General features: G+C 40.2%; 1 protein-coding gene across 5 annotated transcripts; it reads right to left on the bottom strand.

The window, feature by feature from the left end:
- Window positions 1-29,622: 29,622 nt before the first annotated feature.
- Window positions 29,623-139,429, bottom strand: ZNF608 (zinc finger protein 608; the record flags this gene model as incomplete). Of its 5 annotated transcripts, none has more annotated exons than XM_081053532.1 (10): window positions 139,098-139,398; window positions 134,672-135,771; window positions 92,213-92,468; window positions 46,878-46,965; window positions 43,934-46,388; window positions 41,842-42,259; window positions 41,071-41,243; window positions 39,561-39,714; window positions 37,575-37,656; window positions 29,623-36,769 (listed from the first exon to the last, which is right to left on the bottom strand). In XM_081053532.1, the coding sequence occupies exons 2-10, from the start codon at window positions 135,581-135,583 to the stop codon at window positions 36,763-36,765; spliced, it is 4,545 nt and encodes a 1,514-aa protein (XP_080909658.1). In that variant the 5' UTR covers window positions 135,584-135,771; window positions 139,098-139,398. The 5 variants fall into 5 exon arrangements, with proteins under 5 accessions (XP_080909658.1, XP_080909660.1, XP_080909657.1 ...); XM_081053534.1 differs by lacking the exon at window positions 139,098-139,398 and adding an exon at window positions 136,755-137,378 and having other exon boundaries at window positions 41,956-42,259; XM_081053531.1 differs by lacking the exon at window positions 139,098-139,398 and adding an exon at window positions 136,755-137,377.
- Between the last annotated feature and the right edge of the window lie 4,750 nt (window positions 139,430-144,179).

The raw sequence follows: 144,179 nt of genomic DNA, 5'->3' as shown, positions 1-144,179 counted from the left end.
CTAACTAATGGTGTCTAGAGAGGTTTTTGAGCAAGGAATGATATAATCAGCTGAGTCAGAATCTGACACATGCTTCCACACTTGAATAACTTTCCTATAAAAATATGACTTTATCAAAATACCTTTATGAACAAAATAGCACATACCTATAAAACGTGAGTAAGCAATAGGAATACAATAAAGACTAAGAATTTAAACAGTATAACACCGAGGCATAATGTGGTCTCCAATTTACCTTATCAGAGAAAGATGTCAATTTTCTCTCCAAACAAACACTTGAAGCTGATTTCTGAAACAAATATTCTTTTCTTCACAGAGCATAGAACAGACCAGTAATATTTGTCTGGTGCTTTTCTGAGACTGCAGATAGAGTACACATAAAGAGTCTGAACTAAGTTGCACTGAAACTGACATTTTCATGCATAACTGCTTCAGTATAAATTGGCACAGCCCTTTAGGACAGTAACTTGGCATGTGTATTAAGAGCTCTGGAATGTTCATATCCATTGACCCAGTTCTGGGTCTCTAGTCTAAGGACATTTTTAAAAATAAAGAGGAAGTGGTGTGAATTAATATGATTATGAGTGTTACTTATACTTGTGATAGAAAATAAACAGAAACAGATGTTGAAGACCAGGAGGAATTCTTAAATCAAAGATGGACAGTCCACTTCTTGAACTATTATATAGCTATTTTAAATCAATGTTATGAAGACTGTGCAGGAACATGCAACAAAGTTTCTGTTAATTATTTTTAAAAATAAATAAATAAAGACCCAAAACATACACTATGATTACAAACTATAAAAAAATTCACATGAAAGAGACTGGATGACAACAGACAAAAAAAGAAACAAAACAATAACACTACTTGTGTTGCGATAATTTTATCAAAGGAGATGGGCCAGCTTCCAAAGTGCTCATATGTTGTTATAATTATTACATAGTAAAGGAAAACAGGAATTAAGAACAAATCTCTAAAAGGAAACTAGCATTCCCTTCAAAGACAGCATGTGAAGGAACAAGCAAGTGGCCCTGAGTGATGACCAATTCCATGGGGGTTCAGAAGGCTATGAAGATTGCCAAAAGACCTTAAGCTGCCCAAGTCACATAGCATAGAATGAAAAATGAGTTCCGCAATGATTTTGTCCTCTTTGGTTCTTGTATGTGGTGCAATAAAAAGAGGATAGGGAAAAGGAAGAAGGATGTATGTATGACATTTCATTGAATTGTAGTTCCAATTTACAGATCAAACAATACCCTCCATATTGTATTCTCAAATGTCTACATAAAGTATGGTTTCCTTCTTTCTTCTCCCTTAGGAAAGAGAAATAGGAAGTTCAGTAATAGAAGACTATGGATGAAATCATTGCTCACCCAGCTGGTATCACCCAGCTGATATCATACATGTATCAGGTATCATTCATCATACATTTAGAAACAGAGCTTTATCATTCTCTTTTTAAGTAGCCCAGTAAACACATTTTCTGATCAAAACTGAGCCCTGATAAAGACCTTAAATATCTTGTGAAGTAGCATAATAGAATGTGTATTTAATTGTTGGCTACAAATAGTCTATGTACTAGCTCTCCATTTCTCAGGATAACTTTATAGAACTCTTCATAATTCTACAATGTGTACAGCAACTTGAAAAATCAGAAAATAAAACATCATCATATAAAATGTAGCTTATTTAAATGATTACTTCAAAAGGACTTAAATAATAATAATAATTAATGTGCTGCTTAGAGTAAAACAGTTTTAAAGGGAGGGACTGATTCAAAGGCAATTAGTTCTATTAAATGAAAGTTTTGCTTTGGGGACTTTTATTATTTACAAGATATTTTTACCACTAGTTTAAATTAAACATTTAACTAGGTTGCTACTACATATGTAGTTTGTATAAGACAGTAACCAATGTTTTTCTCTGAACCCATGTTTATGTATAACATTTTCCCATTGGAGGTGGCTGTTTAGACCTGGTCCTGTGTGCTGGAATTATTTTCTGGGTCTACAAATATCTTTAACCCTGCTCTTCCTGACTATTATGAGGAAGATACACAGAAAGAATGCAGAGTCTCAGCAATATTTCACACTTCATTCCAAGAAGGAGGCAAAGGTTAAGAATGAGGAAAATTAAGCAGACAACCATGTGTGGCCAAAAGAAAGGCCTGCTGTTCTGCAGAGGCGGATTCCCCTGACACAAATAGAAGAAAGGCTCATGAATGAGATCATGTCAACTTCCTCTGCTTACATAGTAATGCCGGGCTTCTTTCCTTTTGCAAAAACAAGTCACCCGTGCACCAGAGTTCAGGGCTGCATTGTAAAATGTTTCCGAAGTCCCAGTGACAGCATACTGACACAGGTCCAAGGGACAGGCCCAAGCTGGCTTTTGCAGGCCTGGTCTAAGGGCCAGAGAAGAATTCACAGAGTCTACTTTCTGCATGTCAATGAAATCTGAACCTCTCATTATCCACCAGTCAATGAACCTCTAGAAACATATGTTAAATGAATGGGCTTGATTTTGGAAGGAGAGAACTTTTTCAAGAGTCTCAGGATGGTGTTGGGCTGGCTTCCGGCTTAGTGATAAATTTTTAAATGTTGAAAGGAAGTGATTCTGGTTTTTGGCAGTGCCAGGACTCATAGAGGACGAGATTCAGTAAAATCATTTCACAGATGAACTCTAAGTCAGAAAAAGTTTTCTAAATTATATTTTAATTCATGGATTAGTACACTCAATTTCATTTATAATTTTTTCTCACTAAATTATTTTTGCTCTGCAGGAGTGATTCTAGTTAGGTAATATGACATCAATTCCCAGAGGAGGCATTAACTCATGGTAGATTGAAAGGCTCGAGATCATAATATTTTATATACGAACAAGGTTCCTATAATCTAAATCTGAACATTACCCAATTGTTTTATGGGCAAATAGGCCGCTAAGTTACTGAACATTAAACAATGAGCAATATGTTGCTATGGAAATTCTATATTAAAATCAGATGTGTATAGATGTCTACATTTTTTTTTTGGTAGCTGTTGTAAAAGTGTTTTTTTTTAAAGTCCCTCTGAGTTTTCCCAGCCATGACAGCAGAGTAGGTAAACACTATGCTTACTTCCTCTCACAACTACATCAATATTATAACTACAGAGCAACCATCATTGAGAATTGCCTGAAGTCTAACTGAACCAAAACCCTGCAACTAAGGACATACAGAAGAAGCCACCTCAAGACTGGTAGAAGAGGCAGAGGTATAGAATGGGCTGCTCTCACAGCTGCATGTCACCATTAAAAATCAGGAGGGATACTGTGGCTGAGGAGGTCCCCCCATCCAGAGGAGCAAGGGGTCCCAGCCCCACAGCAGGCTCCCAGACCAGGGTTCCACTGCTGGGCAAAGAAGTCCCCACATCTTCTTGTGTGAAAACCAGTGGAGATTTTGGCTGAGTTAGACAAAGGCGGCTGCAGTCCCAGGCGCTCCTCTTAAAGGGCCTGTGCATAGACTTACTCACTGATGGACTCACTCACTCTGAGCTCCAGCACTGGGGCAGCACCTTGAAAGGCATTAGGGACATACGGGAAGGAACTGAGTTGTCTGGTTTCATGGTGAGGGCTGAAGGGGCAGCTTTCTCCCCAACAAAGGAGCTGGCAGAACCATTGTTTTCTTGTTGAGCCCTTCCCACTCCTCGCGTGCAGACAAAGGCAGCTGCCATATCTGAGTCTCCATCAACTGGCTAATACTATTAGTTTGCTCCACCCTAGTGATTCCCAGAGAACCACGCCCCCCACATTTCAGGCACACCCAAGTCTCTTCCAGTGGCTTTTCCATTCAAACAACTTGTCTTAGTTCATACTACGGACTTTCATAAAATCTCTCCAAGGTTCACAAAACCCAAAGAGACAGCATCTGGCTTTGGGGTGTCCTGTACCTCTGGCTGAGCAGCCCCAAGCACAGTACTAGTGACAGCCAGTCTTGGTTCATGGCTGAGCCTCTTGAGGCACCTCAAGCCCAGTTCATGTGGTGGCCATGTGCAGATTGCTTTGTGGCTCATGCCACGTGACCTCAAGCAGGACACAGGCTGCAACTGAACTTAGCCTGCGGTGCGGCCTCTCCCAGCCGCTTCCAAGGATGAAACACCCAAAGGCCAGATTGGACAAGGACGAGAGCCCCACTAAAGTGAATCCTGCTCTGTAGGGACATCCCCTGTACAATAGCTTCTCTACTGTAAATCACAGCAGTCCTCAAAACCAATCAGCCCTCTCATTGATATGCAAACAGCAACCAAGACTCAACTACAATAGGGAGGCACACACAACCCACATAAAGGACACACCTGGAGCACCCAGCTCGGGTGACCAGGGACACTGAAGCACTGGGCCTCACAGGACACATACTACATAAGGCCATGCTTCTAAGACCAGGAGGCATATCAGCCCTACCTAATACATAGAAACAAAGGGAGGCAGCCAAAACGGGAGACAAAAAAAAAATTTAAAAATGTCCCAAATAAAAGAACAAAACAAATCTCAAGAAATAGAACTAAACAAAATGGAGCTAAGCAATCTACCAGATGCAGAGTTCAAAACACTTGTTATAAGGATGCTCAATGATCTCACTGAGAACTTCAACAAAGAGATAAGAATCATAAAAATTAAGATAAAAAACACAAAAAGAAAAAGGGGATGGATTAAGAAGTACAAATTGATTGTTACAAAGTAGTCATGTGGATATAGGGTATAGCATAAGGAATATAGTCAATAATATTGTAATAATTATGTATGGTGTCAGATGGGTACTAGATTTGTTGGGGTGATAGATGGGAGAGGAGTTGGGTGGCAGAGTGAAAAAGGTGAAGGGATTAAGAAGTATACATTGGTAATTACAAAATATTCATGGGGATGTAAAGTAAAACATAGGGAATATAGTCAATGATATGGTAATAACTACATATAGTGCCAGGTGGGTACTAGGCTATTCAGGGGGGTCACTTTTTAAATTATATAAATGTCTAACCACTATGCTGTACACCTGAAACTAATATAAAACAATATTGAATGTCAACTATAATTGAAAAATTAAAATGGGGGGGAAGGTAAAGGGGAATAAGAGGTTCAAATTTCCAGGTATAAAACAAGTCATGGGGATGTAATGTACAACACAGGGAATATAGTCAATAATATTTTGATAGTGAGGTACAGTGTCAAATGGTTGCTGGACGTATCATGGTGATCACTTCTTTTGGTACATAAATGTTGAATAACTGTGTTGCATACCAGAAACAAATATAATATTGTATGTTAGCTATATTTTCATAAAAATATATTTTTAAAAAAGTCCCTGTGAAAAACCTTTGAAAAGACCTTAGGGCTGGATGTGAGACTAGTAGTCACCTCTGCCAAGGCACAAGTTAGTGGTGTGGTATGACTCCAACAACATCCCTACCACCTCAAAGCAAGGTTCCCATGAGGTCAGGTATCTCTACAGACTGGTAGTGGTGTTCTTTAGAGTTTCAGAAACAAAGATATCTCACTCCAGGTAATTTGATAACACAGTAGGTGCTCTGTTAACTGACCCCCAAGAAGTCAAATCCCCAGACTTGCTGATCTTTCCCAGCCCTGATTCTTGGCCACCGCACATGGATGGCTCATCTTGTTACCCCTGGGTGACTCTCTAGACAGGATATCTGAGCCCGTCTGCTCCCATCAGTTATATTGTGCCACTTACCAAGAGAAAGTCATGTTTGCTCCAAAACCTGTTTATATAAATTGTCATTGTTATTTTGATTATATGATTTATTTACTATTTAAAATAAACAGATAAAAGGGGCAGAAGAAAAAGTTGTGTACTTTACCTGAGAGCAGTTTTCCAAATGTCATCAAATTAGGTATGGGTGAGAAAATTGGAAGTGACTGGTGGGAATAACAAAAATTTCGGATTTACTTCTTAGATTGCTTCCAAACTTTCTTTAATTCATGTTCCACTTTAAAAAAAAGAAAAAAGAAATCATGCAGTTTAGATGCTCATGCAAAAAAGATGATGCAGAACTTGAAGCAATGGCCCAAAGAGTGTTAAGATTAATGTATATTTACATGCTTTAAGTTAAAATAAAATGTTTATGGTATATGTCTATCATCATTCCTAATTCCCTATATTAATTCATGTTCTTTTTATTAACCCACAAGCAACCAATCCGTGATGATTTTGAATAGGAAGATTTCTACAGAGCATATAGAGAAATACACTGTGTTATATATCTACTGTAGCACATAGATTTCTCCTGTAGTATGTAGCATGCCCTGGAGCAACAGAAGTAGACAGCACAGACATGATTAAGGAAGCTATTTTAATAAAAACAAAAAGAAATGAGGACCTGAACTATGCGAATGACATGAAAGTAACAGGTGTGTATGAGAGAAATTGCATAGTAGAAATAACAAAGTCCTGAATATTTAGAAGAAGGAGTTAATTAACAAGATTCCTAGGTTTAAGAGTAGGCAGTAGGTAGCATCTTACAAAGACACAGGGAATCCAGGAAAAGAAGCTGATTTAGTGGGAGGAAAGGGGATTTGGGTTTCTGATTTATTCAGTTGAAGGCTGACAAAGATAGCCAGGTGGAGATACCTGGATGTCATTAGGAGATAATTAAAAATATAAGAAAGGGATCATTCGTAGAAATAGAGGAATCATTAACAGAAATATGATGGTGACATAGACATTAGCAGTTGAAGTCCTAAGGATGGAAGAAAGCTGAATGAAAGCCAAAAGAGAGAAGTGGCCTAAAGAAAAATCTGTATTTTGGAGTAAAATGGGTGAGAAGAGCCACAAAGGAGATAGAAGAGTGCAAAAAAAGCAAAGATGAGAGTTACAGTTGGACCATGTCTCAGAAGCCTAGGGAGGAGAGAGTTGGAGATGTGGCAGATGGTCAAGGACATATGCTTCAGGAAAGTGCCATTTAATTGGTCCACCACAAGGCTCCAGGCAAGGACAGACTCTCAGAAGAAAGATGAGGGAATACACCAGATTTCCAAATGCTAAATTTTTTTCTGGTGAGGAAGAAAAAGCAAGGGCAACAGAAAGCTCCAGAAATGTGATGGTGAAGAGAAGGGAGACAGCATCATGCTTTAGAGGGTAAAAATGATGGCACGATTGAGATTTTTTATGATAATGAAGTCTTTCTGTTTTTAAATTTTTCAATTACAGTTGACATTCAATATTACATTAGTGTCAGGTATGAAAATAAAGTCTTGAGCTGACCATATTTATGTGAAAAGGGAAGGAAGCATTAAAAAGATAGAGTTGGCAATATAAATTAAAAGAGAGTAAGGGTCGCAAGGAGGTAGGAGGTTGAGGAGCAAGAGAGCAAGAATGGGCAAACTTGGCAAAAAGGAAATGGACCTTTCTTAAAAACAGTAGTGAAGAAAGACAGAGAGCAAAGAGAGGAAGACAACTAAAAGTGTTCATCTCCACTAGTCTCCAATCTCTTATTAAAGTCTTCTTCATAGTGGTCAGATCAGTGCTTAGTGATGAAGCGTGTCTCAAGCCCTCTGCTAAATGTGATCATGACAGATAGAGTTAGGAATTGGAATTGATTCATGGCATGTAAGAGGCGCACTTACTGAAGGAGACAACTGATCCATAAGTACCTTCACTAAAACAAGCACTTATTGCTTACATAAAGAAAATAGAACGGAGAACTGACTGGATGGTGAACACACAATGTGATATATAGATGATGTGGTACAGAATTGTACACCTGAAGCCTATGTAATTTACTAACAATTGTCACCCCAATAAACTTTAATTTAAAAAAAAAAACACGAAAAGACAATAGAACAAAAATATTTTGTGTTGATTTTTTTCAACTTGGGTAGACATTACATAGACAATCATAGCATCTGGTAAAACCAAGAAGTGACTGAATTATCATTTTCTAAATTCCCTTCAGGCTCTCCAGTCATGGCAGGGTAGCACAGGCACCTCAAGGCCTGTGATAGAGTATTGGCATACATAATAGCTCAGTCTCTCTGGGAATCCACTTTTCCGAATCATTTGTCCTTCTCACTGCATCCGCTTGAACTCTCCTGCACACAGATTTTCTATAGCTGTGGTTGGTATTTCTATATGAAGCCCCATCATGTTACTCGGGTATTTGCTTTTCAAAAAGCAAAGCCATGTGTTGATAGGGGAGACAATCCCCAGCTCCTCCTGTCAGAGGTTCACCCTGCAGGCCTGCACTACCTGTTCACAGCCACTTAAAAAGGTGCCAGATTTAAACATGAAGCAGTTGAACTGGCTTTTTCTTTTTAGAAACCTTGAACAGCTGAGGCACTGAGAAGTTCACGTGATAGCAATCAGCCTTAACTGGGTTATTTCAATCTTATCCTAAAGCATTCCAATTGCACTGAGTAATCAGGGACGTTGAAAGAGACATTCTCTGTTTCTGGTGTACAAGAATACTTGTCCTCACTGATCTTACCAATGGACAGAAGGTAAATACCTTGCATGATTCAAAATAGTTACTGTTCAAAATATCTCCTCCATGAGTTTGCCCGAGTCCTAGGTAGCTCTGTGTCATTCCTGCCTAAGAGGCCACTGTAGTTTTACGAGTCACCTTTAGGATGAAAGTAACCCCATAGAGAGATAACCATCAACATTTTATAAATTGGTATATCAAAACCGTCAGCCTGTCCAGAACAGTGAATGGCAGAAAGGCAAGGGCAGTAAATGGTCTAGATTCTCGATAGCCCAAGGAGAAGAACAGGCCTGGGTAGGAAGCTACACGAGAGGACGAGCCTCAGCAGCCAATCTGGTCTCCAGGAGCAGGGATAGAAATAATTACACAGCACAAGCGGGGCAGCGCTTCCCTAACTTACCAAGGGACCCCAAAGTTTTGCAGATAAGGCCTATTCCAGAAGAAACATATTTAATAAGGTCACCTGGATTGCAGCCTACCGTTCCACTCCACACATGAAATTCCCATCCAGTGACATCCCCAGCCCTTCCCCAGCAGACTGTTCTCTGCTTATGTTCACATAGGACCAAGTTGTAAGATAAAGGAGGTCAGCACACTAGATGGATAATTAAACCAGATGATACATAAAATCTTCTAACATTGAGATTCTGTGATTCTGTAAAACATTACCGAAAGCATGGGCCAACGTTTAGGATTTCAAAAGTATTTGGTTAGATAAAACTCTCTTACAATGAAGATTTTGACTTTCTAAATAATGAAATTCTCTCAGCTCCATTTTCTGTTTATTTTTTTACTGATTGTACAGAGAAGTCGGAAGTTTGTAAATGTATTTCATTTAGCAAGTGAGGGATCCATGCACTTCTTGATGTTATTTGGAGATAGGAAAGGAATGGAAAAGAGAGAATAATGCTCTTGAACAACTATTATGCACTTTGCAACTTACTATCTTATTTAATTTGTTAATATCCAATATGTTTTGTTAGCCCCACCTAATAAATGAGAGAATTGATACCCACTGAGGTTAAGTAACTTGCCCAGAGACATCAAATCAAAGGGCACAGATTCAGGGTATAACCAGAGTGTTTCTGATACCAAATCTCATGCTGCTTCTACTATTCATTATGGCCTGTCTCATATTTTGAGTTATACTATAGACACATTTTGATGGATTCCCTCAAATCCCTCCACATTCAATGGTGAAAGTCATGAGTTTTAAATGTAGCTATAACCCAAAGACATTCCTAATCCAACTACAGCTCTTGCTAATTAATCTTTTATCAAATAAGGAAATTTTATGCCCATTCTATTTATAGAAAGAATTCCAATTGATTAATGTGGTAAATAGCTAAAGCATTAAAATGCCAAATATTGAAATACAGTACTGTGTGTTTTACATTGTAAGTTAAAGCAAAGATTCAAAAGCAAAAATGCAATGGGCAATAGGGTCCTTTAGAAAAGAATCTGATACTCTAAAACATACCCAATTGACCAAATGGGAAATGCATAACTGACTGAATAAGATGCTAGAAAAGAACAACTCTAGAATAGTTAAAATACCTATTCATGTCACCACTGCACATCTTTTTTTTACTCTGGTGTTTAAATGTTTACTAGCAAAATACATAGATTCCCTTGAAATGTGGTGACTGAATCGCTAGCAATTATATATTTTTAAAATCATGTTTTCTGATACAGAGAAAACTAAGCAGGCCATGCCTTTTCTTAAATTAGAATGAGAGAAAAATAAAAGTAGACTGTACCCCCACGTAATTTGAAATTATTTCTAAGAAATCTACAGAAGAAAAAAATTCATCTTCATGAAGCTATTTGGCCATATTCTCCACGAGGTTTGAATCCTACAGGCATGTTTCTCCAAGTGTATGATTCTTCCTGGGAGAAGAATCAAGCAGAGATTGATTACAAGCTATTTGCAGTTTTAACTGCTCCTTTGTAGGAACTGCCGAGAATAACAAGATTCTGACCTTGCTTTAGTTCTTGGATTACATCCTGCCCTGGAAACTCACAGACCGTCAGTTCCTTGGATTGTGGTTCCGTGGTTGTGGCATTCAGACTGAACCACCTAATGTGCCACATGAGGGGTGTCCGGCTCTATCTAGCCTTTATTAATAAGCTCAATATGCTGGATTTTTAGATTAAGAAAGTGATAAAGCACAGAACTCATCAAGTTTCCATTATCTCCTCCGGAATTTAAGGAACTGTAATACTTTGCATGTTAGACTACACCACCTATTACCAACGCACATTATTATAACTCAGGTCCCATCTAGAGCAGAGAAGAAAGGGGCTGAGTTCTAAGATCTGTTGATTGATTCTTTTTAGTTATTAACCAACTTATTCTGCAAAGATAAGTTCCAGATGAACCACAGAGATGGGAAAATCATGCCAAATACTTCAAAATTCTAACACACTTCAAAGTAACCGCTTCTGTCCTATAACAATTTTTGACTTAGTATTTTGGGAAATTCTTTCCCATAGATATATATCTGATTTTATAATAGACATCAATAAGGAAATGGGATTTGCTTTGCAGAAATTCACTTTATAGCCAAATTTGTTAGCATGCATTTATTTCATAAACTGGGAGATGACTTTATTTATGTTCGTATCTATCGTCTCCATATCTGCCTACCTCTCTGGTGCTTCCTTCATGCAGAATCTGACAGGAGAAAATTGAATCAGAGAATGTGGTTAATTCAACCAATATGTTAGAATTTGGGGAGAGCTCAACATTTATAACCATCTTGCAGATCACTTTCTAACAGAGTGTATCATTTAATTGCTGCCTCACTCCCAACCCTCTCCACCTAAAAAGTGAAACAACCTAATGAAGAAAGTATTATTCTCACTATGTTATTTTTATCCCTAATGTACAGATTAGGAAACAAAGGTTCCGTGATGTTATTTGATTTTCCTAAAATCACAAAGTTAATAAGTGTGGCAACAATCTTAAGGCAAAGATTTTTCTGCTTTTCAACTCCAAAGCCCACTTTTTTTTCACTAAACATACTGTCTTACTTGCTCAGCCTGACAATATAGTGACCATTTTTCTTTTCTTATACTTCTATCGTCCATTCTTCTTGTTGAATTTCTTTTCTCCTTTCTTTACCCAGCTGAACAAAAATAGTTTAGTGAATTACAAATCTTCAACATTAAGGTACTGTTTCTTTAATTGTCGCGAAATTCTCTGTTTAGAAATAAGATGCTGACCAAGTTTTATTTCGATCAGAGCAGTCTTTAAGTCAAGTTGCAAAACTCAGATTGTGTGTGTGTGGTGGGGAGGGAAGGGAAAAATAAGAAGGGAACTGACCAAACATCCAGGTGGAATCTTTAAGTAGGACTCAGAGCAACACATCTTGAGACACAGCAAGGAGACCCAAAGGAGCAAGAGTCATTTATTTGAGCTTCAGATTATTCACTTTCCCAACTAATCAATAATTGTTATAATTAAAATTGATAGCTGCAAATAACATGACAGAGGGCTGCTGCCAGAATACTGATTGTGTCTTTGGCTTGGAAAGATAGGCAGCAGCGTGGAACACTTATTTTCCAATTTGCTTTTAGCTGTGTGCAAATTGCTTTAGCTGTATCCAGCTGATTTAGACCTTGCCTGGAGGTACACTAGATTAATTGGGAGCCACACACTCATTGCTTACAGAATGGACTCTGTAATTGGCGAAATTTGTTAGTGCCAGTTATAAAATAACTATATAGTTCTGCTTTTAGCTGTCCTTTCATTACTCTTCCTGTGAGAGGGGAGGGGAAACAATTAGAACCTATCTGACGATTAAGAAGGGTGTTTTTACATAAGGACCAAAAGGAATGTATCTATAGTTAATATTTTATACAAGCAAACATTAGTGCGAATACAGTATTGATTTTTTCAAAACCTGAATAAGTACTTGAGCGTATGTCAGAATTTTTCCCTCTTTGTTGTGACTGAAACTTAGATAAGAGAAACCACTTCATTAGAACTATGAGCAGATTTTTCAAAATGATTTTTTGTTCTCCTAACTTCACTAAGTTAAATAGAACAAACATTCTTTCTTACGTATTGCCAAATGAAAGAAATAGAAAAATTTTGAGGCTGCAGTGGGGTGTCCTCTAGTTTGTCCTGTTTCCTTTGCTCTCCTCTTCAAGTCCCAGGGTACAATACAGACATCCATGCTGCTTAGTTAAAATATTCGATGAAGTTCAATGAATATGAGCATCATTTTTGGCTGGAAGGCATTTTTTTAGGAACAAAATATAAGCTATATTATTACATGTTAGAATAACAAGGAGTTATTTGTCTTCAAAGCTTATTATGACAGACAGATAGATGATTACTGAAATTAATGGGGTGATTACATTGTAAAGTATAAAAATGTCAAATCACCATATTATACACCGGAAACTAATATAACTAATAAAATATTACCTACCAACTATATTTAACTTAAAAAAGTATTTTATGTCAACAGGTTTAATTTGCAAAATGGTCAATGACATTTCTTAAACAACTCTTGGTCTACGCACACCAAATTATACAGAGGCTATTCCCATACATATTCAAAAACAAAAACAATATGTATACACAGAGTAGGGATGTCAGTTAGCCAGGACTCTGTCACTCAAGTGAAAAAAATCCCAACTCAAACTCATTTAAGTAAACAAACAAGTGAAAGACTGCGCAGGGGGAGTTTATTGGTTCAGATAACTAAAAAGTATAGGAGACAGCTTCAGACACTACTGGATTCAAGGCTCAAGAAGGTATCATGATTGTTTCCTTCCATCTCTTGGTTCAACTTTATTTCCTGTTAGCTTCACTTGCAGGAAAGCCCTCACCACATGGAGGCCCCTGTCAGACCCAGATTTGTATTCTAACTGTTCAGCAACTCCACTGAAAAGAAGGTGCTTCTTTCCTAGGCGTTGCAGCAAATTCTCACACCTGTATTTCACAGGCCCGTAGTGAGCTACTTGCCCACTCCTGAAGCAATCATTGGGCCCAGGAGGACAGGTATGCTGATAAACCACCCCTGAACCCAGCACTCCACCTGGATTGAGAGTAAGGAGAGAGGAGGAGCACTGAGGCCTACTCCCCAAAGAAGGGGAAATGGATGCCGAGGTGGAACAACAAATGACCATGACACTAAGAAACAAAGTCGTAGTCAACCATTAGTATTCTCAGTAATACTTCTTAAACTTCACTCATTGGTATCATTGGGATCTCATGAAAGTTAAAAATCTTTTCCTCCAGAAAAATGCCTATGTAACCATGTCATACAAAATATCGCCTGCTATTTCAGGAGGGTTCATGCATCTCCAGATCCCAGCTGATAACGTGGAAACTAAGAAATCATTCAGAAACATAAGATACTGTTAGAAGAATCTGCATTGCACATCTAAGAGCAACAATTTTAGGCTTTCTTTTCCTTTCATTCTTTTTTTTTTCCTTCCCCCCCTGCCCCCCCCCGCCCCCACCCAAGCATTCTCACTTGTGAAGAATTCCCCTTACACAGCTATTTGTTATCCTTGTTGTGGATGAATGAACTCTGAAAATCCAAACTGTGCCAAATGACTATTTTGTCCAAATGATAGATTGTCAAGGACCAACCTTTCAATTGGATGACTAACATACTGGCCACAAGAGCGATGTCTGTCCTTCTTTATTTGGCAAAAGAAAATGAGTGTTCTGGGGTAAGGCTGGGTAGTGCATCTAATTTAGGGACTCAGCATGAAGATATAGACTTCCAGAAAAAGAAACTTGCTTTGATCTTCTTATTTCATGGAGGACTATAATATGTGACTACTAAGGAGGAAAAATTATACATAAGACAAACTTTTTCATAGTTATGATCAGAAAAATAAATTGTTTAAACATTAAAGTGACTGCCCAAAATAAAAGATTTCATAAAGTTTATCTCAGAAATGTGAATGTGAATATTTAAATTAAAATCATTCTCACAATTAAACTAAAAAAGGTAACTGTACCTCAGGAAAAAAAAAGTCATTCTTAGCAAAAAAAAAAAAAAAAAAAAAGTGTGTCTCCAGAATAATCTTCCCAGAAAGAGGTCTTGTCCTGGGTTTACAAGACAAGATCTTACAATCTGCTAGGAATAAAAAAGACAGACAGAGAGAGAAAAGAAGGGATGAGGAAGGCATCATAACTTCAGCTCTTGGTTTTAGACTTTGGAAAAGAGAACAGTTTAAATAAAACCTCAGATAAAAGAAATGGAAAAATCACCACTATCATAATGTTCAACTTTTGTTGGACATTTTGTCCTTGAAGACAGAATGAATTGCTGTATTTGAAGACCAATAATTTTTATAACAATTTATCAACAAATCCTACAGCTATAGAATAAAAATATAGTTAATGGTAGGATGGGATAAGGAAACTGAAAGCAGAGAAAAAACAAAAAACTGATATTAACAAAGAACAAGATTAAAGGTATAAATGTGAAAACATATCAATTTCATATACATACATAAAGAAATATCTAGACGGATATTTCTAGAAGGATAACCAACCAATGAAAAATGGTTCTTTTCTTAAGAGTTGGGAAGGGGAATAAGGAAACTTTTATTTCCTTTTTTCTTCTGCTTTTGCTTAAAATTGTTTTTTAAATAATCACTTATTTATACATGATTTGTGCAATGAAAAAATACATAATAGAAATAAAAAAATGTTTAAAATATGAGAATAAGGATTTCTGGTGTAAGCAAAATGACAATTTGGTTCCAAATTTCTTTTCCTTTCCTAGAATCTATACTGAGCAAGTAGGCTTGGAAAAAAACAATTTTTGTGTGTGGAATTTGGATATAAAGAATACCACACACACTGTTATTATTAATGCTGCCTCAAACAACTGAGATCAAGCGGAGTCCCCAAAAGAAGCTGTCCTAGAAGCAGCAGACAGCAGCCAAGAAAGGGCTGAAGAGACTCAAGCTGGCAGATTTCAACAAACATAAGCCCAAATACACCTAGAATGAAAGGGATCCACTAAGAAGTGCAAGACTAAAGAAGATGATATTCCGAGATAGTCTAGATTTGATAGAGCTAAGATCATGCTAGCAGGTTCAGAGAGGAAAAGGAAGCCTGAATGCACAACACTGAGATACCATATTGAAGCAAAATGTCTCTAAGGCAGCAAAGAAAAGGATCCGGAGTTACACAGCCTAAAATTTCATCTTGCCCTACTTCCCCTAACAAAATATACTGTAAATAGGTGGTCCAGGAAAATCTAATTCAATTAATGCTGCAAAACATAATTAGCACAAAGTTGTAAAATAAAATTAGAGCATCAAAATTGAGCAACAGATTAAAAAAAAAAAACTCAGAAAAATATTGCCACAGAGTACATGAAATTTGTTATTACAAATTTTACCATGATCTATTTTAAAAATAATAAAACAATTATATCCATAAAGGAAGACTACAAAATAAAAACATTTTAGAATGCAGAGCAGAGGAGACTAAGAAAAGAAATCCAACAAAAAGGAAAGAAATTATATTTTTAATGGAAGAAGTAAAGGGAAAAATAGAAACTGCAGAAAAAGAAAGAAAAGAGTATCAAAGATAGAAATGAAATAAGCTAAGAAAAGAGATAGACATAAAGAAAAAAATTTTAAAGAATTAGAAAGACTCATAATTCCAAAAAAGACAAAATTTTTCTCATAGATATAAAAGTAAAAGGTTATCCAACATATACATGAGTAGAATCTTCAAGAAGGGAAAATCAAACAGAGCACGTATTTTAAAATAATCAGTAATAGAACTGTCTTGAAAAAAAAAATGTAGACTCATATCTACATATTCAAAAGTCATACTCTGTACCAGGGAAAATTAAACCAAACAACTAACATCAAGACACACTCTAATAAAGCTGTGGGAATTTTAAGACAAAAAAGTAATCCTATAGATTGCTAGGCAAAACAATCAAGTCATTTATATATTTTTTAAGTATGACTAATAGTTTTATAACATGTTTTCTTTAAAATAATATAATATAAATTGAGAAGAGAATGCAGAAGGTAAGAAAAGGTGAGGGCAAAAGAATGTTATTTAACATTGACAAAACAAATGGTGGAAGTACAAACATAATTAGCACTAGAAGTTCACAAAAAAGATAATACTAAAGTTGAAAGAGGGAGCGTATAGGTAGAAAGGAGCACTAATTTCATCACTGATGATAGTAATTGGGGTTATTGCATAAAGGTAGCCTTTGCATAGGACAGCTTTCATATAAAGTAACTTTTGTATGATGAAGTTATACATTTATATAATACAAAAGAGTTATTTAAAATATGTATACAAAAAATACAAAATATTTGTACAAAAATACAAACCTTCCCAAATATCACAAGAATTACAATGTTAAAATAAGAAAAAAAGAAAATATCCAACATGGTGGAATAGATAAACACTGTGCCTGCGTTCTTTCTTGAATATATTTAAATTACAACTAAATTACAGAAGAATCAACCTAGAGAATCATCTGAAGTCTAGCCAAATAGAAGTCCTAGCACAAAAAATATAAGGAAAAAGCTATGTCAAGACTGGTAGGAGGGATGGAGACGTGCATTGGTCCGCACACTTCTGTGTGGCGTTAAGAATCAGGAAGGATATCTCAGCCATCTTTGTTCCCCAGGAGGAGCGAAAGACCCCAGCCTCCCACACCAGGCTCCCCAGCCCAGAGTTCTGGTGCTGAGAAGAGGAGCCCCCACAATATCTGGCTGTGAAAAACAGAGGGGATTCCGAACATTCAGGTGGGGCGGAATGCTGTGGGAAAACCAGACAGCCTCTTAAATGGCCCATGCACACACTCACTCACTGGAAGCCACTCACCTTGGGCTCCAGCGGAGGGATGGAGTACTCAGGGGGCGGGGGGCCTCAAAGCCATACAGGGTGGTACACTGAGGTGTGTGGCTTTGGGGGAGGACAGGAGGACAGTCGGCATTTTCCCCCATGAGGGGTAGAGCAGGCAGGTGCCATCTTTCTTTTGTTGAGCCTGCCCCCTCTGCCCAAATCTGAATCTGATTGGCCTCCACTGCTTGGCCCTGCTGACTCACTGGGAATCTGCCCCACCCAACTCACACACTGCTGGAGGCACTTTCTCCTCGAACAGCCCTATCAACTTTGCACTCTTTCTTGGAAAGCTATTAGGGTCTGGCAGGCCCCAGGTGGATAGTACCGGTCCTTTGTGTGAAATTTTTGCTGAGTCACTCCAGGCTCACCACTAGCACCAAACCAGAATTTACATTAACCTAGTGACCACAATTCTTTCCATTCTAGTGACTCCCTGAGATCCAGCCTCACTCATCTTGCATACCACATGAGGCGTTATCAGTGGTATGAGAACCCTAAGGGAGCTAGCAGGTGGCAGCAGGCTTTGGGGTGTCCTGGCTTTTTGCAGAACTATCCCAGACCTGATACTGGTGGCAGCTGTCCTCAGTTCGCAGTGTGGTCTCTCCCATGAGCCTCCAGGTCCAGCACAGGCACCTGGTCCAAACAACTCCAATTTGCTCTGTAGTTTCTGGCCAGTCATAGGCAGTGGCTGACCTGGGCCTGCACGGGAGCCTGTCCCAAGAGGCCCCAGAACCAACATACTTGGAGGTTGGCTTCAGACCACAGCAGAGCACTGCCCAATTAGCCCTACAAGTGGCACACACAAAGGGCAGTCTTAACAGACATCAGATCCCACTGGGGTGAATCCCAATCAGTGGGGTAAGCCTCCCTCAGAACAGCCCATAATCTGTGGATGTGGCCAAACCCGACAGCCAGTCACCCTAACGGTCAATCGCACCCACTCACATACCAAGAGCAATCAAGGCCCAATTATAACAGGAGGGCACATACAACCCATACAAGGGACACTCCTAGAGCACCCGGCTCAGGTGACCAGGGAAATTGTGCTACTGGACCTAAAGGACACCTACTGCATAAGGCCACCTGGCCAAGACTGGGAGACATAGCAGATCTACCTAATACATAGAAACAAAAACAGAAAGGAAGCCAAAATGAGGAAATAAAAAACAAAAACAACAACAACAAAACCATTCCAAATGAGAGAACAGGAGAAAAATACAGAAAAAGAACTAAATGAAATGGAAACAAGCAATCTATCAGAGGCAGAGTTCAAAACAATAGTTATAAGGATACTCTAGGAACTTAGTGAGAATTTCAACAAAGAGATAGAAAGCATTAAAAAGAATACAGAAATAATAATAAAAAAAGACCCAGTGAAGAATGCACTAGAAGGACTCCCCAGCAGACTAGATGAAGCAGAGGATCAAATCAGTGATTTGGAAGACAAGGTAGCAGAAAACACCCAACTGGAACAGCAAAAAGAAAAAAGAATCAAAAAATAAAAATAAAATGAGGATAATTTCAGGGGTCTCTGGGACAACATCAAGTGTAACAACATTTCCATCATAGGGGTACCAGAAGAAGAGAGAAAGCAAGAGACTGAGAACCAATTTGAAGAAATAATTGAAAACTTTCCTAATCTGGTGAAGGAAATAGACATACAAGCCCAGGAAATGCAGAGAATCCCAAACAACAGGATGAACCCTAACAGGCCCATACCAAGACACATTATAATTAAAACGGCAAAGGTTAAAGACAGAGAGAATCCTAAAAGCAACAAGACAAAGGCAACTCGGAACTTATAAGGGAGCCCCCATAACATTGTTAGCTGATTTCTCAACAGAAACTTTGCAGGCCAGAAGGGACTGGCACCAAATCTTCAACATGATGGAAAGCAAGACCTACAACAAAGGGTATTCTACCCAGCAAAGCCATCATTTAGACTCCAAGGACAGAGAAAGAGCTTCCCAGACAAGAAAAAGCTAAAGGTGTTCATCACCACCCAAACCAGTATTACAAGGAATGTTAGAGGGACTACTTTAAGATGGAAAAAACAAAAAAGAGAGAGAGATCAAAATTATGTATAAAATGGTAATAGCTATATGTCTGTCAACAATTACTTTCAAAGTAAATGGATTAAATGCTCCAATCAAAAGATATAGGAAAGATGAATGGATATGAAAACAAAACCCTTACATATGCTGTCTACAAGGGACTCACTTCAGATTGAAAGACACACACAGACAGAAAGTAAAGGGGTGGAAAAAGATATTTCATGAAAATGGAATTGCAAAAAATAAAAAAGCTGAAGTAGCAATATTTATACCAGACAAAATAAATTTTAAAACAAAAGCTATAAGAAAAGACAATGAAGGACCCAGTAACCCCACTTCAGGGTATTTTTCCAAAGAAACCCAAAATGCTACTTCAAGGGGATGTGTGCCTCATGTTCATTGCAGCATTGTTTACAATGGCCAACATGTGAAGGCAGCCTGGGTGTCTATCAATGGAAGAATGGATAAAGAGGAAGTAGTAAATACCTACAATGAAATATTACTGGGCCAGGGAAGGGAATGGGTTCTTGCCATCTGAGGCAGCATGGATGGTCCTGAGGGTGTTGTGCGGAGTGGAGTGTGTCAGACAGAGAAAGATGCAATGGGATTTCTCTTATATGTGGAATCTAGGAACAAAATTAACAGACAAAACAAAAACAAACTCCTACATACAGAAAACATTTTGATGGTTGCCAGATGGGAGGGGGATTGGAGGTGTGGCTGAAAAGGGGGGAAGGAATTAAGAAGTACAAATTGGTTGTTAAAAAGTAGTGATGGGGATGTAGGATACAGCGTAAGGAATATAGTCAATAATACTGTAATAATACTGTAATAACTGTGTATGATGTCAGGTGGATACCAGATTTGTTTGGGTGATAGATGGGAGGCGGTTGAGGGCAGAGTGAAAAAGGTGAAGGGATTACAAAGTACAAATTGGTAGTTACAAAATAGTCATGGGCATGTAAAATAAAGCACAGGGAATATAGTCAATGATATGGTAATAATGTGCTAGGAGAGTACCAGACTAGCCAGGGGGATCACTTCTTAAATTATATAAATGTCTAACCACTATGCTGTACACCTGAAATTAATATAAACTAATATTGAATGTCAACTGTAATTGATAAATTTAAAAAAGAGGGGAAAAGGGAATAAGAGGTCCAAATTTCCAGGTATAAAACAAATATGTCATGGGGATGTAATGTACAGCATGGGGATTATAGTCAACAATATAGTCAATAATAATAATATAATAATATTATAGTCAATAATAATAATAATAATATTGTAGCATAGTATGGCATCAGATGGTTGCTGGACTTATCGTGGTGATCTCTTCTTTAGGTATATAAATGTTGAATAACTATGGTGTATACCTGAAACTAATATAATATTGTACGTTAGCTATATTTTTAATAACAATTTTTTTAAGTGAAAAGAAAGCGTAACATAAAATCATATGACTGAACAGAAACAAATCTTTCATAGCTGTAAGTAAAAATGAGCTAAAATTAACTATTAAAGGAAATAGATTTTCAGATTGGATTTCATAGAGCAACTAATCTCTACTCTGCATAAAAGAGACATATCTAAAACAAATAGAAAGCTTAAAATGAAACAATGGGAAAAGGCATTATAGGCAAATGCAAAATTTTAAAAATGTAGGCTTGCCTCTATTGACAAAAAAAAGTATATGAGTATATGAGACGAAAATACAAGGTGATTGTTTTACTTTAGGAACTATCATAAGAATGTTTACAGTTCTTGATCCCATTAGTTACTGCCTGTCCCTAGATACTAAGCAAGGAATTTTTAAAAATGAAGTCTTTTTGTTACTCTGGGCATTACGAACCTTAATTCTGCCTCACTAAATTCATTTCTTGCCAAACATCTTAGCCACCATATGTCCTGTGTCTCCAAGGAGACATACCATTTTCAAAGACCATACCACCTTTTTCAAAATGGTAGCCATAATGCAGATGAGTTTACCCCTTCTCCTAAATGCCCATCGTAACCAGGTTTCTTCAAATGATGAAACTCTCTACTATTTCAAAAATGAGATAAAACTTCTATTAAAAGAACTTTGTATAGACTTCTTCAAAATTGATACGTTCTGCTTTTAATTCTGATATAGTAAGTACAGTAAGAGGGTGCTTAACCTATTATTAAAGAAGACATTTATTTGTTTGCTATTTCATTTGAGCACTTTCCTCCTTAAGCTTATATGAGTATGCACATAATGTTATGGTAAAATCAAATACTATCCACAAATAGCCAGGGACAAATTTTGTATAACAAATTTCAAAGCAGTTAGCATCACTGTGAAAGATTCTATAACTAGCTAATAAACATTCTTTCTTAATCTAATATATATATACTTTAAATTAAATTAATTAAGTAGAGATGATTAAATAGAGATTAATTAATTAATACAGAGATGAATAGAGATAGTGAAGAGATAGCAAGAGAAATAGAGATGAGGTAGAGACAAAGACAGATACCCTGCCACATATGTTTGGTGAAAGAAATGACGGTTTATTTTTAAAGTGATTCATGTCCATCGCTTTAAAAAAATCAAACAGTTCACAATTATATTAATTAAAAATGAAAGTCCTTCCTCTTGAGGCCTCTTCTGCCCACTTCTCATTCATCATAGGCAACCACTGTTAGCAATTCGAGAGGCTTACATTCCAGGTTCTATCCAAATACAAACATACTGCACAAACACACACTCACACAAACATACAACAGATATACACATTTGCATATAAATACGTACTCATTTATTTACAGATCTGAGACTATGTTCTAACATAATATCCAGCAAATTCATTTGTTAACAATATGTTGTGGCCACCATAGTGTGTGAATACATAAAGACTAATTTTATCATTTTCAAGGCAGCTTATTGTGGCTCTGCCATTACTAGACTACAGTGATGGGTGTTTTAGTAGTTTTTGGTTGTTTACAATGATGGAGTGAACATTTTTGTACAGTCTTTGGGCAACTGTGTGAGAATGGCTGCAGGCTAGATGCCTGAAAAGGAAATTACTTGGTGAATTTATATTTTTGGCAAACAGTGCTAAATTTGCCTCTAACAGATTTCTCACTGACTGTAGGAACTTTGACCCACACCCTCACCAACATTTAACCTCTGTCATACTATTAATAACAGGTGAAAATTAATCCATTGTCCTTTTAATTCACTGTGTGACAATCTTTTCATATTTCTATCAGTCATTGCATTCCTTTTCTGTTAACTGGTTGTTTATATTCTTTGTCCATCTTTTCTATGAGGCTGCTGGCTCAATGCTTTTTGAAAATAATCTGAGTATAAAATTTGGCCCTTTGCCCAAGGTATATTTTGCAAACACTTGCATTTCCCCCAGTTTCTTATTATTTGACTTTGTTTTTGATGTTACTCCCGAAATGCAACTTTAAATTTTTTAATGTATTCAAATTTTCCTTTATGGCTTCTGAATTTGATGCCATTCCAAGAATATAAATAATCAGAGTTTCCTTCTAGTACTATGATACTTTCACCAAATGTTTGATTCATCTGGAAATTATTTTACTTTTTAGGATTTATGTTGGGTTCCAGGTTAGTGATATGTTTTTTCATATGGCTAACTAGTGTGTTAAGGTATATTTAAAGCAATAAAATATGACGTTTGCTGGTCAAGCAATGTTTCATTGCAAATAAAGATGAAATTACTCATGTTTTCACGTATTAATTTTACTTTTCAGAAATATTAATAGAAACACTACAGTAATTTCATGAGTTTTATAACATATATATTTTTAAGAAAGCTATTCTGCAAATTAAAAATAAACAACAAACAATTGTGAGTTCTGTGTTACAGGAACGTGAGAAAGGAATACCCCCCAACTTCCTTTTAACGAGAGAGACTGCAAGTGAACCCAATTACATTGCACAAAAACATTTTTAAGTGACTTTTTCAGTAGAGCTCAAATTAACTTTTTAGGGTTATATATCAATAGAAATTGCTATACCGTTTTGCTTTATGAACAAACACTGCAACACTTCTATCAAAGTAGCAAGTATGTTAGGATTCTGTCCCAGCTAACCAAAATCACAGAAATGGGTAAAGTATATAATAGTGTATAATTCAAAATCTACTCAAATGGGCAAAAAGAAATACATAAGGAGTGACTGGAATAGGATAGTTCTGGTAAGCAAGTCAAGCTTATTGCAAAGGTTGAAGATCAACTAAAAGCAGACATGCTTCTCAATCTTAAAGATACTACTTTATCTCCTCCTACCTTATAAACTTCTCCCATTAAACTTCCTTCCTGAGCTGCTGTATCTGTTCTCTAGGCTGAGTCCTGTGCCCACCTTCCCTTCACATGCTAGGGTGGCTGCCTCATCCTACACGTTCTTGTCTCCTTGCCATTGTGATAAGATTGAAATAGCTGGTAGGCAAATAAGTGAAATTAATATCTATTATCCCCCCCCTCCAATAACTCACATTCCCAGCACCTTTTAAACTATATTTTTGTCAAAGAATCTGCTGGTACCTATGATGAAGTTTTAGGCTCATCTAAACAGACAGCTTCTTCAGTGTAAAAATAAAGTACTAACAACAGCTTCTAAGACCTTAATAATATGTCACCTCTTTACCCAAAACCACATGTCCATCTCTTGGACCTCATACAATGGGCATTTGACACATTGAGAATATTCAATTCTACTATGGAAGACGAGGTAACAAATAAGATTGATGCAAATCATTCAATGTGTTAAGCACAAACTAAATCATTTACCTGGGAGATATGTTCGGCAAATAAAGCAAGTAGAGCATACATGTGTGAACCTAGATAGAAAGGAATGGAAGAACCAAGTAAACACTAAATATTCATGATCACTAAATATACATGAGACACACGAAGCACTGAATATTCATTATATACTAAATATACATTAGGACATTAAGCACTCAATATCCATGAAGTTTTATTTCAGCCACTTGTTAGTGACACTCATACAAAGCCCCAACTGCCAGATGTCTTAGACGTGCAAATAAAGCCCATAGCTGCTCATCAAGCTGACACTACAGCTCTTGGCCAGGCTCTCGGATAGAACAAGCATGAGGGGACACCAGGCATCTCACCCTCATCTCTGGCCATCATAACCACACCATCAGTGAGGAAGGCTGATGCAGAACAGAGAGAAACAAGGCAAAGGAACGTGTGTAACACAGAATTCAAGGGGTGTGGCCCCTCCATTTGCTTGTACCCAGCCTAAGTGTGTTAATCCACTCCATTTCTTTCCATTGGCTCCTAAATCTGTGCTTTACATTGCTTCAATAAATTCTGTGATTTGTGCATCTTAAATCTGTGAGCTTATCTATGGGATAAGTTGCCTGGCTTGAAGGCTACCATTGCTCGGCTGTATCCATACACACCTTATCTACCATTCTGCTCCTTGCTTGTGCTCTGGCAACACTGTGCCCTTTGCTCCTGCTTAAATACTCCACACACATTCACACCTCAGGACCTTTGCACTTGCTCTTCCGTCAGCCTGAAACACGATTCCTCCAGACATCTACATGACTTGCTCCTTCCTTTCATTTGAGTGTCTCTTCCCTGAACCTCCTGTATAAAATGACGTAATTTTCCAACAACAATTCTCCAGTTCTCCGACACCCACTAGGTGTCCTACAATTCAATTCAATTCTGACACTACCCGAAGTTAGTGCAGACCCTACAGGTTAAGGGTTCAGTCCCACAAAACTGGTGCCCATTCACATACCAGCCACATACAGGGTCCTCAGGCTACCTGCACTTTTTCCCAGTCAACTACAAATCTGGGGGTTCCTACAATCCCCCTCAGGTGTGATAATTTGTAGAATGACTCATAGAACTTAGGTGAGCATTATACTTACGACTCTAATTTTATCCTGAGGATACAGTTCAGAAACAGCAAATGGAAGAGACACACAGGACATGGTATAGGGTGGGGTCACCCAGGGCATCCATACCATCTCCGGGCATGCCCCCTCCCAGCACATCGATGTGTTCACCAACCGAGAAGCTCCCCAAACCTCACTGTTGAAGAGTTTTTATCCAAATTTCATTACATTGTCATGATTTGTAAAATCAGTGGCCAGTGATGATTAAACTCAATCTCTAGTCCTTCGCCCCTCTAATCATGTGCTAGTTTCCTCTGGTGACCAGCCCTCGTCCTTAAGCTATCTAGGTGCCTTACAAGGGTCACTCATTAGCATAAATTCAGGTTTGGTCAAAAGGGGCTTGTTATGAAAAGCAGAAGACATTCCTATCACTTAGACAAGTACAAGGGTTTTAGGGACTCTGTAACAGGAACCTGGACAAAGACCAAACATTCATTCATTCATTCATTCATTCATTCATTCATTTACTTATTTATTTATTTTATCACAAAAATAGAAATTTCCCCTTCTCGCTAGGTACTCTCTGTCCTCTTTACTATACTCTATATTGTTTGCCATCACTTGATAGGGTATATATTTGTGTATTTGTTTATGGTCATCTTCTCCCATTAGAAGGTAAACTCCATGAGGGTAGGGTTTGATCTCTTTTCTTTACTGTTCTATCTCCAGCATCCAGAAGAGCTTTTAGCCTACAACAGGAACTCAGTCAAATCACTGAGTGATTATGTCATGTCAGGACACCATGGACTCACCTCCTTTCTTTAAGAATCTGTTTAACCCACACCTCTAGGAGGGACAGCCCTGGGTTCTATCTGTCTGATTCTGCCCTACCTCTCCTAAGTCTGGCCAGCCACATTTGGTAACTACAGAAACAGAAATCCAGTGCCCATGGCCTAGGAATTTGGAGTGAGAATTGAAAGGCTGAATCAGGTAAATGATGGTAAAAAATGGGCCAGAGTGATCTCCACAGCAATAAGAAGCCACATTTCATAATAAGAGCAGGGAAGCCATAAAGATATAGAAACAGTCAGTCTGAGAATGGCACAGTTGCACCAAAGGAAGCAGGGGTAAGAAGAGATGTGACACTGAAGAGAGATTTAGGGCTTTTCTTGAGACCCTCACCATGACCTGCCAATTCCCTTCCTGTCCTTGGATATTATGGGACTGATTTGCAAGCTTTCAAAACACCCTCTTTGTAACTGAGCTGGTTTGAATGGCCGTCTGTTCCTGGCCATAAGTGTTCCTTGGACACAAAGTTTAGATGGCAGTGGTGTAGGGCTGGCCAAAAGAAGCCAAACCTAAGAGGCACCTGAGCAATCTTCCCATCCCTCAACCCCAAGTTCATTCTAAATTGCAGTACCCTTCTGGTTCCTTGGACCCAAGTTGGGCCACTTTGATCCTCTCTCCTGGGAATTTGAAATTAGAAATACCAGGCAGTACTGTCAGTCAAAGCAGTCCATGTGTTTGGAGAATCAGAGATAGCTAGTGAGCAGAGAGAGAAAGACTGAGGCAGAAGAGGAGAGAGAGCAAAGAGAAGCGGTCGTGATGAGAGAGAGAGAGAGAGAGAGAGAGAGAGAGAGAGAGAGAGAGAGAGAGAGAAAGAGAAAAAGAGAGAGAGAGAGAGAGAAGAGGGGAGGAGAGGAGAGGAGAAGGAGGCTGCCAAGGAGAATGACAGGGTCTCAGTGCCGGCCCCCTTGAAGCTTGTACACACTTCCCATCCTTGCTTCCATAAGTCCTCTCTGCCCTGCATTAAATCTGCCTATTTTGCTGAATTTAGTTTGAATAGGTTTCTGTTATTTACAACTTAGAAGACCTAGCAAGCAGGAAGTACACAGCTGAGTCTGCTCAGCGTTCAGAGGAAGCCTCAGAGGCCTACAGAGCCGCTTACACAGAATGGGACAAGGTTGAGATACTTGACCTTCTGGGAGGATATCACATTCATATTCAGCACTGATTTCAGTTTCCACCACCAGATGTGAAAAGGAAGTCTCTTTAGTTGACCTTGGGGATGTTGCTTGGTCACCTATATGCCATCAGCATGCTTCATCCACCAGAGTCAGTCACAGGAACGTACCCGAGCACCTTGGACTGTCACATGGGGTTTCCAGAAGCTGCATTGCTCAGCGTGAGGACTCTCAAGATAGAAACCAGGCTGGCCACTAAGAGACACCAGGGCTTCCCTCGGCTACGTGGCAATGGTTTGTGTGTGTTTGCCTCTGACTTTGCCACTCACCAAGACACTTGACAGAATCCAGGCAAGGGGCAGAAATGAGTCACCGAAGCTTTCTACCTCTGGCCATATCTGCCACTCCCCAATGGCCTGTTTGGCTGAGCTCACAAAACCTGGGTCAGAGCCCATGGAGCTGCCTGCTGGGGGCCTCTCCATGACTCATTCTGCTTCAGCATTAGACTGGAGGCAGTCCAGACCAGGAGACAGTCTGGTCACCAAAATGATGTCATAAAATCCACCTTTTATGGTCTGTCTCTGTGTATCTTATCAATGTGGGGATGATGGGAGTTTGGGGGCAGCTGACACACAGGCACCTGGGATTTCTGAGACTGAGCACATCAAGCCTGAAGGTTTATGAGCTTTGGTCACAGAGTCCCCAAAGTGACTTCTCATCTGCACATCAACTCTTCTCAGTTAACAACAGTTGTGCAGGATTCCGCTTGGCTCAGCTCGAGTGAAGCACCTGGCTGAGCCACAGAGGGGAGGACTGGTCCACTCTGTCTAGCAGGGCTGGGAGGACAGGGTTTGGGCACCCTGTCCCTAGAAACACCTGGTCCTTGGTAGGCACTTGAGAAATGTTTCCTGAACGAATTTAGCCTCTTGCAAAATTCCTTCTTTGGAAGGAATGTAATTCCACCTGAAGAGTTTCAGCCACTAGACCTGCTAGGTGGAGCAGTAGCCCACCCCTCTCCAAGCCAGGGACCACTACACGGGATCACTGAATTTTCCATCCTCCGCTGGAGGGTGTTAGTCCTGTGCTCACCGGAACCCAGGGCAGGAAATTGAGGCCATTCCTTTGTTTTCTTGCCTACCAACTGCTCTGCTCTCTGAAAGGTAAGAAGAGGGCAAAAGCAAGGAGGATAATCCCCCCACCCCCTATGCCCCCGAACAACCTGGGAGTCACTTCTACTCTTCCTCTTTCAGCAACAGCAAGACTGTTTTCAAAGAACCAGTCAAGGCGCTTCCTTCAGTAATTCTAAGTCAATGACCCTGGGCTAAAGCCTGGTTTCTCTTTCACCTCACCACCCTTGTTCTGCCCAGGCTTCAGATTCTCTAGGGGAGAACCAGTTACTGTTAAATGTCTCCCTGATTTCTGCATAAGTGCAAACAACACTACCTCCCCCCACCCCACCCCCCACACACCCCATCCCATATGTGGACTTACATCTCAAGAGAACCGGAAAGCACGCAGGGGAATTTACCAAGTCCCAATGGGCCTCAAGAAAAGGTATATCCTCAGACAGCGTGCTCATCTCCCTCTTCTTCCTCCCTAACAGAACCCTGGTTCTAAGCCATGATCCAGGCGCAGACCCTCACCTGCCTTAGCCTGCAGAAGTCATGGCTAGCTCATCCTCTTGTCCATGATGGTTTAGGAATGGGATGTTTCCTGGTTCTGGCCAAGGACACATGAGAGGATATTAGCCAGAGGTGTCTGAGAAAGGTTTCTTTCCTCCTAAGAGAGAGACGCAAAGACTCAGTCCTGTCCATTGGGCATTGATGTCTCTGGATGGGGCTCCTGGAACTCCTGTGGCCATAACATGAGGGATAAAGAAGAGGACAAAGTAAAGAGTATCGCAGAGAAGCAGAACCAGCACCCCGGAGGGCTGCCTGGCACTCACCCACGTAATGGAAGAGAATACAATCTCCTTACAGTTTAAGACAGTTTAAGTCATTATTTCTGTTACATGCAGCTGAAAACATCCCACTCGACAGCAATCATGCTAGAAATGCCCCCTCCATGATCATCATGTTGGACGGCGATCCCTGATACACGGGGATTATACCCCTCTTACCCTAACCTGCCAATATCACCCAATAAACAGACCCTGCAAAAATCAGGATCTGATTTAGAAGGATGGGGGGAGGAGCAGTGGACCACCTTCTCATCCTAACCTACAGTTCTTTAAGGACTGCACGAGGCTCAGGATGCCCAGACTGCCCCCTGCTATCCATATTAGGAAGAATTTTTTAATCAAATAGCACATCCTGTCCCAAGCATATACCATCTGGAACAAAATCCCCTTAGAGGCCACGAAAAATCTAGGCCATTTTTTTTTTTGAGGCTTCTGTCATATTAAGATAAAGAAGCAATTCCAATGTAAGGTTATTAGAATACAGTTTAAATGTTTATATTTTGCAAATAAATATTTCATATATCCCCTCCCCCCTACTTCAGTGCACACAAAATGCATTGGGAAAAAAATCAGGTTATGAGAAAAGAGTTTAAAGTTGTGGTTTGAACATCTTCCTTTTCTAATCTTTTTAGAAGTCCTCTGAGACAATAAGTATAAGACCATTCAGAGCTAAAGTCCAAATCTGAGACCCTTGGCCAGAAGATATTGTATTTTCCTGAAAATAAGTCCTAGCCGGACCATCAGTTCTAATGTGTGTTTTGGAGCAAAAATTAAAGTAAGACCCAGTTTTACATGTATATAATATACAACCTGGTCTTATATTAATTTTTGCTCCAAAAGATGCATTAGAGCTGATGGTCTGGATAGATATTATTTTTGGGGAAACACGGTAGCAGTGATCCTTTGTTGAACTCCATATTCTCTTCCAGAATCACAAAAGCATCAGCTTTCCCTGTCAGCATCTCACACTCAAGCACCAGTTCCCACTAAGTTCAACTCTTATATTCTGAGCTTCTAATTATCAGATGTATGTCGTAGAGAATTAGAGGTCCCAAGGACCATGACCATGAGCAGAAAAAAAGTAAATCTTCCAGCAACTTCTGCCAGCAATGCATTAGGACCCTCCAAGCTCCGAGCGTCCTGCCTCTGGGTTGATGCCCAACTCCAGGAAAGGCTGCACAGCGGTGTGCCTCAGAAAACTGGAGACACATTGTATTTCCCTCATTTGTCCCTCTGAAAGTAATATATCCTTTAGCAAAGGAAAGCTGGTTAGGTCTTCTTAATTACTTGGGCAGTTTATGATACTTTTTCTAAAGCAGGATAGAATAGTAGTTATGAAGCCTCTCCCTGTCACTTACACAGTGGTATGAATTCTGGAAAACCATTTTACCTTTGTGCCTCAGTTTTCTCAACTCCGAAATGGGAATAGTAATTGGGCTGTTCTGAGAATTAAATGAGTTGGTATATGTGGTGTTTAGGAACAGTGTCTAATGCATAGTAAATTACACGAGTTCTGAGAGTTAAATTCGCAAACTCATCCTAGAAAAAGTACTACATACCTCATTGTTGACTATCACTATGGTCACCTTCGAAGTACTCCCCTTGGGAAGCTATGCTCCAACGCCAGCGCTTAGTCTACCCTTCAAAGCAATTCTGGAACTCTTTCTGGAATGGCCATCAGAGCTGCCGTCATATTACCCATGTGTTCTGAATGTCATCAACATGACTTCTTTTCAATATTTCCTTTATCTTTGGGTAAAGAAAGAAGTCATTGGGGGGCAGATGAGGTGAGTAGGGAAGGTGTTCCAATACAGTTATTTGTTTCCTGGCTAAAAACTCCCTCACAGACAGTGGCGTGTTAGCTGGTGCATTGTCATGACGCAAGAACCGTGAAGTGTTGGCAAAAAGTTCGGGTCGTCTAACTTTTTCCACATAGCCTTTTCAGCACTTCCAAATAGTAAACTTAGTTAACTGTCCAGTTGGTACAAATTCACAATGAATAATCCCTCTGATATTAAAAAAGGTTAGCAATATTGTTGCAACAAGTTTGCGAACTTGTCAGACCTCATATGTACATATATTAGCTGCTATTATTATGTTATTATTACTACCCAGGCAAAAAGGAAATTTTGTTGGATGGTGTGGTAGGCAGAATAATGACTCCCCTGAAGATGTCCACTTTCTAATCCCTAAAAGATGTGAATACGTTAAGGTTAGGTATATGGCAAAGGAAAATTAAGATTGCAAGTGGAATTAAGATTGCTAATCAGATGACCTTGATATGAGATTATCTTTGATTATCTGGATGGAGCCAAGTTCATCAGGGATCCTCATGAGGCAAGGATGTAAGAGGGTGGAGCTATGATGAGTAAAAATAATAAGAAAAAAATACACCTCCATGAATATGTATAAAGATGAGACAATAAATAACAATTCTGGTTCCCCAACTTTCTTGACTGAAGGTATAACAGTTACTTTAAAGTGCTGAAGGTAATAAAATTACTAGCAAATTTTCCAATAGTGGGACGCGTAGTTCCATGTTTTGAAAGTGTCTCCTGGCTTGAAAATAAGGGGATTCTGATGCCCTTGAAAGATAGGTCATGACTCAGGTCCAAAAGAAGTCACTTTCTTGCAAGGATGCCAAACAGGCTTCACTTTGCATGTCAACTTTGATCTATTTTCAGTAGCTGCCAGGAGAGCTCAGCTGAGAAGGTTGTGAGGTCTCGCCCACACTTAGCTGGAAAGAGCTGTAATGATGAACCATTTCTGTTATGGACTCAGCTCAGGAGTTTTGTCCCACCCGTACCTACCTGCTATTCCATATAGAGCAGATTGACAACAGGCCGGCCAGGGCCTGGCCATGGTCTGCTCAGACCATAAACTTGGACTCTGAACCTGCACGCATTCATGGGCATTGCCAGTTTCTTGGTTCATTAGAGACCTAGAGATCTTTATGTGCTTCGAATATCCAAGTTTGTCGTATTTCTTTTAATTTTATTTCCAAGTGTCTATATGAAAAAAAAAATCTTCACTGAAATATATATATAGCACCTCTGAGAAGCTCCCAAGTTTATTCCTGTACATGGATCGAATGGAACTACTGGCAGGAAGGAAACCTGAGTTCGATCCCAGCAGTTCACTTACAAATGACTGCTTTTTCCAGGTTTTCCAACTTGAAAACCTTCATCCCAAGGAAAAATAATACGTATTTTTAGAGAGTTAGTATGAGGACTTTTGACAACATATATAAAGCATATCTTGTTAGTTGATGTGATATGAGCTAAATTCAGCCCTCAGACATAGTTTTTAGACTGAGTTCATTTTCAATCTAAAAAAATTACTAATTATTATGTTAAAATCTGGACCATCCAATTCTCTTTACAAAGCTAGATCTGGTCCAACTTGATCCAAATTAGTCAAACCAGTATCCACGTTATATTTTAATGGGATTACCAGGAGCTCTGAAGTCCTTCATATCTTCTAAAGCAACAAAGAGTGAGAAAGCAGCAGTGTATTTGTGGGACGAGGGCCAGGCAGGAGATCTGAATTTCCTATGATCATTTGGTTGTCACAACTTGGGGTAGGGGGTGTGATTAGAAGTTGCTACTGGCATCTGGTGCATAGAGGACAGCTAAACATCCTACAGTGCATAGGACGGTTCTCAACCCTTCCCCCCCAACAAAGGGTCTGGTCTAAAATGTTAGTGGTGCAGAGGTTGGGAACCTCTGCTTTAGAGAGCGATTTTGTTAATTAAAAAAAAAAAAAATCATCCATGAAAGAAGCATACTTCATAGTGGGCTTCGCTTTGTTTTCTTCTCTAAAGTTAACTGAAAGCAAACAACATGTATCACTCAGGCTTCTGCAGGAAGCAGGGAATGGATGACTGTGGTTGGTGACAAAACAATAAGAAATGGTACTGCCTGTCTTGTCTCTTTTTCAGAGTCAGGGAGGGAATGAAATGACCAGTAATTATCATTTAAACTGCTGTTTTATCCTGTATCAATCAGAGCTATTCATTCCGGTTACTCTCAGACTGGGCTGAAACCACACTAAATCAGGGTCATAGCCAGTGTGAATATATAAGGCCAGCCTTTTTACTCTGCAACTGTTAATGACCTGGGCTGAACATCAATGGCAAGTTTCCATGAAAAAGCCATCAGAGATCCTAATCTGGGAACAAATGGTTCTATATGGCGCCTATTACCTTGTTTTTAATATTCTGTGGTCAATGGGACCACAGCTGTAAACAACTCTCCAGTCTCGTTTTGCCATGAAGTTAATTTGCAGTATGTCAGCACTGCAGGCTCTTTGCATATGTTGAGGACAAGCTGATATGAGCAGGCCTGGAATGAATAATGTTTAGTAAAATCAATAAACCCTATTATTAGTCGCTAAGGGGACTGATTTTATGTCTATAAAAGTAAAACAATTAGAACCGTATTAATGGCAGATTCATCATAGTAATATAATGGAGCCAAGCATGCTTGTCTTTTGGGAATCTTTAATTTACCATTCAGCACTGACTATGTACTCAGCTAGAAAAATGGCACACATAATATAAACAAGCTCTGGCCTTTGGCAACTCCTGTTGTCATCAGCAAAAACAACACTGTAACAGTAAGAGGAAGAAACAAAACTTCATTTAGTGATTAACGTAAACCAGTCATGAACAATGTTCCAGTAAAAGCCTAGGGGGAGAGACTATTCAAATCGCATTGTGCTTTTGGTCATGTATCTCTCTATATTTACCAGCATTCCTGTTTATTATGGGAGCAGGGTGAAGCATGGTCTGATGCACCTATTTATACCCTATCTATTTAGGTACCTAACTAAAAGTGATTACCAGCCTGGTATATAATAAGCACACATCCAGTCACTTTGCAGCTAAGGCAAAATTGCCTTCCATAAGATTTTTAAAAAATACTTATTACTAAAAGCAGAAAAGTCAGCAGGAATCCACAGTATCGCCTACTTACCAAGAGGAACACAAAAATTCAGCTGGTGAAAATGTAAATTGACCTTAGTTCTGCTCCTGTGTTTCCACAATTGAATTATTCGGTCAGTTCCAGAACTGGAACAGTATGCAGACAACCAACAGAAATACCTTAAACCATATTCTGAACAAGGGAAACATACTCGTTTAACTGGTCTAAGACCAATCCCAACTAGTCTTCAAGGATACATCTGGATCTGATCTAAGAACTGACAAAATTTGATAACTTAAAACATGACGAAAGTATGTGAAATATTTTTAAAGTGTAGCAATAAACACAGTGTTGTTTTTTCTTTAATAAATTACAACACGAACAAAATTCAAAAGAAAAACAAACTGAAAATTGAGATTCTCTTATTGAAATCTATTAAGAACAAGGACTAAACCCATAAGGCACGCAGCAAAAGCAACACTTGGTGGTTTTCCAAAAGCGGAGGAAACATTTCTTTTTGATTGCAAAAATCTCTTCATTTGTGAAACACAGGCCTCTAAGTAGGGGAACTAAGCAAATTATACCAAGACAAATTTTGTCAACTTAAAGAACTTTTTAGAAAACCAAGTGGTAAAACTGTCATTAGCAATTATAGTAAAACCATAAAAACTTACAGCTGGAATGAAGCACTGAAATCAACCAATCCAAACACAGGAAGCACAGTCCTACTTGAAGGTTTTGCTCTTGCTTTCCCTCTCGTGCAGTGCTTTGCCCCCACATGTGTGCACGCATTCCTTCCTCCTCTCGGTTAGTGAAGCCTCCCAGATCACTCTATTTACAGTTGCAGACTCCCACACAGTGAGCTAGGCTCACTCCCATGCTTTATCTTTCGCCATAGCATTTACCAACCGTCAAATACACAGAAAGTCCTCACTCAACGTTGTCAATAGGTTCTGTTACTTGAAGCGAAATGACATATAAGGAAACCAGTTTTACCACAGGCCAATTGATAGAAGTTACTACGGCAACTAATCAACGACATAATGAAAAGAAGTTGAATGAAATGACATTATTCGAGGACCTGCTGTACTCTGCATATTATGTATTTTATTATGTTTACCTCACCTACTAGAAAATGCAAACTCTGTGAGGACAGGAAGTTTTGTATGCTTTGCTCACTGCTATACCCCAGCACCTCACAATGCCTGAGATAAAGTATGTGCTCAATAAGTATTTGTTGGAAGGAAGAAGGGGAGGGATAACATGAGGAAATAGTCAGTTCTGTACATTTGACAAAATATTCTAAGTGAAACAATTTAATGACAAGTCAAATAAATGGCTGACTGACTTTTTAAACACTTTATCTATTGTCCACCCACATGTCACAAAATTTATACCTTTGGAATATCAATCCATATCACAGAAACCTGTATCTACCTATTTGCAGTAATATCACGCTCCATGTTTGGAGTGAATACCCAGCAAATATGCATATACCCACTGAATTAAATATACCATTTGGCAGTTATACCTGCATATCATATAAAAAAAGTTATTATCTGTATGCTGTATCTTATGTATTGGACCTTCATAGTATTAGGAAACTTTTCTTTGAAAATTAGAACCACTACCAGTCAGCTGGAAATAATATGAGACAGACAAGAAGCCATTATAAAAAAAAAAAAACTTTTTTAATTCTGATTGCCAAATTATTTAAGGCAGGTATAAAAAAGGAAAGCATTCAATATACATTTTACATAAAATAAACTAGATTACAGCATAAAACAAGTAACCAGGCAATGGCGTTAAAGTCTCTCTCTTCTAAAACTGGATAATTGTAAACATGAAAAAAAAAAAAAAAGGACTGCAGGACTATTCAAGTAATAGAACAATCACAGATGTCTCTGGTACGCAGGCTATTGGGTTATTTGCCATTCAAGATTATCAAAAAATGACACCTCATTATTCACAGATGCTCATTATTTCCCCATTTTAATCTTTACATTATGTACAACACAGTTTTTGTGGTACTGGCAACCCCATGCCTTCCAAAAGCATTTTTTTCCACAATACACAAGTACAAACAGTGACTACAGGAACATTTTTACACTGATGCGTCTTTAACAGGAGCCACCAAATAGACATCTAAATTGTACCAAGTGTCATCATCACAGTTAGCCTTTCTGAGGGGCTTATGGGAAATATATGAAGGATATGCAAAGTTCAGGCACACTGATACATAACATTATTTATTTACAATTTAAAAGGAAAAAAAAGAAAGTAAGCAGCCTTTTGTGGCTAACACTTTTTAACATGACAGATACACTTTTATTTCCTTTACTGAGTGGTTTGCAACTTGGCAGCAGACCCTGTGTGTGCGAGCCTGGTTACTGATACAAAAAGTAAAGAATATATATATATATATATATGTATATATACATATATGTATACGTATATATATATAAAACAGAAGTTTAATTACAGCAACATTTGTTACTCTGTGATAAAATCTGTAATTTACAAAAATGAAATGACTGGTTTTTGCCTGCCATTAAGGCATTTCAAATTAACACCATGGAACTGATGTCTGTATAAAGCGCTTCCCCATGTGATCCAGTCACATGACAACATACATTTCCAATCTTGTTATTCTCTGCAAAAGAAAAGAAAACCTTAGCATAGAGTTCTATCCACATTTGACACTTAAAATATGAAAATCATAAGATTGATAGGCTTATTTTAGTTCTATTCAATTCATGGACTCCAATTCCACAGAAAGTGAATGAACACAAGGATAATGATATACATTGTGAAAAAAATAATTTTCCTCTTTAAAACAACTTGAGGGATAATTAAAAATAACAAAGAACAAATATCTTTAGCATTAAGAAAATAAATTTCGGGTGCAGCTGGATGGCTCGGTTGGTTAGAGTGCAAGCTCTCAACAACACGGTTGCCGGTTCAATTCCCGCATGGGATGGTGGGCTGCGCCCCCTGCAATGGCGACTGGAGTTGGAGCTGAGCTGCACCCTCCACAACTAGATTGAAAGACAATGACTTGGAGCTGATGGGCCCTGGAGAAACACACGGTTCCCCAATATTCCCCAATAAAATTAAAATAAATAAATAAATTTCTCCATTTGTGACTTTATTTTTAAACATAATAACACAAAGGGAGTCACAATGAATACTTGAACAGAGCTAGGAGGATAATCTAAGAAATTTTCCAACTGGTTAACAAACTGGTAAGTTAATGACTGATCTACATTACAGCTACAGAAACGAGGTTCATGGTATAGAAGTCGCATGTGAAACATAGTGGCATAAAAGCACATTCATTACAATAATATAAAACCCTAGGACTTCAGTTTTTGGTCTAAAACGCCTGTATTTGCTTTCCCCAACCCATTAAGATAACTCTATCTAAAAACCCGATTCCAAAGGTGGAGGATATTTACCTTCTTTGTGCAGGAAACATTCCTGATGCAGACGCTTGGGCAGCCACCTGCTGAGAGGCAACGAGGGCAGCAGAGGTCAAGCCTAATGGGGAAAAAATGCAGGGTTTCTGTGACATTCAGAAACATTAGAGTAGATCCAGGCCCAGTGGTGAAGGGCTGCAGATGCAATAAGTCCTTTCCTAAACACACACATGAAATGTTTAATGCAGCAAGGACAGAGTACAAACCACTTGGTCTAAACAGTATCTATTCCTTTATGTGGTTTTCTGAATAGCTATTCAAAGAGAATACAGCATTCCATATCTCTGGCTCTGCGTGGTGCTAAATGGTTTGCATGTGTGCCTGAATAGAAAGCTCAGGAGAAATAAGTACCAGGTAACAACAGGAATCGAAAGTCACTGCACATTATAGAAGCGACATGCTATTTACTTAGAATACAATACTTTCATAATAACTTTTGTCACTTTAACATATTCCTGTGATCAAACACAATGCTCCCATAAGGTACATGGAACCAGTGAACCAAACTTAGAAACTGTCTTAACTTTTACCAAGAGAAAGGTAACAGAGAGAATGCAATGGCTCCAAATGGCATGAAGTTGCCAAAAAATAAAATAAAATAAAATAAAATAAATAAAAAAAAATTCTTTTTAATTCTATAGAAAACAACCCTGGGAAAAAATACAGGAAACAAACGCAAACCTAGGGAAGATTACTCTCTCCATCTGTGTCCTTTATGTTCTCTTTTAACATCACTAGTTGACACCGAGTAACATGAGTTGAAGAAATAAAATGACCATTTCACATCTGTAGCACTTCTCACTTTTGGAAGTACCTTCAAATATATCATCTTGTATTCACACAGCCTAGTAAGAAGCAACTTAGCAAGTGCTATGGACGGAATTGTGTCCTTCCAACGTCCCTGTAGAAGCAATAACCCCCAATGTGACTTTATTTGGAGACAAGACCTATAAGGAAGTAATTAAGATTAAATGAGGTCATATGGGTGGGGCCCTGATCCAACAGGATTTGTGTCTCTATAAGGAGAAACATCAAAGAGTAACTCTCTCCTTCCCTTGCTCCCTCCTTCCCTCCCTGATGAGCACAAAGAGGTCAAATGAACACTCAGCAAGAAGGCAGCTGCCCGTAGGCCAGAAAGAGAACTTTCACCAGAAACCAACGATGTTGGCATCTTGCTCTCAGGCTCCCAGCCTCCAGAACTATGAGAAAATCACTTTCTATTGTTTAAAGCCATAAAGACTGTGGTATTTTGTTACGGCAACCTGAACTAAGACAGCAAGATCCTAGCAAGTGACCTGTTGGTAGAGACGGTGCCAGTGCCTACCCGCGGGAAGGTGACAGAGGCAGGACAAACGGCATGTGCTCTAAAACTAAAACACCATGAAATGAAGCCTCCCTCATGTCAACTCTATGGCTTTTTAACAGATGTCCCTCCATCATTAGTGAAAGAGTCACAGCAGTGAAGGGCTTCGGAGTCCCTGGATTAGGTTATAAAAAGTGTTAAGCCTTACCATGTTACTCCCATTACCTCCACGGGAAAAGAGCAACTTAAAAGGCCTGCACAAACCAGGACAAGTAATTTCACCAAAGCCTCCCACCATGCCTCCCTTTTTCTCCACAATTTCCCTGAAGTAGCTATCTGATCTTCTGATTGTTATACTCGGTGCCCCAGACACTGGCCGCCACCCTCCGTCTGTGAGATAACAGTAAGCCGCTGATAACATCAACAAGTGACAGTTATTAAGTGGTAGCCATTTCGTGTCTCTGTCTCAATAGCATACAAAGATGTGGGAACAGCCTTACTTGTGCCACTAGGAAATACTAGGAAGTCAGTGTTCAAAACCCTCCTCAGAGCTAAAGTTAACTCAAAGCTCAGTATTTTTATTTTAAGACATGAAAGGTAGTTTGGGCAATTGTTTTCCAAAGCAGAATGAACAAAGGCACAATAACGATAGAGCTGCTGACCTTGAAAAGGGTCATATTGACCAGGGATTAGTGGGTAACCCATGCCAACATGGGTGTGGTGGTGCGTATGCAGGTGCCGCTGGCCAAAGGGGGAGTGCCGGTCTCTTTCCCTCTCCGCTTCCCGTTCCCGCTCAGCTGTAGCCTTCTCCACTGGCTGCAACAGAAAAGAGAGATTTTCCCCCCTTAGTCCTCTGAGAACTACTAATAGGAGTACTAAACCACCTCTGTCCCTTTGGCAAAGTGTTTATTAAAAAGTAAATGCATAGATACTAAAATTCCTTATTAGCGGAACATCATTTAAAAATAAATAAGCTCTGTTTCAGTTGGAATTAAGTCAACACTAAAGACATGGGTCACCCTAAAGGAGTATTAATGTTTTCCTCAAACGACTGAAATAAGAGGACTTCTCTCTCTATTCAGTCGTAACTGCAGGTTTAGAATCTACCCAATTTCTTCCCCAAAACAATTTTAACATAGGGATCAAAGAAAAGAAGTTGTTGTTGAGATTTAAGGTCAAGTTTTCTGACTACCCCTTTATTTTACTTACATTGTGGGGAGAATCTATCTCATAATTTTAAACACTTTTATCTATTTTGTTCCACTGAAAACACATATCCTAATATTTATGCCAGTATAATGCAGAGAAAAATCATTGCCCTCTGCCTCCAAAAGCATTCCAGAATCTCTCCATTTTTGAACACTCAGAGGAGCTCTAGTTCTCCCAAATCATAATTTGGTTAAGGATCGTGTGTTTTTGATACATCTCTTCACCACCCTTTCACTAAAGTTCATTTTCTCCTTTGAAAAAAATCGCACTAGGAGTACTCAAAGAAAAAGATTCATAAATCATCTTTTCTAGTTTCTTTATAGAGTCCCGGTGGACTCATTCAAATCATAGACTCTATATTTTAATTTATTCCAAACTTCTCTTTCTTGCCAAGAACCACATCCTTTCTTTTGTCTCTCTTCACAACACTCTCTAGGACTAGCAGTTGTCTTTGGGTGGGGCGGGATGCGGGTGGTTGCTGGGTGGTGGTAGAGCCATCTTTCACAAAGACACACATTGGTATTACTTCAGTGGAGCTTTAAGGACATGACAATGAGTCAAAGACAAAAACACAGCAGACACAGCCACCACTCCTTAGCCAAATGACTCACTCTGGCATAGGAGTGCATCAAAATATCTTACATCAGAAATATTTCACACGGAAAGTTGGTTCCGATGAATTTAAATGTCTACCTAACAAGCATCCTCCTGGGTAGGCAAGGTGTAGTCGATTTTGTAACAGGAAAGCTTGGGACCACCATCCACACTTGAACAATTTCGCCCGCTCATGTATGAAACCATCTTACTTTTGAACATTCCATTCTTTATGTATTAGGATAAAACGGCATCCAGAAATCACAGCTGGGTTCCAAAACCATTGATATTTCAAGACTGTTCTCTAGGATGTCCCTTTTTCTCCCCTCAAACCGCAATCATTTTCAATAGTAACAAAAGGAGGCTTACGGCAGGAGACTTGCTGCGGTATTGGTTGGCATGCTGCTGGAGCAAATCCAGTGCTTTCGATTCAGTGGTTGTTTTCGGGTTGATGCTGGGGCTCGTATTGACTTTCTCTGCCTCTTCTCTCCCTGACATCTTCCCATAAACAGGATAATGAAATCCTGGAGAGAGATAGGCCCCTGCAGATAAACAACAAATGCCACATCAAGTTACGGGGCTACATCTTAAAAAAAAAACACACAAAAAAAACACATTTGGATTACATGAATTTGGGATAAGAGTCATAGATCTTAAAATAGGGGATCACATTAAGAATGGGCTACATCATCATTAAACTGTACCTAGGTTCTCCAATTTTCTTCTCCCAGTTAATTCATCCTGATCAACGGAGGTTATAAACAGAATTGAGCTTACAGCCATATCATACATTTATGTGTCCGCTTAAGTGAAAGGAATGGTAACTATAATGACTATGACAGAAAGTGCTTAGAATATTTTCATAGGCAATAAAGTATCTGTCAGTCTAACAGTTATAGCAGCCCATCAGAGCCCACGGAAACAATAGCTGAGGGCTCGTAACATTTCATCCTTAAAAAAAACAAACAAACAAACAAACAAACTTATACTACATTAGTTTCATCTTTGGGACTTTAATCAGCATAAAAACAAGCAAAACAAATGTCACTCTTGAAGGCTCTAATTGATCCTGAGTTTTGAATAGCTAAGATGTGAACACAGCCTCTTCCCTCCAATATAGTCAGAACCCACAACACGTACCAGGGTAACTGTGCATTAGGACGGGAGAAACAGCCCGGTATGCAGGGTGGCTGGGGTCATACATCTGTGGGTAAGGATAAGCATGCAAGTACTGTATGTAGGACTGATGCTGACTCATGGGCGAGGAGACAGCCACTCTTGTTCCCCGAGAGTCCTTCCAGTTCACAGGAGTCTTTCGATCATCATTTTTCAGCTTGTTCTCCTCCATGGACTGAGAGTCGGGACGCTTGGCCTCTTTGGGCTCCTCTTTAATGCTGGTTAATGACACAGGAAGGCTGGGCACGCCACTGTCTTTGTTGGGAGTTTTCCTGGGACTGTCCTCCTTTAATTTCTTTTCTCTGTCAAGGTCTTCTGACTTTTGCTGATCCAGGTATTTGGGCTGGTATACGTAATGATGCCATGTCCTTGAATCTGGGTCCTGATTTTTTTTTTAAAAAAAAGAGATTTGCTTTAAAATTTCAATGTAACAAAAATTCAATTTTAACAAAAAATCCCATTAATCATCATGATGGCACCATTACTATTACTTCTAAGTTAACATTTAGTCATGTGCTAGCATGACTTTACCTCCTCTCACAGAACAGTAATATCTGAGGCAGGCATTATTACTGATCACTTTACTGAAGACAAAAACCAAAGCTCTGAAAGTTCCAAGCAACAAAGTTCCAAGTAACCTGCTGCCCAAGTGTGGGGCTGGGCTTCAAACTCAGGGCTCCTGCAATTCAGAGCTGGGGCCTTAACGTCATTTCTCAACATTAAGTAACATCCTCAGATATATTTAATCTAACTCTCCTTTTCCTTTTGATATCTCACATAGGTAAAAAGAATTTTTAAAACTCCAACTCAAGTTAATAATAGTAAACTTAAGTAATTATTATAGCAATTAACATCATGGGGGCGGGGGGCTTTTGGTTTCCTACTACACGTTCTTCATCTGTAGCTGAAGCGGAATAGGTCGGCTCACGTCTCATTATGTGCTAACACCTCAATCAGAATAAAATTTCAAATTAATAACACACAGTATGACTTTCCTATCAGGAAAAAAAGGCCATCTACAGCCCCGCTCCTCCAAGTTCTAATAGAGCCCTGTGAAGCCACAGCTGATTCAGGGGGAAGCTTCCAGAGCAGGGGAATTAGGATCCTAAATGGCCTCTGCACCCTCCATCCCATTCACGATATAAACCCACTGGGTACCTAGGTCCTAAGTGAACATTCAAAGTTGGGCCTAAGATGCAACTTTTGGGCAGAACTGAACATTAAGAAAATATTCAGTTGCTCTGACTCACCGGGGGGCACCTAAGCATGGGAGTGGGGTGGGGGGCAGGGGTGCTGGGAAATACCAGAATTAATACGCATGCGACTGCAGGGAGTCAGGATATCTGAACCGTGACAGAAAGTGGTAGCACATGTGTGCCTTCATGGGGACTGATTTACAGGCGTTTGCCCATATAAGTAACCTCAGGCTCTGGGACGGTGGCTTGAGGCACATCCATCCCGATCTCCTCTCGCCTCACAAGGGATCAGTACTGAGCTCCGCTTTGGGGCACTTAACACAGAATGTAAAACAGAGATCCAGGCATCTCAGATACGATGTGAAAGACATCTGGGACCAAAGTTTTATTTAAAAAATGAGGGAGAAATGTGAATTTAGGGACCCAGCCTTAATATTCCTAAAAGATGCCAACAGAAATTTGGAAATGCAAAACAACAATTATTTTAGAGGTCAGACTCAGAATCTCGGAGTTAAGTCAGGAGGGAACTGAGTGGCCTTGTGGCAGAATTCCCTCACTTTCGCCTCAGTAAGAAGTTCAGGGTCCAGGTCAGATTCTTGGTTAGTCAATGGCATCATGGAACACGAAAAGCACACGTCCACAGTTCTTTTTACTACACAACATGACAAGGAAATAGTGAGTAATGTGCATTTTAGGGGCACACAATAGCTCCTGAGAGAATCTTTTGGAATATTTTTCAAGAGGAGTCAACCCTAGCGAACCCCTGGCGTATTTCCTGGGAAGCCTAACCAGATCGAGCCCAGACATGTACAAATCTCAGACTTCTCTCTCCCTGTGGGGGCCACGCTCCACAATCTTACTTGTTTAAATCTCGAGGTTGGGTCTACACCTGTCTGCTTCATAGAGTCCATGACAGATTTCATTTCTACAGCCTCCTTAATAAGCTGGTGGTTTTCCATCTGCTTAGCTTTGAAGCTGTCGGCCTGAAGCTGCTGCTGGTGATTGGAGAGAAGCTGCGATTTACCTGTCTCCTCAGTTTTATTAGGCACTGACGGCCCTAGTTTAGAATGGTTTTTGTTAGGCTCCGGGGTAGAGGGAGCTTTTGAGATTGTGGCCGACGGCATGTTTTTCTGTTTACTGTCCTCCTTGCCCAGCTCTTTCAAGGGGAGCTCATTTTTCCTTTCACAGTCTCCTCTCCCAGTTTGGGCCATTTTCTGCTCTGCCAGCCTCTGGTCCTCATAGTACTTCTCGTACTGCTGTCTGTAGGCAGGGCTGGTGGCCATCAGAGACTTCTGGTCCATGTAGAGCCCATAGGCATACTGGCCATAATAAAGTGACTGAGCCAGGGCAGGGTGTCTCTGTGTGATCACCGACTGGTGCTGAGGCTGTAAGGATGCGGAAGTATGGTCCACTCTCTTGGCATCCAGCTGCTCTGCCTTGTCTTTCTTCTCCGCGTCTTCCTCAGACTCCTTCTTGATCTTCATTCCCTGTGTGCTCCCACCGTTCCCAGCTACAGGGGCGCTTACCTGGCCAGGGTGCATGTAACTTGGAGAATAATAAGGATCGTAGCCGTGGTAATAGGGAGAGTGGGACTCTTTCATTTGAGATGATGGAGCTGTAGTTGAAGAATGCCCTTTTACAACACCGTCCTTACTAGAAAGGATATCTGATGGGGAACTGGCTTTTGACCTCATGCCCTCCGACCTGCTGTCAGAACCACCATCATCGGCAGCATCAGATATGTCCGAATAGGCGGGGCTGCTCGTCTTAGCCGCAGAACTCTCTGCCCCGTTTTGTGTCAACACATGCAGTGGGGCCATGGGCGCCTGCCCGTTCACCAACGTGTTGCATTCCATTCTCGAGGCACTCCCGATGGAAGGACTGGGAGCATTGTCTGTGAACGTGTAAACCTTATCAGCCTCGGCTTTGATACTGGCCATTCGGCTCTCCTGAGACTCCGACAGCCCATTAGCCAGTCCTTCATTCTTGCTGAGATGGTCCTTTAAAAAATGCCCGGATAAATCTTTCCCAGCTCCCTTGGCGTCCTCTAGTTTGCTCAGCTTTGCATCCATTTTGGGGCTTCCCGTCTCTTTCCCTTCTTTGTCCTTTAGCTTTCGCTTCTCCTTTTTCTTTTTGTCTTTAAGCGACACAAGAGCTGGGTTCACGGTGATGGGCTCCCCCATAATTGTGGGCTTTGGTTGAATGGGTTTCAACGGAGGACTCTTTGGTGTGGCCTGAACAACAGTCGTCGTGAGGGAGGGCAGTCCGGGTATTGTCCCCGTTGTGGTGCTTGTAAAGGCTGCAGTGGGGATGGCGATCAGTTGTGGCGGAGTCGGGGCTGGGGCAGGGGCAATGGGCCGCGCAGTTTTCAGTTTGGAGAGGTTTTTGTCCAGTTTGCAATTGTTGGCTTTTTTGCCCTTTTCCTTCTCTCCCAAATTTTTCTTGTCAATTAATCCTTCTGCTTCCAGTTTGGGCATTTCAGCAGCCAAACTGCCATCTGCTGCTGAGCAACTGTCTAATGTGGCCGTCATGTTGGAGATGACCGGGAGGTTGTTCAGTTCATTGTTAAGGCCTTTCTTTTTTCCAGAATTCTTCCCAGCTTTAGATCCGATAACAGAACCTGGGCCATTGCTCATCAGCTCCCTCTTTCCCTTGGGGGTCCCAGGGGGGTTCCCTGCGCCAGGGGATGCTGGCCCCTTCACCTGGTCATACGCCGACACACTTGTGCTGGGCTCACTGCATTCGAGCGCCACGTTACTCAGTGCCTCCTCGCAATCCGAGATCTTGTCCTCGCTGTCAGGCTCAAACTCCAGCTTGTTTTCTGGGTCTAAGTGTGCATGAGCCTGGTGGTACCTCAGGCCGTTAATGTGCTTGTACTTTTTGTTGCAGTTTGGGTGGGGACAATCGATTAACACTGGAGAGGAGCAGCCTTGGTCCAAAAAAGTAGCCTCTGGTTTCCCTTGAGGGGTGGTGGGAGTGCTTCTAGAATTTGTGCGGACACGCTTCCCAGGTTTATTATCCTCAGAGCTGGAGTTCAGGTCTAGCTCCATAGGAGGCTTGTTTTTCCTTTTGTTGGTGGAGGAGGGGCTGGCTTTGATGTCCTCAGCAGCACAATTTGGGGGTGTCCTTCGCCCACTGGCGTTGAGGCTTCCCCGCCTCCCTTTCCCATTGGCCCCCCCTCTGTTCTTGTTCTGCAGCCCTCTGGACTCTGTGAAGCTGGCCTCTGAGCCTGGGGCAGCTGCAGCAGACCTTGCTCTCTTTCCTCGGCCCCGGCCCCCTCTCATCTCCAGGTCACTTGTCGGTGACTCACAGAACCTAGGGAAGCAAGTAACAGACATCAAAATGAGCAGCCCCAAAAAGGCGAGGTAAAACCACAAGGCACACAATAGCAGCTTGAGAGCTGGGCCCATATAAGGAAAAGACACCCTATTCTTCCAGGGATAATTTTCACACCTGCAAAAGAACAGGCTACCAATGGCTTACATTCTTTCTCAGAAAGCCAAAGAAAAACAGCTCAGGTAGCCAGCTTCAAATCCAGTTCAAATTCCCATTTTGAGAAAAGAAGAAAACAAAGAAGAGAGAAAAGGGGCAGAGAGTAGAGATCTCCTGGCAGGAAAGAAATCCAGCATCTGCATTTTACTGTGTTCAATCCTGAATTGCTCATTTCCCTTATGCTTGGTTTCAATTACAGGCAGACTTTTATGTATTATTCATTTCTCTATATAGTTTCCTTGCAAAGAAAGGATGGGGGAAGGAGACGAAGGAGGAGAGAAGACAGCCTGAAATAAAAGGCTCTGTGCATACCTGGGAGGGGCCCAGTCGTGCTTGGTACAGTCCAATAGGGTCCCTACGTAAGTTTTGTTCCTCCACGTGACATTGACCACTAGGACACCTGCAGGAGCAGGGAATGAAAGAAGACCACGATTAGCACCGATTACTCTTATTTCCAGTTCATTTATTATTATTATTATTATTATTTTTACCAGCAAAGTTCTATTCTCATTTGCTTTCAAAAACTGTGGTTTGCATTCTTCCTCTTTCTGGTTTCAGTGACCTCAAATGAAAACCCACAGGAAATTGTGTGTGTGTGTGTGTGTGTGTGTGTGTACTCAGGCGCATGAGGTACAAAAGGGTAAGGCTTTGTGTGAGAGTGTAATCAAGATACTGCTGACAGAAGGAAATGGTTTTTGCCATGTCCTGCTGTAAAATAGCAACACTCACCTCTTAATTTTTCTATTATTACACATAATTGCTTTCGTTTGGCAAGCAGCCAACAAAAACTAAGTGCCAGTTACCAGTGCTTAAACCAGAAGGTGACTGAAAGCAATCGGTTTTGTTTCCAATTCAACAATATAAAACAATGGTGGGTTTTTTTGTTTTTTTTTGGTTTGGTGTTTTGTTTTTTTTTTAGGAAAAAATCATGTAGGTGCCCAAAAACAGACATAGAGCTGGGGAAGTAGAGCTTGGAATCCATGTAGCAGACAAACAGCTATGATTTCTCTTTTTCCTAATCCTCCCCTCACTGGCTTTGTGAGACAAGAATCAGCCTTGTACAGTATCTGTTTCACTGTTTGGTCTTGTTTCATATTAAGGACTCCTAAAATAGCCCTCTTAAGAAAATAAATGTGCACAATAGGTTTGCTCTTGGGGTTATCTTTAGAATCAACTTTAGTAAGCATTTGCCACAGAGGATTAGAAAAAAAACCTCAAACCAGCACACTTGTTTCCTGCAAGCCATTCTGCTTTTCCCAACTGCTTTGCAGACAGACAATTTAATTTAGCACTGCATCTGTGAATTACTAAACTTGAGTGCACTTAGTATACCAAATGTCACAGGGAAACAAAATATAACATCCTCTTTATTTCACTAGAGGACAAGTGCCCTTTTAAAAAAAATCACTCTTTAAAACATATATACACAGACCTATAATAGATTTTTGACATACATAAAATCTTAGGGTAAAGAAATGATATATTTAAGTGAGCCTTTGTTTTCTCTTCTGTACCTACTCCCGTACTCTTTCTTGGCAACACCAAGGGACATTACTCAAAGTCTATTTCTAGCTGGTTTGCTTACATGCTCACTGCCATTTTGAATTTTACAGAAAACCTATATTGAACTCCTTTATAATAACGGACACCTCACAAGGTAAGACTCATTTCCTTGGAAACGTTTTAACAGCAGGTAAAATATTAGAATGGTTGGGACTCAAGTAGTAGGGAAGGATTTCTTTCAGAAGTCTCAAATAAGATTTAAAAATTGTTTCCCATATGGTCTATGTTGCAATTACTTAAGTGACAGCTGAATTTACTCACTGTAGCAATCCTGTAGCAGGGGAGGGAAAAGCTAGTAGCAGGGCAAGAAGCAAGCGTCTCCTCAGGTCACGACTGGTTCCATTCTGATTCCCTCAGGAATTTTTTTTTTAACCATTGAGTATAAAAATTCATATTGGAATGAGAATCAATGGTAATTAGGTATTTGGTCAAAATTTGCACAAGACAGAACAATTGGAGGAAAGGATTCTTTATGAGCACATCCCTTCAGGAAAAGGGAGGGGGTGGGAGAAGAGGAGAAGGGGAAAACAGAGCTGGTTTTCTCATCATCTGCTCTCTGGGGCACTGTGTGTGGTGTCAAAGACCTTTGCAGCTGCTTAAAATTCTTTAGCATGTCAGCTATATTTACAGTGCAGGAATATACCTGTACTGCCAGGAGGTTACTGCATTTTAGCTTTAGATGCAATAGGCTAAATCACTGCGTTCCAGAGTCCCTGATGTAGCACAAATGTATAATTAAAATTGCTTGAAAGGAAACATGAAAGAAACAACAAACCCTCCATTCTTGCAGTAATAAAATTAAAAACAGGAAAAGTCTGCACAGACACTTAACATTTGTCTGCAGTGAAAGGCTTTTGTTATTGCTTTTCCCCTAAGGGTTTCGCGTTTCCAGCAAACGCTGGCTGCGGATTGGTCGGCGCCTGCGGGGAATGCTCGCGTCTGATTGGCTGGGCCGGTGGCGGCCGCCTGGAGCAGGGAGGTAGCGGCCGCGGATGGAGGAGGTTGGCGGAGGGAGGAAGCTGCGCTTCGGCGGCCGCGGGCGAGGCGGGGTCGTGCGCACCAAGCCAGGTGGTTCCCGCAGCCCGAGTGGGCTGCACGGGCCGCCCGGCTCGGTAAATCACCGAGGGCCGGTCCGTGCGATGAACGCCACCTCTGCGTGACAGTGCTAGTTTACCACCACGACCCACGCTGCGCAGCTCCCCGTAGCACTCCAGCCCGCTCCGAAACGAATTCGTTGTCTCCAAACAGGACAAAGGAAATCTGGGAGCCGGCGAGAAGGAAGAGACCCCGGACAAGCAAATCCCTAGGGGGTGATGTGGAGATACCGTTTGAAGCTGCCACAAAGGCTCAAGTCCAGTTGCAACTTCCACACTACAACTATTCACGTCGCCTGATACTATTTCTAGAAGCCACACAAGCAGATCTCTTATCTAAGTACAAGTGATACTGTTATTATTAGCACTCATGGGGGAAAAAAAAAATCCTTCAAGTCCTTCTTCAACTTCAAAGGGCGTCAATAAGTCAGCTTTATTTTTCTAGAAGCTCTCTGCATTTAAAATGCTCAAGATAAATGCTCTTATTCCCGGGGAGATTTTGAACGGTCTCCATCACGCGGTGCTAATTAAATACGTGTGCCTGTGTCTATTTTTCTTTATATGTACAAGACGCTTCACAATGCCACAGAGTATTTATATCTGCCTAGAATTTGCATGCGACTATACACACGCACATGTTTACACAGCCAAATCTGCCTTTCTGTGTTGGAATGAAGGCTTAAAGGAATGCTTCTCATAAACTACAAAGTGTCTTGTTTCTTTGTAAAGGAAGTCTTGTGTTTAGACAACATTCTATTGTGAGGGGCCAAGTATAAAGGTGTTTTTGCTCTAAAAAAAGGTACATGGTTTATCATTTTGCTGAACCCTCAAAATCCTGAACATTTTGTAAGCCATGGTTGTATAACGCAGATCTACTTTTTACAGGAATAAATGCCCAAAATGAAAATTAGGCCTTTAAAAGTACCAATTTTGAATTCTATAAATCTGGGCATAGTTATGTTTCTTAATTTTTACATACATTCGAAATAAATGTACATTTGTTCCAAAAAGATATAATATTTCTTTTAATGCACATTTATGCTTTCAAACGTCTAGTCTATAAGCTAGGTGCTGGGGACACTTTACAAAAGTCCTTTTCATCTTTATAGTCTCAAGCATCTGACCAGGTTTACCATCCTCCCTTTCCCAAAATGTTAGTAATGCCTGCCCTGTAACATTTTATATTTGAAAAAAATATCTGAAGATTGTTACCAATAAAGTAAGGACACAGCTGAAGAGCAAGGGATGTTTTGAGTGCACTCACCACACAGGGTTTTCTTGGTATTAACGCTTTGTCTTCAATAACTGATACAGAAGCTAAGCATCTCCCATAAAGCATATTGCCTGCAAGACACTTAGTAAGAAAGAACATGGTCTGTGTTTTATAACCTGAGCCCGGTATCTACAAGCTAAAAGAGCCCTGAGGTCTCATAGGATTCCACCTTCACAGTGTTCTATTATTTCCTCTTGTCAATACTTAGTGGGGAAGTGTTCCCAGAGACATAGATGGTCAGGCCCATTAAGCATTTATCGTGTATCTGTAGGGTGTACACTAGGTATCTATTTGGTGCTGTGGAATCAATCCTTTTGGCTGGAACTCCATCCAAACTTTATACTTCAAGAGTCTGCAAACTTGAAACAGAGCCAACACAGGCATACCCTATAATCCAGAAGTGTAAGTATAGTTTGTATACTTACCGAGTAGGCCCCTTAATCCATCACATTAAACTAGACCCTGGATGAGACTTTCACAGTGCCTGCCCTGCCCACAGTCCCTGTTCAGTCCCTGTTCAGAGGGTAAGCTGAAGGGACTAGGCCCCTAGACCAATAATCCTAATTGTGGCCTCATCTGACAGTACTCATGCTGGGCACCTGAGAGGCAACCAAAGCGGGACTTGCTTTGGATCAGAATTAGTCACATGGAAGGGAAAGTTAATACTAAGAGTAGAAGGTCACAGGGTACTAAAAACTGAGAGAACTATGGTAGGCCAAAGCCCCAAGGATGCGATAGCTATGAGATGAGGAAAATGTGAGGCCCCCAATACTTGGTGTGTGTATGTCCCTTTGACCTCATCCCTGACAGGGGCTCTCACCAGCACCCAGGATTGCCCTGTTATTTTCCAGTCATCTTGTTAAAAAGTTGCTCCTGGTTCTGAATTAAAACAGGGCTTTGAATACTGTGGCCCTCTGTGCCTTCTGAAACCCTGGGGAGACAGTCCACCCATCATCCACTTGACAGCCTTTCACCAGGCAAGGGCAGTGGCCATGTCAACGTTCTCTTCACCCCCAGTTCAAACTCTTTGTTACCCTCTAGTCTAAACAAGTCTCTTTAACCATTCTTCAATTCCCCTGAAAAAAACAAAACAAAACAAAACATGTCTTGAAGCTGTCCTAGTCCACATCCCCAAGGAAAGTTAAGGTTCCTAACGAATCAGGACAAAACGAAGACAAAGTCCAATGTAATCTCTTCTCTGAATCCTCTCTAGTCACACGCAGACCATGTACACCACCAAAAGCTGGCCCCTCCCTCCTAGGTCCCCAGTGCACTCCATGTAGAGTCCTCTCACCAGAATCCATGTTTTCCCTCGGCTAACCACTTCTCAGCCTTGCTACTAGAAAGATGCAGTCCCGGGCCTCGGTGCTAAGAGAGCAAACAAAGTGAGGCAACTGATTTAAGACCTGGCCGCTAATAATCTCCCGCGCATGTTATTCTAATCTCTTCCCTTTCTGGCTGGCTGGGGTGGGGACTCCAGCCACCTTGAAGGCCGCAAGAAGATGGCAGGGCCTCCTTCATTTAGGACCCTGAATGACAAGGAAAACCCTCACCCAACAGGAACACCGACTTCATCTATTAGGGGAGCAGCAAATAAACTCTATGTGTAAACAGGATTGAGACTATCCATCTTACCCTGATACACAGTTCCGTTGACATCTGACACCAGTTACCTGTGCAGTGTGCCTATCTCTGCCAACTGGACTACACTCCCGGAAATCAGGAGCCGTGTCTGCACCTACCGCACCTGGCAGCAGTGCCCAGCACGCAGAGAGGTCATCCAACACTTAGGGATGGGGACAGAAGAGAATCTAGATTCGAATCCTACTCAGTGACTTCTTTTCACTAGTCTCATACTTTTTTCAAGAAGCATAATCTTTCACTAGTTTATACATGATGGAAATTCTCTGCAGAGAGATTTTGCTCCCAAGATGTTATAAACACGGTTTATGAATTACTGTTTATGGTATTTGTGAAGATGTCTCTTCAAGAACAGGGCAAATGTCTGATTTCCCAGTGGATCAGCATAACTCTGTTTACATTACAGTTTAAGGACTGTTTCAGAGTCTTTTGAGTGTCTCGTCCCTGGGACGGACATCACAAATGCCGAATTTGGAATCAGACAGAGTTATGTTTCTCATTTTCTTTTTTGAACTCTTATTCAGACTACCACATCTGGATGGGCTTGGTGCTCACTCATGCAGAAAACAGAAATCTCACACTAATAACAACAAAATGTAACCCATTTATGCCACAATCCTTTTTAGTTTAAGTTTACACATTTCTTTCCTTTTACATATTTTTTTCTAGTAGAAACACTAGTGACAATAAAAGTGCCACAATATGCTGGTTTCATGAGTTCACGATAAAGTTCATATAGTTTGGATATCATATTACCCTATATTTTTACACAATGTGACTATTGTATAAGGAATGATTTATCATCGTTCCTTTGTGCTGAACTCCCTCTCTAATATTTCGTTGTTGTGGTTTTGTTGTATCCGATACTGGTACTTTTTAAAAAGCTGTGTCTTGTGTACTGTCGTTGTTCATTTTTCTGGCTTCAGATAAGTCTTTCTTCAAAGGACAAAGCTCAGTTTATAATTATTTGGTGAAATTTTAAATTTACGACTAAGGTTGCCAATGAAATACCTGGCATCCAAAAAGCAGAGGGACTTTCCTAGGACCTCTGCCAAGTAGATATGGAGCACCAGGACAAGAAAAGTGCTGTCACGTGACCAGAAAATGCAGTATTTTTTTTTTTTTTTAAAGAGCCCTACTGCTGGGCTGAATGTTTGAAGAGTCACTTTAACCACATCCTGTAATCAAACCATCTGGAACACAGCGCTGCGATTAGTCACCCTGAACATTGGGCTTTATCTGAACAAACAGTGTATGGCAATGGAGCCTGGGAGATAGGGCAGTACTAACAAAGGGAAGTGTAAAGAAACACTTTATGCCCTAGTGTGCCGCCACCCCTGCCATAAACCCCAGAGACACGCTGCTCTGGTGTTAATGTACTACTTTATGAAAGCACAGTGAGCTTCAAGATTAAAGGACTGAAGGCCTAAAAATTGCTGGTTTGGGTAGATATTCTCTGTCGGCGGCGGGAATATGTTGGCACCACACTATCTACATTAATTATAACCTCTCAGATGACAGTTCAGAATTCCTAGTAGGGTTTGGTGTTACTTTATCAGGACATTGGGACAAGGTTCATTTATGGGAAGATAGTTATGATTCTTTCTTTGCCAGGGGTTAATCTGAACACTGAGACATTTCTTTTTGAGTCATCAAAACCCTTTCCATAAATAACAAGAAAACAAATATAAGACCTTAATCCAAAGAAACACACTAAACCAACACCAAAAAGCAATGGTAAAATGCTATTCCAAAACGTATTTTAAAAGACGGTGTTTTTTTTTACTTGACTATGTTTTAAGTACATTTGATCATTGGATGCAGTCTATGGAATTTTTTTTTTTTAAATCTGAAAGGATTTACCTTCCCTCCCCCAATACATTGAATAAGCCCTAAATGAAAAAAACAAGAAAAAAGAGAAGGAGGAAAAAAACATGGCTAAAGAAATCTTGTTTCCCCATGGGCCTTATGGTTTAATACACAAAAGAACACAGAGCCACTTCCATCACTGTCACCTCCCCTGCAGCCTTTGTTCTGAGGCCTGATGAGCTGTATTGATTTGGGAAAATCATTGAGCTTCTTGGAAAACTAGACTCTCGCTTATTCACTGCCATCTATTTCTTTCCCATGAAGACAGGTGGTCAATATCCAGTTGACTGGTCAGCTAAAAGAAGCTCTTGCTGCTTTTCTTTTCTTGCTTCCCCAGTAACATTATCCTTTCCCACTTCCAGAAAATACAATGGCCTGTTAAGAAGTCTTGCGGGTAAGAAGGGAGAGCAGAAAGAAGGCTTTTGCAAGGCTGTCCCATACATTTGCATGGGGGCCTGCACTGCACATGTGGATGGTGACAGTATTTTCACTGACCAAGCATTATACAAGTTTAAGCATTAATAAAAACTTTGATAGCGTAACATACAACTTTAAAAAAATCAGGTCAAATCATTAGAGCTCAATTAACGTTTACTGCAGAAAGATGCTTTATATCTTTTAATCAGTACATGTGTTTTCAGCAAGTTTCATAGTTATAAGATGTCATAGATGTCAGTGTAGACATTTTGGAGAACAAAGAGCATATTGGGGAAAAAAATCACATAGAGATCTTTAGGAAGTAATTTTAAAAATGATCAGTAACAAAAAACATGTGCTTTTAAGTTAGGCCGATATTTATATCCTAAAGCAACATTGTCCTTGATGGCTTGAGGCTAGTTTAAAAAAAAAAATGTTTGTTGCAACCATTCACACCACATTCTGTAGCCCTTATTGCTCAGGCAGTTCCTTTAATAAGTTTCTGCTAAGGCGCCCAGGGTCCCCCACTTGGAGATAGGCAGGAGGACAAGCTTAAGGTGATAGTGTTGGGAGGGAGGTGGGGGGAAGAAGACCAGCCCCTGAGCTTGAGTCAACAAGGGCAGCAAGTCATAGAGACTTAGCCAGCTGCATCAAAGCCACCCCCGGCCCTTCCAAGGGGATGCTTTGCAAGCTGTGGTCCATCGAGGCTCAAGCAACAGACACCAGGACCAGGTGATTACACTCAAGCAAATGACACAAAATAAAAGAGGGGAAGAGGCAGAAAGGAGAAAGAGACAAGGGAGATGGAACAGCAAGAAATACAGTCAGTCTTCTGAGACAGACATTTGGAGCAATTTAAATGCATGAATTGAACATGTATATGTATGGAGTATATGTAGATATGATACATTTTTATAAAGAGGCTTCATTTTTTCGATCCAACCTTCCTTGAGACTTGGAGGCACAGAGACAAGCGACAGCACCACTCTGATTTCCGGTACAGAGTTCTAAACCTGCATTTCCCCCTGCTCCTTTGCAGGCACACATTAGTTTATATGAAATCTGATGAGTTTAGATGACTGATTTCTAGTGCCCGCAGGTTGCTCAAACCCTCTCCTTTTTTTTAGGCACAATTTGCTCCTGAGAGTAGTGGAATGATGTCTCATTCCGCTCCTCCCTTTCTTCATGGGAAGACCAGAGTTTAGTGCCAATTATAATAGAACTGACTCACCTCTCCTAATCCATTCTCACAAGCTTTAATTATTAGCTCAGTAGGAGATGATTCCGAAGTCTGGGAGAGGTATTTGATAAGAACTCACTGAACTAGGCCTACTATGAGCTATAGTAATGATATCGTTCTTATTTTATTACCTCTTAACATGTCATTCCTTCAAGAGTGTTATTTTAGGAGACACCTCTGTACTAGAGGTCTGGGCACAAGCACCCAGCCGGCATCCCCCAGAATGAGTGGGAAGCAGCCTCTCCACACTCCCACTGAAGATAAACTGAAAGAATGCAGGCCCTTCACAGCATCAGGCCCTGTGTCACTGCCTGCATGTAATATGCATTACAGGAACTTTGCAGCTAACAACTTCTACAGTCAGGATCTCCACAATGTCATTACTTCAACTTGAAAAGCAGGTAAAGAGAAATGCAAAATCCGGTAGGGGAGAAAAAAACTATCCTTAAGGCAAAAACTCCCCCTCGATGCCACTGCCCCAAAGAGAGCATACTCTAGAGCTAAAACGGGGAAGGAGGGTATAAGATACTATAAATCTGTAAAATCATTTAACAGGTACCTGCACTTCCCTACTTCTGGGTGCAGGCAGCAAGCAGTCTGCTCCTAGCCCAATGCTCCCCCTGTGGGAGGAGCAGGCGGGAAGGCACAGGAATTACTGAGACGAATATAAACGAAAGATGCAAAAATAAATGAATAAAATTAAAGAATGGAAAGCCTCATATACTTTGGGGGAGGGGAGGGGACACGGAAAAGGGAACATGAAGGTATTGGTCCTCCCAAGGTCTCCATCCCCTACTCTTTCTCACAAACCTATTGTAGATCAATGGACGGGGGAGATTAGCGGAGTTTCAGGTTGCAATGCTAGTGAATTGCTTGTCAAAATATGTGTAATATAACTGTAGATTATAGGACTGTGTTTTATAGGACTGTGTTGTAAAGTAATTTCTTATCATCCTCAGTCCTTGCGATACAACGGGACAGTGGGAACCCCTGACAATTATGCTCACATCAAAAAGCTGCTACTGATGCATGTATCTCACTGGGACTAAAGAACCAGGCTTCATATAAATTATGGTGCTTTATTTAAAGTCAGAGCGCTTATTTGCTTTCGTGCCAGCTCTGGGCCTTTTTCATCTCTAGCTCTATGGGGCCCAGGAGAGCACACATTCCTACAGCTCGGCTGGCCACCAGCTGTGTACGTCATAAATCATAAAACCTCTGAACAAGCCATTCTTTACAAAGGCCAACAGCATTTACTGGAGATGATCACTCTGCTATTATTCCACTTGCTGAAATTTAAAATAGCAATTTACAAACAGCGGCTGAAAAAAACAGGGAACTGCCTCTGTCAACTCGTGTGTGTGCGTGCGTGGGTGTGTGTGTGGGTGGGTGTGTGTGCAGGCTCTGCATGTGTATGGCATGAGGGGTACGTACATTGTGTGTGTCACCTAAAAGTCACCATCTGCACATCTGAAAAGGAAACAAGGGATGTGGACGTCAGAGAATCCAGAGTCGGTGCCCTCACAACAAAAAGCAATGGGGTGAGGGAGGTTTCTGTCCTTGGGACACCTCCCTGTTCTCACCTGGAGGTGACCTAGCCCTGGGCAGCGTGGGAGGCAGTTCCCATACACTGGTCCTGAAGCCACATAATTATGGCTCTGGTTCAGAATGTAATAAGGAAGCTGAAGGCATTAACTTTAATCAAGCTCAGTCTGCAGACAATTTTACTTTGAGAACTAGGGAGGAAGAAAGCATAAAAGAGTGATTGGTGATCAAATGGAGCCTCCTAAGCACCTGAAAAGATGGCTCTGGAGACAGACTCAACCTTGCTCCAAGCCCACTTTGTAGGTGCTTTACCTTGAACTAAACCTCTCTGAGCCGCCGTTCCTCACCTATATAATAAGGAATCATATCAATATCAAATAAGATGTGATTTATGTAAAGCATTAGAACATGGGCCCTGGCACAAAAGAGTCACTCAGCGAACGGACTTTGGCTTCCTCATCCTTGAAACTACCCCATAAACCAGGCCACGAGCTAAGGAATGGAGGGAAGTGCCAAAATACCAAGAATTCCCCACTCAGAAATACCAGCAGCAGCAAGCCTCCTGCATTCCTTGCAGGTAAAGCACCCTGAAATATGCGTGTCTACACTAATTGTCCTCTATTCCTGGTGACCAGGCTTACTGTGCAGGTGGCACATCTACCGTTTGGAATCTTAAGAGGTGCAAATTCCAAACATGAAGGACGTTTGCTATTTCTACATCTGTCTCAATTACGAAGGGCAAAATTAAAGGTCCCTGGTACCTAGACAACAGAAATGAGAACCTGCAACAAGGCTCTGGGGATGCTGAGCCAGGTTAAACGCAAACTCATCTTTCCAATTCCCATCTGAACAGACCAGTTTTCTTGACAATGGCCAGAGGCTGCCTTCCCACCCTCCCCCACCCCACATTCCAAAGTTCTTATCTTTCAGGGAAGAAAAAAGCCCAACAGAGTTACAAGTATTTCAATAACGTGCTTAGAGACCAGCTCTTTTCTGTAAACAAGCCTAATGAAGCGTGACTAATAGTGCTCTCCCAGAGCAGAGCAGAGGGAAAAGGGCCTTTGTTAGCACTTACTGGAGCAAGTCCTGGTTTTGCTGGAGCAGAACAAAACTTAGCTGATTATTGATTGACCAGCCCCGGCTTCTCTGTGGGTGTCACTGCTTTGCTGTCTATTTCTGTATACTGTGTGTATAAATACATGTGTTTATGTAGACACAGAGATGTCCTATACATGCACACTCTAGGATACCATCGCACACAGCCACCCTAAGCTAACTTTAGGCTGCATTTCTTTGCAAACCGGATGACGTATTCAAGGCATCTAAGTGAAACCTAATTCCTCTCTGATACTTGTGTCTCTTCTAGTCCTTGATATTACCTAACATTTCTCTCCATGTTGTCAGTACCATGAACGTCAATTTCAGAGTCTGTAAACCAACTCTCCCATGGACACTTAATAGTTTCCAAAGTCACTATAATTTAACCTGATCTGGTTATTACATTTGATCGGCGATTTACTTTTGTTGTTTAATAAATTCAAACTCGCTGATGTGTCCTTTCACCTATCAAATCTAAAACTCCTGAAATTTGGCTCCAAGCGATACCTGCTAAATAAATATTCTATGATGATTTTAATTCTCTTCTTCAATTAAAACTTCAATTAAAGTGTGTCTTTAATGCTATTAATATATACAACAATGATGTTAGCAGGAAGATCTGAAGTTGACCCAGACTTCTTTTTGGACAGACTGGAATTCAAGTCAAAACCTGCTTTCCTTGCAACTCTAAGCACAAATTTCCGTATAAATTATGGACTGCACTTTAGCCTCATCTGAAACATTAGCCCCGCAGGCTGATAAGTTCTGACCCCAGGTGGCATATCAACCCTCTCAGAAGAGGCTGGAACATTAGTGCTTTGCACTGGGGACTAAGGCGTGAGAGCCAATCAATCAAGCTCTCTGACAGCTTTTACGGCCTCTGAGCTTTAGACTCAAGTCAACCTCCAAGACTCCTATTGTTCGCATTATTCTCTTCTTCTCTGGTCTGATGAAGTTAGGGTTAAGTCCAAGGCTTCAGAGACAGAGAAAAAGGCTATTGTTAGTAACTCAGTCTTTATTGACTCTGACCTGCAGGGCAGCCAGCTTGAAGTCTTTTCCAGAAAGTAATGCACTGTTAATTGCAGCTCCTCGTCAGGGTGTGTTTTATACACCTCTTTTCACTGAAAGAAGACCTGACTCAACATTTCAACATTTTTCCAGGTTGCCTTATAACACTCCCAAGAGTTAAAACACACACACACACAGAGGACAAAAATCTGATTAGTACCCACCAGTATCTAAATTGCTAAATCTAATACCAATGCAAACACAGAATGTTTGGCTGGACAATGCTAACACTTGGGAGTTGGCATATGGAGCATTAAATTATTTTTTTTCATGGCAAATATCTGTGGGGATTAGTACATGGGGCAGGAAAATGCTTGATGGATAAATGAGGTAAAAACCTATTATTTCCTATGGTTGTTCTTGGCTTAAAAAAAAAAAAGCAACTAAAGATCTTTTTCAGCTGAAACTACTACCTATATTTGTGAGCAGTCAGCAACTGACTGGATGGCCCCAGGGTGAAGAGTACAAAATGACACTCGGGCTTTGTTTGAAGAATTCAGCATTCTAAAGACACTGCAAAATTATTGGTGCAAAGGCTTTCTGGTTTTCTTTGAAAGAAAAACCAGGCAAACCATTATCTACTCTTACCCAATCAGGCCTCTCAGAGAAGAGGGAAAGGCAGTGGCCTGGTAAAAGGTAAGTACCCAGGTCTGTCTGTCCTGACTAGGTGTTTAACCCAGGTCAGCCACACAGCAAGGCCCCCCTACAAAACTTGTTGAAAATGTTGAGCAACAGGCTAGAATCTGAATGCCTCAAAGGAGAAATCACATGTTGACATTTTGGAAACTGAAATTTCTTGGATTGAAAAAAAGCTCAAAAAAACAATGGTTTGGTTTTTCACTTAGCTTTTGATTTAGAAATTTTAAGCCACAAAATTCTTGAAGAATACGTGTTTTTACACAGATTTTTTTCATTTCTCAGTGCCTATGTGCCAGGTTCTGTTGTTATTTCTATTTTACTGATGAGCAAATTAACTGGAAGAAAGCTGAACCGACTTGCCCCAGGTTAGAAAGTCAGAGATTTGAACACAGGCAGTCTGAGCAATGATACCATGCTCCTAGACTCATTATGTAAGTTTATATAAACATAAGTGTATAAATAACACAACTTTGTGAAGGAGCTACACTTGCAAGGATGGGGAACCACAAGGCTAAGTAAGGCTGACTCGTCTAAGTGACGACCAGGGCTGTGCCTGGAGGCATGTGCACATCTCTTCCCAACTCCACGTCCAGGGACATCACATTGGAAGCTTGAAATTGACCATGGTGAGAATACTATATATAGCATAGCAAACACTAGGCCTCAGGGTTCCCCTCCTCCCTGCCCCTGCAACTCCCACCCCAGGGCCAGTTGTTAGCTATTTACCAACACATCAATGGCTATGAGCCTTAATTTGTTGAACTGCTGTTCTTCTCTCCCATAACGTGCTTTGTCAGAGAAACCAGTTGTCAGGGAAAAGCATGGAACCTGAAAACCGTTCTATATCTATGCTTAACTACTTAGAAGATATCCATAGTACAAAGCTGAAGGATGGTTCTAGAATTCACTAGACTACAGTTCTAATTTATGATGCTAGTTGTTAATTCAAAGCGGACACATTTCAATTCCAGACTTCTCCTGTTTACGCACTCGCATCTAACCAGTCACCAAATCATGCCTATTTTGACTCTCTATTAATTCCCAACTCCGTCCCCTCCTCTCCATCCATACAACTGCCCCAAATCAGACCATAGTTATGTTTCCACTGTTACCACTTACCTCTCACCTGCCTCAGACCTCAATGCGCCTTTAAATGTCCAACTCCAGGAAGTCCCGAGACTCCCTGCCTGCCCTGTGGATACCTCGACCACAGGACTTACCACGGCATTCATGATGCCTGATTTAACCTGCCAACCTCTCACAGCAGACTAAGCACCATGCCTTTCAAAGTGCCTGGCAAAAAAGCAGGGGCTCAATAAATGGGTATTTTTTAAAAGGCAAATGAAATATTAAAATGAGTAAAACCATAAAAGAACCCCTGAATTATAATTACGTATACAAATCAAAATGTAAACGTGAAAACTGTGGAGTTGAGAATTATTCATCACCTGATTCTGATACCTCCTAGGTAAAGGAACCCATCTCAGTTGAATTTGATGATAATATAATAATATAGACGTAAACAATTTGGTTTTCTGTATCTTCTATTTTCATTAGAAATTTTTCTGAAATAAGGACACCTAACAAGTTAGGTGAAACCAGGAAGCTTCCTCTGGGATTTCAGAAGCCATGTACTCTTATGGAACTATTACTAAAGTAACTGATGAGGTACATTTGTCTCTCACCTGACGGAGAAGCTCTAAACACAGGCCATAACCCGCCCAGCCACAGCAGATCCGGACTGTTGGTCTCTCCCACTACTCCTTGCAATTTAATGAACAGTCATATCCAACAAATCTCCTTCCGATCGCCTGCCAGTGGTTATTCTCCCAGACTCAGGGCCCCAAAGAGAGATTTGTCATTGCTTAAATAAATTTTACAGATGTAATAGATAAAAGCAATAAAGAAAACAGCGCTTTTATAAAACAAAGCTGACAGAGCAGAAAGCTATCTCTCCGTAATGGCCATGTCCGTTTGTGCGTCCTCGGCTGCCTACGTGTACCAAAGGGAAATAGAGGATGAAGGTTAGGAAGCATGAAATGACAGCCTTCTTTGCGTTTCAGGAAACATAAATTTTATTTGCTGAATGTCAGTTTTAAAGCCATGGTTTTCAATCTGCGTGTGTGGTAACCAGAAATGGATTTCAAGGAGATATACAATTACTTAACTTAGTGCCAAGCAGTGCAAATCCCAGGTGACACGTTTGTGATTATTAACAGTGGAAAACTCGGGTGCACTTCTGAGCGATGCTTTCTTGCTCTGATCCTTGTTGGCACAGATTAGTTCACTTGCCTTTTGGTTAGCTCGCCACTGGAAGTGGTGTTGGAAATGGAACTGGTGGAACTGGTTACTGGTACACTAACTACAAGTTAGCATTACTGGAAGTGAGTACACTTATTACCTGTCCTCAACAAGTGGCCCGTGACTTTTAAGGGACTTTCTTGGTGCCCACTGAAAGGCAGAAAGCTTTTCTTTCCCAATGTGCTTTTAGCATAGCTCATGCTCTCCCCATGACACAATAGATTCGTTTCTTTAAAAATGTCAGGTCTTGAGGCTATTAAAGATCATGTAGCTAGCTGCTAATAAAAGGGAAAGAGATGGAAAGGACACCATTTCAATATTCTTTCATGATATAGTAAAGGCACTTTTTTCCCCCAGAAGATTGGTAAACTCATTTTGACTAGTCTCTTCACAACTCAAATGATCAAAATATAGACTGGGTTTGCTGGATGTGTGTGTCTCAATCTGTTTAACAAACTGCGGCATTTAATGTTTAACTCTGGTTAATTAAATTAAATTTTGTTATGGCAGATTTTAAAATCGAAACTTGATAAATGTGTATAAATCACCGTGTGCAGGCAAATATTCTACAATGTATAACAAAGAATACTGGAAACCCTTTTTTTATATATAAAAAATGGCTATTCGAAGAAAACATGCCCATAACAGCAACAATGCAAATGCCAGTAATCAACACGAGTAAATATGGTCAATACAGATGCGGCTGGTGGTGTCCTCTGGTGCAGGAGATTACAGAAATGAACATTTTCATTTCCTTACTATAAATTAGCAATTCAATTGAAAGTAAAAATAAATTGCCTGATCCCTGAGTGCATGAGGAATTTAGGATCAATCTTTCAAGATAACTTCTACTTAGAATTCATCCACTACCCCAGCCCAGTCATCATGTAAAAGGAATAAATGAAAGAAATTTACTGGTATGGATTTTGGGACTGGAAAGGGGGCAATCAACATTTTTTTCTTCTTTTTTACAAAGAAGCACTCTTCACAGCTACACCTCTTCCCGCCATTTACATCCAACCTCAGAAGAAAGCTGCTTCTGACAAGCACTGAAACTGGGCTCCTGGGCCAGTGTACGTTCACTGCAGACCCGGCAATGCGTTCACCTCCCTCCCCTCACCGTCACCGTCACCGTCACCTTTGTTTGCAGTCAAGACACCTGCTAGCCTGATGCAGCTGTCAGAAAGGACACACATGGCAACACTAACACCACTGTTAACTGTAGGAGTTTCTGTAAGTATGAGGGTCTTCCCATCTTCTAGGTTGGAATCCCAAATTATAGAGACTATGCTGACAAGTAAAAGAAAAGCACTCCTGTCTTTGCCTACTTAACAAATAGGGACTTGTACTTTTGTTTGCTAATTGAACAAGTGCATTTGGTGATGATTATGTATCAGGCATTACTGAAAATGTCTTACAAATATTAACTCATTTAATCCTCCTAACAACACAATGGGTGGTACCATATTGTATCCATTTTACAAACGACAGACTGAGGCCTAATGCAGGTAGAACGTTACCACCGAAGATCACACAGGCAGTTAGCAATGGAATTGGAAATTGGAACTCAGGGGTCTGGCGCAAGTTTGTGACAATTACCCATGATCTCCATGGACACTAGCCAAAGAGGGTGAACATATGCACGTGGCCCTCAATTCAAGGGGTTTGCCTCTTACCCTAATTTGTTAGGGTACTAAATCTATATGACAAGATACACGATTTACACGATAAGCTTCATCATATCATGTCCAGAATTCCCATAAAAACACACCAAAAATAAATAAATCATGGAATTCTCAAGCACAAAAGGAAACTGAGGCCCAGAGAGGTTAAATGACTGGTCCCAGGTCCCAGGACTGAGGAGAGCAGAGCCAAAACCTCAGCTGGGTCTCCAACTTGCTTCTCTTCCAATGATTCTTTGTCCACACAGCAGCATGCTGAATGGGTGGCAATCAGGACAACAGTCGCTGGTCTCTCCGTGCTTCTCTAATGAGCAAGAGATTCCTTTAAAGCCCATCACACAGGTAGGAGGCCTGACCAACAGCCAGGAGCCACTGTGGAATTTTGCCCCAATGAGACCAACACACATCCAAATTATCAGAAGTTGCTTTGGAGAAGAGAGGGATCAAGAAAAGGCCTCTTTGAGGTCTGGGTAAAGAAAGAGCCAGAGCACCAAGTAATAACTAAAATCCTGCGGTATGTAACACAGGAACCAGGGACTCCCTTTTTATTTATTCAATCCTAAATTTCTTGGCCCAATTTGCAAAGCAGCTCAAGGCTGCTAAATAGGAATGTCACAAATTTATGGCACATAAAATGACTGAAAAGAATGAACTATACATAAGACCGGTTGCAAAGAGCATGCTGCTAAAATACAATTCATTTAGTGCCACATTTAGTGCACAGCGAAGAAAAACAACAAGACGTCGGATGAAGCAGTACCCCTGACTGCCTTCACTGTGTGCCAGTATGACTAGACTTCCTGGGGCAGCACCTTGATAAGAGAGGTGCAAGTGATAGAGAACAAGCTCGGTGACCCCCCTTATTCACCCCTCCCCTACCCCACATTGCCTGCCAATGAACGATGTGCATCTCTGCACTGCCAGAAATTACATTACTAAATAGAGTCCATATAAATGGGCACTGCGAGACACTTGTTCTGCTTCCTTCATCACAAGGCTCAAAAGGTAGCCAGTGATGGCTGAAATGCCTGCATCCCCATGCATTCACTGTCTGCTTTGAAAGAGGAGGTTTCTCAGGATGGCAATTAGTCATTGTACCCTAACAGTCTAATGGGAGATGGTACATGGCTAAGGGACCTGGCAGGAAGGGCTGAGCAACACGCAATACCCAAACCAAATGGAGCAATACCGACAGTGCGTCCACAGGCTTTGTGGCTCTGCCTTTTTCTCCATGTTAAGAATCAGGGTTCTTAATTTTGAAGGAACTATAGGGCAGGTTTCCGAACCTGGGTAGCTGGATGGACTACAAAGAAATCTGTGAATCTCTTCTCTCAAACAAACAAGCACACATTCCCTAGAAGACGTTATACATGGATTTCAAACCCAGGCCTATCTGACTCTAATGTTTTCCCAAACTCACTGGCTGATAAAAATCCCCTTGAGTGTGTATTAAAAATAGTGACTCTTAACTCTACTCCAAGCATCTAAGGTGATTCTTGGTGCAACTGGGCTAACAGACCTTAAAGAAAAACATACGTTTTATGAAATAAGCCTTACATAAACCATGTCGAGTTTTTCCAGGAAAGAAATGGGGAATAAAGATTTTGATTAATTCCTTTCCATCTGGGGGATGGGGCTGCAGGTGGGGGTGGGAGGTAGTATATGATTCCTTTGGGAAAAGTCACCAAGCAGCCTGGAATGAGGCTGAGAACTCTTTATCGGCCTGAGCCCTTTGACAGGAGTATTAATACAACAGCTTAACTTGGTTTAAAGAAAGAATTATTTCACCATCCACACTAATCTCTTCTGGCAAGAGGCAGAATTTTGCTCTGGCTACTCACAAAAGATGATGGAGCCCAGCCAATCCTTTCTTCAATAGAGGGGAGCTTGGGGCTTTTCAAAATATTAATATAGGCTCACTTATTAAGATAAAATGATGTGCTAAAGCACTGGAAATTCTCACACTGGAGAAGCTATCTATTTTCTTTTACTGTTTTTTTTTTAATGGAAAGGATCTATAAATAAGTGTCCATTTTCACATCATAACCTAAAATAACATCTTGATATACTATGTAATTGGGTGCTTGTTCTCTCACCAGAAGTCAAATTATGGAACAGGTCACTGTGGAAGATAAAATAAGTTGTAGCTTAGAGACTAATAGCAAGGCTAGCTTCTGCATTGTTCTAGGAAAGATTCCTCTACCAGGGGCACAGGGGATGTGAGGGTGGGTGTGCCGAAGGGTAACTTCCGACTCCATCTAATCACCACTGACTCCATCTAATCACCACGTTGAATGAGTTAACCAGTACCCTTTTCATTAAGTTTATCAAAGGCCTTTTCTTTCCTTTTCTTTTGAAAGGATAAGAAAGAGAGAGAGAGAGAGACTGAGAGAAAGGGGATGGGGAAAGAGGGAGGGGAAGAAAGTAGGAAAGGAGGAAGAAAGGGAGAGACAAGCAGACAAGCTTGCCTTTTCTACATTGCTCCACCACAAAAACCTCTTGTGAGGTCTTCAAAAATAACAATTCAGCAAAAAGTGACAGCAGAGCAACCACTGAGTCAGCCCTTATAAGTCCTTTTCAAAAAGCTGCTTTCAGTGAATCAATTTTCAATGTTGTTTCAGTTATTCTTAGGGAGAAAACTTTCTACCCCCTCCCCTTCTCCTTTGGAAATTTGGTAACCATAGTTTCTGTATCCTGCTGAGACTTGATATGTAGAGCTGTATTCTACCTGCTATTAAGCTGCTGATAGCAGTGTTTCTGTTGCAATTTATGAGCAATGTCAGTTGAAGGCAGAGAGTATTGTACACACTGTATTTTCCCAGCTGGAGATCTCCGTGAATGGAAAGCAAAAACATGAATACACATGCACTGTGGGCTTGAGGGAATAAAAACACAAGGAAAAAAGTAAGGCTGAAAAATCAGGTGGGTGGTCTTGATTATAAACCAAGTAGATAATAAAATATTCAAAGGAAGCACTAAATAAATGGTCAGGAAATTGAGATACACAATATAAAGAGTCCTGGAAAAGTCTTTTTCAGCGTAGGTGTCCCCAGCTTAATTCTTAGTGATGTGCCAAGACTCACCTTGCCACCTGAGGTTTTAAATAACTTGCTGTAACCAGAAGGTCATTTGAAACCCCCAAAACAAATCCCATTCCACATCAAGCTTCTAATAATGACTAGAACACAGGTAAGCAGACCACATCCAATTTCCAACCTTCTCTTCCAAATGGCTCCACTCACACAGTACCTCAAAAGTCAGATTTACCTCTTTGCCCTTAACCAAAAGTATTTTATATGAAAACAGAAATTGGGTTTTATTTTTGTGGCTAAGAAACAGATATATTGTATTGTCTGTCCTTTGGCTTTTTTTTTTTTTTTCTATCACTGGAGTGCACAGAAAAGGTAACAGTCCCATTGAGTTCCAATTCTACAGAGAAAGAAAGGATCAAATAATGAATCAAGAATTATGCAGCAAATTAAAAAGCCAAAAGATTCTTTCCCTAAAAAGCTACTGAGAAATACAACATAAGTAGTAACAGGCACCTTATGAAATCAACTTGACTTAATTCTTCTTCCATAAATAAAATGTGGAATTGGTTTATATCAGTGGTTCCCAATACTGCTGCAAATTAGAATTATGGGGGAAAGTTTTTTTAATAACCATATCATAACCTAACCCCTAAATATTGTGATTCAGTTGATTTGGGCCTAGCACTTTTTTAAAAACATGATTCTAATACTCTTTGTGAAAATAATGAATCATTAAAAAAAATCAAATTATCACCTCAATTACATCAGTAGGCTATACTGGATGGGAAAATGGGAAATTTGTCTCCAGGTACTAAAGGAAAAATGCGTGCAAAATGGATAATTACAAAAAGTAAAAGGAATATTCACTTATTTTCACTGAAACATAGTTTAAGATTTTTCCCAAGTAGCACTGGAACAGATCCTCAATCGAAGTGGTCAACTGTCTTCCTAATCAGAATTTAATGTTTTTGACTCAGACACTCATCTCATAGTACCAACAAGTATAAAATAATAATACTGAGCATATTAAATAAACCAAGCCCAGAGCTAAACCAGGAGAAAAGCAATTACCATTTAAATAGCAACATGAAGTTCTTTGAAGGAACAGCCTTTTGATGTTAGCATCTCAAATGCTAAAAGGCAAAATCTCAGATCTTGACATTGTTCAGAGGAAATGCAAAAAAAAAAAAAAAAAAAAAAAAAAAAACAGAAAAAACCAACCAAACATGTCTCCTAAAAGTTCTTTCATCAGAAAGAAGCAAGTCGTTTATCATAGGCTTATAGTCAGTACATGGTGACAATAGTCAGGTCCTACAAAATTAAGGTGACTAAGAAACAACTAGGAAGAAAGGGGAAGTACAATGGACTGACTTTTCAAACAGCAGAAAAAATATATAAATATAACAAGAAAGACTGGGCACAAGCAATTAATGTACTTCGGGAGCCACTAATATCCACTGATGGGGACCTGAGGATAGTATCTAGACATCCTGACACACCCTACCCCCTACCCCCACCATCAATGTGAACATAGTTTGTGAATCCATAGAATTGAAATGGATTCAGAATAAAGTTGGGAATGCTTGTCATTGTTAAACTCAAGGTCTTAACTCACAGGGGAGAGGGGAATTTTTCTCCTACAAATGACTAGAAACACCAGACAGTATGATGTATTATATTCTATATCTCCCACTCTTAATTATAGTGCAATTGATTATACTGGTCGATTAAACGGGTTGTGCACTATTCAGATACCCATTCATATTTATCCTCCAACCACAAGTGATGGTCTCATACTTTTAATTTCTAGTGGCTCACACAATGCTACGTTCATAAGAGAATTCAGTCAATTCTACTGAATGCTCTTGGCTTTTCCCCTTTGCTCTCGTTCATTCGTTTTTTTTAAACATAATACTATATTTGATTATCTCCATAAGACCAAAATCGTGAAAATGAAATAGAGTGAAACACAAACCAGACAACGGCCCCCAATTTTAAAAAGAATGCCTGAGGGGGGAATGGCAGGGAGCAGAAACGAAGACCCTCACGTACAGTGAGACTTTTTCATTGGTTTTGGCTTTTAAGTATCTGTGATATCCCTACTTATTATAATAAACAGTTGAGAATTTGCCATATTGCTTTCATCAAACATTTATCTCTGGATAGGTTTTTTATTTCAAAGATTTATGCAGCATGTAGTTTATGATTATTTAACTACAGAAAGACAACAATTATAATTGTTAGCTGAAATGATATAATTGAGACCTTTTGCTGCTTATTAGACATTTTCCTAAATCTGCAAGACTTTTATTTTAATTATTCATAAGACTGGGAGTGCCTACAGAGCAGGTTTTTCTGCTCAGAGACAGACCAAGTAAATCATATGAAAATTCACCCAGGAACATAATACAGTGAGAAGTGGAGTAATTACTGGGCTAGGGCCATGTCCCCCAAACTTGCCAGATCATAAAAACCACCTACAGAACCTGGAGATCCCCAGCCATTCCTCTGCAGACTCTGGAGCAGGAGATGCATTTTAGTAAGCATTCCAGGTACATCACATCAGCAGGCAAAGTTGCAGAGACCTTTCTGTGTCCCTCACTGTTTTGTGTCCAAGGAGCCCACAGTTGTGGTTCAAAAACTGTTGCACATTAGAATCACCTAAGCGGTATTTTAAAAAACCCCAAGGCCCAACCCCAATTTAGATTAAAACCTCTCAGAGAGGCACCCAAACATCAGTGTGTTCTAATTCCCCCAGGTGATTCCAGTGGACATCCACGTTTGTGAACTAATGACCTATTCTAGCTTACTGCTTCTCAACCCTGACTGCTGATCAGAATAACCTTTAGGAAATTATAAACAAACAAACAAACAACAAAAACAAGGCTTAGACTCCATCTTAAACCAACTGAGTCAGAATATTTGGATGATACCTGAGCCAAGGCATTGTCCCAAAGTTCCTAAAATGATTTTAATGTGCCATCTGGGTTGAGAAAAACAGTTCTAGTAGATAATAAGGTTAAAGAAAGTATTTAAACAACTTAATGGGGATTTATCCAAACACTCTTTCTCTGCCAAGCATGTGACTCTGTCTGACCAATAGAATAACAAATTAAAAAAAAACAAAAACAAAACCCAGTCTCTCCTTTGAAGGAGATTACAACTCAACTGGTCAGATAAATAATATATCTAAATGAAAGAACAAGAGACTATTATAAAATATCAGCAAGGGTAAATTTACTGGACTCTGAATACTTAAGTGTGGAGCAACAAATAAAAATGTTCTTAGTAAGTTTCCAGCTTCTATCAGCTAGGTGAACATATCATTCAAAAGTATGCATATTCTTAATGAAAATTACTGAGGCTGACTTGGAGTCATAGGTTTGAGAGAAAGTCTTCTAGATCCTTCTAACCTGAAGACTGCTTTCCTACAGGAAAATTCTCAAACACTAAAAGTTTCTTGTCTCTACTAGGATGCTTCCTATAAGACCACAGCAACGATCCTTAATCTATCTGTTATTTAAGGAAAATTCATGTACTGAATCCCTTTTTATGCCCCTTCCCTCCCATGTGCTAGGCACTACTGGCTGCTTGAAACACAGTAAAGAACAAAATAGATTCCACACCCACGTACCACGAGGGGCGAGACAGATAATAACCAAGTAAGCAGCTATACTTTTAGATACTAAGTCCCTGCAGGAAATAAAGCAGTGTAAGGGTTTAGGTAGTGATGGGAAAGAAGCCAGTTTGGCGATGGGAGTCAAGGAACGTCTTCCTGGGAATGTTATATTTGAGTCAACATGTGAGTGAGACAGCTGGCCATGCGGAAGATCTGGGAGAAGAGGGTTTTGGGCGAGAGAAAGGTGAGGCAATGGCCCATGAGCAACCAGGTGAAATTACAGAAGGCATGTGGACTTCTAGTTATCCAACATGGCTTCTCTCAGAAGATATACTTGAGAAGTGGGACATACCATGTTTCCCCGAAAGTAAGACCTAGCTGGACAATCAACTCTAATTCATCTTTTGGAGCAAAAATTAATACAAGACCCGGTATTATATTATTTATATTATATTATATTATATTATATTATATTATATTATATTATATTATATTATATTATATTATATTATACCTGGTCTTATTCTTATAGTAAAATAAGACCAGGTCTCGTATTAATTTTTGCTCCAAAAGATGCATTATTGCTGATTGTCCGGCTAGATCTTATTTTTAGAGAAACACGGTTTGAAGTCGAAGAGATGCCATCAAAGGCCTCGAGTGAATGCCATTGGAGAAACACAACCAGAACACCTCGTGATGAGTGCAAACAATGGTAAACGCTCTGTGAACTCAGGAAGCAGAGGTGAATGGAGCCCACAAAGGAGGCAGGCATTCCGTGTCCCGTGTTCTCTTTTCCTGACGTTTATCTTTTTTGATCTTAACATTCCATTTGACTCTTCAAGCTGTGGGATTAACAAACATTAATGAAATACATTTTGCACCAGCAATGACTTTTATCTGCAACGCTATTAAGAGCAGAGAAATGAAGCTACTGTTCCTTTATACTGTCGTATAAATAGGGGCTTTTCTTTGAAGTGTGTGATACCGGGCCATTTTATAATCTAGAATACCTAAAATATTTTGTGACATACCCTCTTGGCAAAACAAATCCTAAAAACAAAAACAAAAAAATACCAGCATACTGTTTAAAGTAGATTTGGTGTGTTGAAAAACAGGCCTGGATACCAGGAGATACGTACAGGAATGTTCACAGGAACAACATTTGAAATAGCAAAGAACTGGCCACAGTCCAAAAGCCCAGGGATGCAGGAATGGATAAATACCAATGGTGTATTGTAGTCAAACTGCCTGGTACAGTGATGAAAATGAGCCAGAGCTTAATGTTGAGTGCAAACAAGTTGAGAAATATACTGTACATGACTCCATTTATACGAAGCTAAAAACAGGCAAAACAAACGATGTATTATTATTTAGGAATTCAGAGAGATGCGGCAAAACATGGGAATGAAAAACACAAAACTGAGAATATTGGTTTCATAGAGAAGAAGCAGAGTGAAGATGAAGGAAGGGTCACTAGAGGTTTTCAGAGGTCCTGACACTGTCATTTTCCATTTCATTTAGGTGTAGGACATATATGTTCGCTTACACGCTGTTCTCTACACCTTACACAGATGTTTAAAATAGCATTTTGCACATACTTAATATTTAATAAAACAAGTCTTTACAACGGACTTGGGAATAACTCAGGGCTTCTTCACCCAAATATGGCTCTGGCTTATTTCACGTTTGTATATAAATGCTTTTTGAAAAACATAAGTTTAACACCCTTTCTTCTATTTATTCAATATGTTGGAGAACGCAGCCTGAAGAAAAGAAAACCATCTGAAAACGCAAGGCAAACTGCAAACAAAAACCATTTTCCCTGAAAAGCCATGGGAACCCGGAGCTGGTACTCTCTTCTTTGACAGACTGTGGAGTCAGTCTGTGGTGCCCTGGTCTGACACAACTCAGGGTCTGTGAGGCACGCTGCAGCTACATTCACTTATAAGGGTGCCTTTTTTACAGAAAACCAAGGATTCAGTTTCCCAAGACTGCTAGGCAAGAACCTCCAAAAAAGGGAAAAATAAAACTTACATATCCATGCAAATCAAAATTCATAGAACAGTGGCAGGCAGCCAACCCAACTATTCCAGGTCTGCTCTCCCATCTGCTTGGCCAGTTAACTGCCGGAAAATACAAGCAAATCACTTCTTCTGCAAGTAATTCTCAATAGGGCTCCTAAAAACCAGACTCCATGATGCAACTTTAATAAGACAGAACAGCTTATTATGATCAATAAAGCAAAGCCTTCCAGCAGTTGCTGAGCCAAACACTGGCTCAAAAGCCTCTTCGATGGACATGGGGCATGTACACCATCCTTCCCCAGCACTGAGGAAGGCCCTGGGCCAGGAAAGGCTCGCAAACCAGGAAGCAGCTCTGTCCTGATTCCTCTCTATAGAGAAACCCAACGGCGTTCTCATCCTGCTCAATTTTATTAGCCCCAATATATGGTAATTAATTTACTGCAGGCTCTTAATTCATAAATGGATCAAATAAAGCCTTGCATGGCTCTTGGCAGCTAACCCTTACTAAATTATGGTGACTAGAAGTTTGTTCAAATGCTGCCCATAAGTCAGCCCCTTCAGCTTGTAAAGTTCAATTAGAGTTCTTAGCTTATTGTGTGCCTTAAAGCTTCAAAGAAGGCATTATTCATGCAGTTTCCACTGCCAAAAAGAGGAAAGCTGGCAATGAAGCAATTCCTAGAATGTGGATTCAGGCATTACCAGGAAATTTTAAAACTTCAGCTCAGTACCCAAATGTCTCCACTTTAGGACAAATCTTAGTGAGCTGTAAAAGACTAAAATTAATCTAATGAACTATGTAAATCTACATAATAATGAAAGTTCCGATCAAGAGTGCAGAAAAGTAACACCTACTAGAGTTTCTTTTTCTATATTTCCCCAGTATACGTGCCACTGGTAGGTTACTATAAATGTAATCGAAAACAGGCTGGAGGCTTAATGGGAGGCCAGAAAGGACATCTTGGAATCACAATCCCCACCACCATGGGATGTCATCTCAGTTCTCATGCTCGTATCTCGAACTGGCAGACAAAGCCTGGGGTACGACCCACCAAAGGTTTGAATATGACTGGCATTTTCTGAGGTGGCACTTCAGCTGCCATGCATGTTTTCTTTGTATGTTTCTACTTTCAGGCAGGGGTAGTGACAGTTCTGCCCAGGCGAGCAGGGCGAGGACTTTCGCTCTGACGCTTCCCTTCCCGGCAGGTAAGTGACTGGACTCAGTTTGCCTTCCCCTGGGAGGTGCTGCGGTTGCCCTCAGAGATGAGAAAGAATTGGTGTGTTTTCCCAAGAGCACACCATTAAGTCAGAAAAAGCCCCTGGCAACAAAGCTCCATGTCTGTCTGCAAAAGAAGAATCTGGTGCTGCCAGTTCTGTAAACATCCAGCCTTTCCTATTCCTGGGCATGAGGCTTAGATGAAGGAGCAGGAAAACAATTCCACTGTGAGCTTCTGCCAGGGAGACCAACGCTCTAAATCTCCTTGAAGCTGAAAACAAATTAGCAGCTTTGCCTGCACCAAGCTGGCCATCAGAAAGGAGGATGCTTTTCACTCCAGCATTACAAACTGTGCTGCTCATAGATAACACTTTTAAGGATATAAAAATGTTTCCTTCAGCTTACTGCCTGTCACCTCATTGACTCTACTGACAGAACTGCGTGAAACCCACACAGCAAGCTCCCTCAGGCCCCAACGTGGGCTTGAGCAACATGGAGGGAGACACACAGGAGAAGGGAGGGTGTTTTTAAAGTCATGGGCTAACGACCTCCTTTCTCTTCACAATTCATTCATTCATTCATTCATTCATTCATTCATACACTTCTTTATTGGTAGCTACCTTTGCGCTTGGCACTAGGGAAACAAGTGTGAACCAGACAGACAAGAATGCTTCAGAATCAGACATCACTGTGATAGTTATAATCATATTTTACAGTCTTCATACTCAATTAGGAAGGTAAGTATCTTTTATTATACTAAAGTAGGTGGACTAAAGGAAAAAGCACCTTTCAAGGCTGAGAAGAAATACTTGAAAATAACAAGTACAGTTGACCCTTGAACAATATGGGTTTGAACTGCACGGGTCCACTTATACGCAGATGTGTTTTCAATAAAAATACAGTCGGTCCTCTGTATCCCTGGGTTTTGCATTCATGATTCAACCAACTGTGGTGGATCTAAAACAGTATTTTAAGTCTTTGGTTGGGAATGAGGGCCTTAAGTTATGCATGGGAGGTCAGAGTCCCTAACCCTGGCCTTGGTCAAGGGTCAGCTGTAATTGCTTGTGCTTTGGTGAAGTGAGCAGAGTGCTTCCAGACACACCCTGGGGCCTGGTGCTACCAGAACAAGGCCAAGGAACCTTGGCTTAATGAGGTGTCTTCAACGCATCTGTCCTTGGTAGAAGGAAGTGCTTATCAGACCTGACTCTCAGTCAGCATCTTAGAGGTGCAGGTGTCAAAGGGTTGGTCAGCAACCAAGGCGATGACAGTTTTGCTACAAACACTGAAAGGAATTTGTGAAAAATTAACTTGGTGAACTCACGATGCTAAGATAAAAAGAACAGAACTCAAACCCAAAATAATGATCTGGCCAGGATCCAAAAGGGAGGCAGATAGTCTGTCTAATGCAAAAGCTACTACATTTCTTTTGTTTAGATAACCAATAGCCAAATGAAAAAGGGCAGTTCGCTATTTAATTTATATGCCACTGTTTTAAATTCCCAAGCACACATAGTTTGAAAACCAAGCATAACTAAAGCCAAATTTGGGGGATGGGAGGGGGAAAATAAGCCAAGTAAGCTATAAAAATAATAAATTGAATGACTTGATCTCTCTATAGAAGGAAAATGATAATTATGATGGCATATTCCAAATCAACTGAAATTATCTCAATTTCAGGTCATGGAATAGATGGTAGCTACCAAGAAAACTCAACAAAGGAGCTTAAGATTCTTTAAGAGTTTTCTCATCTGTATAATGGGTATAGTATTAAAGTTTAAAAACAAAAAAACAAGATTAAGTTTTTTTGTACAATGGAGAAATGAAAATTTACTCATTGTTTTCTGAAGTTCGCACCAAAAAAGTTGGTGGCCAGGAAATCAGAGAAGGCTTTTCTGGGGAAACTGATCAAAAATAGAGAAAAGGCATATGGAAACCCCCCAGCTGGGGGACTCCTAGAGAAATGATACACTCAGATCTCCCTGTACCGTCAAAAGGTCCACCCAAGCATGTGGAATTTCACATCAGCCTCCTAGGCCATCACTGATGCAGAGAGCTAAGGATCATCAGGCATTGGAGACAAGTCTCCAACACCAAAGACAAAGGCCAAAACAAACACACAAACAAGAAAAGAAACTTAGAGGACTTAGAAACAACGCTGAGAGAAGGAGAAGGAGAGGGAGACGGAGAGGGAAGGGAGAGGGAAGGGAGAGGGGAGGGAGAGGGAGAGGGAGAGAGAGAAAGGGGGGGGAGAGAGAGAGAGAGAGAGAGAGAGAGAGAGAGGCAGCGAGGAGGAAAGAAAGAGATAATTTATATCCTTGGGGAAAGGAGGAAACACTGCATTGATGAAACTAGAATAGGAGGTTTGTAAGGAAATAATTCCAATAACAAGAAGAGCTTCCAGAATTGAAAACTATATGAGGACAGATTTTTTTCAATGAAAAAAATGGTAAGAGTTGAGAAACTCTTTCGAAATCAGAAAATATGTAAAAATCTGTAAGTCAGAGATTTCAAAAAGGAGAAATCAAAAAAAGTAGAAGATTGATATAGGAGGATCAACTTCTAAATAAAAGGAGCTCCAGAAAGGGAGAAAATGGAAACAGAAATTATGTCCTCTCCAAAGAAATACATCTACAAACTTTCCAGGGCCTGAGTTCCTAGTGAGAGAACTAAGCTCAGCACAAAGACTCATGTCTGAATACTAGGGACAAAGAAAAGATGAAGGCTTGGTAGATGGGGAAACAAATAGTATCAAACATAAGATCTCCAATCAGGATGGACACTTGTCAAAGACAACATCAAAGCAATGGGGCAATGTCTTCAAAAGTCTGAGAGAAAATGATTTTAACCAATTCTTGCACCTAGCCACTTTATCAATAAAGAATGAGGGTAGAAGGAAAACATATACAAACATTCAAGATTTCAAAAATTTTACTTCCCATGACACCTTTCTGAGGCTGCCATTGGAAGATGTTCTCACCAAAATGAAGGGTCAAAAACGAGAGAAGAGTACAAAGATTCAGAAAATACGTCAGAAGCAAATGGAATCTTTAGGATGGTATACAAGAAAGGGCTAAGATATTTACAGCTCTGCATACGACCTGAGCTATTAGTACAGATTAGAGCGGATCATAAGATTCCAGAGAGACTACTCCAACAGATAAAAATCTATGGATTGCTTGGTGTATTTCAACAAATGAGAAGCAATTTGTACTTCTGGCATGATAGTTTATGGTCAATTAGTGATGGGGACATACAACACTAAGCAAACAAACAGTAAGGCAATTTATTAACTCCAGGGAGAAAGTTGAATGAGAAAGGAAAGGTGCATGTCTTTGCTGTGAATAACGTACCATATTTTGCTGTGTAAAGTGTGCTCCCAGGTATAAAGCGCACCCACATTTTGGCCCAAACTTTCAAGGAAAAAATCTTTCATTTTAATTTTTTAACTCAAATTTTTATTTGTTGCATTTAGGTACTTGTTTTTTGTATTATAAAGGAATTTTAGCATTTATTATTAACATATTATGGTACAAGATATGTTATGTAGCAAATAATTACAAAACACAAGAACAGATACAAGGTATAAGAAATTTTATGTACCGGTAACAAATTTATGATATTTACCCATCATAGACAGCCAAGAACTCTTCCTTGTTGCAAGTTTGTTGTAAGTTCAGCAGAACCCATTATCTTATTCCAGGGTATTATTTTGCATACAGATATTGTAATTGATTTCTAGAGTTACACTTTTAACTCATAAGCATAAATAAAAGAATTAAAAACATTTATATAGATACGAAATTAGTACTATCCATGTATAATGCACATCCTTGTTTTTCCCTCACAATTTGGGCACAAAAGTGCGCATTATACATGGCAAAATACGGTACATAGCCATAATAATGTAAACACTGAATATAGACCAGACTAAAAATCACTTATGGTAGGCAGCCTCTCAGCTGGCCCTCACGACCCCTGTTTCTGGGTATTCACATCACTTGCCTGATGACCTCCCCACCTTGAGTTTGGGCTGGACTTAGTTCTAATAAATAGAATAAATGGCAGAAGTAATGGACTGTTGTTTGAACATTAAGTTACATAAAGACTCTGGAGTCCATTTGGGGCTACTTTCTCTTGGCTCTTGCTGGGGAAGCAAACGGGCAGATCACGAACAGCCCTATGGAGAGGCTCTTGTGGCACAGCATGGAGTTAAGGTCCGCAGTCCAACAGCCTGTGAGGAATGAAAGCCTGTCAACAACCAGGCAAGTAAGGTTAGCGATGATCCTTGGGCCCCAGGCCTCAGCTGACTATGGTACCAGGCTCACAGACTGACCACTGCCTCATGGGACAACTTGAGCCAAAAGCACTTAGCTCAGCTGCTTCCAAGATTCTCGACCCATAGATACTGGGAGGTAATAAACGTTCATTTGGTTTTTCTTTGAAGGTACTACGTTTTAGAGTAATTTGTTAAACAGAAACAGGCAGCTCCCAACTACATTGGGAGAATGGCAGTAAAATAAATACGTGTTGGGAGAGAGGTATAAGAAAGCTAAATCATCATCTTCCATAATAAGAAGTTAATATAAAATATCTAAAACTGAGAAAAATACATTAGGAAATAGCCACATAGACATGTGTTTTCAAAATATAGAGAAAACTACCAGCTAAAAGAATTTAAAGTAGATAGTTGCCTCTGGAGAGGAAGGTGGAACAAGAAACTATCTTTTTTAAGAAGCTGTACACTGTGGCTTTTAAAATTATATACATGTATACCTGAATAACCTGAATAAATTTAAAAAGGAAATTAAACTACACGTGAGGGTTAACTCTCGTGCGTCCAATATATTCTCTATTTCACAGCTATCATTGGGGCATTTTAAGGAATCTTAATGAGTCTTTTTTTAATGAAATTTATTGGGCTGACATTGGTTAATAACATTATATATATAACGAGTCTTAATACAAGGTAGAGACCATAGCACTAGAAGTAGATGGAACGTATGCAGGCATTTCAGATCATAGGTTTGAAAACCTGCGAATGAAACTGTTATGGTTCAACCTTGTAGGAATCTGATCAGATGTCTTCAGTGTGCTCGTTCTTCCTTGGAGTGACATAAATAACATAAATAAATGACAGCCTCCTCAGACCAGACTCCACTTTATCTGCACTACTGCTAATAGTTGAACAGTGATTTGAATGAAAACTAAGTAAACAAAGAGTTCCAGAAATTGATCCATTTTTTTGGAGATTCAAGTCATGCCTACATGCTGTTCAACAGTACTTGGCACTAACCAGGAAGGTGATATAAGGGTAATGCCATCGAGGTTGACCGTTTGCTACGAATTTTGTTCAAAGTTCCTTTAAGTCTGAAATGCTTCTGGCAAAAGCACTCTATGGTCTTCACATTCCTTTGCTTCCCGAACTTCAGGCACCTTCAAGAGACTATGTACTCTACCCTCCCACCCCCATTTTACACATAAGCAAAGTGAGGCCCAGAGCCAAGAAAACATAGCTAGGTGGTGAGAAAAGTGAGACGACAGCCTGGTTCTGTTGACACCTTGTCTAGGGCTTTTTTCTAGGGTTCTTGTTTTCCTTAGTAATTTATCAAAATCCCCAGAGTCCAAAGGCATTTCTGACCTATATCATATTATTTAGCTTATTCAAAATACATTAGCTTTCACAGTGAACAAAGGATGTCAGCCAAAGCAAGGAAAAGCAACCAGAACACTCTAAAAGAACTTCATTAGCTCATTACATACACATATATTTTTATAACAAATGGGGATAGTGGGATGTGGGAGTCCCAACAGAAGTTTAATAGTCACATAGTTTTCCTTCTTCTTTCAGCCAGTCTCCCTTCTGTCTTCTCCTAAGACCGATACACTGCAGTAACCGTAACTGCAAAGTTATAGCAATCACATCATTTTGTTTGCAATTGTTTTTTCTCATGGTTTAACCAGAAGTCTTTTCTCAAAAACAGTTTATCTAGTAGGCATCACAACTGCACCAAGAACCCTTGAGGATTCTGTAACAGTAGTTTTGTTTTGTTTTGTTTTTTAATCTGCCTGATGAGTAACTATTAGAACGTTAATGCCAAAAGAATGGAGAATTTTTAATAAAAATATTATAGGTGCTTCTTGATTTATGCAACCATGCCCTTCCAGAAGATCTTAATAAACACAGATTTTGTATCAAATATAAAATGTTCCTTTTGCTTATCATGGGGGATTACAGAAGCACCTCGCTTCTCACAAGCTTTTTCAGTCTGTTATTGTCAGTCGAGATACTTTTCACTATTCAAGTAACCAAAAAAAAAAAAACACAAAAAGAAGTTCATGTGCAGTAGAAGAAAGGCCTTGGCTGCCTTCAAGGGATATTAATGTTTTCATTTTGGGTTCTAAGCAATCATATTATGCTTACCAACTGGCCTGGCACTCCTGCTATCCCTTTTCATTTTTCATTAATGATCATAGTGAAATACATGGGGCAATGACACCAAACACGGAGCCACAGCAAGTTGAAGCTGCCAGGATTTGGGAACTGAAAGAACACCACAAATTTAGGCTCTCTGCAATCAACCCGTTAACAGTCCTCAGTAAACACCAGACTACTGTTTCTGCTTTCCAAAACATGCAAACAATTTACAGAGTAAATGTACACTACTTAGAGGCGTACATCCTTTGACAGAATATCTGCACCTCCCTTGGGTAAAGGGTGGTGTAAAGACTGATTCTACGGATCAGGAAGGTCAGGGTAGGAGACAAATCTGGAAAAAAAACCAAACATATCAACGAGCTGCAACCCAGACCCCAATGTATTTGGGTTAGCGCCAGGCCTGAAAGATTCCTCAGAGGAGGGGCCCAGTACGGATCAGTCCATTTTCTTCCAAAACCTTGAAGTAAGCATATGTGGACAAGACAACTAGATCCCCCCAAGCCATCACTGACGCTACTAGAACTTGGTGGCATCTGACTCTCCTTTAGACCCTGCCTTGATTTCCACCCGACTCAAATTCCATTCTTCATTTTCCTCACTTTGAGAAAATGAGGATGGTCATGCTAACCAACACCTCAAACACTTACCAGTCAAACACTCCACATGTGTCATGCTGTGTTGGAATTCCATACTTGGAAATGCGCTACTGCAAGAAATTGCAAGCTCGGGAGGACTGGTATGAATGCTGATATTTATTTTAAGAAGATATCTAATTCAAAAGCCAGATATAAAGTGAGGTATTCTAGAGGGTGTACACTGCAGAGATTCTCCGGTAACTGAGTGAGGATTTTGTGGTTAATGCTCTCCTTCTGAATCCCTGAAGATTAATGTGCAGTCAATACAGTTTTAAGTAGCTCACTGCTTTCTGCTTCTTTGAAAACTGACCTGCCATTCCCCTAATCCCTATGGGTCATTTGTCCCACTATCAATTTAGAACTTAACATTTTTTTTTAGAACTCCCTGTGAATGTGATAATGCCTTTCAGTTACCCTACCAAGAAGAGGTCTTATGGAAGAGACAAGTTCAATATGGCACCAGTGTTTTGCAAAGAAGATTGTCACAATCCCAGGCAAGGCCTCCTAACTTGTCTGCCCTTGAGGACTCAAAGCCTCACTGAACTGAAAGAGCCTCTGACATACTTGCTTACCACAGCCAGCTCGCTCAGGACTAGGTTCAGAGAGTGCCAAGCCAATGCCCCCGATCCCAATTATGGCTTTTCTGTGTTTCCAGTCTCCACCCCCCTATATGTTTGTTTGGACAAGAAATAGTTTTCTATGTGTGTGCTCAAGGTGCTGCAAAGAAGAGGCTCACTGTGTGTACTGCGTAGAACTGGCTGGCTTTTCATATTCTGAAAAGCTACTGGGTCTTCTCATGAAGCCGAGGAAAGCTGTGGAAAGCAGCCTTTATTGGTTCTCTCGAAAACAAGTTGGCCTGAGCTGCTACTCAAGCGAAATAGGACACATGAAATGTTCTCCGTCAGTTCTTTCAACTTGACTTACTTCAAAAGTTGTCTGTCAACGTGGATATCCAGAAGACATCTACATGACAACATACAAACTGTGCAGATGTCCATGTGAGTCCCTGAAGAGCTGGCGGAATGCAAGCCGCCTGCCCACTGAGCCAGAAAAACATGTGGCATTGCCTCTGATGCACGGGAAATGGTTGGCCCCTGTTCTTCTTGTTAGAGAAGGCGTAGTCAAAAACGACATTTGGGTATTTTTGTAAAAATATTTGGTGAATATTAAATTTAAAAAACATTTCACTCTATAAGCCGAATTAAGTTCCCACATTTCAGTCAAAACCTCAAACTGACGAGCAAATGTTTGTCTTTTAGCATATTTTTCAAATAATCGGTTATATTCATGCACACACATGCATATAAACAAACACAGACTTAAAACTAGGAAAGGCTGATCGTTTTAGGTAGAAACTAGAAATCCAGAAAGGAGACACATTCATTGTATTCAGATTATCTGTACCTCAGTTTCTCCATCAGAGTAATAGGGTTAGTGATAGTAACCTTCTCCAGAAATGAAAAGATGCTAATTAGATGGTGTTGGCAGAGCAACATCAAGTTTCCCAGGCAAAGTGTTTAATTGTTCAGACACACCACATGTGTCATGTGTCATTGTAAAGGAAACAGACACATTTCTAACGCCCAAGGACTGTAATACTACGAAAGTGTCTCAACTACATATTTGAGTCAGAAGGCTTAATTATTAAATGAATATGTATGGGTGTGGTGTGTATATAATTGCTCAATTTACTATTCAGTTATAAGCAATTATTAAATGAGTAATAAGAGTCTTGCCTACTTCACCATTTTGATTGGACCCCTCCTGGGTCTCCTGCCTGTGTTACATCAGACTTTGATAGACACTTTGCAACTAGGCCCATGAGTTTAATTTCCCCAACTTTCTTTGCTGAGAATGGCTTTCTGAAACCTATAATATGCCTTCTCCCATTTTACAGCTTGTTTTCCTTTTTCTCGGGAAATAATAGCCAATCATATTTGAGAACAGAAGGGCTACGGTAGGGTAGATATTACTTTTAAAAACTACCTGGATAGTTCCTCCTGCTATAGCTATAGAGAAGAAGCCCAGGGAAGAGGCTATAGGAGGAAATAAATTTTGGAGGCAGAGGTGTGTGTGTGGGGAGTGGTTGGGGGGGGCGGGTCATTGAACTGCTGGGGTGTGTGAGGGAAGAAGCTGAAAACTGCTTGAGTACATTACATGACAAATGACATGAATCAACAAATCAGGAGGCGCAAAAGTATTCAAGAAAGATCCTGTCCTTCATTCGTCCTTATTAAAAGGAGCAGAACCCAAAAGAAAGATGTCTGCAGTGACAGAAACACGAGTGACTTAGATTCCTCCCAGTTCAGAATGGTTGCCTGACAGACAAATTTTCTCCCCTGGGTGTGTGAATTCCTCATATCTAAAAGTCTCTTTTAACTTTTTCACTTGGGGGAAAAAAAAGGCTGTAAGATGTCATTCTAGATATAAGCAGAAGTGAAATCTAAACCTTCCTGTCATCCAGCACAAAGTTCCCCGCCAAAGCGGAGTCCCGGCCACATACTACTCAGCAATGTTACTTGCACACATGCTTTCTCTGGCGCTACCATTCTGATTTCTACGACACGGAAAAATCTCATTCCCCTTCTATCTAGGGAGAACCCTGGCTGTGGGCATCGCAAGCTATGCATTTGACTTACAACCTCATCCCTTTTGTCATTAAAATGCCAGGGAGTTCCAAGTTGGGAAGGGTGTAAGTGAGAAGGGCACTCAACCAGCATAAACTGGCCCATGAAAGCAGTTCATCGGCATGTGTTCCAATGTGTTAAAAATGTTTGTGTCCTTTGACTCACCAATTCTGTTTCCTGAAAACAGATCCTCGCATAATAATTGCAAATTCATAAAAACACTCCAAAAACTTCATGCACAAAATTATACAATGTAGTGCTTATATTTATCTAAGGTGATGGCAATGTAAATATCCATCATTAGAGGAATTTAAATTAAATTGTGTATGTGTCCATTTCATGGAATATTTTATATCCGTGACAAATGCTTCTTAGAAAGTGTTTTAAACATCAGAAATGTTTATGCTTTAATGTTATGATTAAAAGAGAAGGCAATAGTCAAAAGTGTAGTATCTACCAAATGATCTCAACTACATTTTTTAAAAATGCATATGGAAAAAGCTAAGAATGAAGTAACCTAACAAATCAAAGTAGTTGTCTGAATAATGAAACTATAGATGATTGTTTTTCTTCTACTTTTTTGGGTTCTTTTCCCTCAAATGTCCTAAAATGACCATGTATTCTTTTTATAATCAGCACATAAAAACCATATTGAGGATATGAATGATTAAAGGGAAAAAGCACACCAAATATTTTCTCTTTTTTTGTGGAGATTGATCTAATAATAGCAAGGTTGGAAGCTGAACTTTATAATGGTTTAAAAAAAAAAAACAACAGTGACAAAGTAGACTTCTGGAACTATTTTTTCCAGATTGTCTAGGCCAAACTGCATTTAAAAGTAACACATTCCTGACTAGTAAGCTATACTACTTAAACTTAAACAGGTATAAAAATCATACCACGTTGTTCCATGAATGTATTCAACAGTCAACAAATATGTATGGTACCCTTACTCTGCCAGGCACTGGGGATCCAACAGTGATCTGAATAGATGGGATTAGTGCACTCGAGAAGCTTACAGCAGAGCGGGCTGAAAGGGAGGGTGTGTGTACATCGATGCAGCTGAAGCTGACTCAATTACTCCTGCCAAAATCAGACGCTAGAGCTATAAAGAATTTCCTATCCTTCTGTACTTAAAAATCAAAACTCCACTTATTATGTCACATCTTACTCCCTCTCCCCAAAGAGCATATACAGAACTTCTGGGCAGAGGTAGATAGAAACCCAGACGTCAGTTCAAAATTCACTCACCAGGTATGCTGCCTTGCCCTTCCTAAGACTCCTTTATTAAACAATAGATAATAATCACTTACATTGGATTTTGTTCTGAGGATTAAGGAAATCATTACCTGCAAGGAAGCCCAGCACGACTCCTGACACAGAGAAAGTAAGTCCTTTCTCTTATCCATAAAATATACATGTTTACGCATAAAAACAATGAAGAATCAAGTAAGGACAGAGATATAAAAAGTCAATAAAATGGGCGGGGTTGGGGTAAGTGGTAGTGATGGCTAAAGGGTATAGGGTTTCTTCTGAGGTAATGAAAATATTATAAAATTAATTGTGGTAGGGCTGTATAACTGAATACATTTGAAAAAAACACTGAATTGTGTACTTTAAATGGGTGGATTGTATGCTATGTGAATTATATCTCAATAAAACGGCTATAAAAATTGTATTTTAAAAAGTCAAGGGCGTCCGGATGGCTCAGTTGGTTAGAGCGCAAGCGCTCAACAACAAGGTTATGGGTTCAATTCCCGCATGGGATGGTGGGCTGCACCCCCTGCAACTAAAGATCGAAAACGGCGACAGGACTTGGAGCTGAGCTGCGCCCTCCACAACTACATTGAAGGACGATGACTTGGAGCTCATGGGCCCTGGAAAAACACACTGTTCCCCAATTTTTCCCAATAAAACTAGAAAGAAAAAATGTCAGCAATTACAGAATAAATAAAAAGTTTGGCTAAATAAAAGAAAAAAAAATCAATGAACTATGTTAATCAATATAAGCCCAGATGAGCCAACAGTTATTCTTTGCAACCAATGAGACCATCTGCATTTTGTAATTAGGAGGTAGATCTTCAGTTCAAAGTCAAAATGCATAAAGACTCTTTCAAGACGTTCTTACTAATTCCTTTACAGAGAAAAGATAAGCAGACAGGACAATACCACACACACAAATCTTATAAGACAACACGTAAATCTTTTACTATACTTAAGTCTGAAAAAAAGGTTAGTTTTAAATGTCTTACATTCTGTATTCACATATAAGGTTAGTTACAATATCAACAAACCAAAAAGGGTAACGAAAAGTCTTTACACAGTGAGAGCAAAACTTACTGCCTCATTACTTAACACTTAATGCCACCACCAAAATATACACACAAAGGTCACAAAAGAACAAATGTTCGGTCTAAAAATATTAAGCTGAATCCTACCTAAGAGCAGCTTACTTTTCACATTGAAAAGATGTGAAGTGAGTGTCTACGTGCTTGCTTTCCAGCAAAACACACAATCACTCATCACACCCAAATGTTGGCCACATTTCCTCATCGGGAAAGCAAAAGCAGGTAAGTCGAGGAGTAAAACAAACCCCAGGACAATGTCACAGACAGGCCTTCCCCTGCTCCTTTCCTTACTCCTTCCTTCAGCCAACAAATCTTTTTTGAGTATCTACTATGTGAATACTCATTCTCCATTTTTCCTTTGTGATTTTTTTTTTTTATGAAGCTGGTAACATTAGTTTCAGTAATCTTAAAAAAGAAAATACTTCTGTATGAGTTTTATAGTTATTTATAATACCGGGGGTGCCAAAAAAAAAATGTATACAAGTAGACACTTTGGTCACTGTTGCTCAAGCAGTAGTTCATCGTAATCAGAAGTGTCTGGACACTGGTGGTAACCCCTTTGAGCACCTCTTGTCATTGCAGAAGTTACACGTGACTTGTATTCATCTTTGTTATCGGTATATGTGTATACTGAGTATTACAATTTTAATACAGTTTCCCTTTCTTAAAATGTGTACACATTTTTTGCACCCTCTGTATATATCTTTAAACCAATTTTATTTTTATTAAAAATACTTTTTGCCACCATACACAGGATTATCAGAGCTACTAAGGTGGTGTACGGTCCAGCAAAAATGCAGACTGGATTTTATGTCTGAGTTGCCTTCTGCGTGTGAAAACAGGCAGCACTATGCAGTTTAGAAGAGTATCCTTTGAGCTACTCTACCACTAATGGTGGTGAATCTCAAGGAAACTACCATAGTTTCATTGGCAACCAACAATGCAAAATGGCCCAAGATACTGAGGATGAAGTTCATGGCCGATACCCAGCGTGGCACTAACTACAACTTCTTTCAGCTCCTCAAAACCTCTGTGGAGTTCCTGTTGAGGATCAAGGTTGGACCCTTTTCCTCATTAGCACAGTGCTTGAACAACTCTGCTCACCTGCCACACACACACACACATTGGGGCTGATTTATCTCCGTTGAGCACAGGACCAATGGGGAGTGCATGCCCAGCAGCCATCTGAAACTTCCCCCATGACTGCACAGTTCTAGTCCTCAATAGTGGGGCAGGTAACGAAATGCAGAAGCATTCTTCCTCTCACACCAGGTGTTAAGTCTTCTCAATAATAGCATACTATCATAAGTTGTTATTTATATTTCCATTGTCCCCTCTGAAAGCCCCCAGTGATTTTCCTGAATACAACCCTTTATTTGCTACTTCATTAACTTTCTTTTATACTCTGGGTTTCTGAGCTATTTCAAAATTAATTCAACAGAGACCACACAGAAATGAAACTACTGTGTCTGGCTCATTGGAGAAACAAACAGTAAGGTCCACCTGACCACAGTGATAAATTAGGAAGAGTGGTACCAATTAGTTGTTCATTAAATCCCCAAAAACCTCTGTGGAGTTCACGTTCAGGATCAAAGCTGGACCCTGTTTCTCATTAGCACTGTGATTAAACAACTATGCTCTCCTGCCACACCACAGCATCTTGTCAGGCACTATTTACCCTGTGGTGTAAGTCAGACAGGTATCTCTGTCCATTTGGTACCCAAGGAAATGAGGTAATAACACATGTAACTTCCTTAAAGGGAAAAGTCAAGCAGCCAGTAAAGGACCAGGACATCCCCTCTGTAATGCAGGTCTGAGCTCCTGTCAGATGAACGCAGGATATAGTGAGGCCAAAAAGGAATACCAACAGACCCACAGGTAGGGGTTCATACCACTATATTCTCACTGGCAGCCGGGCGAGACACAGGAAGTAGGATCCACACTGCTAGCGTAGCCATGGCAGTTATATACAAAACAATAGTGGCTAAAGGCCAACTGGTTACAACTGATGGCCAACTGGTTACAGCTGATGGCCATTTAATAACAGAGCCAGCATCTTTCCACGTTAGGCCCAGAGCCTGGAAACTGCTCTCTGGGACTCTGTCCCCTACACCCTCTTTGAGACAGTGGTTTTCAGCTTAGTTTGTACATCAGAACCCCTGGCGAGCTTTGGAGAAAACACCAACGTCAGGGCGCCAAACCAGACCACATAGCCCATCCAGATCCAAGAAATGCCTGGGAGTGGTGCCCAGCCATTAGCATATTTTAGATGTTCTCCAGGTGATTCAAAGGCATAGAGTTGACAACCACTGTCCTATAACCTATAGTAGATGTTTAAAAGGTTGTCACTGGCAAATACCAGTTTTCCTTCTCTCACTGCCTCTTCTTCAGTGGCTTTACTTAACCAGTAAGAGAAGGAGGGGATGGGGATGACAGAGTGACAGAGCAGTGGTAAATGACAGCCATAACAGTGAACCATGGACACAGCTAAACCAAGTATGTCCTCTGATAGGGCAAAAAAAAAAAGTCCAATCAAAAACATGATTCAATAAAAATCAAAAGGAAAATACATTCAAGAGAGCTAAAAAGCCAGGTTCAAAATATGAATTTACACACATTGTTGCATGCACCCTGTTTTGTCTGCTTTGTTTTATTTTTCTCCCCCCTCAAAAGGGCAAATTTTCAAACAAATAACCACACATAGGCATGTGTGTCCCAAATGTCAGAATGAAATGCTAAGGAAATTCTTTCCAACATCTGAGAGTAATTTTGTACAATACATCATTGCTCCTATGCATTCACCTTAAAGTAGAAAGATCAGAGTCGAATAACTAAATATCTAAATGCAGTAATAGTTTTTCTCTCCTATTAAGCATGATCTGAAACCAACTAATTATTTCCAGAGGGAACTTCTCCCGTAACACTTTATTCCTGAGCACAATTTGGTTCCTAGGCCAACCAGGATTTCATGTACTGCCAGTACCACTGAGGGGAAAGTCTGTGACTAAAAGTATCCTCCTCAAATGAGGAACTCCAAGCACAAGAAACAATTAGATATTTAGCGGGGATTTCATATTCCAGTCTTGCTGTTCCCCAACCGGCATCCAAAGAAGTCACAGGAAGACTCTGTATTCCCCAAACACTGCAGATGCAAGTTGTTAAAATTTCTAGGATCTTGAAACACACACACACACACACACACACACACACACACACACACACACACACACACACACCTACAACCTTCACACGTGTGAATGCTCATAACAAATTAGGTTTGTGAAAAACACTACCAGTTATATAATACACTCAAAATGAAAATACCAGAAAAGAGGTTTTATTCAACTCAGTCTACAGGGCATTAGTCAAAGGCAACTGACAGTTTTATAACTGCTCAACTTGAAGCTCTTTGTTAGTGAAACCTTACACTAGGAAACTACTGTGGCTTACTTTCTCCTCCCCTTCTCCCCATATCCGTCTCTTTTAGCTCTCCCCATGTGTTTGTTCTGCTCCCTTCTTTGTTTCTACCGAAAGGGAAACACTAACAGTCAAGTGGGTTTAATTTTTAAATTGGTACAAAAGCCTTAAACACTCTGTACTAAGAAAAAATGCAAATGGAATGCTCTTGAAAATGGTTGCACATTAAACACACATCTTATGACCCAGGCCTTTATTTACTAAGACGAGTTCTTAAATTCTGCAGAGGTCAGAAGTTTAGTTTATTCAGCAAGAATAACTCTGTTAGCAGTTCCAGCTCCTTCTTGTCACCACAGTAAACATCCACACATTCCAAATCCAGGAAAATGGGAGGCAGTCAAAGGAAGGCCTGAGCTGCCCAGGGTTCCATTACTGTGTGTGAAAAGCTTCTACAGCTATCAGTCTATCGTATGAATGTACAGAAGACATATCCAGAGATGGATGGATCACAGCGTATAAAAGCAGGTACACCAAAATCAGATTGATTTTTCAGAAAATAACAATAATAAAAATAATAACAATAAGAATAATAAGAATACCGCAAAGCTCTTTAAACATATGCCTGGAGTATAAGAATTCCATATCAACTTTATCAAGTTTTTAAACACAGATTTTTTTTTCCCCTAAATAATCCCATCTTTTATTAGAAGCTAAGGTTAAAATTCAAAACCCAGCAGACTTCTAAGCAAAGTGAAAAATAACCCAAGGCCTTACAGCTGTTCCAGAAAGTTTGTGGCTAATTTTACAACATCTACCACCCAGTGAGGTCATACTACAGGAACTTGATCCTACCCTACACTGGAATAAATAAAATAATGACTAAGTCATAGCTAAGAAATGGAAGATAGTGCTTCACCCTAATGCATAAATTATCCAAGTACAAGAAAATCTGACTTTCAAGTTTATGGAAATTAACCCTTACTCTTTCCAAATCATTTTCTGGTCCTGAAAATTGGCACCTAAACTAATTAACGGTGACCTTATGTCTTGAGTCTTATTCTGTACTTTTCACACAAAGATACCAGCCTGAAGCCCTTATCCATCTATTCTGCTCTATGGAAAAGCTAAGGGAAGGAGAACTGTGCACAGTCCAAAGAGAGGCAATTAGTAGTTTGTGTCCCACCCGGGATTCCTTGCACTGGATAGTGTCTGAACAGGCAAGCAAGATGGGAGCATTCTAATTCCAGTTCCTCTTATATCAATCCCTCCCAATGTGTTTGCATAGTACTGTTTTAAATGGCTTTCCAGTTAAAAGTACAATGAGGGAGGTGCCCCCTAAAATTTCTAAGGCCAAAAGTAAAATTTGACTCTCTCTTCCATTTGAGCAAACAAAAGAGTTCCACATATCTACTGTTTTCGTTCCCTTTCTCTGGTTCCTTCTTATATAAGTCTTTATTTTTCCTTATTGATGCTGTCTACAATTTTTAAATCTAATTATGAAATATATCCTAGAAGAGTACATTTAATGTAATATGTAGAATTCAAAGATTTTTCTAAGAATTTTTGTTTTTCTATGTTAACACACCTTAAGCAATTTCTGCCTTCATATAATTATGTTTACACCTGTCACTGATTTTCATTCTTCATTTTTATTCTCTCCTTTCATCCCCCAGTTTGTCACTATTTTAAACTATTTTCTCTCAACTACTTCTTTCCTAACAATTACTCCCAATATAATCCCCTTTCCCATCCACTCAGCTTCTTTTGCATATATTTTACTTTCTCCTCTTTAAGTTTCAGCCCTTAATTTTTCCCCTTGTTACAGAGGACCCTAAACAATGATTTTTAGTCTCAGACACTTCTTGTTACCCTCATCCTTGCCCTTTCCCCCTCCCGAAAGACGGTGATAGTAACAACTGCCATCTCCTTTATCCTTGACCAGTCTAGCTTAGAGGAAAACAGTTCCCCCCCCCCCCCCCCCGTTCTTCATTTTCCTTTGTTCCCCCGGAGTACCCTTTTCTACTCTACTCATTCCCCAGTGGAGCAATGCAGCTCTGTCCTTGGTATTTAGTGTTTAATTAGTTGGCGTCTATCACCTGCACAGAACATCTGAAACATGCTGTGTCCTTCATGATCATCTGCGATAGATGTGGCCAACCGTGGTCTGGAACCACTATACGTGTGACATATGCCTGATTTGTATTTTCAATAGCAATGATAGGGTTAATCCTGATCCATTTCTCTTGGACCTTGCCTCTCCTGTGACTAATGGATTGCATTTGTCAGATGGCCTGTTGAGTTAAGGGTCAGGGAAGGTGCTATGGTATCCAGCTGGCCACAGAAGCTTACTGGCTCAACTCGAGCTTAAGCCTTTGACCTTGGCTTCATTAGCTCTAAGTACCAACCAGCCATAGCCAGAGCCCCATTACGGTGATGGCCCTCACTAAATGCAAAAACACTGGCTCACTTCAGAAGGTAGATATAAGCCTTAATAACACAAAAATATCAAGACAGATAGATGAGCTGGCACACCGAGAAGAAAATGAACTTGAGGTCTAACTCCCTTTCTCATTTCCATGCTACCTCTTAGGGGATAAGGTAACCCTCACCTTGCTTCTCACAGTCCTTCATGTTAGCACTTAAAGTGGAGAACCACTTTTAGGAACACCTGACTCATTCTGAAAGTAAAAGCAGCCATGAACAAAAAGACAAACATAGTTCTTATTTCAACAAAAATACAAAGAGCAGAAAAAAAAACACGTTTCTTTCCTCTCTGAATACCACAAAGCAAATTCCCCTTACAGGTGACATAAATACATCATGGGAAGAGGGCACAAGGAAATATATAAAAAGAAATTGTATTTACCTTCTTCTGTTTCATGCCACACGATCCCTTCCAAATTCACACTGGTCCCAGGTTCACAGGGCCCAAGACACTCTGGCTCTGTCACTACTCCAACTTCACAGGTATTGACACCCACGGAACGAGTCCGAACCAAAAGCTGTTCAACCGGTGCTGCAATATTGGATGAAGATGGGGAAAAGTAGGAGGGTAGAATCTGAGGCGTGAGACTGCTGGAAATCGGCGGTGGTGGTGCTGGCACTGTAAACAGGGGGTCAACCTGCAAGACAGACAGGCTTACTGCAGTGGTGCTGCATTCTGTGAGTTCTTCTTAACGCAATCTGTTCACATCACTTCTAGAACATACCACCATTCCAAATTTCATTTGCAATTATAATAGGCTTTGAGTGTTTTAATGGTACCAAAATAGAAAGTAGAACAGAAATGAGCATTTTATTTTTTCACCCCAAACAAGGCAAATCTGGGAGCTCCAGCTTCCTGCATTAGAGGCAGACCTTCGATGTCCTTCTAAACTCACCGGCAGACAACCTTTAGCTTCAGTAGACATGAATAAAATATGCTTTGCAAAATTAAGGCTATTGCCCACTTGGAATGAAATCTTATTTTCAAAATTACATTATTTTCCAAAGGAGAAAATTCCAATAAACACCATTTATACATCACTGAACATCTAAGCACAGGAGATGGCCTAAAATTGTTTTCAAAGTACTTTATAAACCATAATGAATTAAAATCACTACCAAAATATATTAACTTCCTCTGCTGAATATATAAAATACATAAATTTGATTATATGCACTGAGACATACAAACTAGATATTATTAGCATATATTAAGCATCAACTTCTAATTAAGTGTTCCACTGCAAAGTTTGGCAAAATTCATAAAAATGGAGATATGAATAAGTTTGCCCCACATCAGCAGAATTTGAGTTTCTCCAATATACAATTCCTTTAGTGGTTCAACTTGGAAAGATCCCTGATGAGCTTGACCATGACTCAGCAGCCCTCTCTCTGAATCTAGGAAACAGAACTGCCAGCCAACACAAGATCTTCTGCTGCAATAACTCCTTTGCACCCCCCTGTCCTGAGAAGAGCAGCAACGGATTTCTTCATGGAAAGTTTAGGAGTCTGGCTATGATGAGGCCAAAGGCCATGAATGTCCCAAACAGATAGATCACCAACTAACTCATTCAGTCCTTTGACCCATTTTAACAACGATTTATGACTGCTACCGAAGAGATTTACTTCTGCTGACAGGTTACCAAATGTGGAAGAGCCAAAAATGCAAAGGCAGGTCTTCACCACCACTCCAGATGCCCGCTGCACATGGGCACCACCTACATATAAGGAATGACACCTTGCATGTTGCGTCAGTTGGGCTAGTAAATCATATGTATAAAAAGACACATAGAAGGTTGTTCTGGTAAAATGCTATCTTAGTCTGCTGTCCATATACCCCAGTTAACCTTTGTAAGAAAGCAACGTTGTCTACAGACATAATATTATCCAGTCTTTGTTGTTTTTTTTTAAAAAAAAAGAAATACACACACACACACACACACACACACATACACAGTGCATTTCAAGATAAGTCACATGAAGAAGTGTGCTTCTAGTTAAACAGCTGAAGCAGTCATCTGTGCGGGCTCCTTGTTCATATGACTGTAGGAACTATTTCTACACTTTGCATTTCACTAAAATGATAAACTGACGTTCACTTGCCTGAGTGATCCAAGATGCAATAGAACAGCCCTTCATCCAAACTGCATGTTACAGAAACTTAATTTCCTGCTCTCAGAGCTGCCATAAAACTTCTTTTGCTCCATGCTTTTTATTGTTCTTCCTTCTTGATCACAGAGCCCAAGAAAGAAAAGCATTTAACAGTCCCAAACCCCAGATCTGGTGATTTATGCTTTTGCGTAAATACAGCTTAATGTGGATCAAAGTTCACACTGATAGTTCCTATTTTAAAACTGGGCTGACAAATGAAGGAAGGAGCTCTGAGGGAGGGAATTTAAGGGAAGGGGACCCAATGTGTGAGATCAGAATGGCTTTCTAGAATTAAAAACAAAGACCAAGGAAAATTAGAAACCAGCTACTGCACTTTTTTTTGCATGTGTCCCAACAACCTCTTAATTTGTATAGTTAGTTGTAAATTGACTGTAATTTGATGCTACACATATAAACTGAAAAAAACAAAATGGAACAATATCCTCAAACTATTCTTTGTAGCACTTGATTGACGGCCTACATTAATTCTAAGAGAAACAAATATAGCTTCAATTGGATAAACAAGATAATGAAATGAAACAAAAGAGGTGAGGAGTCTTAGAGCGCATCGGTTCTTTGATTGAAAAATCCTGATCTTTAAACATTGGGCCATGTGTGCAACAGAAGTTAGAAGGACAGGGCATGAGGACCCTAGGACTTTGGCCCCAACTCTGACACATTAATTAAACTTGTAACTTTGGAAAATCATTTAACTTCACCGAGGCCCATTTTCCTCAAGAGGAAAATGCATAGGTAACAAATCATATCACAACAGAATTTCTAGACTAAATCCTTATGTAAGTGTAACTGTACTTATGAATATATTTGCATACAGATACATACATTCATATACTATTTGGGATATGCATGTGATTCCAAACATCAAATTTCTAAAGAATCTAGATGGCTTGAGTGGAGAGGCCATGGTATCCAGGGCCTACTAACAAGGTCAATGTGCTTATGTCCATTAACATACTCCAAATGCAATGAAAAAAAACCTTTAGTTGATGACATTTATAGAAGGGACACTGGAGCCCTGTCCCCACGTTTTAAAACGAGAGTTTGACTATATATAGGAACTTAATCATAAACAGTCAACCAATGTGATAATAGTCTAAAACCCTTAAAACTCGGTAAGAAAACTCTATAGGTAACATAGTTTTAAAGGTTACTCTTGGACTTACACAAGTAAATGTCTTAGTGTTTCCTCTGCACTGGCTTCCTCACAGTAGCTCCAAACTACCATTCCCATACGCCAGGGATCCTCAGAACCAGTGACTGGAGACAAGGGAACTTTTCTCCATTGGGATTTTAGGATTTGGAAGGGAGAACAAAGACCACCCATGTGGTCTACTGGGGATCCCTCTTCCCTAGAAATCACCAATGAGAAAGGAGGGTGAGGAATAACAGCTATTCCCAGAGTTGTTTTATTTGGCAGGTATGCTACTTTTAAAAATATTCCAATGTTTTGGCCAACACAAAAAATTAGGGACATGTATGAATTTCCACTATCTCTTAACATAATAACTGAAAAGTATGCTACACTGGGCCCACATTCCCGGTAGCATCAACTGGGAGGGTTGAGCCTCCCTTCAGCCTGAGGTCACCCGCCCAGATCCAGGCAGCAGAATCTCACCTCCCAGCTTTCCCCGGAGCCAGTCACAGAATGTTTTAGATATAAGGTCATCTAGCCCAAATGACTCATTCTAGAGAGAAATGTAGCCCATAGTTGCGCAATGGCAAAAACCTATCTCTAATGGTAGCCCAGGTGAGAATGAAAGAGCAGCATTCTACAACCAGAAACTTTACAGTAGGGATTTAACAGACATGAGGAGACAAAAGGGGTGGATGGAACTCATTCAGAGTGTGGACAATTCTTTCTGCCCATGAACGCTCCCAGTGGGAGATGCTCCCCCCAAAAAGGTTTCAGTTCTCTTGTGTATCTCATGGTATCTAACACAAAGCCACATGTACCATATGTAAAGCAGGACTTTTGAGGGGTTTCAACAGTTACTTTTGCCTTACACAAAAGATCAACTCTACTGCACCCTCATTTCTCAGGTCACTGATCCTTACACTGAACCATAATTTCTTCAACCAATGAAGCTCCTTAATACAGAGGGCAGCACCAGTTCTCACAAGTACTCTCTCTGGAGAGGAGGCCGCATACACTTGGACTTGATAGTACTAGGCCTCGGGTTGTGTTGGGTTCAAATCCTGGCCCTCTCAGTACTTGCTGTGTGGGACTCTGAGCAAGTTACCTGGCTCAGTGTCTGGGTCTAAGAAATGGGAGCAAAAATAACAATTACCCACACAGAGCCGCAGTGAAGACTCAGTGAGATAATTCATGCTTAGTGAAGGCTCAGCATAGTGCTTAGCTCAGTAAACAATGGCTTTAAAAAAACAAAAAAGAGTCCCTGGTCTGATATTACAGTTCCCTAACCCTTCAAGCAACCTTACAAAGCTCCTTTTTATATCCTACTATGTTTAACATAAATCTATAATCCCCTTCAAATGCATGGGTAAGTGCAGTTAAAGTGTGTTAAAAGTATAAGAAAAAGGGCTTAACCCTGAGAAGTTCAGCCTGGGGAAATACTGCTCCTTTCATGCACTGGCATCTGGCAGCATAATCCACCCCCATTTTATACCACGTCCCGATGAATCCTACACTCTGACAAAACCTCCTTCCACTAATCTCTCGTTGCACCTCTTTTTCATACGCTGCTCCCCACAAAGGCTCCTTTTACTCACCTAAACTCGATCATATATCCACCCAATAAATAATTTCTACACAGCTGCTGTGTGCCAGGCACTGTGCAGCCTGCTAGCAAAACAAGAGTGGGCAAGACTGCAGCACTAATCAATAATCGTCCCTCTACAGCAAAATTACAATTGTAACTGTGGAACCGCACCCCAGGGGCTGTCCAGGGTGGCCTGAGTACAAACAGCAGCTGTAGGGGGAGACGGCATGGGGCAAGGTCAATCTCTGGAGCTGGAATCCAGCTCTGCCTTTAGCTACATAACCTTAGGAGAGTCTCTGGATCTCTGTGAGACAAAGTGGCTTAATCTGTAAGATGAAAATGACACCTGGCTAACGTGACATGAGATCACACAGACAAAGTTAGCTCAGGGCCCACTACAGAGTAACACTCAATAAATAAAAGCCATTGCCATTGTCAATATTATTATCATTATTACAAATATACTTGAGACGTAAACTAAAAAGAAATCAATAGGTGCTTTGGCCCTATCAGGCTAAAAGCTAGGATTCGCTACTTTCAAAAGGCAATTTAAGAGAGGCAGTTATGAATATCTTTCTGGGGGGCAGTTCTCTAAATTGGTCATAATCAGATACTCCATTTAAAAATCGTTGGGGAATTAGTAGTCTAATAATACCAATCACTGGAATAAAATATAAGAATGGAGAACTGGCTGGGTTTAGTAACTGTTCCTTTGTCAAAGCTCTTTTCTGTCATCTTGATGGGACACTGATGTAACCTATTGCAGCCCAAAAGAGGAAAAGCAGGAAAGCAGCCATCTCCAGTGGAAAAGAAAAAGAAAAAAAAAAAAAGACCCATAAGTCTAACAGCTGGTGATGGCAGCCTGTCAAACTGAGGAAAGTTAATGTCAAGAACAGACGCGCGGCAGTCTCTCACTGTTATTTTTGCATGATTATTCCCAGGTGTTGGTGCACGCTGAGCAGTAGCCTGGCTATTTATCACTCGAGAGAGCCTAAGAGCATGGGAGTGGGGGAGCAAGGAGAATAGAGAGAGGCGGGGAAGAGAAGGTTATTTACACAGATAGCGGCACTTAGTGTGTGTAATCAGAGGACGGGAGTGGGGGGGGGTGGCTGTCTGCAGAGATATTCTGGCAATATTTTCTCTGTTCATCTTATTTCAAGGGCTTCCTGAGTGCTGATGAGCAAGGAAGGTTCCAAAGCTGGAGGGTTGGTGGTGGCGGCTTTGCATGGCTGGAGCAGTGACTCGTCAGCCAGTGATGGTTTCCAGTACCTGGAAACTGATAGCCAATGAGGAAGGGTTGCCAGGGCAGGGCTGGGGCGCTCCAGTGGGCACTCCTGCTCTGCTCAGACCCAACAAAGACACAGTCAGGTGGCTCCACTGTGGGGACAGGTAGTGCTGCCAGTAGGAGGGAGAAGGAGAAGCTCAGGGCCAGGGAGACAAGCAAGCCTGGATGAAAGATTTCCTCCCACACCCCAGGGCAGGGGAGCTCGCCCCAGGTTTCTTCCATCTGTTGCCGCAAATCTCCAAGCTCACCTTGCTGTTAACCCCTCAATCCTGGGGTTCTCAGATCACCAACAACCAGAGTGGGAATGGTGTTTTATTTTGCTCAGTCAATATTTTTACATTCTAGGAGCGCACCGGGGCACGATGACTTAATGCTCACGTTTTCTTCATATGCTGATATTTGGCTGTTTTACGAGACTGCCCACAGTCACCTCTTTAATTTAAAAAGCATTAGACCGAGGTTGCTCTTCGTGTAGGGGAAATTGCAGCTCTTTAGAGTTGACCACTGCCTCAATCTCTCACTTTCCATTTCACCACCCTTTCTGCCTTCCATCCCTGCTTCATTAGCAAAGCAAGGGAAGCTCAAAAAACTGTTTCCTTACGCACTCATCTTTTCTCCATCCCTGATGGACAAATCTGGAACTGTATTTCAGTCACTCCTAATTCTTAGGAGACAGGATCAAAAGCAATTTGTGCTTTAAAGCTTTCTGAGAAAAACGACATGGGCAAATTCTTACTAAGGGCCTACCTACTGTATACCTGGTACCACACATTTTCTATGTCCTCCATTTAACTCTCACAACATCCCCATTTCATAGAGGCAGAAACGGAAGATCTCAGAGGAATGGCAACTTATCTAAGGGGCTGAAATTCAAAACCAAACCCCTTTGACTTCAAAGTCTGTGGACTTAACCAAAAAAAAAAAAAAAAACAGTTTTAACAATCAGCAGTTACTGTTCAACACATGTAACACAGGAAGGGTTACATTATAGTGTGCATTCTCTCATTCAGTCTTCACAACGAGACTGTGAAGAAAGTACTTTACAGATGAGAAATAAGAAACTTGAGAAAAGCGACTTTAAAATGTCACTCAGTGTCCGCAGCCGAGCCAGACTTTGAACCAACATTGATGTAACAGCACAAGAAAACTCTTCTCAAAGTAAAACAGAACACAAGATGGAAAGAAACCTTCCTCCCAAGGTAATTTTTTGACGCTTCTCTGTGTTAGAAGCCACGCCCACCTGTACCACCTTTTACTTTTGCACATAGTTCAGGACAGTGCTCCTCGCGTGTCCAAGCAAATACTGCAATCCCTTCAGAAGCCTCAGTAAAAACCTCACAAAACCAAAGCTCTGGTTTGTTTTGTTGTGATTGTTTTAAATCATCCAATTCCAAAAGCTACAACTACCAGTATGTACAACGACTGGGAGTTATACCATTATCTCCATTTTCTGATTCCCAGGTGGGAAGACCAGAGACTGCTCTAAGTAAAAAGCCACAGGTTTAGCTGCTCGAGGGCTTTTAAAGGCTTAGACCTGGCAGGTCTCCCTGGGGATGGACTAGGGCTCTGGCCCCAAGGCCAGTGGGGCCAAGATGAATGCTTCCATTTCCAACCAGGACTCCAGCCAGCCTGAAATCTAGGGTCAGTCCAGGGTCTCTCGCTGCAGGCTGAGGGGTGGGTTGGGGATCACTAACTATTCGTGTATGACTCCAAATGTGGCCCTACATGCAGGTTACAAAGTGGAGGCACAAATGGGCTAACCACATGCATAAAATGTACTTTAAACAAGTGACTATTTTAACTTCATTTTCTAATGTTGACAGTTTTTCAAAGCAAAAGAAAAGGTACTGAGTATGTAAAGATGGAGTTTAATTAAACTATTCAACTCAATATCTTATTTTTTGTTTGTTTGTTTGGAAGTCAAACCAAATTCAACCGTGTAGAGGTTCACAGGAAAGTGACATTGGTGGAGGTGGAAGGGACATAGGGACTCCAGCCTTTCCACCAGAGCTCATCAGTTGTCACATACTTAGCCTCATTTGTGTTCTTTGAAAAAAAAAAAAGTATCCTATGCTGAGCCAGACTCTTCATCTGTTTTAAAAGTGCCGCTGACATCTTCCAGAGCTCAGACTACTGGGTGTGCTGTATTTAAATAGTAGCAGTAAATGGTCAGTGTTTTCAAATCTCGTTCATAAGGATTATCTGATTTGCTCTCATCCTGTCTATTTCCAAAGACACTTAAAAAAACAAAAACTAGCCACAAAGAAAGGAGACTCTTCTAAAGGTACTAAATAGAGTCTGTCTTCTTGGATTAATCCTCCTCATGAGTCCCCTTACGTACTTTGTATAAAGGTGAATTCCTGTAAAGTTCACACAATCCCATTGCTATCAATTAGACCTGGTATCCAATCCTTAAGAGTGAAACTTTTCCAGAAGAAGATCAACAGTTAAACTCTGGATTTTTAACTCTGGATTTTCCTTAACATGGATGCACTGATATTGATGAACAAATTACATTTCAAAACCTCTAAATATTGAGCCCCTTAGTAGATCTGGACTGCAATACACTGCCCATCTTTGCATGACCCTAAATTCTCCTTGAAATTAGGCTGAAGTTAGGGAAAGACTGAAGGCCTCTTACCCTCACCCTTCTGGACAAGACATGATTCTAAGAAGGGAGGAAGGAAAGTGGAAAAAAAGGAAAGAAGAGCCTGTTGGGGGCCGGGGGTAATCACCTTATTCTTAATCCTCATTTCTTTACCTGATACTAGGGAATCTCACTTGCATACCTAAAAGGAGTATTATCACCTAAAATTTTAGACATTTGAATTATCAACACAATACATGCTGGTCATAACAAATGAAATAACAAGGAAGTGCCTGAGTCACACGGGGGGGGGGGGGGAATTCAGGGGTGCCTCTCCAAAGCATGGTGGGTCAGCCACAGAAAGGGGTCATTTTGACCCCTGCCCAGCATACTGTCTTGGTAGCATTCACTCTCTTCCCTGCAAATCTAAACACTGCTCACATAAATACATGTCTAAGAGGCTGAGCATAAACATCTTGTCCTTCCCTTTTCCCTCCAGACCTCCCAAATGCTGATTCTAAATACTGATCAATCTCAATAAATTAATGAAAGCTTTGAAATTTTAATTTCATATCAAATTAAACAACTCAGTAAAGCTCTGCATCGCTTAGCACAGAGATAGGTGGTTAGAGAGAGGTAAAATCCTAGAGCTTCTACAGCCACCTATATACGTAATTTCAAGGGCACCTTGGAGACACTCACCTTCATTCTCATTACAGCTCTACCAAAAGCAAGGGTGAGGTTCCTCATCTGATTTTGTAAACTGGGGAAACTGAGGTCTTAGCAGATAAGTCACCTCTCAGGGTCAGGAGCAAAGCAAGAGGACCTAGGATATCCTAACAAGAGGACCTAGGATATCCTAACGGGGACTGTCGTGACCTCTACCAACTTCTGTACCATAACTCAAACTAATAAAAGTTGCTTCTCATAAAACCCTCCACAAAAAAGCTGCTCACAATCCAGAATTCTGTTTCCCCTCCTGAGAACAGAGCAGACTATAAAAGCCAATAGGTCATTCCCCAGGGAGAACCTCTCTTCTAACAGTTTTTTATGCATCCTTCCAGAAATTTTATCCATATAAAAACATGCAAGGGGAATCACTTTTCATTTTATAGCCTTTTGTGCTGCATGGCTTTTAACATGCATATGTACTACTTTCGTGATTTCTTTTAAGAAAATGAATTTTTAACAAAAAGATGGCAAGCCATTCCACTTTAGAATTAGAGTAAACACATGCTAATGCAGAAGAGAGAAGGCCTGGGATTAAGACTATTATTTCAACTCCTCATGCAGAGGTCTTAAAATCAACAGGTCAAGGGTGGTATTAGGACCTACAGTAGTTTGTGTGACAGGGGTCAGTGTATTGATCCCATGCCCTCTTCTTTATAAGGGCTGCTGCTGCTTAAAGCCGCCTCTCCTTGGGAAGTCGTTTCCTCTTCCAGCAAATTTTTGCCAGGTGCCACTATGTGCCAAGCATCGCTGCAGGAGTCCCAGAGAGGCCCCGAGGCGACAGAGGGGACTAGCAGTGGCCATACAGCAGTGTGTGGTCAGGGTTGAAGCGGTCAGTTAGTCCCAGGGCATTGTGGGAGCCCCAAGGGCAGGGCAGGAAGTGTGCAAGATGGATCTTCAGGAAGTGCAGGAAGAAGCTAGGGGAAGGGACGGGAGGTACAGGCAGAGCTGAGCCATTCTGGACAGCACAGTCAGTTAAGGGGCTCAACGTGTAAGGGATCGGGGAGAAGAGAGCGAGCTGGGCTGGGGAATCAGGCCCTCGAAAAGAGCACAGATCAGCCTAAGAATTTGGGGGGGCATTACTGCAAAATTAGAAGAGAGCATTGAGAATTTTAAAACAGGGGCATGGGAGGACAGGACGGTTGGTTTCTTTGGTGAAAAAATACACAGGAAGCTGCGGGGAAAACAGACAAGAGGAGGTAAACCTGGAGGAAGGAAGGAGGACAGTTAGGAAGCCATTACAGTAGTTTACAGATGGCAGTTGTGGTGGGGATGGGGAGAGAGAGAAGACGCTCTCAGCAAGGTGGGGGAAGAAAGTAAACTGAAAGAGGAGTCCCAGGGTTCTGTTTCAGTTGGTGAGGGCATCTTTCCCTGTGATAGGAAGGATGGGTGGGACATCACCTGTTGGGTGATGTCCATTGGATCGGTGGATAGAACTGTGTGGAGAATTACCTAGCCTACAGGGGAGTCAGTGGCATAGAGAAAGTGGTGACGCCAGAAGAGTGGAAAATGGGAAGAGTATGAAGAGAAGAGGCAGAACTCTACAGGTCCCAACTCTGATGGGGCAGAAAGAGAGGAGAACGAGTGGCTGTTAAGTCACAGCAAACCAGGGGAAAGAGATCTTAGATCAGGGTCATCTGAGAGACCTGGTGTCCAAAACCACAGAGAAGTCCAGAGAAGTCAGTGCCTGGAAGAGCGCCACCCTTGGGAAGTCGGTCTGGGGCCCCTCCCTACCCTCTACCTACCTGCAGAGCAAGCTCTTTCACGGCTCACAATTCCTAACATAGCCCTTAATTTCACCCTAACAGCCATTGGCAGCCCCATCGTGTGGCCCCTACACCTCCCTGGAATCTTCTGTTTCAATTTAGGTGAAAAAACTAATGATTCAACACCAGGCTGCAACTACCGCTTTTCCATGAGTGGACATGATCTTTGAAAATCCAGAATCCACCCCCAAATGCCAGCTCCCTCCACCTTTTTCTGTCACTGGCATCCACGAAGAAAATGAGGCCTTTACTTCAGGAGTCTGGGTATCACAAAACCAAGGGGTTTCCTGGATATGCTTTTTCAAACTGACCCGACCTGATCCTGTCCTTCCCAGAATGACACTCAGCAGTGTCCGAAGTACCCGCCCTGGAGAATCAGCCAGCACTGGACAGAGATAAACTCTCTCTCCTTCACTTCTCTCTTCTTATCCTCTTACCTTTAAAAATATGTTCCCTCATTCCCTATTTTCCTTTGCACAGACTACATATTCCATTGCCTCCAATAAGAACACCTTTTTTTTCCAGTCTAGGAGCAATAAGCCTTTACAGAGGAAGAACCAAGGGTCGTTTACCCTGCTTGGAATGTCTCTTCGTCCACAGTCTGGTTCAAGGGTTGGCGAACGACCCTTTTATATACAGTCCTAAGAATTTTTTTTACAAACAAATTTTTACTATCAATTTAATGATCGCAACCCCTAACTTTGAACCCCTATTAAGTGGAATGTTATCACCATTCCCTATAAAAAGAGAATCTGATTCTTCTCATTAGAAGACCTGTATTACAAATTGCACTCAATTACTATCATTATTTTTTAATTTTGATAAATTAAAAAAAAAATCGGTAGAAACTGTTTTCTCTCCCCATTATGTAACTACCTACATAATATCCTTGTTGCATCTGAGCCCACAAAGTTAAAATACAGAAGGTGCCCCAAAAAATGTGTATACATTTTAAGAAAGAAAAACTATTAAAATTGTAATACTCAATGTATACACCGATAAAAGATGAATAGAAGTCACATGTGACCTCTACAATTAGAAGAAGTGTTTAAAGTGGTTACCATCAGCGTCCAGACACTCCTGTTTATGGCGAACTACTGCTTGAGCAATGTTGACCAAGGTGTCCACTTGCATACAGTTTTTTGGTATCCCCAGTATATACTATGGTCTCTTTACAGAAAAAGGAAATTAATAGCAAATACCTGTACAGCTGACCCTTGAACAATACCGGTTTGAACTGTGGGGGTCTACTTCAGATTTATTTCAATAAATACTGTAAATGTATTTTCTCTTCCTTATGATTTTCTTTTCTCTAGCTTACTTTATTGTAAGAATACAGTATATAATACATATAACATACAAAATACATGTTAATCCATTATTTATGTTATTGGTAAGGCCTTCAGTCAACATTAGGCTATTGGTAATTAAGTTTGGGGTGGACTCAAACTCATTTGTGGATTTTTGAGGGCACATGGCAGGGTCTTCGCCCCTAACCTTTGTGTTGTTCAAGGGTCAACTGTGCTTTCAATAGCTGACTCAGGTCCACCCCTGGACTCTAATATATGCTGATGGAGATGGGGAGAAAAGATAGGAGGAGGAATGCTGGAAGAGAGCAGGAAAAGGAAAAAAGGAATCAGGGAGTAGGAAGAGTATAGGGAATGAAAAGTAAGCACACACAACCATTTTTGAATGACGGAAAAGGAAAAACAAAAAAACATAAGGTACCAACTACTTCTTAGTTTTCCCAATAACACCCAGGAGTAATAATCCAGTACAGAGACATGAGGAGGCATATTTCAATTTTAACTTAAAACATTCGATAAATATTAAATATCTCTTTATAATGCCAGCCATGGGGCTCAACATTAATATAATGAAAACCAAGAGAGGTAAGACCTGCCTGCACAGAGCTTACACACAAGTGAATTAAAAAACAATCACAACAACCAAAACACTGTCAACAAATTACACCTCTCTACTCCTATAACAGAGAAAACTTAAGCATCTTATGTAACACATCTTGCAATGTGTTTTTGATAACACTTTAATCTTGAAAATCGGGATATTTTACCTTGTTCCCTCATAAGTGAATGAATTAGATGAAACAATTAATAGTCTCATACTTATTTTGTTGGGGACTAGAAATAATGAAGCAATCCCAGATACCTGGAGTTCTTTCATCCAGAAGTCCAGTCGTGAATGAGTCAACTAAGATGGTCATCCCAGAAGCTCCTTCTCAAAGAATGACAGGTCAGCATCTCATGCCAAGTGTCCTAGTGACGCTTTTGAACTAGCTAACAGAGTGTAATAAACAACAGTGCAGTCTCTGTGTTTGACTGTCAGATTTTCTGTTTACTAGCTAGACAATCTTAAAGTTTTAATTAACTTTTCTAAGTTTCTCAGTTTCCTTACCTAAAGTGGGGATTACAGACTTGTGTTTAATGTAAAACACATCAAATGAGATAACCCATCTAAAGCCCTTATTATCCCCATTACATAATAAACGCTCAACAAATGTTAGCTATGACTATCATCCCCAGCACGCACTGCGTCCAACAACCTCAGTGGTATATGTTTACAAGCCTTGTCACATGGCTAAACCAACACGTTTAAAAACATGCTACTATGGTCTCTGAAAACCAAAAGATAGTTTTCAAATGAAATGGAAAATTTCAAACTATCTGGGGCTGGATTCATAATTGAACATTTACAGTTATTTTAAATCAGGCATGGAAAAAGATTTTATTTGGAGGATACAATGATTCCCCCTCCCTTCTTCCAGAAGCTGGTGTCCTGAGAGGAATCTGAGCCTAAGAATGATACCAAGATCTTCTAGTGTCAGCATCCATAAAAGAGCATTATGAACGCTAGCCTTAGCTGTTTCATAGGGGCACTTTAATAATCAAAATAAACTCTATGAAAATGGTCTCAAAAGAATGCACAAATGTAAATAAAAATAAATACAACTATCTATTTACACTAGATGTACAGTCACTAATCCATTTTAGTTGTTTATTCTTTAGAGTCAAAAAGTAATGAGGGCTTAGTGGGGGGTGGCAGACAGGGTCACACATGCTTAGCATCTCTATTTCCAGAATATTTAATTTTACTGTCTTATTTCAGAACAGATTCTAGATGGCTATAGCAAATTATTAAGACTAATTTTAGGGGCAATTCACCCAACCCCATATTTATCAAAAAACACCTGCTCTAAGAAAGAATAATGCTGGCGGTATAACACTCCCTGAATTCAGCTTGTACTACTGGGCAACAACAATCAAAACAGCTTGGTATTGACAGAGAAACAGACACACAGACCAATGGAACAGAACTGAGAACCCAGAAATAAACCCACATAAATATGGACAGATAATTTTCGACAAAGAAGCCAAAAACATACAATGGAGAAAAGACAGCCTCTTTAATAAGTGGTGCTGGGAGAATTGGAAAGCCACGTGCAAAAGTATGAAACTAGACTCTATCTGTCACCGTATACCAAAACTAACTCAAAATGGATCAAAGACAGAAACATAGACCTGAAACAATAAAATGCATAGAAGAAAACATAGGTACTAAACTTATGGACCTTGGGTTCAAAGAATATTTTATGAATTTGACCCCAAAGGCAAGGGAAGTAAAAGCTAAAATAAATGAATGGGACTATATCAAACTAAAAAGCTTCTGCACAGCAAAAGAAATCATCAACAAAACCAAGAGGCAACCAACAGAATGGGAGAAGAGTTTTGCAAACAGTGCCTCTGATAAGGGGCTAATATCCAAAATATACAAGGAACTCATGAAACTGAACAACAACAACAACAAAAACAATCCAATTTAAAAAAGGCAGTGGACCTGAAGAGACATTTCTCCAAAAAAGACATACAAATGGCCAATAGACATATGAAAAAATGCTCAACATCACTAATCATCAGAGAAACGCAAATAAAAACCACAATGAGATATCACCTTACCCCAGTCAGAATGGCTATCATCAACAAGACAAATAGTAACAAGTGTTGGAGAGGCTGTGGAGAAAAAGGAACCCTCATACACTGTTGGTGGGAATGCAGACTGGTGCAGCCTCTATGGAAAGCAGTGTGGAGGTTCCTCAAGAAATTACGAATAGAATTACCATATGACCCAGCAATCCCTCTCCTGGGTACCTACCCAAAATATCTGAAAACATTTATACATAAAGACACGTGGGCTCCAATGTTCATTGCAGCTTTGTTTACGGTGGCCAAGACATGGAAACAACCAAAATGTCCTTCTATAGATGAATGGATAAAGAAGTAGTGTTATATATACACAATGAAAACTATTTTGCCATAAGAAAAGGTGAAATAGTACCATTTGTGACAACATGGATGGATCTTGAGAATATAATGCTAAGCGAAATAAGCTAGACAGAAAAAGTCGAGAACCATACCCTTTCACTGATATGTGGTATATAAAACTGAAAACAACAAAAGAACAAGACAAACAAATGAAGAAACAAAAACTTATAGACACAGACAATAGTTTAATTACCAGAAGGTAAGGGGGAAGGAGAGTAGTAGATAAGGGTAAGGGGGATCAAATATATGATGGTAGAAAGAGAACTGACTCTGGGTGGTGAACACACAATGTGATATATAGATGATGCATTACAGAATTGTGCACCTGAAATCTATGCAACTTTACTAACAATTGTCACCCCAATAAACTTTAATTAAAGAAACAAAGCACTACCTGCTCTAAATCTTAGTCACACAGAACCATAAGAGATCAGCTCCAAAACAAATGATTGGCCATAACTCTTCAAGTGGATATTAGAATCTGTCAAGATTTTTTAGCCAATGAATAAGAAATTTTACATGGTGTAGCCGCCCCCAACTCCCAAAAAAGCAGATGATGGAGGACATATTCTATATAGTAACATCAAACTATAAGGACCCTGGAGGTGATGGAGTTTCCACATTTATATTAAAATGTATATTTCTATTATGCTCTCCCTTAATGTTACAGTAATTTTCAGTTTGTCCATAAACACCTGCAAACAGTATTAACATTAGACTAAGCTAAATTTATATTAATTTGAATCTTGATTTAAATCATCAGTCAAGGAGAACTGGTATCTTTTTTAAATTGAAGAATGCACTTATTTTTGCCATGATGGTAAAACACTTCATAAATCTCATATACATATAATGTTTTTAAAGAAAACATTCAAGATGGCAAAAAAAATCTTTAAAAATATTCAATTTTTAAAAAATTTAATAGTACCATACAGCCCTTATATATGCACACATATTTTATGTAATCAAAAACATACTGTCTTTTAATATAATTTTTCATATTTTAGAGCTACATTAGAAACTCTAACACAGTTGCTTTATGTATCAAAACTAAATGGAGAATCCATTTACATCCTTAAAGACCATCTTCTCTAAGGTAATGGTGCATTAAAATCCAATAACCATAACCAAAACAGCTTACATGTAAATTGTTTTGTTTAATAAAAAAGGGGGGGGATGGGTATTTCCTTCAACCACAAATAATTTTAAGATAAGCACCTTAATTAAGTATATCTTTGGTCTTCCATGCTAATACTCATCAATAAACATTTATTCCTTGACTAGAGTGCTTATTTTAATTACAGCCCTAAAATTTACTAGGGGAAAAGGAAGTGCTCATGCCAAAACCACTCTTAGGCACTTAAGGAATAAATATGGCACCCAGAAGAACGCAACTAAGAAGTTAAACCGGACAAAACAGTTTTATGTATGTAAAACACCAAATATTATATAAAAGGCACATCTATCAAGCATTTGTTTTAAATAACAATTTTAAGTCTTTATAATAACTCTGAAGCACTCTGAGATTTTATGTAACTTCTGTTTTGTTTTGGTGAGTTGGGGGATATTTGTTTCAGATAGCTTTGGTGTTAAGTGCATTCTCCTGCATTCTTACATTCTAGAGCTCTATAACTTTTTAAACTATAGCAGTTTGTTAACAGAACTCCTCCTCCCAATGTATGCCCCATAATTTTATTCTAAATAAAAGCTAAATCGTTCATTTTGATGAACGATTTAACCTGACCCACTTTAAAATGAATGTCTCTTAAAAGCATGTGATTTTTTTAAAAGCCAGTAAAAGAATATATTTCTTAAAATCATAAATAATTATGATACAACCACTTCTTTGAAATCGGTATTTGCTCAAAAAGAAAAATTAACTAATATTAGCAAAAAGACTTTGAGGTGCTCTGGAACACAGCCCAAGGATATGCAAAGATACAGAAAGAGAGCAGCAAAACGATCTCAGAAATGATCAACTGTGTTTTCCAGAAAATAAGACTTAGCTGGACCGTCAGTTCTAATGCGTCTTTTGGAGCAAAAATTAATATAAGACCAGGTATTGTATTATATTACATTATATTATATTATATTATATTATATTATATTATATTATATTATATTATATTATATTATATTATAAAGACCCGGTCTTACATTAACTTTTGTTCCAAAAGACGCATTAGTGCTGATGGTCCGACTAGGTCTTCTTTTTGGGGAAACACGGTAGTCTAATTTTTTGGTTTTTGTGTGTTTGTTTTATAAGTGAGGAAAGTTAGCTCAAGGGCACAGGAAGTTATCGAATAAAGGCTCAAGACGCAGAAGTTCCTCATCAAAGCCCACCCTGTGTATGCAACGTGCAACCCGGTTTCATCTCTGCGGTGCTCAGAGTTCTGGGCAGATGGATGTGTCTGCAGCCAGCGAAGTGTCCCCACGTGGGCAGTGAAGGAGGACAACAGATATGATTTCGGGGACTGTTACCTCTTCCTCTTGGAAAACCTTGCTAGACCTTGTCCTTCTATAAAGCGGAGTCATACCCTGACGCATGGATCCAGCACATACTATGACTGAATAGTCAGTGCAACCTCACAATCTAAATGGCCCACCCCAGCCATGTCACAATCGGAGTACAGGCCCACATTCTGAGAACTTCCTCCCTGGTGGCCTCATCTCTTCTTTCAGAGCGGCATGGCCCCAAGTGGCCTGGCCCCAGTCCATTCGCCTCAGCATGAGTAGCTAAGCCAAAACAGGACCTGCCACCTCAGCCTGTACCCCTTCTCATGGAGAACAGGTAATCGTTCTCTGCCTGTCATTCTCCAAGAGCCTTGTTAGAGGAACAAAAAAAATTTGCTTTCACGGGCGTTAGAAAGTCTAATATTTTGTCAAACAGAAATGAAAAATAAACCTAATCTAAGCTGTCACAGAATCATGAAATGCCTCTGGCTGTTCTATCAAAGTATGTAGACATGTAGGGACTCTTTGAAGAAATGAAACTGCAGTTTATCAAGTGTGATTTATAGGCAACACTGATGTAGCTGGTAGATAACACTGCTGTCTAATCATTAGTAGTCAGAAAACAGCCATGTGAACACATCAATTATGGGCCACTGCCAAAAGCCCTTGAGATCTTGGAGATTAACAGCCAATCCTCTGTTTTACAAGCTCACATCAAAAAGAATATTAATAAGAGGAGGGGCAATGTGAAAGCTTGTCAGAGTAATTCAGCCACTAAAACAAGGCATTTTCCCCCCCTCTCCTCTCTGTTGAATTGGCCCAAGGAAGAAGCTGGCATCAGCTACAAAGTGCAATGCTGCCAATTTCTTGGAAAATGTTTTTCACTAACATATGGGAACTTGTAAGGGTCTGCAAAACTGCTATTTGGTGAAGAAAGACAGGCAAGCCTTCTTCGTGTCTCTTTTTTTAATGCTGGAATGAAACAAATACAGTCATTATTGAATTATTTTCAAGTTACTATACATTTTAATAGAAATACCCACTGACTTTTTTCCTACCCTCAAAATCTGACATTTTGTAAAAATTCACATATTTCTAATACTTCCACCATCCACCAAAATTGAATTAGCTAAAAGAAACTATGACTACTAACCTGCACATTAATAAGTTTCTTCAAATCAACATGGTTCTTTCCAATGTAGAACAAAAATCAAAATGTATGATCTCTAACTTTAAGTACTTAAATTCCTTCTTTCCAACCGTCTCTGGAAGACACATATAAATCCCACTGATATTTCTGCAATTAGAATTAAACCAGTTCTCATAACCCATATATAGAAAGCATTTGCAAAAATACATGCCACAGGCATAGCATTTATTTCAGTTATATCAGTAGTTAACATACGCACCAGTGAGGAACTGCTATATTTTTGTAAATGATCAGATTAAACCAAACAGCTGGCACTAACGGTTTAGTGGGGTTCCAGCAGGCTCCCTAATATATGAACATAAGCCACACTACAAAATGTATGGCCTGGATTTCCCCTGCTAACACTTACAGATCTGTTTGCATTTTTATTTGTAGAACACTATATTTACTGAGTGTTTTCCGAATATTTCATTTGTTGTTCATCATTTCAAGATCAGTATGGGGCAGTGAGAAAAACATTAGGGGAAGAAAGAGAAGCATGGAGCTCCTGTTGCTTCTCAGTAGTCAAGCTGTTTGGCCCCTAAGTAAGTCACTTAATTCAAGGGCTTGCTGACAAGCAATTGTTAAATCAAAGATGCTTTACCTGGGGTTCAAAGTCTTTGTGGAGACTGAGAAACCCTGTAATTATAGAACCAAAGGTTTTCACATGTTTGTAATAGGTACCCTTTCACCCCCGCCCCCCCTCCGAGAAAGAGTTCATAGATGCTCAATAAAATCCTAACCTACAATAGAGTTAAGAAGTGGGGACCTAGTGGTCAAGTTCAGGGCAAGTGTGGTGTTTCTTTTTCATTACGGTGCACACTCAATACGCATTTGCTAAGCAGAGGCACTGCATGGGATCTAAAACTCGGTTTCTTCACCTATAAAACCAGAGCAATAATATGCCCCTGACAACCTTTGAAGGCCATCCTGAAAATCAACAGGGTATGGTTTTAGAAGTACCTAAACATAATTTACAGTGTTATTGAATTCAATGAACAGTCCTTGAGCAGTGAAATGCTGCTAGGCATTGTGCAAAGATTAATAATTATTGGTTGCATTTTGGATATTAGAAAGGAAATCACTTTCTGAGTAAATAATTTATCTAAGAAACTTATGGGAGGGAGGTCCTACAAGGAAGAAATTCCCAGGCTTTGTTGATGCTATACTGGAAACCCATGCCAAAAGACATTAGAGTTCTCCTTAATCGGCACCACCATCAACCTCATCATCTTCATCATCTTTTATAATACATCTGATTTTGAGATTTCTCTTCTCTACCATTTTTCCAGCAAAAGCTTCTTAATGTCAGAAAAAGTACACAACTTACTACAGACTCTAGAAAACCTGGCTATTAAACACAGCAACCACTCATTTAGGTGAAAAAGACTTTCACAATAAACACGTATAGTTTCAATCTAGTAAATGTATATTGGCAAGTGTATTTTTTTTAAATGTATTTTAATAACATGTTGAGTTTAATGGGCCACTTCAAGGTAAAAATTAAACCACTGTTCTATTTAACAAGTTATGACTATTAATGACATATGATTGTAATCAATGATTATAGACCAAAGCTCTCAGAATGGGCTGTGCTCCAAATTCTTATACAAACGTTGCCAAAGATGAAGGGGCCAAATTCCATCCCTGAGTTCCTAAGATCTTATTACACTCCAATCTCCTGGGCTGACTTTCTTTTTTTCTTTTGCAAATTAGATTGTTAACTTGGTTTAAACTACTTTCCCAAGGTCACACCTAAGCTATAAGTTATAATAGGCCCTTCTCTTTTACTTGGATAATGGATGGCGACCTGGACAGTGACTTCTCTTTTACTTGCATAATGACCCCCCCCCTTTTTTTAAGAGTAGCTTTCACTTGAGCCCTGAGGGTTTTGTGGGTGACAAATAAATCATCAGACACAAATCTGCCAGTAAACAGGATGACATTACAATCTGTTATTCTAACACCGCATAACCCTCCTGGGTAAAGCATCTTTATTCTTTAAAATTCAACAGCCATGCTCTACTAGACCCAGAAAAAAAGCAGGTGCAATATAACCGATTACACAGATGCTTTAAAGAATTAAAAACGCCACATAAATGCAAGATATGTGAAAATATAGATAATTCCCAGCAACGTTTTGCCTGTAATCTCTACAGGGGAAAGAGACAAAAGATCTGGACCCAGAGCAGCCAGCTTTGAGGCACTCCTTTCCCTGCAACACAGCACACGTGCACTGACAATTTCCTAGAATCAGGCACCGTGCTAGGTGCTCCCTATTTTTATCTAGGGAGAAAAAAATAAAGAAGATGGCACTCATGCCCCAAAAGGTCTCAGGCTGGCAAGGGAAATGCACATTCACTGATAACAGCAACAAAACGGGACAGATGCAGATACAATACACTCGTCTCCAGTGCAGTAAGTAGGAGTGGGGGGAATTACCACCCTTTTTGAAACACTCAGAAAATGTAGTCCAAAAAAGAAACTAAGACCCAGAGACAGTGGCTTTTGCCAAGAGTCATCAAAGAAGTAAAAGCGAAAACATCCAGAGGGACCCAGTCTCCCAATTCCCAGTTCCACAGCTTCTCTCCCTGGACCACGACCTAGGCAGGAATCAAAAGAAAAGGTCAGCTGCCTGAAGGCTCCATGTGACCAACCTCAGCGGGACTCACTGGCCTTGCTTAGCAGACTAAGAGGGCACGATAGTAAACTGGCAAATTTCTGAAGCCCAGCTGACCAGAAGAAATGACCTCCATCGATCAGACTCCTAGGAGTACTACTTAGGACCCCATGCTTTATACACTCCCAAGCATTTCCTGCTGCTTTCATTGCAATTGTCTACAAGCTCCTAAACAAAATGGTTAACTAAGCAAAGCTAGGGTCCATCTTTACTCCTGTGCAGGATGGCTCTGCTCTAGGATTCTAGAAACACTAGGATGGGTATTGACCTGGCTGTAAATATTGCCAGGGCTGTAGCTGCAAATCATTATTCCGTCCTGTCCTACCACCCATTTGACCAAATATACTAATTAACCACCTATTAAACACTTACTGAAGTCATATTTAAAGCAATGCTGTGATTTTTCTACAAAGAACCTTAAAAAATAAACGAACAGGAAATTCTAATAACCATTCCTAACATCTGCCTTTGAGAGAAAAAAAAAACATATTCAAATGATCTATCTGAAACTTTTTCTAAGGATCCCCCACCCCGCAACCTCCCTCCCTAACACCCCAAGTAGAGAATCAGAATAGGGGAGGGGACCTGGGCCTGGGTATTTGGGTATTTAAGCACTCTTTAGGTGATTCAGATGCACAGATCTGATTAAGAAGCAATGTTTTAAATTAAGCATTCAAGGATTTTAGATATTGAATCAAAATAATTTATATTGAAATATAACCCCAAAAGCCAGTAAAACGAAAATCACACTCATATTCAAGTTGAAAACTATAAAGATAGTCAACTACAATCAAAGAAGTACCAAAAAACACATTTTTTAAAAATAATCTTGGAGTAAAATCTGAAGAAAACTCAGAAGCCATAAAAAGAAATTAATTATAAACCTGATTAGACAATTTAAGATATTTACAGGGGATAAAGAAAAACTAGCATAAACCTAATCAAAAGACAAATGAAGAGATAGGGAAAACATCTGCAAGCACATGAAAAAATATTTACAAAACTAAAAGAAGTGTATGTAATTAATATACACTGAAATACTTTAAAATCAGTAACAATGGCCAACAACTCACTAGAAAATTAGAGATTATAAACTATCAATATCTAGGAAAAAAAGATATAGCATCTTATAAACAAGGAAAGGGCAAATTAAAATAATAGATAACTATCAGATTAGCACAGATGAAAGCCAAAAAATTATAATTCACAGTATTAGATGGTAGACATATAGGCATTTCATCTTCCATTGTTCATGGGACTGCAACTGGTGAAATCAAGTGGGGGGACAATTAAATTTTGAAATGCTTTCAAAATGAAATTCGCCAGAGCATTTTGTAACTTAAAAAGAATGGAAAACACCTAAACACTATTAGTAGAGAATCAATTAAATTATGGAATCAAAGATAGAAAGGGCATACAGTGTTGGGAAAGACATACAGTTATGGGAAAAGAACAAGGTGCAGATCTGTATAAGGAGACAAGAAATATAAATGTATATGCTTGAACATATGGAGACTATTTGAAGAAAGACATACAAAACAGTTAAAAGCAGTTGGCTCTGGGGAGCAGGTCTAAGGGGGAAATAAAACCTACTTTCCATTATATAATATTTTAGTACAGTTTAAACTTTTATCGATTTATGTACTGCTTTAAAAAATGTTTTTAATCTAATAAAAAGTATTTTAATAAAATCAACTATTTTCTCAGGGCTCTAGACCGGTCTCCAAAGTAGGAGGCTTGTTAAATTTCCAGGTAGTATACAAAAGCTCCAATAAGGTGTAAAAAAAAAAAAAAAAAAAAAAAAAAAAAAAATCTATTTATACTACTACCTCATTTTAAATTTCTGTTGTTCATAATTTTAGTAATAATCAACTATATTAATACAATAGCACGTGTGCATACACACAATTAGAGACACCTGGAAAACACTCATTCTGGGAGAGAGCCTCTTTTTAATGTCTTCTAAGGAAGGTGCCACTTTGTCTTCGAAAATAATTTCATATTTATGATCTTGAACCTGAGTTCAGTTCACAGAATTCACACAAGGTAACACCTCCATCTCCCTTAACCCCTTAAACACTAGAATGAAATCCCCAGAACTGAGGAACAGAGCCAGAAGGAAAGCTTAGGATAGGTCCCCGCACACTAAGAGCCTTCCATAGCATAACTCACAGCCTGGCCCTCCTGTGCTCTACACGTCCCAATCCCTCCCATCTCGGAGTCTTACTTGGTTCTTCAGGGCTCCCTGGAGCCTGGAATCAAGCTCCTTCCTGAACCTCATCTCCTCGCCATTTCCCCTCTCCCTCTTTCAGCTTCAGCCACCCAGGGGTCTCATCAAACACACCAAACACACTCCTCCAGGGCTTGTACACAGGCTGTTCCCTAGGTCTAAAGAGTTCTCTCCCCAGGTCAAATGATTCTTCCTCAGTGTGCAGTCATGCACTGCAAAACGACATTTCAGTCGACAACAGACCATGCGTGTGGTCCCATAAGATGATAATAGAGCTGAAAAGTTCCTATCGCAGCCATCGTAATGTCACAGCACAATGTTTTACTCATGTGTTTGTGGTGATGTTGGTGGGAACCAGCCTACTGCACTGCCAGTCATATAAAAGTCTAGAATGTACAATTACAGTAGTGGGCTATATAGCACCTAGGTTTGTATAAGTATGCTCCATGATGCTTGTGAAATCGCATGATGCATTGCTCAGAACCTATCCCCACCGTTAAGGGGCACGGGACTGCATATCATGTCCTACTCCAACTACACAAATATAAACCCTCCTTTTCCACCATCCTTCTCTATCTCCTCCTCCTGCTTGATTCTCCCTTACAGCACTTAACGCCAAACCAAAACATATTTACTTGTCCGGAATAAGCTAGGATATGAGCATCATGAGAGCAGAGACTTTGTTTACTATTGTATCTCCAGGACCCAGGCAGTGCTTGGCACATAATGGGTATTCAACAAATATTTGCTGAGTGAAGGAATGAATAAAGGAATGAAGGAAAGAACCACAATCGAGACTTGCATTCACATGTCCCCCTTTCTAGCATGTCTACTGTCAGAACACAAAATAGTCAAAGTTCCCTAAACTGTAGGAAGATACAGGGAATAAATGAAGAAATAAACATTTAATTGTTCACAATATCTATATTACAAAGACTCCCTTAACCCAGCAACAATATCCTACACAAATGATAAAAATGAAAACCTCTTCATTTTTCCACCACAAAACCTACCAACCCCCTGCATCGGTACATATTTTCTGCCTTTCCCCCTGTTACAAGGGAGGACTTGTCCCAGCTCCAGAGGCCCACAGAGTCACCCATGCAGCAGGTCTTTTCCACCCCCTACCCCATGCCTATTTCAGAGCACTTTAGCCCCTCTCTCTGGTATAAGCAGCAGCTTTTCTCCCATTCCTGTGTCATTACCATCAGCATATAAATAACCTGTTTATTCGAGAGACCTACTTCAAAAAATTATACAGATAGACGTTCCCTGACCTCATGCTGTCCTTTGTAGAGAAGGGTGCTATACTCACCAAGTACGCAAAAGCCAAGCATGCCATCAGACTTTATTCCCCCCATGCCCACCCCTCACCCAGCACCACTTGTGTTAGAATCACCAACGACTGTCATCCTTCCGAAGACAGCAGTCAATTCTTAGCTTCATCTTAACCTGACTTCTTGGCAGCATTTGACACATCTAATCACACCCTTCTTGCTAGACTTCCTTCGCTTGCTTTCGGGAAACACCAGGCTGGCTGGGTTTTCTTCCTCCTCAGTGGACTCGATGCTGGTTCCCCCTAATGCTCCATGGCTCAGCCCTGGGTCCTCATCTTTTCAAACTGTCACTCTCTAGGTGACCTCTGCCAGCCCCAACACTTTAAAGCCCACCTATATGGCCACTTCCCCCAATCTATGCCACTAGAGCTGGCCACTGGCCATCCGAATGAGCGGCATCACCTGGCAGCCATGGGGTACATCAAAAGCGCATCCCAACTCTTGATTCTAGATATTATCCTTAATTCTCATCCTCTCACCACTCTATATGCAAATCCTATCCTCACAACCTTAAACAATGTGAGCACTTCTCGCCAACTCCACAATGAACGCAGAAGTCCACCTTCTCCCACTGGGACTGCTGAAAAAGTCTTGTGACAGATTTCCCTGTTTTCCTTCTTGCCTCTCATACAGTCAGTTCTCCACGCAACCGTCAAGGGCAAGTTTTTAGAAACAAATCAAATCATATCAATCCGTTGCTCAAAATTCTGTAAAGGTACTTCATCAGATTCAAACGACAATCCAAACTCTTTACCGCGACCGATGAGGTCCTGTGTGATCTGGCCTGTGTCCATCTCCCAATCTAATCTGGACATGGTCTGTCCAGAACACATTCCATGTGTGTTACCCATATGGATTTAACAGCATGTGCATTCAGCCGAGACTAGCAAGCATGTCCAGAAAAACCATGCAAATATCCAATCAATTGGAAATCCAGGCTTTTAGTTCCCTTCAGGTCAACATAAGTTGTTGAATCTGTTTTTTCTCTCCCATCTCAAGTTTATACTTGGCACATGCTACACTGTGATTGGACCTCAAAATCCATAGCTATATCAGACCCTGCTTCAACCTCACCCCTTATACCCAGTTCCTAGCACCAAAGGTCTTAAAAAAACGTTCTCAACAAGTAGGCATATAAATCTAGCACTGTTTTTCCAATGACCCTCTTCTCCACTGTGTCCTAAGATGTGCCAAGATTTCCAACAGAAAGAGTATACAACCAGTCAGCCCTAAAACCCTCTCCTTTGCACAAGCCAAGGTATCAGAGGAAATGAAAGTACCACTGCTTGTACAAACTGTGGGGAACTCTGGCCTGTGGTGAACTGAGAGGAGGTGGGAGATACACTGGTGAGTTTTTCACACCCATTATCTTTCTGACTTGTGTCTTTGTGACCTAGATCTTGTACAGGTGTCCTCACATAATCTTTTACAGTTCCACATAAGACTTCTAATTGTTTCTATTCCTCAAATCAAATTATTCAGGTATATTAGAAATGTACAGTGGAAGAAAACACAACTTATATAAATGTGTATATGTATATATAGATACATATATATCATATATGTGTGTTATATAACATATATGTATATATGTATGTGTTATATAACATATATACGTGTTAACAAATAAGGAAAGTAGAAATATATGATAATAATACTACTCTCAAGTCTGAGCACATAACTTACTGACGGTATCAATCCTCAGGTTTTCATTTGCCTATTAGGTCCCTATTTGAACCTCACTCCTTATATTAGTTATAAAAGTCCCTTAAAATATCCACTGTAAAATCAGAGGGGGGAAAAAGCCACGTCAGACCCTGCTTCAATCTCATCACTTACACCTTTTGTTGCTCGCTTGAAATATCTTAAGAACCATTTCTACAGAATAGGTTCTCTCCAAAAGCAAAAGAACTTTACAAAGAAACAGCGCTTGGGGCAGAAAAGATGACTGCTCAGGTGTGATTTAAGACACCAAGAAAACTCTCCCGCCTCTCCCCCTCCCAGACAGTCCCTACATTTGAGCTTCACTCCTTGAGCCTTTGAAAGTCTACTCACAATGAAGTACTGGCACCATCTTAAAACCACCTTAAGGGTCATTCAGTGGATTGCTAATGGAGTGCAAAGCTCTTGACAAATGGAGAAAAATAGGTTCTAAGCAGATAGGGACATAAAAGAAGGTGAAAGAAAGACTTTTTAAAAGGAACTTAGCCAAGGAGATCAAAGCAAAGATCACCTTTTGTTTATCTTGCTCTCCCATGCTACAGAAAATAATAGCCTCAAAGCCTCAAAGATCTACGCTTAAACACCTCCTCGGGAAGCATCTTCTCTTGGCCTATATTACACAGGTTTCCCGTAATCTGAAAATCATTAGCTCAACAGGGCTGGCTTGCTGCTTATGTTCCTTACCTAACTCGGTCCTTGTGCCAGTTTTAAATGCAGAGAGTTCAATGATCAAATATTAAAGCAACGACTATGTGGCAAATATAACACATATACATTTCACCCATTTCTCTACATTTTCTGAATTTATGAAATGGGCATTTTTTCATTCCTGTGAAAGAAGTGTGTCCATTTGCTTGCCTTGTAGATCACTATATCATAAACCCAAGCATTCTACTCAAACAAAGCAGCTCTTAACAACAGCCCCAAGGTCTAACCTTCTGCTGTCCATGACACATCGCTCTTCTTCCTTCTCTTTTTCCTTGTCATTCAGGGTAATACAAATACAGTTCACGGTGGAACCCTATCAGCCTACCAACTTCAAAGCCAATTCATTGGCCCAAGATTTAGGTCAGCAGTGCCCGCATCTAAAACAGAGGAGGGGCCAATTTTTATCCTTTGAATCTGATTCGAATAGGAGGCAACCAGAAAATCTTGAGCAACTTTAAAAGCATCAGCTCAGATCATTGTATTCATTCCAGCACGGCCATCACAGGCCAAGAACTGTGAGGAAACAAATGGATGCTGAAAAGTAGGCTGGTCCTTCTATTCACCATCTCACTGACCCTTTCTGTAAGCTTACTCCCTCTGTCAGCGTCACAGCTGCTGTGTCAGAACAGCAGGTTGGCCCAGGCCTCAGAGAGGTCCACAGCAAGGAGACAAGCGCCAAAGCCTGAGCAAGAGTGGTAGTCCCTAAGGTTTGAGGAGATAACTGCCAGCTCTCTTTAACCAGGAACAGCGGGTTACAGGAAAGTGGTATCTTCTTAACACACTTGAGAGGAAACCTATTTTGAGCCCAGGAAAGGCCAAACACACTTTAAACAGCACATACTAAATCATTAAACATTAAAAATCACTTCTCTTGATCCTATCTGTTCATGCTGGCTAGTAGAATAAATTCTTCAAGCTTTTCCTTGACTAGAGCGTGTGTGTGCACATATATACATACATGTGTGTGTTTATATAATATACAAATATGCTATATTTAGTGACTTGTAGTTACTTTTCATTCTTTTTTGTTGTTTAGTTGTTATTTCCTGCACTCCCCCAAAGGGTACTTTGAAATCTTTCCAGTTTTTACAATTAAACCTAACCATCTGGACTAAACTCTTCACATTCACTAAATTAGTCACAGATTTTGTGGGTAAGCTGAGAAAGTAAATGCTATGCTCAGTGCTAGGATTTAAACCACATCTACCGCAGCAAAACACTCTCTCTCCAATAATCTCTCCAATTATGCACGCACATGCAGGCTCAAATAACATGGAGGAAACTATACCTCATTGCACAGAATATTTGTACAGTCAGTATCGCTCTTTAGATCCCAAAGTGAGTTGCAACAGATCCAAAATGAAATTCTTCAAAACCCCTACAGAATTTATTTTATAGACAAAAGATAAAACCGTACCTATTTTTCCACCACCATTTAACTTTCTCCTACTGCTAGTGTGTGCTGATCAGCTACTCACCAAATTCAGAGGTGATTTGAAGATTTCTGTATTTGCTTGTTGAATACCAGTAAAAATGTGATTTGAATGTACTCAGCATTTTCTAGATTTGTCAAGTACGGAAGGTCTTCAAATCTCTTCAGATTTGACTAGAAGTATCAGAAAAGTAAAATTCAACGTGTTTAAGATTCAGGATGCTTAGAGAGTTGAAATCCAACAAAGGCAAGTGATTTTATGTTATCATCCAATCGCTGGTAAATAGTTGCAGATATTACAGAACTGCCATCAGTCTATAACTCGACAGGATTATCTGGTGGAAGTAACTTCGCAGCTGTACTATCTCCAGGTAAGCAGAAAACACTGGTTCTTACAAGGAAATAATATATATGAATTTATAGCAGGCTTATTGATTCACATGTGATAGCCTTTCAAAGGAGACTTTAACCCTTTAATATAAGCTAAGATAGAAGCCACAAGACATTAGTGTAAGAAGGTTTATAAAAATCATTTTCAGAGCATCTTAAAAAGGTTAGCATTTTTCCTTTCATATTTTGTATGTACAACAAAAAGCGTCCACTTAAATAGTTTGCATAACGACGGTAGAGAGGAAGAATCCAACACAAGGGGAACCCATGTTAATATATGGGCTCAACACCAACTCCCCTCTTCTTTATGTACATGTGAACAAGAACTACATGGTATGTTTAGGTGATTTTTTTAAACCCTCAGAAACATTCCCATTGTGCATACGATGATAATTTGGTTTAAAAAAAACAAAACAAAAAAACTTTCTTTCCAGGAGGAATTAAAACTGTAAAGAGAGTTCAAGCTTGCAAAGCCTCTCGGCTGTCATATATATTAACAGGAGCTATGGTTTTTATCTTGGCACTTTTGTTTTGGTTCGCTAAGTAAATCTAGATTGAGCACGTATTAACAGTAAAACAATACCCCCAAAAAATCCAATTTAGGTGAGCATTTACAGGGATTTACCTCTTTGGTAAAATTTGATTTTCTGTTGCATGATTTTTAAAAAATGTATTTACACAAATTGAGTTTACTTAGTGACTGTACCACTGCTAAATTTCATATGAGATTTTAAAATGTGCAGTTTTAAAAATTATATTGGATGCTCACAGAAGTAAAATCCAGTCTCTTCACTAATATAGAAAATATTAGCAAAGCATGTGGAACGGACAATAGCATATTAAAAAGTCACTAGTTTGACCAAGCTGACTCCATTTAGACTTAAATCTTTACACCCTTTGTGCTTCCCCATTCTTTTCATCCTCCTGTTGCTTACCACCACCCCCCAAAAGGAAACAGATCTGCAAAATGAAGCTATCGGTCATGGCTTAGACTCAAAAATCAAGCCATTTCAAAAGGATGATACCAAGATAACAGTCCCAGAATTTAGTCAGGAGAAAAACAACACAAGATCATGTTAAGCCAATTTAATGTATTTAAACATTCAATTTACTAAATATGCAGCAAGTAACAAAAAAATAATTTTAATGTTATAGAAGGAATGGACGTTTTCCTGGTCAAACAGAATATAAAGACATCATATAGAAACAACGCTTGCAAGCATCCTGAGTTACTATTAGGGTGACAATATATAAAGAAGCATTTTGGGGTAAAGAGATTCACTCCCAAGATTAATGTAAAAAAGAAACTAAATTGGGGAGTGTTCATAATGATTCTTCTGAAAAACACTTTACTAGTGCTTTTTCTTAAGCCTATTATTCATAAAAGGATTAGAAGGACAGACTACAACTACAATGGGAACAAATGACATGATTTCTGGTCTTCTGTTAAATACAATCTAGTCCTTTAAAAAAAAAAAAAAACGACATTCTGAAATTCTGGCTGCCAGGTAGCAGTTCTTACCTCCCAATCCCAAAATGCTATACCGTTTCACGGTCCTTGCTGGAGAGTTCCTCCCTATTCAATACCATGGCCCCTAATTGATGAAATAGTGGGGAATTTCAGTAAACGGTCCAAATTATTCAAGAGAATGAATGCACTGTCTAAAACTGTTTTAACAATGGCTCTCCTCCAAACACCCCTTTTGCCACACACCTCCTTTCTACTTTTTACTCCTTACCTCCATCCACCACCACCAATCCTCCTTGTCTGAAAAAAACGGAAAATTCAGCAATAGCCATTGTCCCTCTCAGTTGGAAGAATCTTAAATTTTTAGGTTCCTGACCAAGCAGCAAAGAAATGACAACCTGCCTCTGCCTTCCTCCTCTCTCTCTTTACAGCTGAACAAGTACACTTGGCCAGGCAGTTCTCACCATTAAACCATTCATTCATTCTTCCTCTGTGAAAAAAACGAGTAAAACAGCTGAGCCTGATCACAAAACATAACACTGGGCATTCAATTCCTTTACCTTAGAGCCTCATTCTTTCCCCTCCTGGTCCATAGCATTTGGTGACCGAATAAATCTTAATCTATAAACAAATGGTTTGCTCTACAATTAAACCATTCATTCTTTTTTATTTTTAAATGCTTGGCGGCTACCCAACCCAGAGACTTCTGGGCTCTTCCATTATTTAGTGCTCCTAATGGTTAAAAGGCAATAAGCTCATTTGGAGTTTATAAAACTATGCACCATCAACAAAAGCATGTAATGCTTCCAAGATGCAGTGGCTTCTACTCGCACAATGGGGAGCTCTGTGTAGTCTCCCCCAAAACAAAAATGCCTAGCTCCAATTAAGCGCCCTGGCGGCCTTCAAAGCAGTTATGCTAAGTTGCAAATACAGCAAGATCCACTTGAACTCCAACTGTCTTGTATGCTTCTCCTCCCAAGGTAGGGAAAAGGCTGGGGCAGACTGACCTCATTAAAGGGTAATTAGCGAACCCCAGGACTTAAGGGGCCAGCACAATCGTGCCTATTGTAAGCATTTCACTATGGGGCCACTATTTCCTTTAAAAAAAAAAAAAACGCCTAGGAGGTCTCTACAATCTTAAAGGCCCACATTTACAATTTTGAAGGATTTCAATCTGGCTATTTTTTCCACTCCCAGTCATAGGGTAAGAAGAAAGGAAGCAGTACAAAGAACACTCCTATGTCTTTTGTGGAATTCCCGCATAGCTAAAAGTTTTCAAGTAAAATAATTTAAATAATTTATACTCGATATAGAATAAATAATGTAAAATAAGTTGTTTTATATGAAGTGAAAGAAGTGCTCCACCTCTTGGTTACAGAGATTGAAAACAGCACATTAAAAAAGGGACATTATAAATCAATCATTATAGGGCTTTTATGATTATATGTGACAATGATGTTGAAAAAAACAATTGATCTATTTATATGTTAAGGTGTTATTTAGAAACTAATACAAAGTAATGTGATCAACGTAACCACTTTACCATCAATAAAATGCTTCACACCTCTTTAAAGCCCATTATTACTGTTGATATCAATCTGCCAAGATGCTGAGGCCTGAATACTACTATAAAATGCACAGTAAATTTGGCTGTTTATATTCTTTAACTTCAAGAGCACCACCTTTCTGCAAATGCTAGGCCAGCGACCCACTGCCTTGGCACTACAATTCACCAGTACATAAAAAAGTACTTTTTAAGGCAAGTAATAAATAAAGCTAAATTTGACCTCAGCAACCAAGATTTAAACAACCCTAATATCTATATATAATCAGGTGGCTCAGTATCTTTGTAAAAAAAAAAAAAAATCGCTGAAAAGGAGGAAACAGAGTTGGCGTAATGATCTCCCTCAAAGTTGAACCACTCCAAAACCCAGAGTCCAGCACATTCTCCTAACAGTGGATTATGTAGGGAGGAATACAAGATAATAAGGTCACAGGAAGCCACCAGCTAAACCTATTTCAGCCCCAAAGTTCCAACAGCTACCATAGGACCACTCAGGAGAGTATGCTCAGGATCTAGGCACCCACTTAAAGGATAAGGCTGAAGCCCAGTGTGACTTCTTTAATGCTCCCTTTCTATTTGTTAAGCCAATTAACCACCCAATTCCCTTTTTCAGTTTATAGCTTTTGAATATCAAAGAAAAGAATTTAAAAGTGTGTAACAAGTCTTCTGTGTTTTAGCCAAATATACCTAAGCCATATTTAGGAGAAAATCTGTGTCTATTTGTGCTCTATTAAAATATTGCACCAGGACCCCTCCATTAAACATGGGCAAACATCCTTGTTTTGTTTATTTTAGAAATACTACAAAAGTTATTTGTGCAACTTAAACATGTGTAATACATTTTGGGAAATCTTGAAAAGATGAAAAAGGCTTAACTATTAAGAGATTTGAGGGAACCCCACCCTAGTTTTTGTGCTTCCAAAATATATATATACACACTATATACCCAGTATAGGAGACTTTGAGGAAAAAATGCAAATCCTGGAAGTCACTCCAAACAGTTGGAAACTCTTCCTCTTAAAAGTTAAATCCAAAGGCTCAAAAAATAAATATTCAAGAGCATTAATTTGTTGCTAGATGTGTGCGTGCAAGTAAAACAGCAGTCATAATGTGGAAATTTCAGTCACATTTTGCAACTAATTGGAAGCAGATTAGAATTCCGCCTCTGGGGAACGTTGTCAAACTAGAAGCAGGAGCAAATGAAGAAAAAGGTGAGCGCGTCGTGAAGAGCTGACACATTTACAGCGCTCAGGGCTATAAACGGGTCCTGGGAGGGAAAGAGGGCGCGTCCCCGGCTGCGCGCCCCCAGCGCCCCATATGGAGCGCGCAGCCGGCCCCACGGGTGCGAGCGGGCCACGCCCCCGGGGGCCCCGGGCCTCCATCTGCCCCTGCTGGAAAACAATAAACTGACTGGGCCTTCCGAAGAAACCAGTGGTCCTGATAAGATAAACCTGCAGACTGATAAACTGGAGCTTGCAAAAGTCAGAGGGAGAGAAGGTTTCTTTATTTTAAAAAGGGGTGGTTGGTGGGGGAGAAAAAAGAAAGCAGATTGTGGAGGATAATACAGCAATGGAGTAATGGAAACAGCTGCTCGCTTTCTACTTCAGTGTCTTACATCTGCTGCGGCATCATGGGAAAGGCTGGTGAAGGATTTGGGCAAGGAATGTAAATGTAGACAATTGGCCAAATGGAGTTTGATGCGGAAAAGCTCAATTGCTCTGTTTTAAAATCATGTTGTTCCCTTTGGGGAGCAAAAGCAAACAATATTACTTACTCAAATTCCACCTTCAAAGCAGTTTCAAGATTTGGGAATGTGAATCACTTTCAATCAGTTACTTAAGATGTGAAACAATATAAACGGATAAAGCCTAGTTGTTGGAGCCGGCTCCATTTGTCAGAGTGTCCGGCTCATCTTCCACAGTCTTCATGGAAAAGTTAAATTGGAGTACTTTTCTATACGTTTCACTTAACTTTGAAAAAAATGTTTTCTTAAATCACCACTGCTTACTTCTGAACTGGCTCAAGGGACAATTTCTATTTGTTGTGCCTGTTTTCCCCTTGGCTGCAAAGATTCGGTTCTAATTTCATTTCCATCACAAAAGAATTGGCAAAGAACTAAAGCACAGAAACACATAACTGAAGTGCTGCTGTGCTAGTCATAAGCCTATAATAAAGCACAGATTTGATAGCATTATCCATGTACTGTGGTGAACCACACACAAATAAACAGTTCTCCATGAAGAATGAAAACCCCAAGCTTCAACCCTTCCAATTCAAACATTGTTGCTTTTAACATGAGCCATCCATAAAATCAGCCAAGGAGGTGACAGGAAATCCAAAAGTAATCTGGTCTGGCTATGTACACTTTGCAAGAAAAATGTTAGGAGATGCTTTGCAACTCATCCTGATGATATTCTAGTGAAGAATGGGTAAAACTGTAAAACCTAGGCATAGAAACAAATGGTACGTTTATGCGAAGTGAATTCAAACACATGGAGGATATAGCAACACGAAAAAGTACAGCCCTCCAGTAGGGGAAAGCTTCCTAGTAACCTAACTAGGAACAACTTAAACATGACCTTTGAACCTTCAGTGACTAATTCGAAAGACAAAAAAAGGTGTACCTAAAGCAGCCAGAGGGCCAGATGTGCTTTCCCAAGAAACCAACCAAGAGATTTCTCTAATCAAAAGAACGAACAGTGACTTCTAGGAGTTTATGAAAGTGTGACCAATTGGAACTTTGTCGTCTGTTGCTAATTGAAGCATATAAAAGAGTCCATTTCTTAAAACATACTACAAACACTTTTTTTTTTTTTTTTAATTCACTGCCACATGACAAAAACCAGAATCAAGTTGACTGGTAGAAGATCAGTGCAACCAAAAACCAAGCTATTATTTCAAACTGTCAGGGGAAGGCAGTAAAATTGCTACCAGGTCTCCTTAAGTTACCCTTCAATAAAAAGAAGCCATCAGGGAAATAAGAGGAAAAGAAAACACATCAAAACCTTAAAAGTCCCTTTAAGTAAAATTATACGTCTGTGGCACCATGCCATCTGCTCTCCGGTTAACATAATAAGCCAATTCCACAACCTAAATATCTGCTTTCTAAAATCATTATGTACAACACATAATATAATCAATATATTTTTTAAACTGTATAAAAGGGATATTCATATGGCTTTATTGGAATATGCCTAAATATCCCTCTAGGCACCTTTTTGTAAGGTGCTAGCAGGCAATGAGGATTCCCAGGAGGCAAAAAAGCTCAGTGGTTGAGGTAGAATGTCACAGTGAATAATAATCAAACTGGGGAGAGGGGTGAGGGTGAGAAAGAAGAGGGCAGCTTTGAAAAATCAGCAGTAGTATTTATTTACTCATCACTTCAACCCCATTTGTTCTAATCGAAACATCCTTCCCTTTGAATTCTCTTTTACAACTATTATACATCTATATGTATATATATATATGTACATATGTATGTACGTATATATACATATATATATATACATATATATATATATGTTTTAATTCTCATATAGCTTCACTGAAGGGGGAAAACCTTCTGAAATCCAGATGAGATCCATATAGTTCAAGACCTACTGATCTATCAAAATATAAGAATTATTTGCTTTGCGATCGCTTCAGTTCTTCGGTCAAAACCCATCATCTCTTTTAATACATTCCCAAAGGTAGTTCTAACCAAAATTTAGCAGATAGAGATCTCAGCTCTAGGAGTAATGTGCCAACCTGACCCTCTTGAATATCCTTAGAGCTCTCAAAATAACATTACAAACAGCCCAAATGCTGGTCAATTGACTATGACTACTTTAACACCCTTTCACTCCTTAGCAAAGACTTTGTTCCAACTGCCAAAACCTTTAGCTTAAAAAGAACTTGCGACAGCACTGGAGTTTGTAGTGAAACTTCAGCTGGGAGAGAATTAGACACCAATGGGCCCATTCACTCTGCAGCAGAGTGGAACGTAAGCAGCAATGGTGACACTCTTTTAAAAAGACTAAAGCCCATACTAACTAAATACACCCAATCCACTGCCAACCCAACATCTATATATGCAATTACAACATGTATATACACACACCTATGCAATACCCAGAGGTACCGTGCAAGGCACCAGTCTGATCCCTATGTTAGTCTATAATGATGATCTAAGTCGTGCCTAATTTCACCTGTTTTCTTTCCCCATCTACAACCTTAATTGTACAGATTAAGAGGGTTATTATTTATTGACAACAACCCTAGTGAAGAAGGGTTATTTCCACTATGATGTTGCTAAGGATAGTCCAGCATTTGCTTAGTTCTGGCTTCCATGTTCGACCAGAATGCTACATTTAGGAATAAGTAATTTAGGAATAAACTGTTTAGTATTCAAGCAAAACCCTTGATGTTCACATCACTGGCAGGTTCAGAGTGCTGGCAATCGAAACTATGTTGTGCTGAAGTAATTACTATGAAAAACTTCCAGTGCTTAATATTAAAGAATAGAATAACATGATACTTCTACCTCTTCTACACCTCTAGAGTGTGTTCAACATGGCAATTATCTCCATTCAAGAAGCAGAGAGTTTAAACTGCCTTGAAACTCAATTATACCCATGACTTTTTAAACATACACTTCAAAAGGCACATTCAGATCACGAAGCGAAATCTTTTCCCCCACTTATAAAAAATAGATTTTATCCCTCTCCCTTGAGATATCTTCAGGTATAAGACTGACTTCTTTTTTAGCTTTGGGGCCCACTTTTTTTTCTTTATTCAAGCAGAGGGATGACAGAGCCAATGATGAAAGACGAAGGGATCCCATCTGATAGACAGTTCGAAGTACAGCTCTCCCAAATGTCACTACCACCCAGCCTAGAGGTACCACCATTTTAAAAGACCAGATTGCACACTTGTTAACCAAAAACACATTGCTTTGATACTTTTAAGAACGTAAAGAAACCAGGAGTTTATGATTTATGATTTAAGTGCTTGTGGCTAAAATAGCTTTCCAATTATTGAGGGCCTCTTAGGAAGAGCAAGAATGCATTATGTGTTAATGACCACAACCAGGGGTCCCTTCTCGACTCTTTTGTCAGAGCCCAAGCAGATCCTCCCCGCAGTTTCACCATTAACATGTCTGTTTCCTGTCAGCCCACTCAGAGATAATGTCATTTATCTCGGAGAGGCACATGCCCAGTCATTAACTTCTATAAAAGACCTCAAACAAAGTCCGGATAATGTTTTACCCAGGGCTCTTACTAAAATCAGAACCGAGAAGCTTAGCTTCTAAAAGTCAAGGATTCAAAAAGTTAGCGTTAGAAGAATATGTTCTTCCTTATCAACAACCCTAGACCGCAGCTCCTAAGGACAGCAAGGTCTCCGTAAACATCAGTCCAAAGCGCTATCCCCCACAATTAGATTAACCGATAAAGGCTGACCAGGGTTAGCCTGTGAGAGCCTTTGCCCCCCCTCCCCTTGCCTCCAGGGGGAAAATTGACAGAATAATTCAGGTACTGACTAAATAGTTAGATCTTTGAAGAACTGACCCCTCATTGTGACGGCCTGCAGGAACTGAGTAACCATTAGAAAGTGTTCAATGGCTAGGCTTCTGGAAATCTTTTAAATAAAAGTGGAACTGGTTAAAATAAATGTAGAAACATGTGTTTTCACAGTGTTGCTCATATTACTGCAATTTCAAGTTTCTATGAAGTACCAGGTGAACTTTTTTAAATTAAAAAAAAACACACACACACAGACAGTCAAAATTGGAGCAAATCTCAGCCATTCAATCCTTGTTTTTCATGCTGAAAACGAAGAACAGATGGTACTTTCCATGTTGTTTGAATCTGGTTATTGAACACCTCTGTGGTTAGGGAGATTTCTGCTTAGCACTTTCGGCATACATTTCATTTACTAACTATAAAATGCTGCTTAGGAAAAATAAGTCTTTATAACACTCTAATTAAAACCATTTTGCAGCCAAGCAATTTCACTTGAAGAGCATTCTTAACCTCATGACATTTGGACAATCAATCCCTCTCCCTGCCTTTTTTACAGACTATTTGCAAAGTTATTAAAAGTTGCTAAACATTATTTTGCACAATCTTGATCAGTTGTGTGTATTTTTAAAATTTCTCCAGCAGATGTCAAATACTAGGCTCAGAACTCAGTGATGTGCCCAAGTTCTTACAAATACTCCAAGCTGCATGGGTTCTCATAGAAAGCTTCCTTGGCGAAAGAGGCAGTCCCTCTGCACCCACCTCAAAAACCCTATCACCCCTCTGAGGTAGCCTATAGAAAAGTAAGGAGTTGGATCAATGCTGATTGGGAGCCACCCTTAGTTACCAACGTTAACAGCTAAATCCCTTGTGTAGCTTTCAAAACAGTTTGCTGTCAGACAACAATGGACTTTGTTCTTTAATTATAGCAAGTGACCTTTCTGCCCTTTTATTTCACAGTAGATAAACTGCACTCCCTAAGCAGAATGTGTAGGGGGCACTATATTTGGGAGGGGGGAACACATATTGTCCACAAAACTCATTAATCAAAATACATTCTTAAACTGCTCACACTCACTTAGAAACTGTGCCAGAACTCCCTAGTGAAGTGTAAAAAGGCTTCTACAAGAGAATAAAATACAATGAATGATATCCTTTATAGACAGGTCCATTTGTAGACACACCACCTTTAGGCTGTTAAGGACCAGCTTAGTGAAAGCAGTGTGATAGTGGAGAAATGATTCTCTTTGCTGAATATGTACTGAGTAGTCAGAACCCTAAGACAACTATAAGCTCTCCTGTGCTTTTCACGTCTGCTTAAGTATCAGCTGTGCTTAAGAAATCTAAGTATTTTTGAATTCTCCAACGATCAAATAAACCCATGTAACTCTAACCATTTAGCCCAGCCGAATGCCTGTGTCTGATAAGTCCAAGCTGTAAGACAGCTAAGGAAGATGCATGCAGAAGAACCTCAACACAAGCTATTATGCTTCAAAAGAAAGGAGGGGGGAGGTGGAGAAGCAGGTTTTAACAACCAAAAGCCAACCCGTCAAATCTACTTATTCAGACATGTCACTGGTGGCTTAACCACAAAATGGGCTATAGAAATATAGCTCAAACATCTTAGAATTATGGCATGTTTTGATTTTGTTCACGTATTAAGGGAGTGGTGACTTTTACAACATACTTGTGGTTTCCACATAAAGGAGTAGAACACTCATTGATTTAATTAGGTTTCATAAGGTCCAATTTATCATGTTTTACATGACTTTGTGTAGTGAAGAAACAGAATAAACACACCAAAAATAGACATTTAAGCATGCTGTGAAAATTAACCGGTGACAGCCAGTCTTATGAATCTCCTGTGAACCTTCCAACCAGGAAGGAATAAAAAAGCACACACACATATCCCTACTTCGTTTTTCACATTCGGCCCATCATGAGCCACATCTGATGGCTGAAAAATTAATCATCTCCACTTCTGAGGCACTTACTCTTCACAAACCCAGGTAATCAAATAAGGCTGAAATTAAAACACTACACAAAACGTGAAAAAAAAAATCTTTCTCAAGATGCCTCGGTGTTGAAATATTTTTGTCAGGTGAAGCTTGTCCTACTAAATCTTTACCTCCTAAATAGGTATTCTCCTGTCTTCAGGAAGTATTTCCTAAATTGAGGTCTAATTTACACAACCGCGAGTTAGTGGAATTAAGAGTTACTACCCTGGGTGGCATCTATGCAAGGGAGTGCCATCTCTGTGTGCCAAGGATGAAAGCATTCTTAAGAGAGATAGTGCTGGGGCATGGTGGGGGTGGGGAGGAAAGCCTGAAGGAAGGTATTCCTGAGCAACACCCAGCTTGACAGAGAATGGCCAACACCTCAGGATTCAGTTCCCTAGGAGCCATCCCCTCAGTGCCCCTCTGCGCCAAACACCAGTGGCTATGGTTGGCAGGGGACTGAATCTAAATGCACTGAGCTCTCTCCCCTCCCCCATCCCAGGCCCATCATGACTTGTTTGCTCTTCATTTATGTAATTCGTATTATCACATTTATAATGCTCTGCCTGAAGATGAGTTGCATGGATATGAATAATTTAATTCTTCCATTCTTCATCCAGTTTCCTCTGTGACTGGAAAGTGAAAAGAACACAAAAACTGGAGAACCGACACCATGCTCTAATCTCAGTTGCCATGACAGCAGCCTTTGAGATACTGAAATGTTCCGATTGCCAGCTAAACAAAATTGTTGAATGTGAACATTTGGCTGGAAGATTAAAAGGCTAAGGGGAATGCAAAAGGGCAGTACCTCCCACATTCCAGGCAGCAGTGAATCCAATCAAATGGCTCTGACTCCTTAACCACAGCCATTGTGAGCACTGGATTAGGGCAATTCATCTAGATAGTTAGAGCAGATTAGAACTGCAATTTGAAGACTATTGGCAACAAAAGTAAATGCCCTACTGTACAGAGTAATAAGATTTCAGAACACCTTTTAGCAGAAATTATGTGAAACTACACATTCAAACGTAAGAATGAAAACCTAGGATTTTTTTTAAAAAATCCATTTAAATTCATCAATGCAAAATGCCGTCTAACCAAGAGGACATTATGAATAAAAGAAGTGTTCAGAGGCTTTTGGCGATTTGGGCATTATCGACACCTTCATTTACCTTCATCAACTTCTAAAATCATCAAATCAAAACTTTATTCCTGTACTCCCACTTCAACCTTGAAGATATAAACACAGACGTATAAAGGATTAAATAGAAAGCAGTGAACAATTGTACACAAAAATAATTACCCAAAGACATATTATAATTCTGATCAAGTTAGAAACAGCAAAAGTCAATTTAATAAGCATATTTCCAAACAACCACGCCACAAACCACGTATGAATTTTGCTTCTACAAGGCACAACCTGTAGAATTAATCTAAACATTAATTTTATAGAAACATTACTCACACCCCCAGCTCACTCCCCACCTGCCTGGTGGACAGAGCACCTTCAGTCCTGGGACATTAGTTAATGCACAACAATCACCAGACCAGTAAGTCACAGGCCTCCAGCAGCAGAACCCGGGGGGTTGCTTTTCAAACGCAGTGTCTAACTAGCCTTGAAGACAACGACAAAGACGGGAGGAAGGGTCCAAATTGCCTAAATCAAGAATCCCCACTGCTCAAATGCAATATGTAATTCTACTATCTTTTGGCTGTGTTTGCACATTTCAGGAACACCAATCCACCAAGTCTATTTCACTTTTATTCCCAACCTTTCAGCTCCCTAGTCAAGCTAGAAATCCAGGTGATAACACTCTTAAATCTCCAGCTAAGAACTGGGCAAGAGAACAAGGGTAGAGCCCTACCCAGCAGCCACCAAAACCATTGCAGTCTTTCTACACAGTTATGAAAACCAAGGACACCAACCAAGGTTGGGGGTTAATTCTGGACCAATAAAAGGAACCCATCCAAGGATGATATCCTGTGAGACAACTATTTGGAGAAAAACAACGAAAAAATAAATGGGTTGAGGGTGGAGTATGAATTAGAATCCCCGACATACCTCTCCAGGGAAAAAAACGGTAAACCCTTCACCTAAGGCACATTACCAGAAACACTAAGACATGTTATTAAAACAGAAAACAGTTCTCCTTAGGGGAGAAACCAGGACAAGAGTCAAGTAGGTACATGCACAGGTTTTCTATTAAAAGCACACCACCACTGGCTGACGGGCCAGGAGCCCTTCTGCAGGGCAAAAGGTACTTAGAACACCCAGGCCCTCCCACCTGGGAACCCAAACAAACACTAGCACGACCAGCAGCAGAGGCAGCAATAGCAGAAGCAAGAGCTCAACAGTGCACCCAAGTAAGATACCCCATACCACATATTCATGGAAAGGATGCATATAATAGAAATCTCACAAGGAACCAGAAAGCATGAATAAGAAGTGCAAGACACAGAGAGGCTCCCCCAGCCCCCCCACCACCACCACACATACGCGCACGCACATATGCACACACACAAATGCACACAAAGAGGAAAGGGGGAGATCTAGGAAGGCGACTTGATCCTACCTTCTCCGTTTTCAGTTTCTTGATTCGCCTGTGGCTCTCCTCCTCCTCCTCTTCCTTCTTTACCAACATACAGTTTCCCATGAGCCCTGAATCCGGGGCACTTTTGCTAACTTCCCCTGTGGCCGCGACGCTGCCACTCCCAGTGCCCCCGCAGTGGAAGGGGCTCGCACCACCTCCATTGCTCTTGGCCCCAAAGCCATAGAGGTGCCCCCCGGAAGGGGCCTGGCTGCCACTGCCATTCTGGTGGCCCTGAAGCAGGTCGTGCTTGTCCTTCCTGGATTTCCCCGCATCCTTATCCCGCTTGGCGCCTCGGCTGCTCTGGCTTTTACCTGGCTTCTCCTCTTTGCTTTTCCCACAGGAGGCCGCCCCCGCGGTGGCAGCGGAGGTGCCGGTGCTGGTACTATTGCTGTTTGGGTTGCCGCCGCCGCCGCCGCCGCTGCTCACACTTTGACCCAGTGCTGAATTCATGCCAGTTGCCTCTCCAGGGCGCCCTTGGACTTCCTGCCTCTTGCCAGTGCTGCTGATCTCGGGAATCCCATACAAGGCAGCAGAAGGCAGAGATTTATTAGCATCCTTAGAAGTTTTACTCCTTTTCACTTTTGATTTGCTGGTCTCTTTGTGTGAATTCCCCTGGGGAGCAGAGGGCTGAACAGAAGCAAATTTTAGGCCATCAGCTAAGGCTGCGGTAGCACCGGCCCCACTGGAGGCCAGACCTCCACACTCTTTAGAGTTGCTGCTGCTAGTGGTATTGGTGGAATTATTCATCTCAAATTTCTGTCGGTCCTTCTCCAAATCAGCGTCCAAATCAATTATTAAATTTCCAACCCCGATTTCCCAATCATCGCCACTGTCATAAGTATCAACCGTATTTGGATCCACACCTTTTCCTGCAGTAGAAATGTTCACTGACATCCTGAAGATGAGCTCTCTAGAATAAAAATCCGATGAACTTTCCTTTGGAGATGAGGGGACATTCGTTTAGCTCCGCTGGGCTTTCTCTTAGGAAAAAAAAAAAGAAATCTTCTAATCTTCCTCTTCTCTTTCCTGCCCCAGGAATGTGTCCAGGGATTTTACACCCTTCAGTCCAGGTCCACCTTTTCCTGTGAAGGGGGAAAAGTCGAATATTTCTTGTCTGGGTGTTACCAGAATAAAAAACGATTAATATTGGGGAGTCAGTAAAGGGTACAGGGAAGGAGGGAGAGTAAGGTGGCTCATGTATTGTCTCCACAGTCCAATATCAGGTATAAAGGAAAATAACCAAGCCCCCCAAACATACCCATGACAGTAAGCATCTTACAGTAGCTAAAAAAGAAAGCCCCTTTAGCAACAACACAAAGATAATCACTTTTTAAAAGGCATTAAAATAGCTTAAGGATCTGACTCAAGTCCAGAAAGGTTTAAAGAAAAGAAAGCTGAATTTTTTTTCTAGCACATACATGTGATATCTCAACCCCAGACACACAGCCTCAGACAAGAGGGAGCAACACGGCTTTAAACATCTCCTAGATCTTGAAATTTAAAAGACCAGACCCTGGAAGTTCTCTAAGGTTAGTTTCAGAATGATGTTGCTAAATTCTTATTATTTCTAATTTTATTACTTCTTTTTACAAATTGGGCAATCTGGTTTTTGTTCCCAGTAAGGAACAGAAAAAACAACCAATAATCCCCCCACACTCACATACATACTCCTCCTCTTATCCTCTGTTCCCCAACAGTTTCTACAATTTTATTTTTGGAACATACACACGTCTTTTAAGAGCATTTCTCTATAGAAAAGACAGTGTTAGATAAAAAGCTAAATAAATGCCTTTTGAGAAAAAAATATATCTAAACTATTCTACCATATTCCTAGGTCACAGACTTGCTCAATCTGTTAAATATGGTGCTACTGACTATCCGGGGAAACTGATTAAGACATACACTTTAAGTGATCTGCGCCAAGGTGGCCTCAATGACCGCAAATGAGTGTGTGTTTGACAAAGATCAGTTAAAACGGTTTTTAAAGGGATCAGCCCCCTTTTAACAGTTGATTGTCAAGAAAAATAAATAAATATACATACACACACACACAGACATTGCTTACCTTTAATCCTTTATCATTTTTTAATTAGGCCAGCAAATCAAAATGCCTTTCCCACTCCACTCGGCAAACAAGCCTGTGCCTCATTTTACTTAAACACCAAATGATCAAGAAGGAAGAAACCAAATAACACATCTCAGCCAGAATAATCACTCGATAACATTATTCCACCTCCCCACCCCCCTTTTGGCAAACGGATCAGGAGTCCTTTTCTCCTTAAAAAAATGTGTCACAGTACAGCTGGAAGATAATGTTTCACATTCACAACAGAAGCACCAAAGGTTTTTTTTCCTCTTAACAAGCATCGAGAATAATAGTTTTTTTTTAAAAAAAAAAGAGAGCTTAGAGAAAAAAGTTTTCCCAACTTCTCATTCCGCCTTCAGTTCCAGACTTCAGAGTCACCGTGATCAGTAAGTAATGATCCCGTGTAGCAAACCTACAGGCGTCCGCTCGTAACAAGACAGAATGTGCTAACATCGGGATAAATTAGTGAAAGGGAAGAAAGAATAAGAAGAAAGGACTGAAAATCTGGGCTGGATTCCGCCTGTTAGTCGGGAAGTGGCATTTTTCCGCCCGTCCTGACAGATTTGATTTCTTGAACTAACTTAAGAGGAAAGGAGGGGGAAGAAAGGGGGGAGAGGTGGAGGAGGAGGAAGAAAGGGTGGGATGAGAAGCCGAGCCAAAGGAGAAAAAGAAAGGTGTGGAGGCTCCGGGAGGGGAGCAGATGATTCAGTGAGCTGGTAAACCAGTTATAACAGCATTCGCTCGGGGCGGGGGGAGGGGGGTGGCGGAGGGGGAGGGAAAATAACGGCGATTAAAATTGGTTCAGTCTTCGAAACCTAAAGGATGTGATGTTTTCCTCTTTTATGTTGTTTTAAGAAAAAGGAACCGAGTTCCTAGTATAGTCCCCGAGGGGGAAAAACCCGCTGTCGCTCAAGCCAATCAGTCAGGCGGTAATTCGATAATTAGAGTCAAAAAAAGATTTTTTTTAAGGCGACCTTTTCCAGGACAGTTTTCCCTATTTATAGTCGCAGCAAACGGTGCGTCTCCCTTTTATTTATTTTTCTCTCCTCCTCTCTCGCCCACCCCCTCCTGTGTTTAGTCAGATGGCCCCGGAGCTTGGCTTAGTATTTTTAATTAGCTGGCGTTTGGAAGCTAAAAGCAGTAATGAATTGTTGATGGATTGGAAGTGGAGAGTCGCTTTGCTGGAAATGTCGGGGCTGGGAGAGGGGGATGGGCGAGTTAGCAACAACCAACCATCTAAAAGGAGCGATTTTGTTACAGTGCAAGCCTTTCACATCACGTGAGGATCAAGGGCTCAATTGGTTGTCGTGAGAACAAAAATGGTGACAAGCGTATCAAGAAAATACTGATCTGGTCTTTAAAAAAAAGCTGAAGGTCTCTCCCCTCCCCCTGCACACACTCTTCCCCACAGTCGCCTACCACCACCACCCCCCTGCAGTGGGCGCAGCTACAAGTTATGAATGTGAAACATTTCTCGCAGATCTAGGCTCTCGGAAGTTCGGAAGGAGTGAAATGTAATGAGCACAAGAGCAAAGCAGATGTTTTAAAGAAACACCTTATAAACCTTTCCTCAACTTATCTCCAATTTGTAGGCATTCCCAAGAGGCCAGGGATAGGGACGCCTAGGCGAGGGAGGAGGGCACCTCTAAGCTACTCGGTTTTTAGGGACCCCCCCTCGTGTCTTAAACAAAGAAAAATATCTTGCTGGCTCCCAAGTCAGGTCCTGTAATAAATATTAATACACCATTGTTACTATTTGTGGGTTTGTTTGGTTTGGGTGGGGCTTTTTTTCCCTTTAATGGTGTTTTGCTGCTTGCTTTTTTAAGGAGGTGGAAAATGGTAATTATAACCATTACATGTAATGGGTGACTATTCCCTTGTTTAGCATTAAATTATTGGGCAGTAGGATGTGACAGGAGACAGAAATCGGCTTGTTCTACCCTTGCCCCCATTTTCCTGGCTCGGTTTGGAAGAGGGTCTAGCCCAGCTAGGACAGGAGAGGGAGGGGGTGAGGTGAACCAGAGAATGGACACTGCAGATCAGGATATGTAACTGTGTCACTTTTATACTCCTTGGGTTAGAGCCCAAAAGGTAATTTACTCTAAGTTACCCCGAGTGCCCAGTCAAGCTTAATTTGTGTGAAGAAGTTACAAATGCTTCACCCTCCACTGACTAAAATTCACCTTTCTTGGGTTGTTGTTCTCAATGCAAAAGCCAAACCCTGTAACTAGTTCCTCATTTCAATGCATAAAACTCGCACATTCCCCTGCATGAAGTCCCCGCTAAGTGCTATATAGAGACACACCACGCAACCGTACTTACGGTCTGTATTGGATCGAGTTGACCTTTTCCTTCTAACTGCATTGAATGTGTTTGGTTGCAGCCGCTTTATTTTGGAAATTATAATCTCTTCAACAAATTTATTATTAAAGAAGATGGACCATCAAATGTCACAGACTGTCCTGTGTATTTTTTATAAAAGCAAAAATTAAAATTAAAAAAAGAAAAGAAAACAAAAATCCCCCTGGTGCACACACAAGCTTGTTCTGCAACACTGAAATCAGGACTGAAACAACACACACAGACACACACACACACACACAGACACACACACAGGGGGAGTGGAGCAAAAGGAGCTCTCAGCCTCTATACCTGAAAGGGACTTTTCTTTGTTCCCATTGCCCTTTCGGACCAGGCCAATCAGAGAGCAGCTTTTATGAAACTGGGCTCTCTCATTGGCTAGCTGCTTTCTCTTGGCTACTGTAGGGGGTTGAGAAATACACACGTATAAAACACACACTGAGAGCGGGTGGGGGTGCGGTGGGGGGTGGTTGTGGAGACAAAGCGTTTTATTTTCCAACTAGATTGGGGTACAGGAACCTCCTGCAGTAAGAAGGGGGAAAAATGGTGCGCCCGTTTCAATTACTACATCATTCACATAAAACACTTATTTATTAAAACAAACCTCAAACAGGCTGCGAGGAGCGGATGTCGGTAAATACAAGTTTGATTGTGTTATCGTGGGGGAAATAATGTATGTGATCACTCGGTGGCAGAGGGAAGCCAAATGAGCCACTAACGCGTAGCGAGGAAAAAAGGGAGGCTGGCTGCGAGACTGAGCGTTTTGTTGGCTTCCCTTCCGTGTCGCAAGGACTCGGCAGCGCGAACTCCCAAGACTAATTTTTCTGTGTGGTAGCTGCTGGCTTTCAACCCTCCCCCACCACTTTGCCCTTCTAACATTTTTTTTTTTTTCCTCCTGTCTCTCTTTTTACTCGCAGATTAAATAAGAAAAATCGATCTGGGGGTAAAGGCGGTGGTGGAGAAACAAGTGTAACCCTTTTGTTTCCAGTCCTCTGGTCTACAAGCACTGAAGTGCGAACGCTGGCAACCATTTAACCACCACTACGTGAGCGGTTCTTCCCTGGAATTAGTAACAATCTTTCCCTCCTGGTCCTAGGCGGCTCCAAAAAAATACAAAATAAAATAAGGTCCCAGCCAACCTTATTAACACCTCAGGCCGGCCTTGTTTTTTTTTCCAAAAAAATCGATTTGTGGGAGATAAATATACTGGGAAGATTAACCCATTCAACAGTTCCGGCCCGCAGTTTTAAAACTGATAGATTGTTAGTTCCCTTTCCCACAAATCTTAACCCTGGGGAGAAAATGGTGTGTCCGTGTCCGTGTGTGTGTGTGTGTGTGTGTGTGTGTGTGTGTGTGTCTGTGTCAAACTCCTCTGACTGCTACACCGCGCAATATACCCTAAGTACAGAAATATTTTAGAATTTATTGTAGGACAAAGGCCAGTAACCAAGTTAATAGGACTCTGAGGTCACGGGATAAGAAAGGTTAATATGAAATAAGTTCAGTATTGTACTGCAGCAACTAATATACTTAAGCTAATGTATTTGTGTATATTAAGCCTTTAGAGCACTTTTATTTTTAATTTCTCATTGTTATTTTCCATTACTTTTAGGAGCTAGAATATGGAAATTCTAAAGTCAAAGGGTGCTCTGAATTTAATTGAAAGCATTGTGATGTTGAAGATCCAGCACTGCTGGGATTGTAATTTCCACATGACAATGGCAATTTAAGATTGTTTTAACAGAGTCAAATGGACATATAAAGTGATTTAATCCTAGCAGAAGATAGTTTATGATAAAATATATTCAGTGATAACTTTGTGGAGCAATAAAAATATCCATGTCATGTTTTTACTAAGTGATGTCATGTTTGAGCTTTCAATATAGTTCACAAAAAATATGCCTATCAGTTGTTCCACAACCCAAGATGAACTAGATTTGATGCTGCAAACAGAAATAGAGAGCAGTTTCCACCCTTTTCTAGGTAGGGTATGTAAGCCAGAGGAATGAGACATATAATAATTTTTAGATCTCTCTAAATAGATTTGTATTCAAATCAAAGCTGTACATTAACAAATAAAATGGGGCAAATTATCTATCTGATATCCACTTACCCTCCATTTCAGTTTTGACGTTTGTTTTATATTTCTAAATGTACAGATTTTATAGTTTGTGTATGTTCCATTGATAATAACACAGCACCATATGGTGCTTTTTAACTCTTCTTCTTTTAGAAGAGTGGTTCCTCAAAGGACCAGATCACTCTTGGACACTTCCTGTGTCCCTGGAGTATCATCTACATTTCAGCCTTTGGAAGCCAGTAACTATTCCATATGTTATATCAGTTTGGAAAAAATCAATGGTTAACTCTTAAAGCTACTAGACTTCAAAAGACATGGAAAAGAAAACCTGGTGAAGTCAGAAAAGGGTAAAAGCACTCCTCCAACACACTCTCTTGGGGAAAGCAAATAATAGGGTCTGCAACACAGATTTAGTATAAGTAGAACCGAAGTGTAGGCTTCCTGATACTCAAATCATCTGATCCAACCCTAACTTCAATACCTGGCCCTAAATCCTAAGCTTTTTTGATAAACCCCAACTGGTCAAAGATAAAGACCTATGAGAACTCAATCACATGTTTACCCCACACCATTTTGATAAGTTAAACCATTTTCTTTCCATTCCAACATGTCCACACTGAATTTGCACCCACCCCACCCACTCACCACCACCCACCCACCCTGCCCTCCAAGTTCTTCTAGGAGACTTGAATAAACCAGAGTAGTTATGCTGTCTTTGCATGTGGTTGTTTTGTGTTGTTTGACAAAGGGGCCAATCAAGAGATATCAGAGAGCTATCAGCTAATTGATGACTGACCAAGATAATCACCAACTTAGAAAATCAGAGTTACACCCCTCACAAAATTGGAAGTTCAATTAACTACATTTTAGAGAAGACAATTTTATCTTTATCTCTTATCAAGATAACAGAACACACTAGTCTCCCTACTAATATCCGTGAGCATATATTTGATAATCCCAGTACATTGTTGTATAATATGTGCACTTTGTAGTTTTACATTTTAGAGTGTGTCTGCTCAGAGATGTGGTAGAGAGAAGGAGCTGTCTGGAAGTGAGTCTAGGAGGAATAGACGGGTGGGAGGAGAATGAGCATAGAGTAGAAGGAGCAGTTAAAGAGTGTTATCCCATCTCCAATAACCCTCACCACTAGCTCTGCCCCCTGCTCTTACTGAATTGATTACATTATGGTCAGAAGATCCTGGCACAAGACTATCCCTTCTTTTTAAGGGCAGAATTGCACAATGCTGAGGAAGTCAGGGGCTTTGAGCAGTAACACAGGAAAATTTGGTGGTCTTTCTTTGGTGCCTATTTCCTCTGATTTGTGGTATATTATTAAGGATCAGAAATGATTTCTTGGCTTTTTGTTTATTTGTAAGGGAGTCCGTAACTGGGCCTAGCTTTTCTAAATCTGTGCCAACGTTGACACTTGAGATTTACTCAAGACCAAAGGGAAAAAGTGGAAAATAAAGTTATAAAAAAATAAAACCTACCTGGACATGGGCTTAATTTAGGGGAAAAGGAACTTAATTTAGACATAATGAGAAACTTTCTGGCTGGCCAAGAAGATTGTGGGGAAAAATTCTTATCTGTCTAAGGTTGTTTATGAACAGACCTGCCTTGCGGCAGGGGGCAAGTGACCTGCCCTGGTTCTAGGGAATGTAGAATTGGTGATTTATTAAACACCCACACAAACACTAGAAGATATTCACTCTTTTTACCTACAGGTACCATCCTAACTTCCCACCTCTGAAAGGTCTTTTAGAAGAAACTCTGTCTTTGCCTTTTCACACATGCTTGCTAAGTCCAATTCAAGTTTCTGTGGAGTATTTTTAACAATATCCATCTCTAAACAACTGTCATCAACAAAAGGTGAGCAGTGTCCTTGGTCAAACACATGCCGTTTTTGTAGTATCCTGAAATATCACTGGACCAAAATAAAGTGCCAAAAAGTGGTACAGGATAGTTAGCATGTCCCTAGGTAGACAGGGATGTCCCTGGTGGAATAAAGAAAAGACAGCATTATCCTAAAACTTCAGGTTTTGAAATCACTCCTTCGCTCCAGGACATAATGTAGCAAGACCTTGAGGTTAATCATAAAATTCATTTTGGCCTGACAAACGAGCAGATCTGATAGATAAAGAGTGGGTTATTTTGCTAGTTTCTTTAAAATGGGCAAGCAGAACAAACCTGGTAGACGAATTTCATTAGAATGCACCAGTTCCCTTCTTCAAACAAGTTCCCTTCTTCAAACAGCTCCCCTTCCCCAAACAGGCAAGGGAAGGTATAAAAGTAAGAGCTTTGGCCTCAGTCATGGGGCACCCTCCATTTGGGACCCCCTTCTGCTCGGGAGCTGCAACCTCTTCTCCTGCCTCTAATAAATTATCCTCTTTTTAAAACTTTTTGCCTCTCCCTGGTCCGTGTTTCCATTCTTCGGCTTCACGAGATCCCGGCCGGCACTCAGAAACTGTCGGCAGATCCAACATCACCCACATCAGAAGAAGGTGTTCAGAGAGAGGACCCTGAATGCAGAAACATTTCAGGTCCTTCCCCGGGGGGTGGATTAGGGGATAAAGACCCGGATGGTGGTCACCGTGCCATGGGTAGATTCACAGACTGATACACATTTTGTGACTATGGGCATTTACACACACTGTATAACACAGCTCTGTTAACTTTTCAGGTCATTTCTATGCCCTATAAGCTCACCTTCAATTTAACTTCGTGACGTGTAACAAAGGGACCGTATATCCAAGGGAAGGAGAATAATGACTGTCTTCATAAATCTTTATAACACAATTTTGCTTAAACAAATTGAAATGACATAAAGCAAATTTTCCATGCTCTGATTGAAGGCTACAATGAATTTTCATAGGAAAGAACTATAAAATGAAAGGAGGAAGAGAACTCTATGTGTACGTAGTTCTCCATTCCTTCTCCCAATTTTCGACCTGAAAATAAGAAGG

This window comes from Rhinolophus hipposideros, assembly GCF_964194185.1.
Source record: "Rhinolophus hipposideros genome assembly, chromosome: 7".
Lineage (NCBI taxonomy): Eukaryota > Metazoa > Chordata > Mammalia > Chiroptera > Rhinolophidae > Rhinolophus > Rhinolophus hipposideros.
The sequence above is the reverse complement of the archived record's forward strand: the minus strand, read 5'-3'. Positions and strand labels throughout refer to the sequence as shown.